We start from the raw sequence: 121,896 nt of genomic DNA, 5'->3' as shown, positions 1-121,896 counted from the left end.
TGTTCACGCTGGTGTCCATAAGCTCCAGGAACTAGCCTATGTTGTGTCAAAATTAGATTGCACGTATAGCATTTGTTTCCAAGCCATAAAAATACTCTCTGACAGTTGAATGGGACTCAACCCACCTGAGAACTTCACATCAGTTTCCAGCACCCTGACCCCCACTTTATCTCACTCGACCACCTGGTGGTTTTTGCCTTTAAAAAGACTGTGTAAGCCCTAATTAACAACTCCTCCTGGCCTCACTGCGATGGTTGCACGCGCGAACAAGTTCCCTGCCTGGCTTGTATTCCACAGTAAACCTTGCTGTTGCATTTTGGACACCTCGATCTCGGTGGTCTTCTTTGGGGACTCCTCCTCAGGGCACAACAATAATGTAACCCTTCTATTAATTACAATAAAAAGAACATATAATAAAAGAATATTATAATGTGATCAGATTTGATTGTAATTTTAAAATGTCACTGTGGCTTTGTGCATTTCTTTAGAGGGAATCTCATGAGGATGTGGATGGGAAAAAAAACACATGAGGTAATAAAAGGAAGGAGTCAGGGGCAGGAATTTGGCCTACTGGTAGAGTGCTTGCCTAGCATGCAAGAAGACCCAGGTTTGATTCCTCAGTACCACATACATAGAAAAAAGCCGGGAGGGACGCTGAGGCTCAAGTGGTAGAGCTCCAGCCTAGAGAAAGTCCAACGACAGTGCTCAGGGCCTGAGCTCAAGCCCAGGACAGGCAAAAAACAAAAGAACAACAACAAAAAAAGGAATGAGTCCCCACTGCGGGGTGTTTGGTGGTACCCAAGTGTATTTAGGGTTGTTTTTCTTTCTCATATTGGGGAAAGACTGAGAAGTAAAATAGGAATGAAGGACAGCCATGCCCACAGGAGTGGAGAGGGCAATATGGGTGAAGTGGTAGAGGGTGTTCACCAAACAGCTCAAAAATTTATTGGGAATGTTATTGGGACGCTGAATTACCCTCCCTCAATTTGTCATCGTTGGACATGCTTGTGAGCAGTCCAGTCAAGGATATGGAGGAGGTAGAGGATCATATCTCTCTAAGAGTCTAGTGAGGGTGATAAGGCTGGCAATTTCACCCTGGGTTCCAGTGAGATACAGCTTCCTGACCAACAGGTTTTTGTTTTGTTTTTTGGTTGGTTGTGGGACTTGAACTCTGGGCCTGGTCACTGTCCCTAAGCTCTTCAACTCAAGGCTATTGCTCTACCACTTGCGCCACAGTGCCACTTCCAATTTTCTGGTGGTTAACTAAAGATAAGAGTCTCAAGAACTTTTTAGTGACCGGGCTGGCTTTGAACTGTAATCCTCAGATCTCAGCCTCCTTAGTAGCTAGAATTTCAGTAGTGAGCCTCCAGCACTCAGCACCAACAGGGTTTTGATTAAGATATTTAACGCTCTGTTTGGAACAAGTCAGACATGAAGAAAGGAATGTGAACGCAATGGCTTTAGTGGCAGCCATCTCTTGAAGGGAAAAGAGGTGGGCAGGTGCCACAGCAGATGACTGATGAGCAGTGTAGGAAAGGTTATAAGGGAGAGGAAAAGATGGTGGCGAAGGGGCAGAGGGAGTAGAAGAAGGTGTGGATTGATAGGATGGTGGAGAGGGAGGAAGAAACTGAGATGGAGAGTTGAATGGGGAATGTGGAGGAAGAAGAGTGGTTAGCAGGGTAGAACAGCAAGTCTGCATCAATGAGAGGGGCAGAAAAAAAGCCTGAACACGAAGCCAGGAGTTTGGCCTAGTGGTAGAGTGCTTGTCTAGCATGCATGAAGACCTAGGTTTCATTCCTCAGTACTCCATACATGGAAAAAGCCAGAAGTGGTACTGTGGTTCAAGTAGTAGAGCCCTAGCCTTGAGGCAACCTAAGGAGAGTGCTCAGGCCCTGAGTTCAAGCCCAGGACTGGCCAGAAAAGAAAAAAAAAGCTCCGACCTTGCCACTTCAGTGACAGAAGTTATCCAGGTCTGTGAGGATATTAAAGGTGAAGATGCCATTCTCAGGTCATTGAGACCCACTGTCAAATTAGTATTGAGGTCATGTTAATTGAAAATGAGTCTTTTGGGTTTTAGGGAGATTAGCCAAGAAACAACTCATAGGGGCATTTTGAGGAAGTTTAGGTTGAAACTGCAGAGCGTGGCAGTTGAAATCAGTAGAGGAATTTTCTGTCACACTGGAAGTCCCTGGGAGCACAGAAGCATTCCTAGTAGAGCAGGACATTCCACAAGTTTTTGTCACCCCAAGAGACATGTCGATGGGAGCATTCCCCTGCCAGGCACCTGGTTTTTTTTGAAAATGAAATGAAAGTAGGTGGAGAGGCTCATAGAGACAAGGGGTCAGTGCTTGCAACTCCAATAGTGAGGCATGCACAAGTCTGAAATGGCTGGCAGAGGAGCTCAAAGGTGGCTGCCTCTGAAGAGGTTCAGGAGCCAATCAACCTCTCTAGGGAGACTGCCTAAACCCAAACTACCCCTCCTGGGTTTCACCACCAGGATGTAAGAAATGAGAAGCTAGCCAGGCTCATACCTGTAATCCTAGCTATTCAGGAGGCTGAGATCTGAGTATCGTGGTTCAAAGCCAGCCTGGGCACTAATGTCTGTGAGACTCTTATCTCCAATTGACCTCCAGAAAACTGGAAGTGGCACTGTGGCTCAAGGGGTAGGGCAGTAGCCTTGAGCTGAAGAGCTCAGGGATAGTGCCCAGGCCCAGAGTTCAAGTCACACAACCATGAAAAAGAAAAAAGAAAAACAAAAAAGAAATGAGAGGCAAGTGACCCATACAGGCTCAAGGCTTTATTGGGGAACAGACCTGCTGGGATGCTCCAAGCAAGAGTGGAGGCAGCAACAGTGGACAAGTGTGAGTGGAATGTAAACAAAATTTTAGGAGACAGTATATGTGGATGGATCATAAGAATTCAGGGGTGTTGGGGACCAACTCTGGGGTCAGTGACCTTGGACCCACACAATTGTGTACACAAGGAAGTAACTCTTATCATGATTTTGGGCTGTGTCAATCACTTCTCATTTAACCTGTTTGGGACTTGATAGCTTCTCATTTAACCTATTTGGGACTTGATACTGTTTGTACGAATGTAGCCCCTGGTAGTTCCCTAGTTTAAAGAAGTGTATTTCAGGTCAGAACTTGAAATAAACTGGGCTACAGTCTTGGGCTACAGTCTTCTTAAGCTGTGGCTGCTGATTTGGGCTGTAGCCCTCTGGAACCCCATCTGTTTGTCTCTCTTTTATTTTTTCCTAGTCCCTGCTCCCTATTTCAGGAATCCCAATTTGCTGCCGGCTGGCTCCAGCACAGGGGAGGAGGATAGAGTCAGTTCCAAGAAGAAGGTGTTATAAAGGTGTTACAAGGGCTACAGAAATTGAGAGGGTCACGTTCTGAGAAGGAATGTAACAAGACTATTGCAACTGGGGCAAGAATTTGTCTGTAACATCACGAAAACAATACAGCATTGAGAAACAGAAACAATAGGTTTTTATAAACAGGTAGGGATGCAGGGTGGGGACTTCATCTGCAAGCTGACTCTGAGACCTTAGCTTTAAGAGTCTTGGGGACTTAGCCAGGCTAGCACAGTGGCATGGGCTGGCACGGTCTCTATAATCCTCACTGCTCAGGAGGCTGAGATCTGAGGATCAAAGTTCAAAAACGGCCCAGGCACTGAAGTCCTTGAGACTCTTATCTCCAATTAGCCACTAGAAAACCAGAAGTGGGACTGTGGCTCAAGGAGTAGGGCAGTAGCCTTGAGCTGAAGAGCTCAGGGATAGTGTCCAGGACCAGAGTTCAAGCCCCATGACTGGGGGTTGGGGGGGAAAGAGTCTCAGGGATTTCCTGCTTGAGCTGGCTTTGAACCTTGCTTCTCAGATCCCAGCCTCTGAGTAACCAGCATACAGTTTTGAACCACTGGCACTCAGCTTCCCAATTCTTATCACAGGGTGGACTTGCAAAGCCTGTTTATTGAGGCACAGCAGCAAGGGGCAGCAACCTTGTGGGGGAATGAAGATTGTGCAGCAAGGTACAGTTTTATAGTTAGGCTTTTATGGGGTCTGAGCAAGGAGACATCAAAAAACTGTTAGGGTTCAGGGTAGTGGGATTTTCAGTTAGGCCTACTGTAGAAAGTTAACAGCAAGGTTTAGGTTGGATTATTCTGCCTGCGTCAAGCCAGTCCATGCATATCTGGTGTTTTGCTGGGGATAATAGGGTGGAAGTCAGCTCTTTAGTACATAAGTCAGATTCCCTACCTAAAAGGAAATGTTTATCTTTGCCTTCTATTCTAGACAGTAGAGGGCCCACATTGTGGTTAGCACAACAGATTTGGGGTAAGGAATATTTGTTGAGAATGTACTATTGTTATGCCTAAGTCTCAGGACGACCACCAAGAGACCACTGAGAGTCAGACATTCCGAAATGCAAAAGCAAGGCTTTATTCCGGCGGGCTAGCTCTGGGCCTCTGTCCTACACTCCCATACAGCCGGAGCCTAGGAGGAAGCCCTGAACAGCTTTTCCACAGGGCTTTTAAAGGCAAAGACTTACAGATTTACATTAACACAGCAATCAGCTATTGGCATGAGATAAGGTAGGGGTTAGGGACAGTTCAGGGCAGTGGGAGCTAAGGGGGATTCCCATGCCAGTAGAGTCCTAATTAGCTGTTTGAGGGTAGTTTTATGGCTTTAGAAAACAAATGCCATCCCTTGAATTTACAGGAGTTCTGCTTAATTTTAACACAGACAGGTCAGTTCCTGGGACTTAATGGCACCACAATTCTGTTTCTTTAATTTATGTGCACTTTCGGGTCACTCACAGTTTACATAAACAACAAGACGGTTGCTGATTCAGAATGGGGGCGCTTTTTTAGTTCTTCACTATTAAAGTATGCTGTGAGCTGGGCATTGATGACTGACACCTGTAATCCCAGCTACACAGGAGGCTGAGATTTGAGGATGGCAAATGGAAGCCAGCCTCAGAAGGAAAGTCCATGAGACCCATCCCAATCAACCCAGCCAGAAGTGGAGCTGCAGCTCAAGTGGTACAGAGCTAGCCTTGACAATAAAAGCCAAGGCTGTACCAGCACACGTCCTAAAAATTTAAGCCCTAGTGAGAGACAAAACAAACCCATCAACCTACCATTTGAGCCCAGCTCATGTCAGTATGTTGCCAAGGGAACGTCAGGCTGCTACGGAGCACGCGCGGCGGAAGCGCCTTTTGAAGGATCCCGGAAGTGACGTGTAGAATCCCGCGCCAGGTTCCGGGAGTTCTGACGTCGGCGAGGGGGGCCAGGCCGCTGTGGTCCGGCGCTATGAGCTGCACCATCGAGAAGATCCTGACGGACGCCAAGACGCTACTGGAGAGGCTGCGGGAGCATGACGCGGCTGCCGAGTCCCTGGTGGACCAGTCGGCGGCGCTGCACCGGCGAGTGGCCGCCATGCGGGAGGCGGGCTCCGCGCTTCCGGACCAGGTCAGGCAAAAGGCCTGTGTGTCGGTGTCCCGCTGGGAGGGGGGGAGGGAGAGGGGGGGCGCGCGGCGGGATCTGCTGTGACAGACTCTGGTCCCGAGCGCGCCTACGAGGGGAGGGCTGACCCCCAGTGCTTCCAATGCTGTTTACCATGCTCTTCTGTCTGCCCATCTGTCTGTTCAGTATCCAGAGGATACATCCGACGTGAAAGACATGACCAAATACAAACCTCATATTTTGCTGTCTCAGGAGAACACACAGATTAGAGACTTGCAGCAGGAAAACAGAGGTTGGTCAGACATTTAGTGTACTTGCTATATAGGGCTCTTTTTTTTCCTTCCACATCTGGCAGTACTTTGAAAGTTGTTAGAAAACTTCCTTAACAGTTCACAAAAATACACATTCTTTATCTGTGATCAGTGCTTTTGATTGTTGATTTCTCTAATAACAGCATGTCACATAACCCTTCTTAAGATTGAATGCTTTTGCATTCCCACACATAGCATATGGCTCAGTGTTTGTGTGTGATCACACGCGTGGGCTTGTATGTATGCCAGGCCTGGTGCTTGAACTCAGGGCCTGAATTCAAGTCCCTGAGCTTTTTCGCTCAAGGCTAGTGCTTTACCACTTTGAGCCTGGGTATGATGCACAAATTCATTGAAAAGTAAGTGTTAAAAGTAGGGTTTTGCTGACAAAATTACATGTATTTATTTCTGGTTTGATTGGAGTATAGATTGGTCCTAAAAATAATATTGTAGTAAGGGCATTTATTAGAATAATGTTTATATATTCTGCTATGAACGCCACAGCTCCAATTCCAATTTTTTTGTGGTTAATTGACAATAAAGGTCTCATGGTCTTTCCTGGTGTTATGATCCTCAGATCTTAGCCTCCTGAATAGCTATAATTACAAGTGTGAGGTACTGGCACTGACTTTTTTTTTTTAAAGGCCGAGGCTTGCATAACATGAGTTTTTATCCTCAAGGCACAAAATTAAATACTAGAATACAAATCGTAGTTAAGATTGAAGGTTTTGTGCAGTCTTTTGCAAGATGAAGAGCAGAGTTGTTTCCTCAGATATATATATATTTTAGGTATTATCAGCCCTAAAAAATATATATGTAGTTGTATATATATAATAGTTGTATATCAGCTTACAGCCTTCACATCTGTCATTCCACTAAGTTTCTGCTTAGGTTCTCATATCCTCAGTTCAAAGTAGACAAATCAAGTATTTACACAATGCAGGTGAGAAACAGGATTAGAGCTGGGATGCAGTTCAGTAGCAAAGCACTTGCTGAGCAAGCAATGAGGCCCTGATTTGATCCTCAACACTGAAAAAGATATTTTTAAAAAAGGATTGGAGAAAAGTTAAATGATCTGTTGCTTATGAGTGTTAACCACAGAATCCATGTATTCTAACTGTGCATCTTGTTATTTCTGTCAGATTAGGCTGCTTCTGCCTAGTAATTTTTCATATAGGCCTGTTTATTTTTGTGGATTTAAATGATGTGAGTTAAAAATGATTTATGGGATTTCATAAAATTGCCAACTGCTTAGTTTGGAGGTTGGGAGTGTTCTTCAAGTGACAGAAGGCTTCCTGAACATGCGTGGCTGTGAGCTCTCTCTTTCACAGACATCACTACCATTATGTTTCATTATTTTGTCAGAGCTGTGGATTTCCCTGGAGGAACACCAGGATGCTTTAGAACTTATCATGAGCAAGTACCGGAAGCAGATGCTACAGTTAATGGTTGCTAAGAAAGCAGTGGATACAGGACCAGTCCTCAAAGCTCACCAGTCTCACTCTGCAGTAAGAAACACTGATAATTCTAGAGCAGACTTCATATTGTAAGACTGTTTTATTTGTATACTTGGTTTTGCTTTGGTGAAAAAGGTATTTCTTTCATGTTTATCATATTGTTGTTGATTTTGCTGTGTCTTTCTGAAAACAGAAATAGGGAGAAAGGACTGAGGGGAAGTTGCTCTTCCACCCCCTATCAATATCTGTTTTCATCGTGATAGGGGTATTTGGGAGGAGACAGAGGTTCGTTGTGATGAACTTAAGGCCAGCCTGGGCTACAGAGCAAAATCAAATTCATCTGAAGTACCTTTTTTTAGGTACCAACGTACCTAATTTTGAAGAGGCATAGTAAATAGTTGGCTGGTGGTTATTTCTACATTTGACTAATCTAAGTTTCTTAATGGTAAGAAGCAAGAACTAAGTTTCTTCATTGTAAGAAGAATAGTTTCTGAAATATACAGACCAACAGTAAACCATTATTAAATTATGCTATTAGAGAAAAACACAGTTTGTATAAGGCATACTTTCCATACTTTGGTTGCTTATAATTTAATTGAAAGGCCAGGTCCAGTGGCTCATGCCTATAATCCTAGCTACTCAGGAGGCTAAGATCTGAGGATCAAGGTTCAAAGCCAGCCTGGGCACAAAAGAACCTGAGACTCTTTTTTTTTTCTTTTTTTTTTTTTGCTAGTCCTGGGCTTGAGCTCAGGGCCTGAGCACTGTCCTTGGACTTTCTCAAGGCTAGAGGTCTACCACTTGAGCCTCAGCACCACTTCCGGCTTTTTTCTATGTATGTGGTACTGAGGAATTGAACCCGGGTCTTCATACATGCTAGGCAAGCACTTTAACCACTAGGCCAAACTCCTGGCCAGAACCTGAGACTCTTATCTCCAGTTAACCTCTAGGAAATGGGAAGTGGGGCTTGGCTCATAGATGGCAGCCTCAGCCAGGTGCTGGTGGCTCATACCTACAGGCCTAGTTACTCGGGAGACTGAGATCTGAATATCATGGTTCAAAGTCGGTTCAGACAAATCTGTGAGACTCTTACCTCCAATTAACCAGCATAAAGCTGGAAGTGAAGGAGTGGCTTAAACGATGGAGCACCACCAATAAGTGAAAAAGCTAAGGGAGAGTGAGAGTCCCTGAGTTAAAGCCCCATTCCTGGCTCGTGCTCACCAAAACAGGTTGGAGCCTCACTATTTGCTACAGTGAAAGATAAGTTATATCTTAAATTCCATTGGATACATATTACTGACTTAAATGTTGTAGGGGAAAGGAATATTTCAAATATCTGAATGACTTTCAAAAAGTAAATAATTTCTGTGGTCCTGGGGATAAACCTTGGAAAGCAGAGCTTTGCTCATGCAGATATACCTTCTGAGAAATTTATCCAAAGATACAGGCACCTTGTAAGGTGCCAATAAACATATCCAAATTTAAGTTGAACAGCCAATTAGAGATATTAACATCTAATAACAATTAGACATCAATTTATTTGGAGGATCTTTTCTGAGTCAGGATCTTACTATGTAACCCAGGCTGATTTCAAACTGTTCTCCTGCCTCAGCTTCCTGAGTGCTAGGGTTACAAACATGTGCCACTACACCCAGCTAAAACTCCTATTTTGAAAATGTATGTGTGAATACCAGAAGCTTATTGTATATTATATACTATATTTTAGGGTAGCTTCTCTAGCACGGGTTCATTGAACTGTTCTCCCTATTAACGTGCTAATTTTTTTTCATGGTAGCATGTTTTTAATGAATTTTAAAATGCATGTGTTGTTATACTTTTCATATTTATACAAAAGATTTTTTCACTTAACCTTTTTCACAGGTAATTGAGAGTCAGATTGACAGAATCTGTGAAATGGGAGAAGTGATGAGGAAAGCAGTGCAGGTGGATGATGACCAGTTTTGTAAGGTGCAGGAAAAGCTAGCCCAACTAGAGGTAAGATGATTGCACAATTTTCTTTTTCTTTCTTTGGCAGTACTGAGATTGGACTTCCTCCAGGGCCTTGAGATTACTAGGCTGGCGCTCTACCTCAAAGCCATTCTTCAGCCTTGTTTTGGGGTTGTTTTTAGGTTAGGTTCTAGCTTCCCACTGGGTATGCACAAGATGAAATCTGCCTACTTGAAGCTTCTTGTAGCAGCTGGGATGCACACAACCCAGCCAAGTGCAGAGAAGCAAGCATGTGGCCTCTTCTGCCCCAGCCTCCCTTGAATCACAATATCCTAATCTGTCTCCCAGCCAGCTAGATCTATAGGTTGAGCTGTTTCACAATTTTTCAGAGCCTTTACACAAAATAGAGGGTAAATCCATTACTATCTTTCTCGTAAGACCCCCCCCACACACATAAGGATCTCACCAGACAAATGTAGAGCTATAGATTCTCTTGTCCCTGCCTCCCTATATTCACTGTACTGGTGTTTTCTGTGTGCTCATGAGTTAAAATTAAAGGAACTGGGAGTTTGGCCTAGTGGTAGAGTACTTGCTTAGCATGCATGAAAACTTGGGTTCAGTTCTTCAGTACCACATACATAGAAAAAGCCAGAAGTGGTGCTGTGGCTCAAGTGGTCAAGTGGTAGAGCTCTAGCCTTGAGAAAATCCAAGGATAGAGCTCAGGCCCTGAGTTCAGTCTCCAGAACTGGCAAAAAAAAAAAAAAAATTAAAATTCCTAGCCAGACACCCATGTCTCACACCTATAATCCTTGATACCCAGGAGACTGAGATCTGACAATCAAGGTTGAAAGCCAGGCCAGGCAAACAAATCTAACAGATTTTTTTTTTTTTTTGGAGGAGGAGGGGTGGAATCAGTCATGTGGCTTGAACTCTGGGCCTGGGTGCTGTCCCTGAGCTCTTCAGCTCAAGGCTACCACCTACCTCTTGAGCCATAGCACCACTTCTGGTTTTCTAGTGGTTAACTGGAGATAAGAGTCTCAAGACTTTAGCTGGGCTGGCTTTGAACCTTGATCCTCAGATCTCAGCCTCCTAAGTAGCTAGGATTACAGGCCTGAGCCACCATGCCCAGCTAAAAATGTGTGCTATATTTTCCCCTGTTGGTCATCGGGCTTTAATTCAGGGCCTGGGTGCTGTCCTTGAGCTATTGTGCTCAAAGCTAGTATTGTACCACTTTGAACCTCACCTTCACTTCCTCCCCCCGGACCCCAGTCCTAGGCCTTGAATTCAGGGCCTGAGTGCTGTCCTTGAGCTTTCTTAAGGCTAGAGCTCTGCCACTTGAGCCACAACACCATTTCCAGTTTTGTTTTGTTTTTTTTTTCTATGAATGTCATGCCGAGGAATCAAATCCTGGTCTTTGTGCATGCTAGGCAAGCACTCTATCACTGGCCAAACTTCCAGCCCAATCCAAGAGATTTTTATCTCTAATTAACCACCAAAAAGCTGGGAGTAGGAGCATGACTCAAGTGGTAAAATGCCAGCTAGACTGAAAAAGTCAATCGAGGTTCTGAATTAAAGCTCTGGTACTGAGAAGTGCTATAATCCTAGCTACATAGGAGGCTGAGATTTAAGGATTCTGGTTCAAAGATATCCAGGAAGGAAAGTCCATGAGACTCTTTTATCCCCAAGTAGCCACCAGAAAACCAGAAGTGGATATGTGGCTCAGGGTGGTAGAGCACTAGCCTTGTGCATAAGAGCTCAGGGACAGTGCCCAAGACCAGAGTTCAAGCCTCATGACTGATCAGAAAAATAATAAAATATGGGGCCAGGAGTTTTGCCTAGTGGTAAGAGTGCTTGCCTAGCATAAAGACCTGGATTCAATTCCTTGGTACCACATACATAGAAAAAGCTGAAAGTGGTGCTGTGGCTTAAGTGGTAGAGCACTAGCCCAGAGAAAGCCCAAGGAGAGTGCTCACACCCCGAGTTCAAGCCCCAGGACTGGCAAAAAAAATATATATAAATAAAGCTCTACAACCAACACACGTACACACACACAAAAATTCCTTCTTGATACCCTTTTCACAGAAAGAAATGCAGTAAAGTGTAACCAAAGAAAATGTCAACCATATATTGGCTAAAAATTGAGAGAGAATGGAAGGAACAAGTTATGAGTGCCAAAATCCCTCATCTACCAGAATAGGAAGTCAGATAATACATAAAATTGATGGTCAAGAAATAGCATTATTGACACATTGTTTAGAATTATGAAAGTAAATATCAAAAGCAAGTGTTAACCAGGCATGGTAGTACATACACTTATAATCCTAGCCTCCCAGGAGGCTGAAAAATCATGACTTTCAGGGCTGCATAATGAAATTGTTTTTTTAAAAAATCGGCTTTTTTTTTGCAGCCAGGCCACCTTCCTTTCTGCCATGGCATCAGCTTTGAGTGCCAAGGAAGTCACAGCTTCTGAAAGAACTATAGAAGTTGCTAGTCTTCATAAGAACCTAGTTAGTAATCAATTATTGGCCACATTTGTGAAACATCCTTCCAAGATATTAAGAATGAGCGTGGCAGTGTTGAAGTTGTAATCTGTCCAACAAGAATCAAAGGAGTTGCAAAGATAAATTGAAAGAAAAAAGTTAAAGAGAATGTTGTGAGAAAAAAGAAATGTCATTCTTTATCTCCCATTAATGATCAAAAAGCCAGAAGTAGAGCTGTGGATCAAGTGGCAAAGCACTAGCTTTGAGCTGAAAAAGCTCTGGGACAACACCTAGACACCAGCACATGTGTGTGCACACACACACGTTGAATGACAACTACTTTGTACAACTACTTAGAGATACTAAAGATATTTTATTTTTTCAATTTTTATTTTTTGCCAGTACTGGGGCTTGAACTCAGGGCCTGAGCACTGTCCTTGGACACTTTTGCTCAAGGCTACTGCTCTGCCACTTGAGCCATAGTGCCACTTCTGGCTTTTTCTGTGTATGTGGTACTGAGGAATGAAACCTAGGGCTTCATGCATGCTAGTCAAGCACTCTATCATTAAGCCACACTCCTGGCCCTCTTTTTTAAAAATTCTGAACAAAGAGGAAGTACAAAGCCAAAGAACTGTTAGATTTACATGGAGTTCTACTCCTTTTATAAGCTTGAGTGTTGATTTTGTGTGCTTGTGTGTGTATGTACATGTGTATACCAGTTCTGGGGCAAGTGCCCTCATGGCAAAATTGAGAAATCTATCTGAAAAAATAAACAAAAGCAAAAAAGGTATCTTATCTTAGTCTGTCATAAATAAATAAAAGCAAGACACAGGTGGCTCATGCCCATAATCCTAGCTACTCCAAAGACTAAGATTTGAATACTGTGGTTTAAAGTCAGCCTGGGCAAGAAAGTCCATGAGACATCTCCAATTAAACACCAAAACAACTGGAAGTGAAACTGTGTCAAGTGGTATAGCTAGCTTTGGGCAAAAAGCATGCAGGCTTTGAGTTTAAGGACTGGCCCCCAACATAAAGTTTTTGTCTTCCTGGTCCAAAACAATATGTTTCTTACAGGAATAAATGAATGTCTTTTTCATTTTCGTTTTTCCAGCTTGAAAATAAGGAACTTCGAGAATTACTGTCCATCAGCAGTGAGTCTCTTCCAGTCAAAGGGGAGAACTCAGTGGACCCTGCTTCCTAGCCCATCAAATAATGGCTGAAAGATGTCTGAAGATTGCCTATCAAGGAAGGGAGGGGAGGGATTGTCTTCCCAGTAGAATACTGTCTATATTCATTGTATTGCCCTACACTTGATTTCATTTTGCTTAAAAGTATCAGGTGGCAGTTTAGAGTTCTGAAGTCAATACTGTTTTGTCCACCAAGTTTTGAAGTGTGTTAGTGAGACTCTACAATGAGTCTTACCATTCTTTTGTCTAAGAAATAACTTAAATGTTTATTTCTAGGACCTCAATTTATATATTATCACTGAAACTTTGAACATTTTTAGTCACTTTATTTCATATAGGATTGTAAAATACACTTGCAGGAACTTTTAAGAGATTTACCTTTGTAAATCTATTTGGCATAAATCGGATTTTTTTGTTTCCTTGTCAAAGGTAATCTGTTTCCATAGAACTAGATTGGCAAATTCTTTAATTTGTGATGTCATTCACCTGTGAAACTTTGGCTCTCTCTGGTGCTAGGAGTTGGCCCCTTGTGGTCAGGTGTCTTTACTCTTATGTTGAAAGAAATTATGTCTGGTCCCCAGGAAACACATACAAATCAGGCAGCTGTTTGTGATAGTACAGACATCATATTACTCAGACTGCTAAGGAGCTTGTTTACATGTGTGCACACATGCACAGCCCACATGCCACAATTAGCTTTTTTTACATGATTGAATGTAATTACTGTTTAATCTTGACCTTAGTTTACCTGGTGAGCATATAATAGACATACCCGCTTCCTAGTTCTTCAGTACTTTATCCCACTATTTACGTTATATTTAACTGTGATCATTTAAAACTGCCACTAGTAAGGTATATTATTACTGGAGCTTGTTTTTAAGTCTTTTTTTTTTACATGAAAGTATTTTTCTTAACAAAGTTATTGCATTCACAGTGCTGTACAGACAATAAAACAGCATTGAGATTTAAACACTGGGTAGTAATTAGGCATGGTGGCTCACACCTAACATTTCAGCAGTTCAGAGCCAACCTGGACAGGAAAGTCAGTGAGAACCCTCAATTAACCAAAAAAAAGCCAGAAGTGGAGCTGTGGCTCAAGTGGTAGAGCACTGGCCTTGGGCACAAAAGCCAAGCAAGGGCTCAAACCTCATTATTGGTACAAGAAAAATGAATTAGGTAATTCTATAGGTAGGTAGATAAGTAGATTCACTCATTTGTTTTTATCCTATCTCAATTTATTTGCATTTCAAATTTACAGATTACATTCTATTATATATTTAAGCTTCCTCCCCAAATAGCTGAAATAGTGAATGCTAAATCTATCAATATTAATGTGGAACACCATACTGCATGTGAGAGAGAGAGAGAGAGAGAGAGAGAGAGAGAGAGAGAGAGAGACAGAGACACCTCTAGTATTTAAACGAGTTATTTGCAGATGGTAATAGCTCAGTGGTAAAGTGCTTATATAGCATACATGAAAGCCTCAGTTCAATTCCCAGCCACAGAAAGACTTAATCCCCAGTACTGCAAAAAATTTACTTGCTAGTGCTCTGAGTGATGGGAAATTTCTTTTGTACTACTCTGTAGCATCATAGAAGAGTAGCAAATTGATAATGTCTCCAGTTGTGCAATCAGTTGTGCAATGTCGACTGCCTGCCCAACAGTGGAGACTGAGTCTTTAAAGCAATCTTCAGATAGCTTTAGAGATTTTGCAACTTCTATCTGCTGGGTAGCCAAGACATCTTAAGAACAAAAAACTTGAAAATTACTTTTAGTGAAATCATTTGTGTGTGTGCCAGGTGTAGTGACACCTGCAATACTAGCAATTAGGAGGAAGAGATAAGAGAATCACAAATCAAGGGTAGCCTGGGCTTCATAAGTACCTTGTACAACTTAGCAAGACTCTGCCTCGTTTTTAAAATGGTCATTTAAAAAATTACTTCATTATTGTTTTAGAGGTGACATATAGCAGGGTTACCTTTACATACATCAGATAATAAGTACATTTTCTTTCAAATAGTGTTATTTGTTCCATTATTTTTTCCCATGCCCTCCCATCTCCACCCACAGGTTGCATAGTTCACTTTTATCAATGTCTAGTGCAGCCAGTTTGCACCACTGCTGCACTTTTTCATGTTTTCCTGTTTCTTTACCCTCCCTACACCCTCTCACAAATGTGCACATGAAAACAGTCTATACAAGGTAAATAATACAGAGTCATCCAGAAAAGACAAAAAAAAATAAATAAATAAAATGGTCATTTTGAGGCGGTTAAAATTAGCCTGGAATGCCTATAACTAAGATTGCTGATGAGCAGCCATACAAGCTTTGTTAAATTTTGACAGTAATTTACTTTTTTTCTGTTGTTGGTCATGGGGCTTGAACTCTGAGTCTGGGCATTGTCCCTGAGCTCTTCAGCTCAAAGCTAGTACTTGTGCTACCATTTGAGCCACACTGCCATTTCTGGTTTTATGGTGGTTTATTGGAGATAAGAGTCTCATGGACTTTTGTGCCCAGGCTGGCTTTGAACCGAGATCCTCAGATCTCAGCCTCCAGAGTAGCTGGGATTACAGGTGTGAGCCACCAGCCCTAGCTTACATTTTTTGGGGGAGGGGGACGGTCATGGGACAGCCTGGGCACTATCCTGAACTCTTTCAGCTCAGCTCAAGGCTACCCCCCTACCCTTGAGCCAATCCTCACTTCCCATTTTCTAGAGGTTAATTGGCAATAAAGAGTCTCAGGTGCTTTTGTGCCTGGGCTGGCTTTGAACCTTGATCCTCAGATCTCAGCCTCCTGAGTAGGATTACAGGCATGAGCCTGCATTTGGCTTGCATTTGTTTTTTATTTTTTAATGTACTATTTGTCAGAAAAGGATAAAGATGGCATTTAAATACATTATCAAACAAAATGATTCATTGCCTAACTTTAGAATTCAATGTTGCTAGGACTAGGGCTGATGGTAAGCTCAGTGGATCAGGATTAGCCAGCAGAAACCCTTGCTCAAGCTGTAGCACACAAAAGTGAAACAGAAAATACACTGCATCTTAACTTCCCCTCTTTTTAATAGGGCTTGTTTCTGGTTCTTCTTTGGGGCCAGTCCTATGGCTTGAACTCAGCCTGGGCAGTGTCCCGAGATTCTTTTTCTCAAGGGTAGCAATCTACCAAGGAAGCCACAGCCACTGTCACTTGTAGCTTTTTGTGAGTAGTTTATTGGAGATAAGAATCTCATGGATTTTCCTGCCTGGACTGACTTTGAATCTCAATCCTCAGATCTTAGCCTCTTGAGTAGCTTAAGATATGAGTGTGAGCCACCAGTGCCTGGCTCTTTGTAGTACTTTTAACCACACTGGTTCAAATAGAATATATGAATCTCTAAAATGACTTTAGTTTTGTTTCTGTATAAATTTATAGAAATAAGATACAATATATAGTCTAGGAACTCATGCTTTTTTGTATATAACTCATTTATGTTTGTTGATGTGTATTTCATTGTGTGTTTATTGGTACATTATGAAGAAGTACATACAATACAGGTTGGGATAGAGTTCATTGGTGGAGGCCTTCAGTTCAACCCAGGACACATAACACATATACATGTATTATAATGAAATATATGTATTTTTAAAAAAATCTGTTAATATCTGACTTTTTAATTCTCTAGACACCCCATTTGTGTTAACCATATTTCAAACAAGGCTGTTACACTTCCCATTTTTTGTAAATGTCACTGAGATGCCCCACAGCATCTTGCAGAGTGAACTAAGGAGTCTTACCCTGATATTGGGAACGTAGACCACGCTGCTGCTTTTTTAACTCTGCAGTGCTTAAGAGGCACCAGGTAGCCATCCCATCATGCAAGTTTCCCTGGCCTCCAAGAGCCATGTGTTGCATTAGTGGGTGGGTTTTTGTATACTAGTGATGCTGAGAATCACTTTTTCTCATCATCTTCAAAATAAAGATAAGTACCCCATAGGATCTGTGATGTTTATTACAAGTATTGCAAGGTTGGTGTGCATCCCTGGCGAATTACTGGAGAATGTCATCTCAGTATTTCAGTTAACAATGGGCCATTTGAGAAAAGATTAGCCATTCTGGCTATTTTCACTGAACTTTCATTGGCCAGCAGCCAAGTATAACCCTAGGTACTCAGGGGACTGAGATCTGAGGATCTCAGTTCTAATATTTCCAGATAAGGTTACATTCTAAGGTTCTGGGTAGACATAAATTTACAGGGGACACTATTCAACACTTTCAAAGTGTCTCCCCCAGTGAACAGCAGTATTTGGTTACAAAAGGGGACCTAGTTAGGGTTTTCTCACAAACTTTTCTGCCTAGGCATCCTCCTGAATAGCAAGGATTATGCACATGATCAAAATAATGGCTTGGGGCCGGGAGTTTGGCCTAGTGGTAAGAGTGATTGCCTAGCATGCATGAAGACCTAGGTTCAATTCCTCAGTACCACGTACATAGCAATAAGCTGAAAGTGGTACTGTGGCTCAAGAGGTAGAGTTCTAGTCTTGAGATAGCCCAAGGACAGTGCTCAGGCCCTGAGTTCCATCCCTACGACTGGCAAAAAGAAAAGAAAACCTCAAAGACAGAGTCCAGGCCCTGAGTTCAAGCCCCAGGACAGACACCACAAAAACAAAACAAAACAAAAAGCAAACAAAAAAAAAAATAATGGCTTTACTGTAAAGAATCCTGGAAGATACCAACAGAGTAATACATTTGAAGATCTCCCTTTCCCCTATTATGCAATGGTAAGGCCGATCCCTCTAGTAATCTTCCAAATGCAGGCATGCTTCATCTATCCATGGGAATATGTTCTGAGAAACATCCTACTGTGAACACCATAGTGTACTTACACAGACCTCCTGAGAGGTCAGTGGCTTGACATGGCTTTTGCTGTAAACAGAAGTCTGAGATCACAGCCAACTTAATGCAGCACACTGACATACAGTAATTTGTTTTATAATTGGGGGAGTACACTAAATGATTTTTAAAAAGGATAGTGAGGGGGGGTGAGGGTTTGGCGTAGTGGTAGAATGCTTTGAGAAAGCCAAGGGACAGTGCTCAGGCCCTGAGTTCAAGGGCCTGAGTTCTCGGGACTGGCAAAAAAAAAAAAAAAAAAAAAAAGATAGTGAATACATAAACCAGCAACATAGGTATATGTATGTTAGCATTTCAGTTATGCCCTATACATAATTGTATGTGCTAAGCTTTTATGGGACTGGCAGTGCAGGTTAATCAAATCAGCACCACTACAAAGATGGCTGTGGCTAGGACTAGGCATAAGATTTTTCCTGCTTTGTCATGGGGCCATCTTCCTATTTATGGCCAAACTTGACAGGAAAACTATAATGCAGCACATGGTTGCTATCTCATCAAAGAAAATGTCAACCAAAATTAATTTGAGGGATCTGCACACAGTGGCTCATTCCTATAATCCCAGCTACTTAGAAAGCTAAAATTAGGAGGATCTCAGTTGGAGGCCAAAAAGTTCCTAAGACTCCATTCCAACTAATTCAAAACAAAACCAAACCAACTGCGTATAGTGGTGTGCACGTGTTATTCCACTTACATGGGGACTATAAATAGGACAGAATTAAGGTTGGCCTGGCAAAAATTGAGATTCTGGTTCAAAAGCTAACAAAATCTGAACCAACTGGATATGTGTGGCTCAAATGGTAGAGTTCCAGCCCTGAGTGAAAAGCTAAATGAACAACAACAAAAAAAATGCTTTTAAGGAAAATCTGGTGGAGCCAAATTAATTTTGTAGTAAGTTTTATATCATTGTGTCAGAGTTAATTGCCTCATTTTGAAAAATGTTCTTTGGTAAGTACAATTAACAGGAAGTTGGTTGAAAGGTTAGTTGAGACCTTCCTGAATTACTCTTCTCTAAGTCTAAAATCTCAAAACAAATATGAATTTCCCTAATTACTGATAAGGCTGAATACAACTGCAAATTTTTATTTGCCTGTAAACAAATTCAAATACTTCCTCCATTTTCCTTTTCTTTGGTTTTTTTTCCTTATTAATATGCCCATATGGGGCTTGAACTCAGGACTTCAGGCCTCTCATTATCCCTTAGTTTTTTCACTCGATTGATACTCTACCACTTGATCCATATCCCTACTCCAGCTTTTTGCAAGTTAAGGGGATAAGAGTGTCACAGACTTTACTGATCTGGCTTCAAATGGAGATCCTGTGATCTCAGCCTTCTATATAGCTAAGATTATAGGCTTGAGCCACAGGCACCCAACTGATGAGTGGAACTTTTAAAATATTTAAGATGTACCACTAAAAGAGGTTCAGGAAAGTTAAACCTTGCTAAGAAGCAAGTTAAACCTTGGTAAGAAAGATAGGAATACTTTTACCAAGTTATTTTACAGATGTTTTGGTTTTATATATACATAAAATTGTCAGCCTATGCCTATATAGGGTGTGCTGGTACACATAATCCCAGCATCCAGGACTCAGTGCTGTTCATCTCCAGGGCCAGCCTGGAGTACGTAGTAAGATCCTACCTAAGAAAACAAAAAGAGCCAGGTGCTGGTGACTCATACCTGGGAATCCTAGCCACTCAAGAGGCTGAGATCTGAGGATCATGATTAGAACCAGCCCAGACGGGAATTCTTCAAAACTCATCTTCAAGTGGCACTGTGGCTCAAAGTGGTAGAGTGCTAGTCTTGAGCAAAAGAGCTTAGTTTAATCCCTCCCCCTGCCAAAAAAAACTCCACAATTCCAAATAATAAAAGTATTATGTCACAGTGAAAGTGACAGTGTAATTTTTATTGGTAAGCCATAAATAAAGATGTCATTGATACTGTCTTAGACTCAGTAAAACAAGTACAATCCATTCATTCTTCAATGAGCATTAAGTACTCACATATGTCCTAGGCAATGAAGCAAACAGAAAATTGAATCTTAATGCTATTTTTCAGGGAGATGAGCAATAATTGATTAACCAATGTGTTGATTTTGGATATTCAAGCATGAAATGGGACCAGAAACAGGCTTTTATTATGGAGAGTGATGGTGCTAGTAAGTACTTCCATTTTGGAAAGGTCTTTTGTTTATCTGTGACAGTGAGCCTGAACCCTGAATGGGGATGTTCCAGAAAGGCAGTAGTGGAAAAGCATGGCAGGTAGAGACAATAGCAAGTTCATAGGACTTTTTGTCTTTTTTCCATACTGGGGATTGAGCTCAGGACCTTACACTTGCAAGGCAGATACCCTACTTCTTATGCCACACCACCAGTTCTTTTATTGCCTTGTTTGTTTTTTTTTCCCCCAGGTAGATTCTTCATTCCTGGGCAGCATAAGCTATCATCCTTCTATTTGTGTGTTTTGTGTCTCTAGAGACAACAGGTGTATGCCACTCCACCTAGCCATGATGCTTCCTCCATTAGCTAAGATAACAGGTAAGTGCCAACACACTCAGCCAGGACATGAGTTAGAGTCTCACCAATTGTGTGTGTGTGTGTGTGTGTGTGTGTGTGTGCGCGTGTGCACATGCGTATACGCAACTGCAAGTATTGGAGCTTGAACTCAGGGCCTCAAGCTCTCAGTTAGCTTTTCCAGCTCAAGGTTGTAAGGTTGGCACTCTACCACTTGAGCCATATCCCTACTTCCAGCTTTCTGTGCTGATTAGGTGGAAATTAGTGTCTTGGCTTTATCTGCTCAATCTGCTTCTAACTATGATCCTCAGATCTCAGCCTACTGAGATGCTAGGATTATACTTGTCAACTCCAGACACCAGGTCAACAACTTTTTATGCTCAGGGTGGCCTCAGACTTTGACTCCTTAATCTCCACTTCACACATAGATAAGATTCCAGACTCAGGGATCTTGAAATAGGAACAAACTCTAAGGTGTTGGAAGAAACACTGGTGGCATATTTGAATTGCAAAGAAATCAGGATCTGGAGAACCAAATGGAATGTGGATGATTTAGGGTCTGATAGACATATAAGGAATCTGAACTGGATTCTTTTTTTTTTTGCCAGTCCTAAGACTTGCATTCAGGGCCTGAGCACTGTTCTTGGGCTTTCTCAAGGCTAGAGCTCTAACACTTAAAGCCACAGTACTACTTCCAGCTTTTCATTTTTTTTTTTCTTTTTTAATGTGGTACAGGTCTTCCTGCATGCTAGGCAAGCACTCTACCACTAGGCCCCTTCTGAATTGTACTTTCAATACAGTTCATTCCAATCAGGGTCTAATTTGAATTAAAAATATCCTTGGGGCCGAGGTGTGGGGGAGGGGTCACGCCTGTAATCCTAGCTACTTAGGAGGCTGAGATCTGAAGATCAAGGTTCACAGCCAGCTCAGGCATAAAAGGATCTGAGACTCTTATCTCCAATTAACGGCTACAAAATGGGAAGTGGGGCTTTGCTCAAGGGTAGAGCGGTAGCCTTGAGCTGAAGAGCCCAGGGACTGTGCCCAGGCCCAGAGTTCAACCCCCACGGAAAAAAAAAATATATATATATATATAAATATATATATATATATATATAAATAATCTCCTTGGCAAACATAGTGTCACATACCTTCTCAAAATTTCAGAGTTTAAAGCTAAAGCTCAGTGGCCGAGTCTGAAATCCTATCTACTTTGGAGACTGAGATCTGAAGATCAAGGATGGAGATCAGCCAGATCTATAAAATTCTTATTTCCAATTAACCAGCAAAAAAGCCAGACGTGAGTTAGCCAGCTGCGGGTTGCTCACACCTCTTAATCTTAGCTATTCAGGACGCTGAGATCTGAGGATTGTGGTTGGAAGCCTGCCTGAGCAGGAAAGTCTATAAGACTTTTATTTCCAATTAACCACTAGAAAACCTGAAATGGCACCAACCTTTTTTTTTTTTTTTTTACTTTTTCCGTTCTATGTGGTCAAACTGGAAATCCGCCTGCTCAGCCTCAAAAGTGCTGACTGCCGGTGGTCATATTCACATATGTATTCCCTAAGTGCAACGCTACTTTAAAGGGAAATGCGCTGGGTTAGTGCTAGTGGGGCACCCCGCCATCCCAGCTGCTCAAGAGGCTGAAATTGGGAGAGTTGCAGGTGTAGGGAAGCTGGGACCTAAACTCCCAGCTGCTCGGGAAGGTCACTGAAGAGCATTCATTCTGGCGGGGTGGGGCTGTTGGTTTAAGCAAACTCGCAGCCTCGCTCCTTCCAGTCTGTCTCCTGCAAACCATGTAGTTTCCAGAATACAAATCCGACTTCCAAACTGCTTCTCTACAAGTTCGACTCCAAACTAATGACATGCCATCCCAATGTAGAAGACAACAGAGCGCTTGCCTGGTGAGCAAGGAGAAACAGGCTTAAGGACTTCTGGATTATCGCTGGGAAAGAGAACTCCTCTTTATGACATTCTTGAATTTGCCCTCAGAATGGTCGCCCTCCAGGTTCAACCAAGCCTCGCTGCCTAGACCAAGCTTTAGGCTGGCGAAGATCAAAGCCGCCGGGGGCGGAAACTCCTGCCCCAGCGGGATCAATAAACGCTGAGGTTAGGGAGGCAGCGGAGAAGAGGCCGCCAACCTGGTAGATAAACCCTGAGCACTGGCCGGCGTCACTCGGCCCTTGTGCGCAAGCGCATCAAGAGCCCGTTTCTTCCCGCCCCCCCCCATCCCGTGCACGCGCTCGAAGACTGCAACTCTCGCGAGAGAAGCGAGATTTATTCCTACGTACCGGGCCGTGCTGCTTATGGCGGCGCTGGAGAGGGGGCGCTGAGCTGTTGGGGTGAGTACGACCTCGGGGCAGACCTAGGGATGTCGCGGAGCTTAGCTGAGGGCGGATGAGAAGATAAGGACTGACAAGAGAGACTTTGGAGCCCCAGTGGGAACTCCAGGAGCTCAGGGTGGGAGGACTTAACACCGAGTTCCTACCCGGCCTCTTCTTCTGTCCCCGTTCCCCGCTTGGGCCTCACGCCGGGTCGCGGAGCCACTGAAGGAGACGAGGCCGGGGTGGGGGTGGGGGGCGAGCGCGTGGCGGCGGTGGTAGTGGTAAAGTGGGGGGAGGGAGCGAAAATGGAGGCTCCGGCCGCAGCCAAGATGGAGGCCGCGGGTGAGGGCCGGGGCGCGGGGGCTGCTGGGAGCCGTAGTCCCGCCACTCCCCCTCTGCGGTGTGGCTGGGGCCGCGGGAACTACAAGTCCCGGCGGGCTCGGCGAGGGGGTGGTGGAGCGGCTCTTTGTGTGCGGCCGCAGAGGCCGAAGGCCGGGGCCTACTCCGTTCGTGTGTGTGTGTGTGTGTGCGTGCGTCCCCTGTCCTTTCCCGACGGTCACCCGCCGCAGCCTGGCCACGAGGCCCGGTGCAGTGCGGCAGCGGCGCCCTCTTTGTGTGCGGACCAGAAACCCGGCTCCACCTGGGGAAGGGCCCAGGGACACCGAGCCGCGGCTGGCTCTCTTCAGAGCGGCTGATGGACGGGTTCCTCCCCGTTGCTCCCAGCCGAGCCCCAGCCTGAGTCTCCCCTGCTGTCGCGCCGTGGAAAGGGGGCCGGCCTCGGTCTGCGGGCACGTGGCCCCGTTCCCCCTATCTTGGCCGAGCGGCACCTCCCTGCGTGGTGCAAGCGCCGGCCCACGTTGTGCAATGAAAGGCTGGGCTTCGTCCTTGTCGATAGATCGGCTTTAGAGCTCCCGTCCGCCTCTCGGGAGGACTTTACCTTGGTGGGTTTTTTTTTTATCAGTACGACTTCTTGGTCCTACGGTTCCTTTGCTTTAAGGGTTTCCCCTAGATGGCTGCTGTCAGGCTTGAATTACAAACGTGGGAGTGCAAGCTCCCTAACACAGGCTCCCCCTTAGTGGGCGGGTTAATTTCCTAGTTCCGTGTCTAAAATGAGTGTGTATAGTTAAAATAATTTGGAGACCGGGAGGAAAAATGCCCAAAGGCACTGTGGCATTGAAGTTTCTTAAGCTGGTATGAATTACAAATTCGTACCCAGAGCTACCAACCTACTTTTTAAAAATGTAGGTTCCAAGTTATTTCCCATGAACTAAGCTGCCAAACTGCTCGTTTTTATTTTGAGTTAGGAGACGGCAAGCACTGTCGGGACAGTGTCGAGGGATGGATGGTATAATACGTTGGTACAACTAAGTAAGGAGCTGTGTACTTGAATAAGCATATACCTGTGTCATAGAACTGAGCTAAACATTCACCCTGGTTTTTTAGTCCTGACGCTGAAATAAAAGAACCGGGAGTAGTTTGAGCACTTTTGCAGCTGCTCTGGATGTTTACGGTCAAGATGAGTATTTTTAGCAGCTGAGTTGAAATGTAAAGTATTTGAGGGATGGAAGATAGGTAGATAAGTTTTCTCTTGTAAATAAACTCTGACTTAACACGTGTGACCTTTGAGACGAGTGTGGTTGAAAAATCTGGGAAATGCCTAGCAAATGAAAATGGACAGTGTTAAAACTGCTGACGGGTTTTTCCTGTATTCTCCCACTCCAGTTCCTCTCCCCCATCTAAAAGTATTCCACCACAATGTTCCTTCTCCCCACCCCCGTTTTTTCTTTTAAATCTTTTTAAGTATACCATTTAGTAACATTAAGTATAGATTCACGTATCAAGGTAGGGGGAAAACGGAAATTCCTTTGGGTGAATTTTTTTAGTTGAAGTTTAGAACTGTACTGTAAAATGAAGTACAGATCTTGAGATTGTTGTTAAAGGCAGCAAAAACAAAGACTTGCTGTATCTTCTTGTCATTTCAAAACACAAAGAACTTTGGATATAGCTCAGTGGTAGGAGACTTGCCTGGTGAGTTTGATTCTGACATCGCAAAACAAAAAAGGCCAATAAAAACAACAAAACAAGGGCAGAATCATTTTGAGATTTTAATCTAATAGATCTTTGGAGAGCCATTAAAGATGGACATAGTGACAAAAGCCTGTAGCCTGGTATTCTCAGGGACTTGAGACAGAAAACCCTTGTCTGTGAGGCCAACCTGGATTACATAGTGAAAATCCTGTGTTGACTTCTCCCGCTAAATTAAAAGGATTTGGGGCTGGTTTATTTGGTAATAGTGGAGTTTGCACTCAGCCTCATATTTGTCAGCCAGTGGGCTACACCCCAAGTTTCTTTTTAAGTTTTTGTTTTGGTATTTTTAAAAAATTATACATATACGTGTATATATATTTTTATATACTTGTGTAGGCTTGAACTCAGGATCTGGGTGCTGTCCCTGAGCTTTTCTGTGCCCAAGGGAGGTGCCAACCACTTGAGCCACAGTGCCACTTCTGGCTTTTTTGGGAGACTTTCAGACTTTTATGTGCAGGGTGGCTTCGAACCCAGTCCTCAGGTCTTAGCCACCTGAGTAGCTAGGATTACAGACATGAGCCATGGGCACCCAGCTATATTTTTAATCTTTAAATAATTACTATTCAACAAATCAGTTTATAAGTATTTCACTCCTTTCCTCTTGACCAAAGGTTCTTTTATATTTGTTTGGTCTAACTTCCAGTCTTGGGCCCTCAGGAATTGGTGTGAGCCATCACTCCCAACTTGTTTTGTTGTGTTGGATAGTCTCACTAACTTTTAGTCTCCTGAGCTGTCCTTGAACCATGGTTCTCCTGTTGTCCCACTTTCCCCTTTTAAAATAGAGCCTCACTTGGAAGCCCAAGTTGGCCTGGAATTCCTTCTCTTTCTTCAGCTTCTCACTCCTTAGAGAAGAGGGCTTCTGTGCCCATTCCTGTTAGCATTTTTCATAATAGTTATACTGAAAATTCGTAATTGTGGCTTAAGTGGTGACTTATTAAGTGCCCATCTTAATGTGAGAGCCCTTTTCCCATCACCATTTGATAAGTGCTTAATTGATTGGAAAATTTTTTTTTTTTTTTTTTTTTTTGCCAGTCCTGGGCTTGAGTTCAGGGCCTGATCACTGTCCTTAGACTTTCTCAAGGCTAGAGCTCTTCCGCTTGAGCCTCAGCACCACTTCCGGCTTTTTTCTATGTATGTGGTACCAAGGAATCGAACCTGGGTCTTCATGCATGCTAGGCAAGCACTTTAACCACTAGGCCAAACTCCCAGCCCCTGATTGGAAATTTTTTACTTGTTTGTGTTAGTGGCCAGTTCAAAACAAGACCTTCAAAATCTGATGCTGGTGGTTCATGCATGTAACCCTAGCTACTAAGGAGGTTCATCATGATTCAAAGCCAGCCCCGGGCATGAAAGCCCAAGAGACTCTTAACTCCCAATTAACAACCAAAAAACTGGAATTGGTGCTGTGGCTCAAGTGGTAGAGTGCTAGCCTTGAGCTGAAGAGCTCAGGGACAGCATTCAGGCCCAGAGTTCAAGCCCCACAACTGACCAAAAAAAACCCCTAAAAAACAAAAAAACACTGACATTTTAGTTATTTGTTTATATTTGAACAGAGTCTTCTTGCTCTGTAGTCCAGACATAGAGCTCACTATGCAGCCCTAGGGCCCTTAAACTTGTGATCTTAGCGGTGCTAGTGCTGGTATTACAAATATGTGCTGCCATGCTTTTTATGTCCTTTTATTCTGAAGTGGAATTTTTTGTGAAAGTAAAATGATGGGCAGTTTTCTCACAGCGTACATTTATACTGCCCACTGGTGTAGGTTTTTTTTTGTTTTGTTTTTTGGTGGGTCATGGGACTTAAATTCTGGGCCTGGACACTGTCCCTGAGCTCTTCAGCTAGCTACCACCATACCCCTAGTGCCACAGTACCACTTCCAATTTTCTAGAGGTTAATTGGAGATAGAGTCTCACAGACTTTAGTGCCTGGCCTGGCTTTGAACTTGATCCTCAGATCTCAGCATCCTGAGTAGCTTGGATTGCAGGTGTGAGCCACCACACCCAGTTTTTTTTTTGTTTGTTTGGGTTTTTTTTGTTTTGTTTTTTGGTCAAGTCATGGGACTTGAACTGTGGGCTGGGCATTGTCCCTGAGCTCTTCAGCTTAAGGTACCTCCCTACCCCTTAGCCTGGGCATTGTCCCTGAGCCCATCGTCGGCTCAAGGCTACCGCCCTACCAGAGGAATCACCATACCACTTCTGGTTTTCTGGAGATTAATTGGAGGTAAGAGTTTCCGGGACTTCCAATTGTCCAGGCTGGCTGGCTTGATATCGATCCTCAGATCTCAGCCTCATGAGTACGATTATAGGCATGAGCCACCACAAACGGCTTGTCCTTGAGCTTTCTCAAGGCTAACACTACCACTTGAGTCACAGGACCACTTTCAGCTTTTCTGTGTATGTGGTACTGAGGAATCAAACCCATGGTAGGCAAGCACTCTACCACTAGGCCATCCATACTCCTGACCCTTCACATTGGTTTTGCAGCTACTAGTAGTGAATGGCCAGTTACTTCTACTTCTAAATAACTACAACTTCACAGATCAAATTTGCACCAGAATTATTTCCCATTATTAGTGGAAATCTACCTAAAAGCCTTATTTTCTGCATATCTAGGCATGCATTTCCCTTCCCTACTCAATCTGTCCTTGTTTATACTACCCCTGAAGTGTAGTAGCTACTAAACCACATGTAGCTCTTAGGCACGTAAAGTGTAGTTTCTCTTAATTTTACTGTTTTTGAGTTTAATTTGGCTACTAGAAAATTTTAAATTACAAATGTTCCATTTATTGTTCTTTTTCTTTTTTACCAGTCCTGGGGCTTGAACTCAGTGCCTGGGCCCTGTCCCTGAGCTTCTTTTGCTTAAGGCTAGCACTCTGCCACTTGAGCCACAGCATCACTTCTGACTTTTTCTGTTTATGTGGTATTTAGGAATTGAACCAAGGGTTTCATGCAGGCTAGGTAAGCACTACCACCAAGCCACATTTCCAGCCTCCCCCCGCCCCACATCTATATTCTTGTAACAACATATTGATTTTCTGATGTGTCTGAAGCACTTCTAAACCTTCTTCCCATAGTGCCACTTGCCCTACTTTGGACCATGTATGTGGCAGCAGTTTCATGATGGATACATAATTTATAATATGTTAGCTGTTTAAGTAACAGTGCAATCATTGTTTCTACTAAACACACAAAAAGTTGTTGAATCTGTTTAAACTTTTATTTCTACTTAATAGGTAATAGATTAAGTTATTTAAACATCTAGTCTTAGATTAAGTAGAAGTGAATTACCTCTTACGTATTTCAGTTACAGCAAATGTGTTTCATTTGTTCTTCAGACAAAGTATAATGCATCAAGAAATAGGAACTGTGCCGGGCATAGTGACTCACTCCTGTAATCTTAGCTACTCAGGAGCCTAAGATCTAAGGCTCACAATTTGGAGCAAGCCTGGACAGCAAAATCCATGAAACATCTCCAGTTAACTACCAAAAAGCTAGAAATGGACTGAACTCGGTGGCTCATGCCATAATCCTAGCTACTCAGGAGGCTGAGATATGAGGATCACAGTTCAAAGCCAGCCCAGGCACAAAAGGACCTGAGAATCTTATGTCCAGTTAACTTCTAGAAAACCGGAAGGGGTGCTGTGGCTCAGGGAATAGAGTGGTAGCCTTAAGCTGAAGAGCTCCAGGACAGTGCCCAGGCACAGAGTTAAGCCTCACAACCCACCCAAAAAAAAAAAAAAAGAAAGAAAGCTAGAAATGAAGTGGTATATCCCTAGCCTTCAGCAAAAGGCTCAGGGTCAGGTGCTTGGGCCCTGAATTCAATCCCCAGGACCAGACCGCAAAAGATTGCGCGTGCGTGGGTACGTGTGGTTAAGCCTGATTTTGTGAAGCATTTTAGTTGATTTGTTAACACAAAATGTTTCTGCCTATATTACTTCAGTGCTTGCTGGACCAAGTCTTGAGGAGAGCTACTGATAATTTTAGGGCAAATGCCATGGGAATGGCCATTGGGAGTTCAACTAGAAGCATTAGGTCAAGTCCTGAAACAGAGTGACATAATGGTCGATAACTAATGATACTGATTCCACATTGAGCAATGGAAAAGGAAACTGATGCCTAGTAACTAGGGAGACTTTAATTTGGTCTCTGTTCTTGTTCTTGTCTAGCTTTGGAGGGCACAAAAAGAAATACATGTTTGTTGAGAATGCTAAGGCAGAAAGAAATTGAATGTTAGTAATCTTGGCATGAGTTGACAGTCAGTTTTCTTCTAAATGCCTGACTAATGCCTTTAATTTCTGTCATTGTATTGAAAAACATTGAGTTAACTCTAGAAGTCTCAGAAAATATATATATATTTTTAAGTGGGTCATGGGCTTCAACCTGGCCTGGGCACTGTCCCTGAGCTCTTCAGCTCAAGGCTACCACCCTACCCTTGAGCCAAGTCCCACTTCCAGTTTTCTAGAGGTTAATTGGAAATAAGAGTCTCACGTTCTTTAGTGCCGAGGCTGGCTTTGAACTTTGATCCTCAAATCTCAGCCTCCTGAGTAGCTAGGATGACAGGTGTGAACCACCATTCCTGGCTCTGTTTTTTGTTTTTGCCAATCCTGGGGCTTGAACTCAGGGCCTGGGCATTGTCCTTGAGCTTTTTCAAGGCTAACTCTCTACCACTTGAACACACTTCTAGCCTTTTTTTTTTTCCTGTGTACATAGTACCCATGAATTGAACCTAGGGCTTTGTGCATGCTAGATGTGCACTCTACCACTAGGCCATGTTCCTGGCCTAGATAGGAAGATCTTAATTCAACAACTAAAGTAATCATAATTGTTTAAGTTTTTAGTTTTACAGATCCTCCTAAACCTTTTATTACCCAAGGCTGGGCCTGCAGCACTCCCATTGTGCTTGAGGAGTGTCTTTGTGAAGAAATAACATTGAAGTGCTTAATGTAAACTCTGGATTGAGTTAATCTCCACGTTTTTGTATTTGGGTTTTTGTTTACTTGCTTGCTTACTTGCTAGTCCTGGGGCTTGAACACTTTTGAATACTTTTTGCTCAAGGCTAGCTCTCTGCCACTTTCAGCTTTTCCTTTGTATGTGGTACTGAGGAATCAAACCCAGGGCTTCATACATGCTAGGCAAGCACTCTACCACTAGGTTATACTCTCAGCCCATGCATTTTAGTTTTAGTTCTGTTTTATTTGCCAATCCTGGGGTTGAGCTCAGGGCCTGAGCGCTGTCCTTGGGCTTTCTCAAGGCTAGAGCTCTACCACTTCAGTCACCGCAACATTTCTGGGCTTTTTCTATGAATATGGTACCAAGGAATTGAACCTGGGTATTCATGTATGCTAGATAAGCACTCTACCAACTCTGCCAAGCTCCTGACTCATTTGGGTTTTTTTTGTTTGTTTGTTTTTTGTTTTGTCTGTCCTGGGGCTAGAACTCTGGGCCCAAGGGCTGTCCTTGAAAACTTTCTGCTCAAGGTGCTCTACCACTTTGAGCCACAGCACCACATTCGCTTTCCTGGCAGTTAATTGGAGGGAAGAATCCTGCCTGGCTGGCTTCGAACCATGATCCTCAAATCTCAGCCTCCTGAGTAGGTAGGATTATAAGTGTAAGCCACTAGCACCTGGCTTCTCCACAATTTATAACAAATTTTCTTGACTTTTTTTCCCCATACAGTTCACAGATCTTGTTTATAACCTTGAATTTTTTGTGTCTATAAATAGACTTAAAGTATGGAGGTAAAACCATTAGACTAAATTTATATTTTTCAAAAATTATTATGGTGGAGGGGTTCTGTGCTAGGGTCTGAACTCAGCTTCACATCAGTGATGGTAGTCTACCACTTAAAGCCATGTCCCCAGCCCTTAAAGAAGTTTGTCTTGATTGGCTAAGACTTAGTACAGCTGTTAAAATTGTGACATCTTTTAGTGTGTTGTGCATTAACTACCCCTTTTACTATATTAGTTTATGCTGTGCTGCTGAGCAGCACTAGATCAGATGTTGTACAGGGTATAACTTAAGTTTGTATCTCAGAAATTTGAACTATAATTAGAACAGGTTAAATATGAAGTAAACAGTGCAGAAATGATTTGGTACTAGAAAAATTGGTATTGGCACTAGCCAGATACTGCTGGCTCACTCTGTGAAGATTAAAGTGATGATAGGGCTGGGGTGGAGTAGCTTGGTGGTAGAGGGGCTTGAACTACTTTGAGTGGTGTTTTTTTGGGGTTTTGAACTCCACCTGGGCATTGTCCCTGGAGCTCTTCAGCTCAAGGCTACCACCCTCCCTTGATCCAAGCCCTGCTTCCCCTTTTCTAGAGGTTAATTTGAGATAAGAGTCTCAGGTTCTTTTTTGTGCTTGAGCTGGCTTTGAACCTTGATCTTCAGATCTCAGCCTCCTAAATAGCTAGGATTATAGGTGTGAGCCATCATGCCCGGCTTGAGTGGTGGTTCTTAACCCAGGCTACGAGTGAGAAATGCCTAGGCCAGACTCCAGTGGCTCACTCTTACAATCCTATCTATTCAGGAGGCTGAGATCTTAAGATCCTGATTCAAAGCCAGCCTGGGTAGGAAAGTCCATGAGACTCTTACCTCTGATTAACCACCAGAAACCCAGAAGTGGTGCTGTGGCTCAAAGTGCTAGAACACTAGCCTTGAGCAAAAAAGCCCAGGGATAACGCCAAGGACCTGAGTTCAAGCCCCAGGACCAACCCATACACAAAAAGAAAAAAGCTGGAGATCTAACTTAATGGAATAAAATTAGAATCTCTCAGATTTCATGGATTTGTGTTTGATTAGTATTGGAAGTTGCATAGGTCCTGTCAGTAGCTGGGATTTAAGACCTCTTCCTATCTAGAGTGCTAAAAAAAAAATAACTGAAGGATTTTGTTTTGAATATAGAGCCTCAACTCTGTTGCTTAGGCTAGCTTTGAACTCTTGGGCTCAAGGATCCTACTTCACCTTGCTGGACTTAAAAAGTACTGATGAGAGTAGAGTTTTTGTAGAGGTCATTCTGGTGGTGTTATAGAACAGAATAGCCCGAGTGAACACTAGATATTGGCAGATACATTTATTGGCAAAAGATGAATGCAAAAGATAACTTGGGGGGGGGGGCGGGAGTTTGGCCTAGTGGTAGAGTGCTTGCCTAGCATGCATGAAGACCGGGGTTCGATTCCTTGGTACCACATACTTAGAAAAACCAGACATGGTACTGAGGCTCAAGTGGTAGAGTTCTAGCCTTGAGAAAAATGCAAGGACAGTCCTCAGGCCCTGAGCTTAAGCCCAGGACTGGCTAAAAAACAAACAAACAAAAAAACACAAACAAAAGATAACTTTGGGGGACATATTTGCCGGGCACTGGCACCTGACACCTGTAATCAAGCTACACAGGAAGATTGTTGGTTTGAGCAAAAAGTTCTAAAGACCTTTTCGTACCCAGGATCCTGATGCAAGGGTGGGCCAGTACCTTAGCTGTGGTAGGAAGTATAAATAGGATTCCCCCCTCAGGCTAGCCTGAGTGGGGGGGAAAAGGCAAGAGCCATTCTTCAAAAATAACCAGAGAAAATGGACTGGAAGCCTGGCTGAAGAAATTGAGCACAGTTGGGCACTGCTGGCTCACACCTGTAATTCTAGTTTAGCTACTGAGGAGGCTGAGAACTGAGTGAGGGTCCTGGTTCAAAGCCAACTCACAGAGTGGAAAATCTGTGAGACTCTTTACTTCCAAATATCCACTTGAAAACTAGAAGTGGCGCTGTGGCTCACAGTGGTAGGTAGATAGCCTTTAACGTAAAAGGCCAAGGGATAGCACCTGAGTTCAAACCCCAGTCAGTACTTAGGGAGGGAAGGTTAAAGCTTATGGTATGGAGCATGGAGATGGGAAAGAGATAAAGTAGCGGTAGCTTCATCTTAATCAAGTCAGCTGGGCATGGATGTTGTTTTTTTTTTTTTTTTTTTTGCCAGTCCTGTCTTGAACTCAGGGCCTGGGCACTGTCTTTGGGCTTTTTCAAAGCTAGAACTCTGCCACTTGAGCCACAACAACACTTCCAGCTTTTTCTATGTATGTGGTACCAAGGAATCGAACCCCAGTCTTTGTGCATGTTAGGCAAGCACTTTACCAGAAAGCCAAACTCCTGGCCCTAGGCATAAGATAGTTTTTAAGTTTTAAAGTTTTTCCCAAATGACTTAAATCATCGCGTTGCGACTTACCTACTTAAATGAAGTTGAAAGATCTGACGGTAACTTTTTTCTTATTAGGGCTTTATATTCAAAATAACATTAAGTTTGAAATGTTAGGAACAGAAAACGATTACAAATCATTTGTTAGTTACTGTGTTTGTGTCTGAGAAAACTTCAGTGTCTGAAGAAGTTCAGTAATTTCTGGGCTTTTACTAGTATCCATTACTGGACTTCTACTCCAAATTAAGCCATTAGCTCCAACTTCATACTTATTAGTTATTCTGATGTTTTTCAGAATTAACCTCTCACTCAGTCAACCTTTTTCTGCTTCCCAATTATTGTTGGTTTTGTTGTTCTGTTTGCTTGTTTTGATGCTGATCCTAGGGCTTAAACTTAGAGCAGGGCATGGTCCTGTCAAGGTTAGTGCTCTACCACCTGAGCAGCCATGTTTCACTTCTGGCTGTTATTAGTTGTTTATTGGAGATAAAAGTCTCACAGAGGGGCCAGGAGCCTGGCCTAGTGGTAGTGCTTGCCTAGCATGCATGAAGACCCTAGTTTGATTCCTCAGTACCACCTACATAGAAAAAAATAAAAAGCCATAAGTGGTGCTGTGGCTCAAGTGGTAGAGTGCTAGCCTTGAGAAGGCTCAAGGACAGTGTACAGGTCCAGGACTGGCAACAACAAAAAAAAACAACTCTCATAGACTTTCCTGTCCGGCCTTAGATCTCATCCTCCTGAGTAACTAGGCTTATAGGTATAAGCCACAAGTGAGAGGCCCCAAGTAAATCATTTTACTTGCTATATTTGACAGACTGAGCAGCAGAAGAATCCCTTGAAACTAGCCAAGACAACCAGGGAGACCCTATCTTAAAATCTTAACCTTAAATGACGTTGGAGTTGATACAAAGAAAAAATTATTTTATAAATAATGTAAAGCAGAATTCTGCAGTAGTTTCAAATTTCGTGTGGGTATTGTTTCCATCTATTTACCTGCAGTATTTCAAATGAAATTTGTTTCCTTCAAGTCTCCAAGAGGATTTCAATAACCACAGGGTGAACCTGTGGCTCACACATATAATCCTGGCTACTTGGGAGACTGAGATTTGAGGATTTCTGTTCAAAAGCAGACCTGTCTTCTCTTTCAAAGGTGAAGTCCATGAGACCCTTTATCTCCAATTAATCACTAAAAAGCCAAAAGTGGAGCTATGACTCAAGTGGTAGAGCACCAACCCAGAACAAAAAAAGCCCAAGTGAGAGAGCACAAGTCCTTGAGTTCCATCTTTAGTATGGGAATACATGCACCATGTGGCTTTAGTGCCTATAAGGTAGTAAATAATAAATACAGTTTCTAGTATAATATGTGAGGCTTGGATACCTAGACAAATTAATTTTGGGCATTTTGTACTATGAACCAATTTTCTTCCAGTTGTAATTCAGCATAATTGACACTTCATGTTTCTACAAAACACTTAAGCTAAATCTTATGGTGGTAACTTCATGATTGAGATGAGAAGTCAATAAGGACCAAGTTTGAGGGCTTGAGTATGTGACAGATACCAATAAAGCCAGGCACTGGTGGCTCACGCCTGTAATCCTAGCTACTCAGGAAGCTGAGACCTGAGGATAGGGTTCCATGCCAGCCTGGGCAGGAAAGTCCAATAAATGAGACTCTTATTTCCAATAAACTACTAAGAAAAACCTGAAATGGTATTGGGGCTAAAGTGGTAGAGCACTAATGTTGAGCACAAAGAGGATCAGGGACAGCACCCAGGCCCTGACTTCTAAGTTCCATGACTAGCAGGGACAAAAAGGTAGTTGTCTTAGTTGTCTTTACGTGAGCAGTTGCTTAGTGCTGTCACATGAGAGTGCTTCCACATTCTCTGTATCACTAACTATAAGTCATTCTTGATAATTAAATGAGTTTGTCCTGCTTCCCTATCTCTGTTCCCAATTCTATTGTATAAGCCATTCTTAATGTCCTTATTTTTTGTCTTTAGTATGAAGTGTAACAGAACAGACTTTACCACCTGAAACTGCTGCTTCAAGTTCAGATCAGGCAAGGAACAAACCTCGTAACCACCAACAAGACCAAAGAAGAAGAGTACACCTAAGTTGAAGACACAACACTTGATCTGAAACAAGAAGTTTGTGCCTACTCAACAGCTTTGAAAGAGCACTTCCCAACGCTGCTAGTAGTCTTTGTTTTCTTCAGTGCTGTGCTGTGAGATTGCCCGGTGCAGCAGCAGTTGTATTCGTTATTAGCTTGGTAGATCATTTTCTCTCGCTCTTTTTTAATACTAGCAACTTTCATCCTTTGAAACTTGTGCTGAAAAAGGAAGAATCAGCAGATACTGAAAGTGCAATATTTGATTATCACTGCGAGGTAGGCGTATAGTTTTTCTTTTGAGACATAACTCTGAATTTGGTCATAGTATAAGAATATAAATTTCTGTTCTAAAGCTACTTTGTCTTTTGGTAGACACAATATTTGTGACAAATGAGGATTTGTCATGAAATACTGGTTTGTGCTGATTGGTGTCTTGTGATTTTAAAAGATTCTAATAGTTATTGACCATTCTGGTCTTTCTACCTACATGATGTTTGATCCCAACAGTTCTCTTCATCCCTGCCCTGCCCATATATAAGTTTTCAGAAGAAGGAGCCATCCAGTACTTCTGTGTTGCAACTAGCTGGCATTCATTGCATATTTATGAATGAATGTTTGCATAGATTTCTAGCATTCCCAGCACTAAAATACAGGTATGAATAAGAATGGTGTTAACAGACTTGGGATTTAGAACAATTTGTTACAAAATAACACAGGTTAATATATGCTGAACAAAGAAGTACTCAAAATGTAAGAAGAAGAGCAGTTGCCTTGGAGAGAAACACATCTGGAGATGCATAGTGATTAATTAAGAGAGAATAGTCTGGTTATGAACAGTAGAGAGTACAACTTTGTGATATGGAGAGAGCGACTGGATAATGGACCTGCTGGTGCTAGTTTTTGAAGAGCCCAATATATTTGGCTAAATTCTGTCAGGCAGCCAGGTTGTTAATAAGGGCTAATGAATGTTTCTCAAAAATGAGGTCAGTTGGGCCCGGAGTTTGGCCTGGGGGCAGAGTGCTTGCCTAGCATGCACAAAGACCAGGGTTAGATTCCTCGGTACCACATACATAGAAAAAGAGCCAGAAGTGGTGCTGAGGCTCAAATGGTAGAGCACTAGTCTTGAGAAAGTCAAAGGACAGTGCTCAGATCCTGAGCACTAGGCCTAGGGCAGGGGGAAAAAATGAGGTCACTTTAATAATCATATTTGAAGGAATAGATTGCACATGGGTTAAAAGAAACAAATGAAAGCAACTGGGTGTGGTGGCTCCCGCCTGTAATCTTAGCTACTCAAGAGGTTGAGATCTGAGGATCACGGTTCAAAGCCAGTCTGGGTACAAAGTCTGTGAGACTTGTCTCCAGTTAACCACCAGAAAACCAGAAGTGGTGCTATGGCTTGAGTAAGGCAGTAGCCTTGAACTGAAGAGCTCAGGGATAATGGCCCAGACCCAGAGTTAAAGCCCCATAACCCCCCCCCCCCCCAAAAAAAAAGAAAGAAAATAATTGATAGTGTGTAGATGGAGAAGCAGGTATCTTGTTCTCATTCTTATAGTAAAAGAGGAGTCTTGGCGACCAATTGAATTTGGAGATAAAGCTGGAGAGAATGATTTGTTTATCCAAACTAGAACCATTTGCTCTTTATAGAAATAGCTTGAATAAGAAATGTGGACTAGAAACCTGTCATGAAACTTACATGAATTCATAAGAATTTGAGGTAGAATCTTTTTTTTTTTTTTGGCGGGGGGGGGAGTGGGGTGGGGTGGGGTGGGGGGTGGGGGGGAGGGTGTCAGTCTTGGGGCTGACTGAGGGTCTGGAAACTGTCCCCAAGCTTCTTTTTTGCTCAAGGCTAGCACTTTAACACTTGAGGATCCACAGCCTCACTTCTGGCTTCTTCTCCCTCAGCCCTCTGCTCCCCCCATCATTTATGTGGTACTGAGGAATTGAACCCAGGACTTCAAGCACGCTGGGCAGGCCACATTCTCAGCCAATCAAATTAGAGTCTTAAACACTGCATATTATGGGGCTAGGATTATATGAAACAATTGCTTTTAATCATTGGTTTATAGACTTTTGCATGGGGAAATGTGTCAGTCCTAGGGCTTGAACTTGGGTCCTGAGCACTTTTTCTATCAAGGCCACCACTGTACCACTTGACACAGCTCCAAAAAATAGATAAATAAAAATAAAAAATGTGTGGATATTTTTAGTTATATGATTACTGAAACTTTAGTCCACTCAATACTTGGAAGTTAGTATGAAAAATTACTGCATTCAGGAAGCTGAAAGGAACCTTAGAGGTTCAGGAAAGACAATGTTTGTGGAATACAGAGAGGTTTTCTAAAATGCTCTTTGCAACCTAATTTTTTTTTGTTTTTGTTTTTTTGCCAGTCCTGGGCTTGAGCTCAGGGCCTGAGCATTGTCCTTTGGACTTTCTCAAAGCTAGAGCTCTACCACTTGAGCCTCAGTACCACTTCTGGCTTTTTTCTATGTATGTGGTACCAAGGAATTGAACCCATGTCTTTGTGTGTGGTAGGCAAACATTCTACCACTAGGCCAAACTCCATCCCCTTTTTTGGGGGGGGGGGGTGGATCATAGGCCTTGAACTCCGCCTGGGTGCTGTCCCTGAGCTCTTCAGCTCAAGCTGCCACCCTACCCTTGAGCCAAGTCCTACTTCTCATTTTCTAGAGATTAATTGGAGACAAGAGTCTCAGGTCCTTTTGTGCCCCGGCTGGCTTTGAAGCTTGATTTAGATCTCAGCCTCCTGAGTAGCTAGAATGACAGGCATGGGCCACTGTGCCCTGCCCAGCTTGCAAGGTAATTTTTGTCAGTAGAAGAAAGTATAGTTTAGAATGCACTTTTCCTCAGATTTACAAGAAATCACAAAGTACACACTTCTGATCTTTTCAAGGGGAGGTAAGAGACTGCATAGGTACTGGCTTTTACATTTGAAGAATGTGAGTGAAGTTAAATGTAACTGTACTTGTGAACTGGGACTTAAAATCCAGGCTTTAAAGAATTTGAGCTGATTCCTTGAAAAGAAAGGGTCAAGTTAAAATTGATCTCACAGTTTTTCTGGTTCTACTTTTAATGACTTTTACTTTTAAAAGTTAATAGGTGTGTGGCCTAGTGGTAGAGTGCTTGCCTAATGCACGAAGACCAGGTTTGATTTCTTGGTACACAGAAACAGAAAAGGCCAGAAGTGGCTCTGTGGCTCAAGTGGTAGTGTTCTACCTTGAGAAAAGCCCAAGGATGGTGCTCAGGCCCTGATTTCAAGCCCCAGGACTGGCAAGAATAGTTAGAAAGGGGACTTGGTAGGTATGTTTCAAGATTTTGCCCTGTGTGAGTAGAAGCTTGAATAGATCTGATTGGTTCATTACTGGAGCCCTGGGGTTCTGGCTGAATGAATGTGCATCCATGATTCACATTCACAACAGGACTCTTTTCCATTGAGTTGAAATCATACACTGTGAATGGGTTTCATTCATGTTGCAAAAATATTTGCATGGTTTTTTTTTTTTTTTTTTTTTTTTTGGCCAATCAGCCTCCTTAGTAGCTAGATTTACAGGTGTGAGCCACCAGCACCGAGCTTGCACATGTACTTTCTAATGACTATTTGCCATTATACAATTTACCATTACTGGGTACCTCCAAGGTGCAGGTCTTGTGGATGCTAGGTGGAGTATAAGCATTGGGCAGCAGCCTCAGTCTCTCTGTCACATTCTGCATCTCAGAAAGGCCATGTCAACTTCCTACCATAAAAATACATGGTAGATGGTTCTTAATTATGATTTTGAGGTGCTAGTACTAAGTTTCTTTATCTTTACTAATTACCTTTATTTAAATGTTTTGGGGGTGGGTTGTCATGGGGCTTGAACTCAGCCTGGGCACTGTCCCTAAGTTTTTCAGCTCAAGGCTACTGCCCTACCCTTGAGCCAGGCCCCACTTCCCATTTTCTGGAGGTTAATTGGAGATAAGAGTCTCAGGATTATAGTTAGGATTACAGGCATGGGCCCAGCCTAAAATTTATTATTGCCAAAATTGGGATTTCTTTTCTTTTTCTTTTTTTTCCCAAGCCATGGGGCTTGAGCTCAGGGACTTGGGGGGCTTTCTCAAAGCTATCTTCTCTACCATGTGAGCCATGGCACCATTTCCAGCCTTTTCTATGTATGTGGTGCCAAGGAATTGAACCCTGGTCTTCATGCATGCTAGGCACTCTACTGCTAGGCCAAACTCCTGGCCCCTTGATTATTTTTCTTTTTCTTTTTTTTTTATTATTTGGTTGGTTGTGGGACTAGAGCTCTGGCTGGACACCTGGGCACGGTCCCTGAGCTCTTCAGGTGGAGGCTATCATCCTTCCCCTTGAGCCACAGCACTACTTCCCATTTTCTACTGGTTAATTGAAGGTAAGAGTCTCATGGACTTTAGTGCCTGGGCTGGCTTTGATCTCAGCCTCCTGAGTAGCTAGGATTACAGGCATGAGCAAACTACACCCAGCTTATTTTTCTTTTGGAAACATTTTAATGTTCAATGAAAGATCTTCAAACAAAATTCATTTATTTGTCCTTTGATAATTCAATGAATTATCAAAGCTAGGGACTAGCTTTGAGCAAAAAAAGAAAAGAAACTAGCCTATGTTTATATTCTGAGTAGTTTTCCATATTACTTAAGTTTTTTAATACACTGATAAGAGTCTGTGAGCTTCCATTAATGATTTCCTTCCTTTTCTGCCAACAGCATTTTTAAATTTTATTTATATTTTGTGCCAGAACTAGGGCATGAATTCAGGGTCTCAGGCTCTCATTAGTCCTTCTACTCTATAAGCCTTCCAACTTTTTTGCTGGTAAATTGGAGATAAAGAGTCTCAGATTTATCTGGCCCAGCTTTAGTCCTCAGATCTCCAATCTCCTGCTGAGGAGGTAGGAATATTGATGTGAGCCTCTGTTTCCTGGCAGATAATCTTTTTTTGTTGTTGATTATGGGGCTTGAACTCAGGGCCTGCATCACTGTCCCTGAGCTCTTCACCTCAAGACTACAGCTGCCCTCACTCTGGAACCACAGGGCCATTCTGGGTCTCTGGTGACTAATTAGAGATAAGTCTCATGGACTTTTTTAGTGCTGGGGCTAGCTTTGAACCGAGATCCTCAAATCTCAGCCTCCTCAGTATCAGGATTACAAGTGTGATACATTGCTTGCCCAGCTCATTTTTTTCTTAATGAGATTGAATGACTAACTAGTACTTTGTTCTTTTTGGTCATGGGGTTTGAACTCTGGGCCTGGGCACTGTCCCTGAGCTCTTGAACTCAAGGCCACTGGTCTACCACTTTAAGCCACAGTACCACTTCCAGTTTTCTGGTAGTTAATTGGAGATGAGTCTCATGTGCCTGGGATGGCTTTGAACCTCAATCCTCAGATCTCAGCCTCCTGGGTAGCTAGTATTAATAGGCACGTGCCACCAGCGCTGGGTGTGCTTAGTTATCAGTTTCTTTGTTTTGTCTGAGGAGAAAAGTTTAGCTAGATTCCTAATTTATATGACCACTTGATTGGGCATATTTGAATTATAATATCTTGAGAGCAAACATGAAAAGTCTATGCTGTCAGCCTATTATGGAGTCTACAGTTTCTTCAGAACACACCTGGATAGTAGAAGATGTGAGTATTTGAAGTGCCAATCCCAGGAGAGTGAGGCCACTGCTGCAAATCCATAGTAAATGTCAAGACTAATTTTATCTCCAGGAAACCATGTGGTTTTGTTACTTACTTCTCACATTCCTTTGGATTATCTTCTTGTACCTTATTTTATAGGGAGACCAGTAATGGAGAATTACATTTCTATATAAAGTTGTTGGGTTTCCCTCTACCAACTACCAAAGTCCTTGTGGCCTTTTAAAAATTGACCATATCATGGGTAGAAATTGACATATTTGAAAGTATCTTTCCATTTCACTTTTAGTGCTAATGCTTTGTATTTCTTACATAATATAAATCTGAAATATATTTTGTTAAACTGGCCTAATCTAAAAAGGTATAAAGATTGAATACCACATGTGTGTTAAATTGTTGTTTTAATAGTTATAAACCTTATACTATGTTACCACAGCTATTTGAGATGGCGAGCGTATTTACTATGTCACCAGCTTCCCAGCCCCCTTCTGCAGCCCCTCCTTCGCTTTCTTTACCTTTATCTTCATCTTCTACCTCATCCGGGACTAAAAAACAAAAGAAGACCCCCACGTATCAGAGATCTGTAAGTCAGGAAAGCAGTTGATCCCAGTGTGTCTTGCTTGTGTTGAGAGCATGACTTAAGGCCACTCAATCTGATCAAAATGTCCTTTAGAACTAACGTGTATGACTTCCCTGCGAATTTTATTTCACCTAGACTTTTTCTTGGAAGGGGATGATCCTGAGGCTTAAACTCAGGGCCTGGGCACTGTCCTTGGACCCTTTGGGGTGGGGGGGCTCAAGGCTAGCACTCTGCCACTTGAGCCACAGCACCACTTCTGGCTTTTTCTGTTTATGTGTTTCATAGGAATTGAACCCAGGGCTTTGTGCATGCTAGGTGAGCACTCTGCCACTCAGCTACCCTCCGGGCCCCTCACCTAGAACCGTTTAAGATCTTGCTGTTCCAAATATGCCCAAGAGAAGGATGCACTGATATCACCTTCACACTTACTAGATAGAAATCAAGGATCTCAAAGCCCTTCTTTCACTAAATTTGATTTTGTATTTTAGTCAGATTGCCATGTAAATAAGTTTGAGAAGCCCTGGGTTACAGCCCATGCTGTGGAGGTTAGATGTTCTTGGTTTGTATACCATTTGATTTTGGCAAGTTATTTAGCCTCTCTGTTGTTTCCTCATTAGTAAAATGGAGATGGTGTAAGATTACCTGGGCTTCTGTGACAAAGGAATTGTTCTGTGTCCAACAACAGTGGCTAACATGAAAGAATTAACCACTTAGCAATGCGATAGTTTAGATTTGTCAAATTGACTGTCCCATATCCCTTTAAAGTACTCATTATTTGGTTCATCTTTCTAAAGTTTGGCCATAGCTTTTTTTTCCTAGTGAAAAGTCATTTTATTGACAGCAATTGCCTAGTGTTTCGGTTAAATGAAACACTTAGAAATCAAACGGCAGTGCAAGGACCAGACCTAAAGGATTACAGAGACTTAGAGGTGCTAGTATTGTAGTAAATCATTCACCAAACCCTTGCTAAGGATTTTGTTCTATTGTATGTTTCATTTAAATTCAGAAAACGATTCTTTTAGTAGGTAAGGTGCAATATCCAAGATGATAGTATTGAACTTAAATTTAAATAGCTGTTTTTTCACTAAAGGTTGTTTTTTTCTGCTTTACCAGATCTTATAAAGTGATCATAGAAATAAATAACTTTAGAGATTTTCTCTGGAAATTTCTCTGGAAATTGAAAAGTTTCTAGTAGGCAAAAGGTCTTTAAATGTATTTGTGAAATGATTAAATGTGATTAGATGAGCTTTTGTTGTCTTGGAGGATTTTGTTTGCAAGTTTTCTAGCTCACCATTTCAGATTGTGTTCTTAGGGGCCTAAAAATTCATTACAATTTCCTAGCTTGAATTAAATATTGTGGAGAAGTTTGTTTTATTGTGTTACTCTCTACTAACCTCTTACCTTCAGGATGCACGACTTACCAATGATGTTAAGGTGTCTAAGTTTGACAATGTGTTAAGTGTGCTAAGGAAGAGTGTCGATTTTGGGGGACCATCTCTTGAATAACCTTTCTTCAGTGATTGCTGTTTTTATAACTTGTAATTAACATAAAGGCAGCTTTTACTAATACAATTGCTTTACCTTAACATACTCCAAAAATTCTATTTTGTCTGGTAAGTGAAAATTCTAACATAAATGAGGACAGTCTCTAAAATAGTTTGTTTCCTCTGAATCAGTATTCAGTTTTGTATTTTTCTTTTCTTTTTCTTTTTTTTCTTTTTTGCTTCTTTATAGTGAAGATTTAGTGATTTGTTAACCAGACTTAGTATTCTGTGGAGACATGGACAGATCTGTATATATAGATTGAGTTCTTTTTATTTTTAAAACAGATGAGCTTTGATCCAAACCTTCTCCACAACAATGGACACAATGGGTACCCCAATGGTACTTCAGCAGCACTGCGTGAAACTGGGGTTATTGAAAAACTGTTAACCTCTTATGGATTTATTCAGTGTTCAGAACGTCAAGCTAGACTTTTCTTCCACTGTTCACAATATAATGGCAACCTGCAGGACCTAAAAGTAGGAGGTAATCTGTCATTTTTCTCTAAAATTTGTCTTGTGTGTCATCTTGGTCATGCGAGTGCTGTCCTAAAGTGTTTTAAGAAATAATTTGGCCGTTTTAGTTGTACCAATTACTGACATATGTATGTATGGCAGAATTCTAATATCTATTATGATGGTGTCTTTTGAGTTGTGAAACACTAATTGACTAAAAGATAACTATTTTTACAGTAGAAGCTTAGAAATTTTAAAGGACTAGTTAATGGGGTGTCTATTTTTCAAAAACACCTTGGGGAGAGGAATTACAATAGTGACTGACATAGTATTTGGTGTAGTAAATGCTCTCGGCTCATTGACCTTTATTGTGGTTAAATCATCCTAGCAGTCCTGTTTGTTGAGACTTAATTCTCCTTTTACAGATAAGGAAACTGAAGTACAGAGAGGTTAAAAGAGAAACTTGCCAGGGTTAGGGGGTTTTGTTTGTTTTTGCCTCGTGTGTAGTATGTGTTAATTCCTTAAAACTAAGACTTAATTTGTGGCTCTCAGTGTGAAGCAGTGGTTCTGAAACATTCTGTAATTCTAAGGAAGTCTTCTTAGTTTCTGAACTTGATCCCTTGTGCTTGTCTTTGCATAGGTCTGGAGTTAGTTTGCATTTCTATAAACCCTAGGTAATGTCAGGGATCCACATTAAGAACCTCTGGTCTCAGGAGACTCAGTTGCCAGCTTAAATAGAGCTTGGAAGACACCCTTTTGCAAATACTAGTCCAACAATATAACGTGTTCTTTATTTTAGATGATGTTGAATTTGAAGTATCATCTGACCGGCGGACTGGAAAACCCATTGCTATTAAACTGGTGAAGATAAAACCAGAAAGCCACCCCGAAGAACGAATGAATGGACAAGTTAGTGTCTTTGATGCTTTGTGTGTTCCTAGGGCCCTGCATTTGCATCTTTCACATTAGCAAAGGAATATTCCCCCCTCCCCATCTCCTCAGTTTGCACGGAAGAACGCTATAGTGTGTATAAAGATTACTAGTTTAAAATTACATCAGAAGCACTGGCATTTCTTGACCTGAAGTAAAAATAGGGTCAAGACTCAATTCGGGTTTTTGCACAGAACCTTCCATCTGTGCTTACAGGCTATTTGTGTACTGTAGGTTTGGAACTTGGCAGCTTGGCATCCTCTCGTGGATCATGTTGAATGCATCCCTGTGTGTAGGATAGAGGATATTAAGTTCAGTTTATATTGCTCAGTGCTGCTCCTGAAATGATTAGCAATGGAAATTTTTTTTTTTTTGACTGGTAGGTTGTGTGCGCTGTTCCTCACAACTTAGAGAGTAAATCTCCAGCTGCCCCGGGTCAGAGTCCAACAGGGAGTGTATGCTACGAACGTAATGGGGTAAACTTGTGTATTTTTCTTAAACCTTTGCCTGATCCACCATGTGGTCTATAAGCGTACGTTAAATTCAAAGTAGAACACATAAGCAAGTTGCTAAAATCAATTTTAAATTTGGTTTCTAAGAGGCTTCAAGTGCAGCATATTTTTTTAAATTTTTGTTTTTTGTTTGTTTTTTAAAAGAAAAAACATCCATAGGACTTCCAAGTTTGCTAGCTTGCCCAAGTGTGACCTTAGTTAGACATTAAGGTAAAATGCTCCTTTAAATCACCTTTTTAGGGATATGGGAGAGAGTTATTTCTGGTTCCTTTTAAACACTAACTCCAGCCTTTTTGTTTGGAATGCCTTTATATAAAAATTGTCCTTTTAAAATGTAACTAACTGCAGTCTCTGGGCAAACGCTTTTTGAAGTTGGATTGCTGCTCAGCTGTGGACTCACAGAAGTCATCAGCACCATGGAGGGGAAGTGTGTTCATATGAATAAAACAACTTGTCATAAAACATAAAATTAAGAAGTTTGGCTTTACACTGCCAGTAGAAGTTGTTAAGTAAATCACAGTATACAGTGCAAGTACATCCTGCCAGGATAGTAATGGCCACCTGTTCCTTCACAGGAGGTGTTCTACCTGACCTACACCCCTGAAGATGTAGACGGGAATGTTCAGCTGGAGACAGGAGATAAAATAAACTTTGTAATTGATAACAATAAACAGTAAGTTCCTTTCAGATTCTTCCTACCTAAGCGATTTTTATGTTCTTACATTAAGGAATTTGAAGTGAGATTAGAACCTACCAAGCAGATTTGGATCGCTTCATGAGCTCTTATTCGTCACCTGAGGATTTGAGGGTCTGTAAACTACTCACAGCTGTTCAAGTGATCAGTGAAGATGTTAGAAAAGTAGCAGTGTTTTTTAAGTTTTAAAAGGATAATGAAACTTCACTAGGGGAAGCATTGTGGATGGAGTAAGTATTGTGGCATATTTAGGGAAATGGCTTAAACTTGGACTTGGTAGAGTTGATTGTCTTTGTAGGAACTATTCCATGCTCATAGCAGTCTGAACAACTAAGAACTAGATTGTATCAATATGTAGGCTTTGGGTAGTGGTGTAGAGTAGACTTCAGGAAAGTAGGATCTCTAGATCAGAGGTAATCTAGCAGTATAATTGAGGGTTTTGAAAGGTGAGGGCCTAATGCAGACTGGCCAAGGACAATGGTCTAGAGAGAACAATTACTGAGCTTACTATAGCCACTTAGGTGTTGTTGACATTAAGAATCCCCAAGGCTATTTTGTTTCTGTTATTGTTCTTTTTTGTTTTTGCCCACCCTAGTAGGGCAGGGGTATGGACAGGGAAGTTAGAGGAAGAAGTAGTTCATGTGGAAAAAGATGTCAGGATGGGAATGTCTATAGTGATGAGAGAAAGCAGTAAGACTCATAAACCACTGATCAGTGAGACAGACAGCTATAGATCATTAGCATAAACAAGCTAATTGGAGGGCCAGGAGTGTGGCCTAGTAGTAGAGAGCTTCTCTAGCATGCACAGAGCCCTGGTTCAATTCCTTGGTACTACATATGCAGAAAAGGCTGGAGGTGATGCTGTGGCTAAAGTAGTTAGAAAGCACTGAGAAAGCTCAAGGAGAGTGCTCAGATCCTGAGTTCAAGCCCCCAGATCTGGCACAAAATTAAAAGTTAATTGGAATGAAAATCCAGGGGTTTTTGAGAAACTAAAGAAGCGAGAGAGCTGGGAGTTTGGCCTAGTGGTAAAGTGCTTGCCTAGCATACTTGAAGACCCGGGTCAATTCCTTAGTACCACATGCATAGAAAAGCCAGAAATGGTGCTGTGGCTCAAATGCTCGAACACGAGCCAAAAGCTCAAGGACAGTGCTCAGGCCCTGAGTTCAGGCCCTAGAACTGGCCAAAAAAAAAGAAGAAGAAGAAACAGCAAGAAGAGAAGGAAGTAAAGTTAGGAAGATGGAGCTGGTCTTAGAAGGCCTGTAAGGCAGAAGTATTAATAATTTAAAGCCACACTGGGATACATAGTATAACTGTCTCAAAACAAAAACAGGAACTGCAGCTCTACTCACATAGGCCTGCCATATAAGATGCTGAGTGATACCATCATCCCAGGAAAACAGACAAGTTAGAAATTTCTAGGCATGCAATTTTCACCAGCATGTGGAAAGAAAAATCCAAGAATCTATACAGTATTATGTACCTTGAATCATACTTCTTAGACTGCTGAAAAAAAAGTGAGTTGTGGGTATTAGCTTCAGCCTGAAGGCCAAAACATATACTTTGAAATAGGAAACAAAGGGATAGAACGTGCAGTTGAGGAGGGAGCCACTTTAGGGACTTGACATATGTCAAGCATTTATGCTACTATAGACATTAGTCCATAATGTTCACAACAAGGGAATTATCTTAAGTTTTAGAAGTAGAGCTGTGGTTCAAGTATAGTGCCAACCTTGATTGAAAAATCCAAGTCCCAGTACCAGCATACACAAAAAATTACCTAAACTTACTCCTGTAGTATGAAGTGTAAATATTACAAATTTACTTACCTAATTCACACAGTATTTGAATAGCAAATATTTACATCATTGCAGTAAGTTACAAAGACCTATTAGGGTTTTTCTGGAGGGTTGTTAGTCTAAGTCCATTTGTCAGTGAAGATTTTAGAAAAATAAGTAGTCTATCACTTTTTAACAATACCAGGCCGGGCACAGTGGCTCATGCCTGTAATTCTAGCTACTCCAGATGCTGAGATCTGAGGATCACAGTTCAAAGCCAGCCCAGCCACTAAAGAACTATGAGACTCTTATCTCCAGTTAACCACTAGAAAATGGGAAGTGGGGCTGTCTGTTGGGGGGAGGGTGGTAGCCTTGAGCTGTGAAGAGCTGAGGGACAGTGCCCAGGCTCGTAGTTCAAGTCCCATGACCACAAAAAGAACAAAACAATACCAACAGCACTCTGTGTCTTTAACCAGTTGTGCTATCCGTAAAACAAAATTCATTTTATTTTGTGGTTGTCCAAAGAGTAGATGTATGACATGTTTCTTTACTAGGTTTCTGTTCTCTACCAGTTCTAGCTTTTTCTGTAGCATCACTTACCACTTCTAGCTTTTTCTGTGTATGTGGTACCAAGGAATCAAACCTAGGGCTTCATATATGCTAGGCAAGCACTCTACCACCAGGACACACTCCCAGCTCAGCTTTTTTTAAATGATGTTTAATCCAAAATAGTTACTGATGTAGATACTACGTTTAGCATTCATAGATAACAGATAGAGATCTTCTTTTATGTTCCTCTGTCACCAGAACCTTATTAGTTCACAGCATACACTATGCAAATGTGTGTTCACTTAATATTCTAAAGTTATTGTTTGTCATCTATGGTAGTATTTACGTATTTGTTTTGGTTCTTTTGTTTAAATATAAAAGTAGAGTTGAAGATCTTAGAATAGAGATAAAACAAGCAGGAAAATCTACCTGGATGTCTGTGGCTCATGCCCTCATGTTTGAGGCCCTTCCAGACAGAAAAGTAGTTAAGAATCTTTTGCAAACCATAACTGGGCACAGTGGCGACCTGTCATCTCATCCTATCTGGAAGGTTAAGACCAGGAGGATTGGAATTCTGGGCCAGCCTGGGAAGAAATGGAAACTTCACCTTCATGAAGAGAAAGGGAAGCTAGACTTGGTGTATACACCTGTGGTCCCAGCAAATCACAGTCTAGGCCTGAGCCCAGGCAAGTAGCAACAACTTGTCCCAAAATAACGAGTGAGGGCCTGGGAGTGTAGCCTAGTGGTAGAGTGCTCTTCTTAGCATGCACAAAGCCCTAGGTTCAATTCCTCAGTATAACATATATACAAAAGGCTAGAAATGGCACTGTGGATCAAGTGGCAGAGCACTATCCTTAAGCAAAAAGTTTCCAAGGACAGGGCCCAGGCCCTGAATTCAAGCCCCAAGATTGGCACAAAACCAACCAAACAAAAACCAGTGAAAATCAGGTGTTGGGGCGTGGCTCAACAGTAATGCATTTTCATACGTTCACAGCCCGAGTTCAAACAGTACTGCCAAGAAACAAAAAGTCAGATACCTGTGGCTCACCCCTGTAGCTACTCAGGAGGCTGAGGATCATATTTTGAAGCCAGCCTGAACAAAAAAGTTCCTTTGAGACTCTTACCTCCAAGTAGCCCCTCAAAAACCCAAATGGTGTTGTGGCTCAAGTGGTACAGTGCTAGCCTTGAGTACAGTAGGAACACACAGGGACAGCACCCAAGCCAAGCCTTTGAGTTCAAGCCCAACAATCTACATAAAAAGGAAAATACAAAAACTTACCAGTACAGGAATAAATTGATACAGTATGGAGGGCAAGTTTAAAAAGCTAAGGAAGTCCTTTGTTTATATGTCAAAAAAAATAATCTAGTTTTTACTATCCTCATCATTCATAACAGCCATAAATTGTTAACTTCTCTCTTTGGTGTTCTCCTGTTATTTGTTTATTTATTTATTTATTTATTTTTCTCTAGCACTGGTGCTGTAAGTGCTCGAAACATTATGCTGTTGAAAAAGAAACAAGCCCGCTGTCAGGGAGTAGTTTGTGCCATGAAGGTAAGTACCAACAAATTTGATTTTTTTTTGGCAGGGGGGGGAGGTTTTGTTGTTTTTACTCCTTTAGGCCTTATATTTCAAATCCAAATGTGTTGTTGTTCTTTTAATTTTTTTATTGTAATGTATTGAGGGGTTACAGTTACATTCACCAGATAGTAGGTGCGTTACTTCTTACACATTGATACCCCTTCTCATGTTTTTTTCCCCATTTCTCTCCCCCCTCCTCCTTAATGAATTTTATTTTATTTTTGCTAGTTCTGGGGCTTAAACTCATGGCCTGAGCACTGTCCTTGGACTTTCTCAAGGTTAGAGCTCTACCACTTGGGCCACTGCATCACTTTTCCCTTTTTTTTTTTTTTTCCTATGTATGTGGTACCAAGGAACTGAACCCTGGTCTTTGTGCATGCTCAGCAAGCACTCTACCAAAAGCCAAACTCTTGGCCCTTTCCTGTCTTCTATTTTGAAAACAAAATTTTAGTCTTAACCTCAAAACTAACCTCTTTAAAATTCCTTGATTGCATAGAACTCAGGGTCTGGGAACTGTCCATGAGCCTTTTTGCTTAAGGCTAGTACTTTGACACTTTGAGCTCTGCTTCTGGTTTTCTAGTGGTTAATTGGAGTCTCATACTTTCCTACCTAGGCTAGCATCTGTTCCCACCTAGGTAGGCTAGCTTCAAAACCATGATCTTCAGATCACAGCCTCCTGAGTAGCTAGGACTAAACGCTTAAGTCTCTAGCACCTAGTTCTCTGTTCTTTTAAATGAGTTTTTCATTAATCCTAATAGTTGACTATACCATCTTATAATTTCATAATAGTTGACTATACCATCTTATAATATAATTTCATGAAGTTTATTGATTTTTAACTTGTAATCATAAATGAATACATTGAATGCTAATACTGTTCTTGGGTTTATTCCACTGTAGGAGGCATTTGGCTTTATTGAAAGAGGTGATGTTGTAAAAGAGATATTCTTTCACTATAGTGAATTTAAAGGTGACCTAGAAACCTTACAGCCTGGAGATGATGTGGAATTCACAATCAAGGACAGAAATGTAAGATAGTTTACTAACAATATCTTTGGCTGTTTATTATTAGTTGCATTTTTAGGAAACACATAAAATAATGTGGTCCACCCCTTCTGGTTTAGGGTAAAGAAGTTGCTACAGATGTCAGACTATTGCCTCAAGGAACAGTCATTTTTGAAGACATCAGTATTGAACATTTTGAAGGAACTGTAACCAAAGTTATCCCAAAAGTACCCAGTAAAAACCAGGTAAGTTGTCATTCTGCATTATCTATCAGTATATCCTTCTGCATCATTAATATAATCAGACTAATGTAGGGTGATATATTGAAACTTTACTCCATTTGATTGATATAATTTTATAAGCATGTTGTTTTTAGTTTTTTTGTTTTTTACCCGTCCTGGGGCTTGAACTTGGGGGCCTGGACACTGTCCCTGAGCTCTTTGGCTCAAGGCTAGCACTCTCTTGAGCCACAGGGCCACTTTTCTGCTGGTTAATTGGAGAGAAGTCTCGGGGGCTTTAGTGCTTAGGCTTTGAACCACGATCCTCAGATATTGGCCTCTTGAGTAGCTAGGATTACAGGCATGAGCCACTGGTGCCCAGTGAGTTCCAGCTTTTCTGTGTATGTGGTTCTGAGAGCCACACTCCAGGCCCAATAAATGTCTTAATGTATCATTTTAGACTGAAACTAAGTGGTGACTATATTTGATTCTTAACTGCAAATGTAAGGCAAAAACAAGCCAGGTGTGGTGGCTCACACCTGTAATCCTAGCTACTCAGGAGGCTGAGAGCTGAGGATCAAGATTCAAAGCCAGCCCTGGGAACAAAAGGACCTCTAGAAAACTGGAAGTTGGGCTTGGCTCAAGTGTAGGGCAGTAGTCTTGAGCTGAAGAGCTCAGGGACAGTGCACTGTTGAGTTCAAGCCCCATGACCCACAAAAAATAAAGCAAGCAAGCAAGCAAGCAGAATCGGGCCGGGAGTTTGGCCTAGTGATATCGTGCTTGCCTAGCATGCACGAAGACCCAGGTTCAATTCCTTGGTACCACATACTTAGAAAAAGGCAGAAGTGGTGCTGAGGCTCAAGTGGTAGAGTTCTAGCCTTGAGAAAAATCCAAGGACAGTCCTCAGGCCCTGAGCGTAAGCCCAGGACTGGCCAAAAAAAAAGAGTAGCAATAAAGCAGTGTATGATAGATGAATGAAAATCTTAACTGAGTGATAGGAGGCCAGAGTAAGCCTTGGCTAAATAAATGACCTTACTAGAATAAACTGTGGTTTACAGATAAACATTTGTTTCTTTCTCCTTCTCTGAGGCCTTCCTTACCCTCATTCTTCCTTTTGTTGGAGATACAAGAAGTGCTTCTGCTTAGTGAAATCTCTTGCTTAGTGGTTATTTGGGATGCCTATCAAATTGGACTAGTGTTGTCGGTGCCTTTTCTTCCCTCGGAATTGAAGTAACTTCGGTTTGGTCTGTGTAGTTTGTTTTAAGAAGGATGAACAAGTCCAGTTAAAACTTTTTTTCTTTTCAGAATGACCCATTGCCAGGACGAATCAAAGTTGACTTTGTGATTCCTAAAGAACTTCCTTTTGGAGACAAAGATACAAAATCCAAGGTGACTCTGCTGGAAGGTGACCATGTCAGGTTTAATATTTCGACAGACCGACGTGACAAATTAGAACGAGCAACAAACATAGAAGTTCTTTCAAATACCTTTCAATTTACTAATGAAGCCAGAGAAATGGTAAGTATTATACTATTGAATTTGTATCTAACGTAGGGAGGGAATCAAGTTTTTAGGTTCAGATTTGTACTACTAAATTGAAAGCTTTTATAAACCAGTTGCCATCTTGAGGAGTTAGCTTGTTAAGTGCTAAGTGTCTGTCCCAGCCAGTTATCTTGGAAATAGATGTCAAAATGTTTCCAGAGGTAGCCAGGGTGTTGGTGGCTCATACCTGTAATTCTAGCTACTGAGGAGGTTGAAATCTGAGGATCATGGTTCAAAGCCAGCCTGGACACTAAAGAACATGAGATTCTTATCTATAATTCATTACTAGAAAAGAGGAAGTGGCCTTGAGGTGAAGAGCTCAGGGACAGAGCCCAGGCCCAAAGTTCAAGCCCCACAACTGACAAAAAAAAATTTTTTTTTTCAGAGGGGTGCTAGGAATGTGGCTTCGTGGCAGAATGCTTGCCTAGCATGCGTGAAGCCTTGGGTTTGATTTCTCAGTTCCACATACACAGAAAAAGATGGAAATGGCACTGTGGTATAATGCTAGCCTTGAGCAAAAGAAGCTCAGTGACAGTGCCTAGGCCAAATTCAAGCCCCATGACCCACAAAAAAAAAAAAAAGATTTGCATTCTGGTTGTTAAGGCCATCCTTATAAACAAGAAGGTCATTACAAATAAGAACTCAGATGTTGGTTTACTAAGTTTCACAGCTAGTGAGACTGTTCCTTTTTTTTCAGGGTGTGATTGCTGCCATGCGAGATGGTTTTGGCTTCATCAAGTGTGTGGACCGTGATGCTCGTATGTTCTTCCACTTCAGTGAAATTCTAGATGGAAACCAGCTCCATATTGCAGATGAAGTAGAGTTTACTGTGGTTCCTGTGAGTAGTGCTGGAGAGAAAGATCAGGGGGAGTTTATAATGTTTCCTTTGTCAGTTTAAAGTTAATTTTGTTTTCTCATTTGTAGGATATGCTCTCTGCCCAAAGAAATCATGCTGTTAGGATTAAAAAACTTCCCAAGGGCACGGTTTCATTTCATTCCCATTCAGATCATCGGTGTCTGGGCACTGTAGAAAAAGAAGCCACGTTTTCCAATCCAAAAACCACTAGTCCAAATAAGGGCAAAGAGAAGGTAAGTTGTACTTGTTGAGACTGCTTTTAGGATACTTTTGTTCTGCTGGTTACAGACACATTAAAATAGTATATTGTGTTGTTAAGAATTACCTGTAATGTTAAAATTGATCATTAATTAAATACTATCAGCATTAATCAGCACAAAGTTGCTTAGCTTTAGCAGCATTGATACTTCAGGTTTGTTAATTCTTTGCCATAGAAAATGGGGTCTTTAACAGTATTCCTGGTTTCTCCTTTGGCAACCTGTAATTTTTTCTGATGTTGCTAAATATCCTTTTGAGAGGTAAAAATCTACCCTGATTGGTACCCAAAGTATAGAGTACTTCTAAAAAGTAATCAAAACCCCCAATTGGGTGGATTGAGTGATCACATTTGAGCTCCACTATAGAAAAATCCACCGTATAGGAAGCAAAGATGTGTAAAATAGTTTCTACTCTCAAGGGTGAATTGAAAGCTTTATATGGAAATAAATAATTCATTTTTGGAGATACATTGTAAATGTATATGAGGACAGTGAAAAGCTGGGCACAGTGGCTCATCCTAACTACTCAGGAGGCTGAGATCTGATAACCATGGTTCAAAGTCAGCTTGGGCAAGAAAGGACCTGAGGCCCTTAATTTGCATTTAACCTGTAGAAAATGGGAAGTGAGGCTTGGCTCAAGGGTAGGGTGGTGGCCTTGAGCTGTAGAGCTCAGGGACAGGGCCCAAGCCTAGTTCGAGCCCCATGACCCGAGAGGGGGGGAGTGGAGAGGGAAGGAAGGAAGGAAAGAAAAGAGAAAGAAAAAAGAAAAGAAACGAAATTCAAAACTATTGACCCTAGGATATTGGGCAGGTGGGGTGGGGAGGAAAGGGGGGGCATGAGTGGGAGATCAGGATGGACTAAGAACACGTGACAATAGAGCAGTAAAGTTTTGCAAGCTGTTCTAGGGAGGGGGTAGGAGTAGGGAAGAAGATGGTTAGAATACATTGTAAACAGGGCATGAGAATGCTCAATGAAATACCACAACTAACACTTAAAAATTTGTGTGTGTGTGAGAGACCTAGTTGCTTAAACTAAGTAAGGGTTGGGTAAACTAATTTCACTCAAGGCTAGTATTCTGCCACTTGAGCCACAGCTTCACTTCTAGCTATTCTTTTGTATTTACTTGGAAACAACAGTCTCTCATGCCTTCCTGCCCCACTAGCTACAAACTATGATCCTCAGATCCTGGCCCTCCTGAGTAGCTAGGATTATAGGCAGGAGCCACCAGCACCCAGACTAAGTGAGGGAAAAGTAATTATATGAATGGTTCTGCCATAACCAATATGATGGTACAGAGTGCCTGATAAGTTGTATATGTTAATAAGTTCTTAAAGTTTACTGAAGGAGTATGAACTGTAGAAGAAAGTGAATTATCTCTGTATATGTAGGAGTTGAGAATGCCATCTGAAGCTTAGGAATGAAGTCAGATCAGTGTTGTGTGCATCACTCCATAGAAAAGTCACTGAACCCATAAAAATGTGACAATTTATGACAAGTTCTCATGGGTTGGGAAATTATTTGTTGACACTGCCAAACTCTGTATGTACAGTAGGTACTATCCCCTTTAATAATTTTCCCCCATCCCTTCCCTCAGTTTTCCTAGTTTTATAGACTATATGTTGATTTTTGTGGGTCATGGGGCTTGAACTTGACCTGGGCCCTGTCCCTGAGCTCTTCAGCTCAAGGCTTTGAGCCAAGCCCCACTTCCCATTTTCTAGAGGTTAATTGGAGATGAGTTAATTGGAGATCCTTTTGTGCCCAGGCTGGCTTTGAACCTAGATCCTTAGATCTCAGCCTCCTGATTAGGAAGGATTAGAGGCGTGAGCAACCCCGCCTGGCTATATGTTGAATCTTATTACTGCATTCTCTCCCATGGTTGCTTTGTTTGTCCTTGAATCTGTTTGTATTGTTTTCTCAGGAAGCTGAGGATGGCATCATTGCTTATGATGACTGTGGGGTGAGACTGACCATTGCTTTTCAAGCCAAGGATGTGGAAGGATCTACCTCTCCTCAAGTAGGAGATAAGGCAAGTTAATTTTGTTTCTTTTTAGTCATGAATAAATGATACTCCTGGACCTGCAGTTTGGCCTGGTGGTAGAGTGCTTGCCTAGTATGCACAAAGACCCGAGTTGGTACCACAAGGACCACTGCATAGAAAAAAGCCAGAAATGGTGCTGTGGCTCAAATGGTAGAGCTCCAGCCTTGAGAAAACGCAAGGATAGTGCGCAGGCCCTGAGCCCAGATCCAGGACTGTCAATAAATAAATAAATGATACTCAATTTTGATGAAGTTATTTTTGCACTTAAATCATTTTCCTTTTTAAAAGCAACTTACTCAGTTAAAACAATCTAGCAGCCAGGAGTTTAGCCTACTGGTAGAGTGCTTGCCTAGCATGCACAAAGATGGGGTTCGATTCCTCGGTACCACATACATAGAAAACAGCCAGAAGTGGTGTTTGCCAGTTCTGGGGCTTGAGCTCAGAGCCAAGGCCCTATGCTTGAATGTTCTCAAGGCTAGTATTCTAACATTTGAATCACCACTTTTGGCTTTTTCTTTGTATGTGTTAGCAAGGAATCAAACCCAGGGCTTCGTGCATGCTAGGTCAGCACTTTACCAGTGGACTTTCCCTAAAAGTTGTTTTCTGTTTTTTGTTTTAAGATTGTTTTTATTTAAGTCATTGTACAGAGAAGTTATCATTCAAATCTGTTTATGAGTACTATGCATCTTGATCGGTGTTACCCGTTTCATCATTGTCCCCAAAAATGTTTTTTTTTCTTTCTTTCTTTCTTTTTTTTTTTTCCCCTGTCCTGGGGCTTAAATTTAGGGCCTGAGCACTGTCCTGGGGCTTTTACCTCAAGGCTAGAGCTCTGCACCACTTCCAGTTTTTCTATATATGTGGTACTGCGGAATCCAGGGCTTCATGCATGCTAGGCAAGCATTCTACCCCTAGGCCGAACTCCTGGCCTTTTTTTTTTTTTTTAAAGAGATCTATTTAAGTATTGGATATGCCTAAATCCATTAGCTTAGATGAAATTAATATTGGTAAGGAAATTACTGAAATGTTACCAAAGCAAATCATACAAAAATGTTTACTGTTTATTTTTCTCATGCTGCATCTAATTTTCATGTAGCATTCCCTTGTGGAAATAAGACAATACCAAGAACACACTGGAGGGTAAAGCTTAGTCATTCATGAAATAGAAGTGTTAAGTCTATAATGAAAAGCTGTGATAAAACTCGTATATCAGAGTAATTAATTACTGGAGATCATGGAGTAAGAAGCATGGTCTGGAGTTTTCTTTACTCTCTTCAGTTAGGAAGCTTAGAGTGGCAGTGGTAATGATAATGTCATCTTTGTTTTTCTCACAGGTTGAATTTAGTATTAATGACAAACAGAGGCCTGGACAGCAGATTGCAACTTGTGTGCGACTTCTAGGTCGCAATTCTAACTCCAAAAGGCTCTTGGGTTATGTGGCAACTCTGAAAGATAATTTTGGATTCATTGAAACAGCCAATCATGATAAGGAGATCTTTTTCCATTACAGGTAAGGATCATCTTTTAGGTACTTGTCACTTACTATCCCTTCTTTATTCCATTTGAGTTTTTTTTTTTTTTTAATTAGTTTTTGTTTTGTTTCTGAGGGTTTTTTTTTTTAATTTGGTTGGTATAATGTTTGAAAGTCAGATTTCATATTGGTAAAATATGACACATATATGTACATGCGGACTGCCTCTCTTTAGAAAACATGTAGCCCAGTGGGGTACCAGTGGCTCACGCATGTAATCCTAGCTCCTCAGGAGGATGAGATCTAAGGATTGTGTTTCAAAGCCAGGCTGGGCATGAAAGTTCCTGAGACTCTTATCTCCAATTAATCACCAGTAAATGGGAAGTAGCACTGTGTTTCAAAGTGGCAGAGTGCTAGCCTTAAGCAAAAGAGCTCTGGGACAGCACCCAGTCTCTGAGTTCAAGCCCATGACCAACAAAAAAAAAGAAAAACTGTAGCCAGGAGATACAGAAAGGCCTGTGCCTTGAAGTATTGCTTCAATGAGAGAACTTCATTTTACTCTGAATGTTGCTGCCAGAGAGTTATATAGCATACATTTTATATACAGATGTACAGTATGGCATACTTATACATAGAGGTACAGTATAGCATACTGTTTGCAAGGGTGTCTTAGAACCACACAGTTCAGTTGTGAAACCAAGCCATGTTACTATGTATAATAAATTATATCAAGTGAGTTGACACTGTGGTGTCCTAGTTCATTATTTTGAATTTTGATTTGAGGTAAGTTGTACCTTTCCTTGTCACAGAATATTTTTAGGATATGGTGAATCAATATATATGAAATAATTCATGCCCAACCAGGGCATGAGTGTTATAACAAGAAATTAAAGAACTTTGTGTACCAGTAGTTGCTGGCTCATGCTTATAAAGTCCTATCTGCTCATGAGGGTGAGATGTGAGGATTGTGGTTCAAAGCCAGCCCAGGCAGGAAAGTCCAGGAGATTCTTATCTCCAGTTAATCACCAGAAAAACAAAAAAACAAAAAAACAAAAAACAGATGTAGTTCAAAGTAATAAAAGCACTAGCCTTGGGCAGAAGAGCTCAGGGAGAGTACCCAGGCTCCAAAAAAATAAGAATAAGCCAAACTATGTTTTACTGCTGATGTTCAGGCAAGGGCTTAAATGTCGTTTCCTTTTTCCTCAGTGAATTCTCTGGTGATGTCGATAGCCTGGAACTGGGGGACATGGTTGAATACAGCTTGTCCAAAGGCAAAGGCAGCAAAGTCAGTGCTGAGAAAGTAAACAAAACTCACTCAGGTAATGAATACTGTCTTCCTATTCAACCTGTGCTTTGAGTGGAAGATAAGGGTGGTGGATAAGAGGAAGATATAACCCAGTTCTGTGTTAGTCATTCTCAAATGTGAATCCCAGATATGTAGTGTAAGCTGTATACCCTACAACTACTGACATTGGAGGATCAGTGTTCTAAATATTTAGATTATTTGCATTAAATGTCTTTTTAAAAAATAACTCTGGCTAGGCCCAATGGCTCATGCCAGTAATCCTAGCTACTCAGGAGACTGAGATCTGAGGATCACGGTTCAAAGCCAGCCTGGGGAATGAAGACTGAGAGACTCTTATCTCCAACTAATCACTAGAAAACCAGAAGTGGTGCTGTGGCTCAAGGGGTAGGGTAGTAGCCTTGAGCTGAAGAGCTCAGGGGCAACACCCAGACCCACAGTTCAAGTCCCACAACCTACAAAAACAGATAAAATTAACTATGGGAGCTGGGAATTTGGCCTAGTTTTAGAGTGCTCACCTAGCATGCACGAAGACCCGAGTTCAATTCCTCGGTACCATATACATAGAAAAAGCCAAAAGTGGTGCTGTGGCTCAAGTAGTAGTATGAAGCCGGCTCAGGCCAAAAAGTCTGTGAAACTCTTAAGTTCAAATAATAAGTACTGGCTTAGTGTGAAAAGACTAGATAGTCCCCAGTCCCTGAGTTCAAAACCCCTAGACAGACACTAAAGTAAAATAAATATGCATACATACAATATGTAAGTGTTAAGGGGAGAAGCATTACCATAGTAAAGAACCTTAGAGAAATCTGCATCTAGTTGTGATGGCCTGGGGGCATAGCTCAGTCATAGTGCTTCCCTGAGGTTCTAATAGTGGCCTCCTCAAAGTAAATTCTCTACCGCTGAGCTCTGCTAGCCTAGCTCTAGGAAGTCTGTTTTTTGTTTATATTTATTTTCTTGTGCCAGAGGTGGAGCTGAGGACTTGGTGCTTGGACTTAGTGCTTGCCAAACAAGCACACTATTCCCCCAGCTACATCTTAATTTTTTAAAGACCTAAGTATTGACATTGATCTGTATTTCTCAAGACATAATCTTTGGGGGAGACTTGTTGAAATGATAGTTGAGATCGCTTTGATTCCACAGATGTATATGAGTTCTAGAGAGATGGAGTAGTGAGCAAGTCAAGACATTTTGCCTTCATTGAACAGTTTCTTTGGAAAGATAGTAATACAGGTTACAAATAAGTATTAAGATTGCTATATGTAAAACCAGAAAAGGGGGAGTAACAAGCCAAGTTTTATATTTGTATACCTGTTGGTTCCTCAACCAATCTGAGTTTGTGTAGTGACATCAAGCCAAGTTTATGTAGTAACATCAAGTATTTAAATGATAATGTAGAAATATTTAAGGTTAATGGGGTTTTGAGGGTGGATGCCCTATATATAAGAGGCAAAGACAGAAGTATCGTAAGTTCAAGGCTGGCCTGGGCTATTTAGTGAGTTCTTAAAAAATAAAAACCAGGCACCAGTGGCTCATGCCTGTAATCCTAGCTACTCAGAAGGCAAAGGGTTGAGGATCTCTGTCAAAGCCAACCTGGGCACAAAAGTCCTTGAGACTCATCTCCAATTAGCCAACAGAAAACTACAAGTGACGCTGTAGCTCAAAGTGGCAGAACACTACCCTTGAGCTGAAGAGCTCAGGGACAGTGCATAGGCCCAGAGTTCAAGCCCCATGACCAAATAAATAGCAGTATTTAAGTATTTTCTAATAATTACTCTAAAATAGTATATTACTCCTCCCATTTGAAGAATGGCAAATAGCTGGCCTGCGCCCTCTTTTTTCCCACTGTTGGAAAGGTTTGAAATAAAATTGTTGAGTAAAAGCTGTGTTTGCATTTGTTTTGCAGTAAATGGCATTACTGAGGAGGCCGACCCTACCATCTACTCTGGTAAAGTCATCCGCCCCCTGAGGGGTGTTGATCCAAGTCAGATTGAGTACCAAGGAATGATTGAGATTGTGGAGGAGGGTAAGACACAGCTGACTTCTACCTCTACTGATGAGCAGCCCGGGGTTTTATGGGATGGGGTTCATTGCAATTTAAGTTTCCTTAAAAACTGAATTAGGGGCAGGAAGTGTAGCCTAGTGGTAGAGTACTCGCCTAATATGCATGAAGCCCTGGGTTCGATTGCTCAGTACCACATACACAGCGGGAAGGAAATGGCTGAAAGTGAGGCAGTGGCTCATGAGGCAGAGGGCTACTAGCCTTGAGCAAAAAGTATGCAAGGACAGTGCCCAGGCCCTGAGTTTAAGCTCCAGTACTAACACAAAAAAACTTAGGAACAAATGACTATTTAGATGAGCATGTGATTGACATATGACCAACTAGGAGATAAGTACTCAACAAAATCTGCACTAGGGAGTCTAACTCCTATTTCCTTCATAGGGAACAGGAAGTATTAGTCCCTTCCTTATCTCTCCTACTTTAACATTATCTTTGAAAAATATTTAAATCCTTGTTTAAAAAATGTTTTTATATATACTCATTAAATACATATAATTTTGAATACTGATAATCAAACTTAAAAATCCTTCACTAATCTTTTATATTTATGATCATTCAATTATATAAGTACTTTTTAAGTGCTGTAAAATGTATGTGTCCTTTTATGGCTGTATGTCTGTGAAGATCCTTCTCAGTTCCAGGCCATGGCTCTCCTTTATCTACTTTCTGCTTTCCCTACCTTCAAGAATCCTCAGTTCTGGAGCCATCTCACTTACCACCCTTTGTGTGTATAACACAAGTCAATGCAGATAGAGCTAACACTGCATGGGTAAGGGAGCAGGATTACTCAGCGCTTGAGTAGATGAAAAGGTTTGACATTTGGGCCTGCAATTATGGCAAGTTAGACAAAAGCAAAAAGTAGAGTGGGACCTGTAATATGGAGGACAAAAATATCTTTGGTTCCTTCACCACATGAGGTTCTTAGGAATCTGTTCCTTCACAACCCCCTTCCTAAGTCTTTTTCATCCACACTCCACTCTACTTTTCAGCATTGGCTGAAGAGTATAGTCCAAAACAAGTATTTTGTGGGGAAAAAAAAAAGTTTAGGAGTGTACCTCAGTCATCAGTTTTCTGGGACCACTTATAGTTTCTTCACTTGATTATTTCCTTAGTGTATAACTTGAGACAAGCTCAGATCCTTCATCTTTAAAATAAGAATATTATTGTTAGCTTCAAAAAAATCATCAAAAATTCTGAGTCAGAGTCTTAGCTACTCAGGAGGCTGGGATCTGAGGATTGCCATTCAAATCCAGTCTTGTCAGGAAATTATTAGCCTTGGGCAAAAAAGCTAAGTGAGAGTATATGAGGACCTGAGTTTGAGCCCCAAGACCAGCACACACACAAATTCTGAGTCAATATGAATGTTCTTATTTTATTTTGTTTTATTTTTGCCAGTCCTGGTCTTGCTCTCAGGGCCTGAGCACTGTCCTTGGACTTTCTCAAGGTGAGAGCTCTACCACTTGAGCCTCAGCACCCTTTCCAGCTTTTTTCTATGTATGTGGTACCGAGGAATCGAACCCAGGTCTTTGTGTGTGCTAGGCAAGCACTCTACCACTAGGCCAAACTCCCAGCTGGAATGTTTTTATTTCTAACTGCTCTTCTGCATTACTTGGTTTGCTGGAATATCAAAGGGTTTTCTGGTATCTACATATTAAAAGAGAACTCATAACATAAATTGCCAAAATGGCTAAAAGTGGTTCCAGTTCTGATGCTTCCTTTTCTTGTTTTCTTAGTCAGTTGGGTTTCTCTAAATCTGAACTGATCAGTTGTAGCTCAAGTGGTAGAGCTCTAGTCTTGAGCATAGAGAGGCTCAGGGATAGAGCCCAGGCTCTAAGTTCAAGACCCAGGACTGGGGGGGGGGGGGGGGGGGAGATTGAGATTTGAGTCCAGTTGGGGAAAAGGCTAGCAAAACCCCATATCAACACATCACATAGATCCAACAATCTATTAGCCTACTATGTAAGAAGCATAGGTAGGAAGATCACAGTCCTGGTTAGCCCTAGGCAGAAATTTGAGACCCTGTGTGAGAAATGAAAGCAAAAGGAGCTGGAAGTGTGCCTCAAATGGTAAAGCACTTGCCTACCAAGTATGAAACCCAGAATTCAAACTCCTTCATACTTCCAAGTAGTAGAAAAGGCTATGAGCGAGTGCTGATGTGGAAGAAAGGATCCAGAGAATGAGGGATTTGGGATGACAAATGTTAAGAAGGTTAGATGTCAGATTTATTGGCATTGTTCTATCTGTGCCTGTCCAGTTCACCACAAAAATATTTTGCATTGGTTCTTCTTGGTAAATACTAGATGGTGGTGTGGATAAATGAACAAAGAAGGTACTAATGAGCTAACAAGTTATTTATTTCATGTCAGTATTATAAAGTACTAGCTTTCACCTTTTTGTCTTTCTCTTGCAGGGGATATGAAAGGTGAGGTCTATCCATTTGGCATAGTTGGGATGGCCAACAAAGGAGACTGCCTGCAGAAAGGGGAGAGTGTCAAATTCCAGTTGTGTGTTCTGGGTCAGAATGCACAGACTATGGCTTATAACATCACACCCTTGCGTAGGGCCACCGTGGAGTGTGTGAAAGATCAGGTGAGTATAGTGTTTGGATGGGTGGCATTCATTCCTTCTAGACTTAACGCTTCTCTGTGGATACCTAAAACCTTGAAATTTTATTCAGCCCGGTGGGAATCAACATTCACTGACTTTTTTCCCATTCAGACTTAATTCTTTTTGGGGTTTGTTTTTTGTTCATTTTGCCAGTCTCAGGGCTTGAACTCAGGGCTTAAGCACTGTCCTTGGGCTTTCTCAAGGCTAGAACTCTACCACGTGAGCTCCAGCACCACTTCCAGCTTTTTCTATGTATGTACTACCAAGGAATTGAACCCGAGTCTTGGTAGGTGCTAGGCAAACACTCTGCCACTAGGCTAAACTCCTGGCGCCTCCCCAAACGATTCTTATGTTTAATAGCTTCCTAGTGTTCTAGCTTAATTCATAATAACATGGGACAGGGCCACCTTCACTTGTCTCTGTCAAGCTTATGATATAACAAATGGCAAGAATTTCCAAAGTTTTTCTTTCCTGAAAAAATTTCCCATACAAACTAGAGCCACCAAAATTAGTATTGTGGTTTGAGTAGGGGTTGGGTAGGATTGTTTGCTTCTGGAGTTTGACTCAGGACATTGCATGCAGGTATAAGGCACCTTCTTTTTGCTTTAGTTATGATTAGCTAAGGTCTCCTGCTTTTTTTGCCATGGCCATCCTTGGATCAAATTTTTTTTTTTTTTTTTTTTTGCCAGTGCTGGCTGAACTCATGGCCTCAGCACTGTCCTTGGGCTTTCTCAAGGCTAGAGCTCTACCACTTGAGCCTCAGTACCACTTCCAGCTTTTTCCTATGTCTGTGGTACCGAGGAATCAAACCCTGGTCTTAGTGCATGCTAGGCAAGCACTTTAACCACTAGGCTAAACTCCCGCCCCAGACCAATATATTTCTACCTATGTTGCCCTAGTAGAGGCATGCACCATTACACATGACTTGTTGGAATATATTTTCACTAACTTTAACTTTTTGCTTAGACTGCTCTTGATCATCTTCCTCCCCATCTCTGCCTTCAAGTTGCTGGGTATAGGTGTGAGCCACTGAGCCCAACTGCTAATACTGTGATTTATAAATCTGGTTTGGACTAGGCATTGTGCTTTGTCTAATGTGAAGTGTTATTTTTTGTTTTGTCTGTGGTCTGTCCCTCCTTGTTACATGCTGTTTTGTTTTCCAGTTTGGCTTCATTAACTATGAAGTAGGAGATAGCAAGAAGCTCTTTTTCCATGTGAAAGAAGTTCAGGATGGCATTGAGCTACAGGCAGGAGACGAGGTGGAGTTCTCGGTGATTCTGAATCAGCGCACCGGCAAGTGCAGTGCCTGTAATGTCTGGAGAGTCTGGTGAGTTGCCTTTTATACTGTGATTGTATCGGTGGATTAGTATCCATCCTGGGCTATCTCTTAACTTCTCTAGTTTCTCTGTTGCCAGGTTAGTTTTTCTGAATGTAGTTCCTGTTCTTGTTTTTTTTTCTCTGCTCTTTACTAGATGATATTTAACTTTATGAAACCCATGATGCTAGTTCTATGTTTGCAAGATGTTAAATGTAAAAAAAAAATGCTGTTTATTAAAAATAATAACTATTAGCTCATTGAGTTCTTTACTTTTATCAAGCCGTTTATTTTCTAAGATACATGCTTCTTAAAACACCTTTATACTGTAGTTTTTTTTTTTTTTGCTTGGGGGGGAGGGAGGAGGCAGACCTGTGGTTTGAACTCAGGGCCTAGGCACTGTCCTTGGGCTTTCTCAAGGCTAAGTATCTACCACTTGAGTCACAGCCCTCATCCAACTTTTGCTGTGTGTGTGGTACTGAGGAATGGAATGAATCCGTGTCTTTGTGCATGCTAGACAAGCATTCTACCACTAGGCCAACTCCCGGCCCTGTTTCACTTTTCTAAGGTTTGCCACATCTATTACCATGTTTTATGTATCTGTGAAACTGGTCTTTCTGGTTGCAGACAATTTTAGGGTTGACCCTGGCAATAATGATTTTTGTTGCTCTTGCACAGTTAGAACTTTCTATTGGATAAGTATATATAACAAACTTGTCTAACTGGTCTTGCTAGCTGTCTAGATGAGACAAGAGTCATTAAAAGTGAGTCACAGAGGGCCAGGTGGTGCTGTGTCTCAGGTGTAGAGTGCTAGCCTTGAGAAAGCTCAAGACGGTGCCCAAGCCCTGACTTTAAGCTCCAGGACTGCCCCCCCCCCAAAAAAAAAAAAAGTGGCTCACGGGAGGAAACCCACTGCAAAGGTACCTGGCTTTCTTCCCTCGGTACTGATCTTCTCACTTCTTGGCTTGTTTACAGCGAGGGCCCCAAGGCAGTAGCAGCTCCTCGGCCTGATCGACTGGTCAATCGCTTGAAGAACATCACCCTGGATGATGCCAGTGCTCCTCGCCTAATGGTTCTTCGTCAGCCCAGGGGACCAGATAACTCAATGGTATGTCTCCATGCACACAAGATAGCAGGGAGTTAGACTCATAGACCATCGTGTTCCTCACAGTCTTATTCAGCATGGAGTAAAAAACTGACCTTCAGGGATGCTCATAACTGCCCTTTTTGCAGCCCTTAATGTAATGGTTACACTACACGCTTCCTGTTTTCCTTGATTCTGTTAGGAAGACTCCTGAGACTTCCTCCTGTAAGAAAAAAGTTGATAATAGATATGATGACTAAAAATAGTTTGTTTTGGGATCATGGATATATTGTGATTGTCATATACTCGGGTCATTAATTAATGTTATTTCTTCACAGGGATTTGGTGCAGAAAGAAAGATCCGTCAAGCTGGTGTCATTGACTAACCACATCCACAGAGCACATCATTAATCCACTATGATCAAGTTGGGGGGATTCTGGTGAAGGGTTCTGAATATCTCCCTCTTCATCCCTCCCAAAATCTGGAATACTTATTCTATTGAGCTATTACACCAGTTTTAACACCTTCCTCATGTTATGTTTAAAAAAATAAATAAATTTAAGAAACCATTTTAAAATTATGCACAGTTGCAGCCTGGAAAACTTAAGGTGGCGCCTTATAGTATCAATTTTAGGAGCTTTATTTGGTGCATTTAACGCAACTGGTAATTGCAAAATTCACTTGGCCTGAGTAAGGGAAAATAAGGCTGTCTTGTTGGCCCTATGAAATTCTGCACTTGTACTCTACTCTCATGACCTCTGGCACAGTGTTGGCCTTGGCACTCAGTTGCATTCTTTTCTTTCCTGTTCATTATGCTTTAACTCTGAGGACCCTAATGAGGGTAGAATATATTACCTTTTAAAATTGCAAAAAAAAAAATTTTCTATAGCAACCCATTTTCTTAAGTTGATGGCCAAAAGTTAAATTGTTATTTTTCATATCATTTATAATCTTGTCACAATCCATTTAGCAAAGTTTGATTAGATTTCAGTGAAAATTATCTTCCTCCCACCCCGAGATTGGGGTTAAATAACTTTACTACAATTAGTATATATGGTGCAGAATTTCATGCAAATAAAGTGTGCCAGCAGTGTGATAATATAAACATATATAAACAAAAAAAAAAGGACAAATGCACAAACTTGCTGCTGCTTAGATCACTGCAGCTTCTAGGGCCCAGTTTCTTTTACTGATTTAAAAACAAAACGGAAAAAAAAAATAAAAAAAAGTTGTGCCTGAAATGAATCCTGTTTTTTGTGTGTGTGTGTCTGCCGGGTTCCTGTGTCCTGGTGAATACACACCGCACCTGCTCCGGTGCGGCTTCTGCTCAGCCCGCCGGGCTGGGGCTAGCTAGTCCAGTGGGTCCGATTCTTGGTCCCTGCACGGACCGGCCCCGGACGGAGGCTTGGGGGGGATCGGCTCAGGAGACCGGGGGGTCGCTTTTGTCTTCACCCCTCGTCATTGGGGATTTTGTTCTGGGTAAAGAGGCCGTTTGTCTTTGTAAACACAAACATTTGCTTTCTCCAGTTTTCTGTTAATGGCGAAAGAATGAAAGCGAATAAAGTTTTACTGATTTTTGAGACTCGAGCACGCAGCGCTTCCATTATTGGGGCGGGACTGGGGAGGGCCACGTGACCCCGGGTGCCGCCCACGTGGTCGGGGCGGGGCCCGGGCGCCGGCTGATTACGTAGCGGGTGGGGCCGGAAGTGCCGCTCGGGTGGGGGCTGTTCATGGCGGTTCCGGGGTCTCCGTCTTTTTTCCCGGTTGAAGTCCCAGGACCGAGTGTAGCGGGAGCGGCGAGGCTGGCGGTAAGGTTCCTGCGTGTGGGGAGGAGGGCAGCCAGGGCGCGGCGTCTCCGGTGCTGGGCGCCGAGCGGAACCCGCCAGCTCCAGACAAAGGCCCTGGGCGGGGGTCTTTTTCCCTGGGACTCGATGGGGCGGCTTCCGATCCGCCAGAGGGTGGGGTGGGGAGCGGGCAGGGAGGGGCCGCCGGCCGCGGCGGCGTGGGGAGCCTCGGCTGGGAGGCAGGGAGGCGCCCCTCTGTGCGGGGCGAGGGTGGGGCCGGGCGCCCTGAGACAGTGACTTGAGTGAGGGTTTACCCCAGAAACTGGAGGCCCCACCTGCCCGCCAGGAGTTGTGCCTTCCCGAGTCACTTTGCAGGCCAGTTACGAAGTGGACAGCCCCGCGCGCTGGAGACTGCATTTCCTAGCTGTGCACTGCATCCCGCTGGCGGCTTCCCTCATTGCCCCTCGCCCTCAGGTTCTTGCTGGTGTGAAATGACCGAGTACAAACTGGTGGTGGTCGGAGCAGGTGGCGTCGGGAAGAGCGCGCTGACCATCCAGCTGATCCAGAACCACTTCGTGGATGAATATGACCCCACCATAGAGGTGAGCCCGCCCCAGGCCTCGCTTTCGGGGGTTCGCTTGCCAATCCTTTATCCATTCCTTAAAGACAGAGAAAAGGAGAGAAATCAAAAAGTTATTTATAGGACTGCATTCGATAATACCAGAGGATTTTCTTTAAAAACTTAGGGTTGTTTAAGTTTTGTAAAACTATTGTCGATTGAGTGTTGAATTGATTCCATTTCTTCACATATGGTATCTATTAAATCACAAGAGATCAGAAGAAAATAATAAGACACAGTGGAGTACAGATAGAATTTGTACTTCCTGAGGTTCTCCAATTTTTAAAGTCAAAGCCACTGAAGCTGGGTTGGAGTATAAACAACTTGAGATTTTTGTATCACTACCTTGTTCAGCCCTGTGCAGCTTATTTTTATGTGATATTGAGAAAAGTCACTTAAATCTCTTTGAGCTTCATTTTTTTCCATGTGATTAATTTTTATACACTTGCAGAACAAATGATAGCCCATGCCTCTAACTCCAGCTCCAACACTGGGGAGAAAAAGACAGGTTTTTTTTACATGAACTACACTATCTACTCCATAGGGCTGTGTAAAAAAATTGAACAAGCAGGGTATGGTGTGACAGAAACCAGTCCATCCTAGCCACTTAGGAGGTGGTGGGGGCGATGGCAAGAGGATCCAGAGTGTGAGGCTAGTCCAGATGAAGTAGTAGGAAGATCCTGTCCCAAACTTTCTAAAAGCAGGAGGGTGTCTCACATCTGTAATTCTAGCTACTCAGGAGGCTGAGATCTAAGGATCATGGTTAAACCCAACCCAGACAGGAAAATGTAACACACTTATCTCCAATTATCAGCAAGCCAGAATTGGGAGGTGTGGCTCAAGTGATAGAGTACCATCCTCGAACAAAATAGTTAAAGTAACAATAATGGAAAGCACTCAGACCCCTGAAATAGCACACACAGACACAACAAATAACCACACCTGGGAAGGTGGCCTGGGAGTATAGTTCAAGTAGTAGAATACTTCCCAAGCAGGGGTAAGGCCTCGATTCAGTCTCTACCACTGGAGAAAAAGAAAAATGCTATCAAGTTATTTGGGAGTTCATCTTACAGGTTATCTTCAGGAAGTAGTAGTATCTATGACTCTTTAAAGGGTTTATAATTTTGGCCAGTTTTTAACACTAACTCTGGTGATTATTCCTTCCCTGACTTCACTGCCACAAATCTGTATAATTAATGCGAACTCATTCAAATATAGATACTATTAAAAATTAGCTGCAGAGCCGGAAATTTGACCTAATGGTAGAGTGCTTGCCTAGCATGCATGAAGGCCCGGGTTCAATTCCTTGGTACCATATACATAGGGGAAAAATAAAAAGCTGGAAGTGGTGCTGTGGCTCAAGTGTTAGCACTCTAGCCTTGAGAAAGCCCAAGGGCAGTGCTCAGGCCCTGAGTTCAAGCCCCACACCTGGCCTAAATAAATAAAGGCTGCAAAGCCAGGTGCAGTGGCTCACACCTGTAATCCTAGCTACTCAGGAGGCTGAGATCTGAGAATCATGGTTCAAAGCCCATCCCTGGGCATGAAAGTCCATGAAACTCTTTATCTTCAATTAGCTGCTAGAAAACCAGAAGTGGCTCTATGGCTCAAGTAGTAGAGTGCTAGCTGAAGAGCTCAGAGACAGCACCCAAGCCTTAGAGATTAGGCCCTATGACTGACCAAAAAAAAAAAAAAAAAAATTGGCTACAAGGCTGGAAATGTGGCTTGGTAGTAGAATGTTTGCCTAGTGTACATAAAATCCTGGGTTCACAGGCCTGACATCAGTGACTTACACCTATAATCCTACCTACTCAGGAGGCTGAGATCTGAGGATGAAAGTTTAAAAGCCAGCTCAGGACAGAAAAGCCCATGAAACTTACCTCCAGTTAACTACAAAAAAAAAAAAAAAGCTGCAGGTGGAGCTGTGGCTCAGGTGGTAAAGCACTAGGATTGAACAAAAAAGCTCAAGGAGGGCCGGGAGTTTGGCCTAGTGGTAGAGTGCTTGCATGCATGCACGAAGACCCGGGTTTGATTCTTCAGTACCACATACATAGAAAAAAGCTGGAAATGGTGCTGAGGCTCAAGTGGTAGAGCGCTAGCCTTGAGAAAGTCCAAGGACAGTGCTCAGGCCCTGAGCTCAAGCCCAGGACTGGCAAAAAAAAAAGCTCAAGGAATAGCACCCAGGCCCAGAGTTGAAGTTTCAGTATTGCCTCCCCTCCAAAAAAAAAAAAAACATTGATTACAGTATTTATCTGCTTTATTTCTTAAGGACTGCTTTACAGGCTTGTTTTTGTTTTGTTTTGTTTGCCAGTCCTGGGGCTGGAACTCAGGGTCTGGGCACTGTCCTTGGACACTTTTTGCTCAAGGGTAGAGCTCTGCCACTTGAGCCACGGTGTCACTTCCAGTGCTATGTATGTAGTACTGAGGAATCAAACCCAGCGCTTCATGTGTGCCAGGCCAGCACTGTACCACTAGGCCATACTCCCGGCCGCTTTACAAATATTTTGTAAGTATTATGGAAGTATTTTACACATATGTTTTATGTCTACAAGTCAGGTTAAATTTGTATGGACTTAATTAACCACCCCTTAGAGAATAAAGAGCAAAAAAAATTAATGCCATAAGCAAAATTAGGAGTAATTTCATATGATTATTCTTGTTTTGAGAAACTAATTGTACTTTGTTTGGAGCTTGAGGAATTTGTCTCAGGATTCTTTTTTTTTTTTTTTTTTTTTTTTTTTTGCCAGTCTTGGGCTTGAGCTCAGGGCCTGAGCACTGTCCTTGGACTTTCTCAAGGCTAGAGCTCTACCACTTGAGCCTCAGCACCACTTCCGGCTTTTTTCTATGTATGTGGTACCGAGGAATCGAACCCGGGTCTTCATGCATGCTAGGCAAGCACTTTAACCACTAGGCCAAACTCCCAGCCCATGTCTCAGGATTCTTTTCCAAACCTATGATCTGCTGTGACGAGAAAAAACAGTGTAGGTGTTATAGGTTCCCCTATACTTATATTTAATTATAAGTACAAATGAGGCTACATTCGGGATTAGGTTCTAATTGGTGTGGATAGGTTTGGCGTTTTAAAGTCAAACTAAAACAGTCCAGTTCATGGGTTATTAAAAATATATTATTTGTTTGCCGTGTGTGTGTGTGTGTGTGTGTGTGTGTGTGTGTGTGTGTGTGTGTGTGTTGCTGAACTCAGGCTTGGAGCTCACTGGGATCGCTTAGACCACTTGAACCATGCCTTGAGTCTAGGTTTTTCCTGGGATTTTTTTGGAGTACAGCTCTTGCTTGAATTTGAGGGACAAATCAGCAATAGACTGGATAATTAACAGGTTCATTTATTCTTGATAATGGCACTTGATTCCCTCTGGTTTGTAATAAATGTCTGCTCTTGCTCTGCCTCCCCCACCAGGATTCTTACAGGAAGCAGGTAGTCATAGATGGAGAGACCTGTCTGCTGGACATTCTGGACACTGCTGGACAGGAGGAGTACAGCGCCATGAGGGACCAGTACATGAGGACCGGCGAGGGCTTCCTCTGCGTGTTCGCTATCAATAACAGCAAGTCCTTTGCAGACATCAACCTGTACAGGTGTGGAGCAGCCCCTCTAGAAGGGAGCTAGGGCTCGCCCTGCTCCAAGCTGGGTCGGAATAGACAGGGACCCAGCGCTTTCCTGCTTTAGATGTTCACAGAAAACACACTGGACTTTTTTAGTCTACAGAAAGGGAGTGTGTAACAAGGAATGTAAGGAAAAGACAGACTGGACATGGTGGCTCACACCTATAATCCTGGCTGCTCAGGAGGCTAAGATCTGAGGATTGCAGTTCATAGTCAGCCTGGGCACTAAAGTCAGTGAGACTCTTATCTCCAATTAACCACTAGAAACCCGGAAGTGGCACTGAGGCTCAAGGGGTAGCTAGGTAGCCTTGAGCTGAAGAACTCTGGGACAGAGCCCAGGCCCACAGAGTCCAAGTCCCACAGCCGACCAGAAGAAAAAAAAAATAGGTGGAAAGTGTGCCATAGAAAATCTAATGTATTACCTTTCTTTTCCTTATTTGTTTGGTTGGACATGAGGCTTGAACTCAGAGATTGGGTGCTGTCCCAGAGCTCTTCTGCACAAAGCTAGCACTCTGTCACTTTGAAACACAGTGCCACTTCTAATTTTCTGGGAGTTAATTGAAGATAAGAGCCTTGGGGACTTTCCTGCCCAGGCTGGCTTTGAACCACAGTCCTCAGATCTCAGCCTCCTAAGTAGTTAAAATTATAGGTATGAGCTATCAGTGTCATGTCATGTCTTTTCCTTCCTTTCTTTCAATAGCATCTGGCTGCATAGCCCAGCGTGGTCTTGAACTTGCAATTCTCTTACCTGTACTCCCTGAGAGCTAGTACTACACACATGTACCACCTTGCCCCACCAGCACTCCTGTTTTATAGAATCAGAACTAGGCTGCACAAGATAGCTTGTTGGAGCAGGATCATAACTAGTACTTGCCTAGTATGCACTAAGACCTGGTTCGATTCCTCCTGTACCACATACACAGATAAAGCTGGAAGTGGTGCTGTGGCTCAGGTGGTTGGTAGAGTGCTAACCTTGGGAAATGCCTAAGGATGATGCTCTGGCCCTGCATCCAAGTCCCAGGACTGGGCAAAAAAAATTAATTAAATAAATAAATATGAGATAGCTTGTTGGATATTTAGAATAATGGATTCTATTGGTAGCAAAGTCAGAACCCAAACCCCACACTTCTATATTGAATGATCAGCTCTATCTTTTATTAGGTTTGTGACTTTAGGCCCATCAGTGTGGGCTGCTCTCCAGAGATCATAGCATCTTCTTGCTAAGGTGCGATAGCACAGCACCCACTCAAAGCAAGCCCATGCCTATACTACCTACACACCACACTGCCCGGCCACACCGGACTGCAAATAATCTGCCTTGAGGCGTGGCTTAGGCACCATTAGTATGTAAATGTCTGCTTTCTGAAGTAAGTGGGTGTAAATCTGAGTTCATGGGGCTTTTTGGATGTCAGTCATGGGCTTGAGCTCAGAGCCTGGGCAATGTCCTCGAGTTTTTCTGCTCAAGGCTAGCACTTTACCACTTTGAACTACAGCTCCACTTCTGGTTTTCTGTTAGTTAATGGGAGATGAGAGTCTCAGAAACTTTCCCACATAGGCTGGCTTTAAACCCTGATCCTCAGATTTCAGCCTCCTGAGTAACTAGGATGACAGGCGTGACCACCAGCTCCTGACATCAGTTCCTGATTATTCCTCAGCCTTTACTTCCCATTCTCTGCCTCTGGAAATGCTTTCAGCACTTAACTCCTCACATTGGAAGGATCTGCACCCCATCCCAGACCCAACCAATCTTGGGGGGAAAATAATTGGATTCTGTACTGGTTATGTGTGGACTTTGCTTGTTATAATCACCTAATACATATATGTGTGTGTGTATATATATATCCATATCTATCTATAGATATCTATAGATACTCGGATACACACACACACACACACACACACATATATCCAGAGAGAAAGAGAGTGACAGAGAGAGATCCCAGTCCGAAAAGTATTTAAAGCATCTGATTTTTTTTTTAAATGTAGTAGATGATTGGATCGAGAAGATGTGATACTTATACATAATGGAATTCTATGCTGCCATCAGAAAGAATGACATCGCCCCATTTGTAAGGAAATGGAAAGACTTGGAAAAAAAATATTAAGCCAGACCCAAAGAAACATAGGTTCAGTGGTTTCCCTCATTTCTATTAGTACACATTTAGGACTCTTCCAGCAGAGGAAAACCTAGGTCATAAGGTCATATAGGATGAGACTAAATGAAAGGATCTCTAGAATATGGAAACAAGAGCTTTATCTTGTGTGATTGTTGTTCTTAATGTACTGTTATTTCTCTTCTCTTTTTTACCCTTTGTTACCTGGTATATTGTATATATGTTCATTTGTTTATTTGAAATAGGAAAGGGAGGGAGGGAAACAAGATGATTGGGGGGGTGGGAAATGGGGATAATGCATCTAAGCTGGGCGCGGTGGCTCACACCTGTAATCCTAGCTACTCAGGAGGCTGAGATCTGAGAATCAAGGTTCAAAGCCAGCCCAGGCACAAAAGGACCTGAAACTCTTATATCCAGTTAACCTCTAGAAAACAGAAAAGTGGGGCTTGGCTCAAGGGTAGGGTGGTAGCCTTAAGCTAAAGAGTTCAGGGACAGTGCCCAGGCCAAGTTCAAGCCCCATAACCCACCAAAAAATAAGTAAATAAAATAAATAATAATGATGATAGTAACAATGCACCTGGCAACTATCTGGCAAATGTAACAGTAATCCCTCTATACATTACCCCGACAAAGAAAAAAAAATGTGACTAGTATAGCAAAATTAATGGAAAGTAGGCTTGGCCTGTTCCCCTGGGTGTGAGCTGGTGCCCACAGTTTCCGAGGCAGCTGCATGAAGGGAGCCCTGGTCTGTGTATGAGGCCCCAGGGGGAGGTGGAGCTGCCTGGAAGGTTCGGCTCCCCCTCTCCCTTACTCTACCGTGTGAGTACCTTTTCCAACAGTTTGCTTTCTTGGGTTCTGTTTCAGGGAGCAGATTAAGCGAGTGAAGGACTCCGAGGATGTGCCCATGGTGCTGGTGGGGAACAAATGTGACTTGCCCACGAGGACAGTTGACACAAAACAAGCCCACGAACTGGCCAAGAGCTACGGGATCCCGTTCATTGAAACCTCAGCCAAGACTAGACAGGTGGGAGTCAAGTTTGGAGCACAGGTGTAATGTTCTCTGGAGGCAGAGGAATCTCAGCTTCCATGTAGCTAGGATTACAGGTGTGAACCCTCGGCACCCAGCCCTGGTTCTGTTCCTTGTGTCCCACACTGCTCTTCATATGTCAGTCAGTGAGTATGATGCGCAAGGAATGTCAGGCCTCCTGCCCTCATCCTAGTAGCAATTAGCTTATTATTTGGAATCCAAATGAAGAAGTGTAAGTGGGAGAGTGCTTACTCCTTGGATATGTGCTGCTTTCTTTCATTTTTCTCTTTTGTCACAGGGTGTTGAAGATGCCTTTTACACCCTGGTGAGGGAGATCCGCCAGTACCGAATGAAAAAGCTCAACAGCAGTGACGATGGGACTCAGGGCTGCATGGGCTTGCCTTGTGTGGTGATGTAACAAGTGAGCACGGGGTCTTCTCCAGAATTGTGTGGGGGTAGAAGATTCTGGGCAATGCACTCGGGGCCTGGGAGCTGTCCCTTAGCTTTTTTTTTTTTTAACCACTTGAGCCGCCAGCTCCACTTGTAGCTTTTTAGCTAGTTAAGTGGACATGAGTCTCAGATTTGTCTGCCCTAGCTGGCTTCACCCCCTTGACACTCAGATCTCAACCTCTTGAGCAGCTAAGATTATAGGCATGAACCATGCATGGGCCTCCAGTCTTGTAATGTAATTATGTCATTATGTAGTATCAGTTAATTTGGATAACTATTCCTGTGTCTGTTGCTATTTAAATTACAAATTCTGTGCTTTGGGTTTTTGTTTTTTGTTGTTTTGTTTTGCTCAAGGCTACCACTTTGAGCCACAGTGTCACTTCTGGTTTTCTGACCATTAATTGGAGCTAAGAGTCTCACGGACTTTTTGTGCCTGGGCTGGCTTTGAACCACGATCCTCAGATCTCAGCCTCCTGAGTAGCTAGGATTACAGGCGTGAGCCACCACATCCATCTTAATTTCTGTGTATTTTAATCTAGTAAATATTTCCTTTATGGTGCCATTTCTGCAATTGGTACAGTCTTACTTGTAATTGAAAACAATTCTAATATTATCAGGAATAATTTTGTTATTTCTACAGAGTTCTGTTTTTTGTCTCTCTGCCCCCTGCCCCCCCCAATTGGTCATGGGGCTTGGACTCTGGGCCTGGGCCCTGTCCCTGAGTTCTTTAACTCAAGGCTACTTACTACCCTACCCCTTAAGCTAAGAGTCTCTGGGACTTTTTAGTGCCCAGGCTGGTTTTGAACCTTGATTCTCAGATCTCAGTCTCCTGAGTAACTAGGATTACACGCGTGAGCCACTGAGCCTGGCTGAGCTCTGTTTTTTTGTTTTTTTTGTTTTTTGTTTTTTTTTTTCCCTTTTGCCAGTCCTGGGGCTTGAACGCAGGGCCTGAGCACTGTCCTTGGGCTTTTTTCCTCAAGGCTAGTACTCTGCCACTTGAGCCACAGCACCATTTCTAGCTTTTTCTTTTTTTTTTTGCCAGTCCTGGGCTTGAGCTCAGGGCCTGAGTACTGTCCTTGGGTTTTCTCAAGGCTAGAACTCTACCAGTTGAGCCTCAGCACCACTTCTGGCTTTTTTGTATGTATGTGGTACCGAGGAATCGAACCCAGGTCTTCATGCATGCATGCAAGCACTTTAACCACTAGGCCAAACTCCCGGCCCCATTTCTAGCTTTTTCTATGTATGTGATACTGAGGAATCAAACCTGAGTCTTTGTGCACGCTAGGCAAGCACTCTACCACTAGGCCAAACTCCTGGCCAGAGTTCTGCTTTTGATAATGTTAGAAAGTAGGATATACTATTTATAAAATGTAGATGTGCCACATTTTGACACAGAACTGGAGTTTAAAGGATCACTTTGAAACTAAGTAACAAGGTGTGTGATCTTTTCTTTCAGATTCTCATGTCTGTTGTCCACAAAGAGCCACTTTCAAGGTGAGACTCATCTAGAAACACATTGCCATTCACAGTGTGTGCCCCATGTATCCTGCCCTGTTTCAGCCGCTGACACCATTCCTGACCCTGTGTCCTGTCCTGTGTTTCAGCCGCTGACCCCGGTCTTGACTCCGGAGGAGAAGAACCCAGTAGCTCTCTTCATCTCAGAGACACTCCTGCTACCCTAACTACACAGGGTCTCGCGAGAACCTCTCAGAACAACTACCTCTTTGTTTCGTCATCTGACCAGAGAAGCACACCTCCTCTGCTCCGTGGTAGTGTTCTGCCCTGGGTGTTCCCCGAGAGAAAACAAACCAACCTGAGCTAGGCAGGATTCCTCTTGAGAAAAGCGGTTCATGCTCTGAAACAAGCTGGCAGCTGCTTCTTGAGCTCTAGGGGAGTAACTGCTGGGGATTCCTCCCCACTCTGCCCCTCTTTTTTACTGTTGAACCTCTGTTAGTTTTTGGAGAAATGTCATAAATGTCTTGCCAGGAGTCTAATCAATGTTGCTGATTGATTTGATTGTCATGTGATCGGCTATATTCCATAAATTGACATAAATCTGCTCTGCTTTCACAAATACAAGAGTGAACGCTCTGACCCTGGAGTCCATTCTAAGTCTTCTTAATTTCCATGAAACTAAATCCAGCTTTCCCAGTAAAGTGCCTTTTTCCTAGAAGTGGTTTGTAGACTTATCCCCAGAACTTCCATGGAGGTGGCAGTGAACCTCTAACTACCCAGCGGGAGGAAAGGTCCCTTGGCAATCACTCATGGTGAGATGCTTTCCCCACAGGCCTATGTGGGCCTCTCCCAGAAGGGAAAAAACTGGAAACAATTACGAGTGATTTCACTTAATGTTTAACCTCATTACTCTTTGGTTGCTTAATACTTACAAAGTTTGTAGAGTTGTTTTTGTTTTTGCTTTTCCTCTTTTAGCTTACTGATAATCTAATACTTAATAACTTCCATTTATAATGAAATTTGGGTCATAGAAAGTTCAATTACACTTACTCAAACATTATGAAAGTTTGGTGTATTACTTCATAAGGTGAACTCAATGTCTTGTAAACCTCAAATACAGTTATATCTCTACTGTCACAGCCAACCACCCCCTGTGGCCCCATCCTTCTGGCCCTCAGTAGGAGGGGCTAGGTTAACTGTTTTGGTGCTAATGGACCAGGGATGTCACCATTCCAAAACGTGAGCAAGCCATTTCTCACGGGAGAATACCCCTTTCCCGCAGCCAGTCAGCGGGTTGTAACTTGCTAGTAGTTTCACCAAGGCCTGCTGTTCCCTATGAGCGAAGAGGTTAGAGGTTAATAGCACGAGGCCTTTGCTGGCACTGAAAAGGTCTAGGATCCTAGGTGGACAGTAGAAATATTCAGAAATGCATCATTTCTTTTTGAACCCAACTAGAATAAAGTCGTGATCTTTTTTTTTCTTGTTTTCACTGGAATGAGGATGCATCAGAAATGTGCAGGTTGTGGCTTACAATGTTTTTTGGAGGGTTATTAAAACCAGATTTTGATAAGTTGTAGGAATACCTTGTAATGAAAGGGGATGAATTCATTCAGAACACAAAGGAGACTTGGAATTGCTATTTTGGAAGTGAATGGGAAGTGAAACTGTTGTTGGCACTGGTTGGGGCTTGCAGGTGACATCCTGACAGGACCCAACACCCACATGAGCTATGTTTGCACTCTGTGCTCAGCTCCAGCCCTAATAATGCTAATGAAAACAGATTTGGATGCCATTGAATAACAGACTGGTTCCCAGTGACCCCTTTCTCCTATGGTCTTCTCATGGCTACATCCTTTTTGCTTGATTTTCAAACGTGAATTTTCACTTATGAAACAAATTCCCCATTACCTTGAGATGAAGAAGTACAGATTGCCTAGAGCGGGGTGGGCTCAGAGCAGTGCTCTGCTGGCAGGTGCTTCACAAAAGCTTGGTGACTGTAAAACTTGGGGGCTTTGTCCTGTGCCTTTTGGCCCATTCATCTCTCTTTCTGTGACGCTTATCACTTTGCCCTAATCTTTTTTTTCATCGAGTCTGTGGCATGTAGTGTATTCACTAGTCTAAAGTGATGCTTCAATTTAATGTCACATTAGGAGGAAGCTTGATTACTCCCATAGGCTCATAGGACCCATGCCTTATGTGGAACACATCTATAGTGTTTTCATCTATGTTCCAAGCACAGAAGTAGCCAGCTAGGGCCAAAATTCCTACTTGAAAATGCTCTCCTAATAGCTTCTTAAGAAATGACCCAGGTTATGAATTTTGCCATGACAAAGAGATAGCGTTTAAGAGCTAGATACGTTCTGTTAGTGTGGTTCAAACTGGAGTTGTTGGAATGTGTTTATGATTAACTGAAAGTAAATCTACCTTACCTCAAAATCACTTTCCCTGGTTTAAGTGCCTGGCCAACTGTTCTGATTTCCATAATCCTTTCTGGTAGTTTTTTGTTTTGTTTTGTTTTTTTAAGGTGCATTGGTGAGTGTAAACATTCTGCCCAAAAGCTACCATGCCTTTTCTGCAAGTGAATTTAAACACTGTATGTACTCCAGACTCGGTGTGCGATGTAATACCCTATTTAACCAAGTTTTTCTTGTGTGGAGTGTAAATTGTAAAATTAATTTTGATTTTTGTCTGAGTGAGCCCCCAGTTAAATCTTTCAACATCTATTAAACTGCTGTGAATTTTCTTTTATCATGACTTGAAAGCAAAATAGACAAAAACTTTAAAGAGATCGTGTTTGTTTTGTTAGTCTGCCCATCCCAGAATTTAGGAGCATACGCGTTGTTTTGCTTTGTATTCAGTCATGAATTCTTGACTCTGGCAGCTACAACCAAGAACCAAAAAATAAATGATGTGTTCTGTTTCTTCTTATTCATTTCTGCTCATATAAGAAGCATAGTTAATTAGGGAAGAAATATGGATGGCTTGTATAGCCAAGGAACTAATTCTTGTACATTATTTCTCATCTCTGCTGTTTTAACATCTAATGTGCCACCAAGTTATCTTAAAGTATTCGTTTTCTATAAGAATTGCTTTAGCCACACAGGTCTCTGTTGGCTCAAATCTACAATCCTAGATACTCAGAAGACTGAGACCTGAGGATCGAAGTTCAAAGCCAGCCGAGGCATAAAAGTCCATGACACTTGATTTATCTCCAATCAAACCTCCAGAGAACCAGCAATGGCCCCTGTGGCTCAAGTGGTAGAACATTATCCTTGAGCTGAAGAGCTCTGGGACAGCACCCAGACCCAGAGTTCAAGTCCCATGACTAACAAAAAAAAAAAAAAAAGATTGTTTTAGTGACTCACACTTAACATCCTTGCTATTCAGGAGGCTGAGATCTGAAGATAACAGTTTAAAGCCGGCCAGGGCAGAAAAACACCCAGTCAAAAAATGAAAAGTAACATTGTGCCTCTAGAGCACTGGCCTTGAGTGAAAAAGGTTCAGGGACAGCACTGGAGCCCCAAGTTCAAGTCCTACCAACAAAAAAGAGAAATTATTTTAAATGTGTTCTCATCAGTTTGGCTATAGATAGATTTTGAAATGTAACTTGATTCCTAAGAAGCAAGTATTTGAAAGTCTGGAGGGAAAAGCATGCCAAAGGAGATTGTATGACTTCTGTGTATCTGTACCATTGGGCAAAGGTGGAAATACCAACAGTATCAACTGTGTAGTTCTGCTGTGTAAACGGGGTCTATCAGGCTCCTTGGCCCTGACTTGAAAGGGCTTACATTTTAAGGCAATTATTGTAACCCATCATTTTTTAATTTGGTTTAATAATGTTTTAAAAATAAAAACTGGACATTGTTTGCTTGGTCATATTTTTTCTTCCCTACTGAAGTCCTTCTATAGACAGTTAATAAGAATTTCAGACGACATTGGAAGTCCAAGTTCTTTGTTTGGCTTCAGTATAATAACCCTAATCCAAAGTTTAGCTTTCTGTGGTGGTTGTTGCCCTGGGCCTGAAAATGGGAAATCCTGGAGACAGTTTCATAAGGATTGTGTGTGTGTGTGTGGTCCCAGGATGTGAACGCTGAGCTTGGGAACTTTCTAAGATTTTTTGCTCAAAGCTAGTATTCTACCACTGGAACCACAGATAAAAGTCTCACAGATTTTCCTGCCCAAGCTGGCTTTGAACCAGGATCCTCAGATTCTCAGCCTCCTTTATTGCTAGGATTATAGGCATCAGCCATTGGTGCCTGGTTCAATTTCATAAGTTTTAAAGTCCCCTGTCTTCTAAGTAGCCTGGTGAAATCTCATGCTATACTGATTCAACCATGGCTTCACAGCACGAGCCACAAGCACCCAGACAAAAAAGGAATGTTGTTTTAAAGATTTAGCCAGGGGCTGGGAGCACGACCTAGTCTTAAGAGTGCTTGACTAGCATGCATGAAGCCCGGGGTTCTATTCCTTGGTACCACATACATAGAAAAGGCTGGAAGGGGTACTGCACCACAAGTGTAGAGCACTAGTCTTGAGAAAACTCAACGACAGTGCTCAGGCCCTGAGTTCAAGCCCAGGACTGGGGGGGAAAAAAAAAAGATTTAGGCAGGCTCACACCTGCAATCCTAGCTTTTCAGGAGGTTGAGATCTTAGAACTCAGTTCGAAGCCAGCCCAAGCAGGTAAAGTCTATGAGCATCTTCATCTCCAATTAACTACTAAAAGAGCTAGAAGTAAAGCTGTGGTTCAAGTGGTAGAACATAAGCCTTGAGCAAAAAGGCTAAACAAAAGTACAAGGAACTAAGTCCCGTCCCTGGTACTGGCAGTGTGTGCACACACAGAAAATATATCGATTTACTAATCCTGTCTATTTAGGTCATTGCACATGCCCAGACAGCCCTGGGCTTGACCTTAAGAAGTAAGGAAAACATACTGTACCAGTGTAAAGAAGATAGTTTGTTAGGGCTATGGCTGTGTACACAAGGTTCCACATACAATTCTCAGAGAGGAAGGTCTTGATTTCAGTTCATAGGCTAGAGTTTCCTTTTGGACTTATTTTTTTTTTTGGGGGGGGGGGTGGGTCATGGGGCTTGAGCTCTGGGCCTGGGTGCTGTCCCTGAACTCTTCATCTCAAGGCTACTACCCTACCCTTAGGCCTGGACGCTGTCCCTGAGCTCTTCAGATCAAGGCTACCACTCTACCCACTGAGTCACAGCCCCACTCCCCATTTTCTAGTGATTAATTGGAGATAAGAGTCTCATGGTATTTTGTGCCTGGGCTGGCTTTGAACCTCAATCTTCAGATCTCAGCCTCCTGAGTAGCTAGGATTACAGGCATGAGCCACCAGGTTCGGCTGATTTTGGACTTTCAATATTAAATGACAACCTCAAATTTTTATGGGTAAAACAGACAAGTCTCAGTCTTACTTCTTTTGATATCTAAATACTGTTAATTTATAAAACATTTCTGTTGGTTGTGGGGCTTGAACTCAGTTGCTTGGGGGCTGTCCTTGAGCTTTTTTTAATTTTCAAGCTAGTACTCTACCACTTTGTGCCACAACTCTACTTCAGATTTTCTAGTAGTTAATTGGAGATAAGAGTCTCATAGATGTTCCTACCTAGGATGGCTTTGAACTGTGATCCTCAGATCTCAGCCTCCTGAGTAGCTAGGATTCTAGGCGTGATTATACCAGCACCCAACTACAAAAAGTTCTTGCCATGCATGTTTAGTTGGGGTTCTAAATGTGGAAGATGAAATACTGTCCAAGTTTTCCTTTCAGGCTCAAATTTCCTCATCATACAGTTATCTCAAGCTCCTATCCCAAAAGGCAGTCATACCAATTTTCCCAAATCCACAGCAGCCATTCTACACGGCTGCCTCTTCTTCATTGGGGAGTATTTCAGGCACCTGCCTTCAGAGGCTCTGAGAGGCATCTGCTCTGTTCCAGTAGCTGTCGCTATCTTTAGAAACATGTTTAGTACCACATTAAGTATCCACAGAGCAGGTGCTAACTCAGTTTTCACTTTGATTCCAAAATGGGATGGCAGTCAGAAAGGATGCTCATTAAGTTCAGTCTTCTAGGCTGTCAAGTCCCACCCTGTCTGCAGCTGATAAACTCTGGGCTAGTGGACATAGGTGAGGCTACACCCAAAGTTTCCACGTTTGATTGGTTCACCAAGCTGGCTCCCACTTTGGGAGTTTGACCTAATTCAGCTACCTCTGGTTCTAGAGAGAATCTTTGCTGGGTTTTTTGTTGGTTGGTTTGTTTTGTGTTGGTCATGGAGCTTGAACTCTGGGCCTGGGTGCTATCCCTGAGCAATTCAGCTCAAGGCTACCCCTTGAGCCACAGGTCCACTTCCGATTTTCTGGCAGTTAATTGATAAGAGTCTCACAGGCTTTAGTGCCCCGGCTAGCTTTGAACATTTGTGTTTAGCAAAATAAAACAAATTTCACTGTGGAATAATTGCAAGGTGATTACTTACTTTGGTCCCTCCCCCCTTCATGTATTTATGAAGTATCAAGTAACCGCACTAATATCCTGTAACAACCTTGAGTATTGATCGTTAGGACTAATGAAACCTAAATCAGATAGAGGTACATAGGTCTCTCTCATAGATCAGGTAAATGAGCTTTGTTAGATCATTTTCTATTGCCAATCAAAACTATGTATACTCATTAGAAGTTCTATTTAGATGAAGATGCTTTGTTAACTAAACGTGGTTTTCTCACACTTAATTCAGCCAAGTATTTATGAACCTTCTTCATATCTTTTTTATTTCAATACTGGGGGCTTGAGCTTAGGGCTTCTTGCTCTCATTTAACTTTATTCATTCAAGGCTGGTGCTCTACCACCTGAGCCACGCTTTCACTTTCTGCTTTTTTTATTGGTTAATTGGAGATTAGAGTCTCCTGTTTTTGTCTACCTAGGCCAACAGCTTCTAATCTCCATCCTGTACAAGCATGAACCATTTGATGCCTGGCTGTTTTCTGAGAACACACTAGATGACTCAGTAAAGCTCAGCAAATACTGTCTATTGGCTTATTACCATTTTTTAAATCAAGGATTATAGGAATAGACACTAGTGTGTGTGTGTGTATGTATGTATGTATGTATGTATGTATGTATGTATGTATGTATGTATATAGTTACAAAATCTCACAGTGGTATTATACATTGGCCACTGCAGGCTCCACAGGAGCTGTGAAATGAGAATGGTGAAATCTGAAACTCCTAAGCAACAAGAATTTGAACCCAGATTTCCAGTATCTAAAATCTGCTACTTTTGTTCAGTAGGAATTTTCAAATATGCAGTTCAAAGGCTTCGGAGATATGTGTGCGAATGCACAGGGCGTGTGTGTGTGTGTGTGTGTGTGTGTGTGTGTGTGTGTCTTCCTGTAGTACTAGAGATTGAACTCAAAGCCTGGGTTCTATCCCTGAGCCTTTTTTCTCAAGGCCCATGCTCTACCACGTGAGCCACAGCTTTTTGGTGGTTAATTACAGTCTCAGACTGCCCCTCCATGTTCCCTCACTTCTTGAAGAGCGTAATTCAGTCAGCTTTCATCTGTCTTTTTTATCTTAGGCTTTTATTCCAATTAAATTGAAAGATAATTTCATAAGTTTGAAAAAAAAAACAAAACATAAAACACTTCAAGCCAGGCATGGTGGCTCACACCTGTAATCCTAGCTACTCAGGAGGCTGTGATCTGAGGATCATGGATCAAAGCCAACCCAGGCACTAAAGAGTATCTCCAGTTAATCACCAGGAAGTGGGAAGTGGTGCTGTGGCTCAAGGGGTAGAGCGGTAGCCTTGAGGTGAAGAGCTAGGGACAGCGCCCAGGCCGAGTTCAAGCCCTGTAACCCACCAAAAACAAAAAAATATCACTTCATAGCTGAGTACTGGTGTCTCATGGCTGCGATTGTACTCAGGAGGCTGAGATCCCAGAATCATGGTTTATAGCTACTCTGGACAAGCAAATCTGAGACTCTTATCTCCAATTAACCCACAAACAGGAGAAAGTAGAGCTGTGGCTCAAGTAGTAAACACCAGCATCTAGTGAAAAACAGTACTGGTACAAAGAACACAACAACAGAAAGCCAGTGGCTGAGTTTCAGTTGTATTCAAGAGATGGGAAATAGTCGTTTTGTCTTATAAGTTAGATTTTTTTTTCTTTCAGATATGTATAGAAAATAATTACTGATAGGAAAATGAGACTGAGGAAAATACCATAAAAATAAAATTCCTCACTAATCCACAGATTGGGTCGTACTTCAAATCAAAACACATTCCCGAGGTGTGCGCTCTGTGCTCACTGTAGTGTGACAAAGTTCACAATGGCAACAGCCAAGGAAAGGCTTATAAAATGGAGCATTCCCACAGAGTGGGGACGCAGTGGCTTACACTGGGCCTTCAAACCACCAGAGACTAGGGCCAGGAGTGCGGCCTAGTGGTTATTGGGGTCCTTCGTCCCTGGTCCCTCTCGATTAGTAGGAGGGGTGGGGAAAAACACACCCCGACCAGGTTGTGCCGCGAGAGGAGAGGCCCACTGTCCTCCCACCCTCAGCCTTCTTCCCCAGAGCACGAACAGAGACGCCACGCAGCTTCATCAAGGCAGGAAAATCTCTCTCTCCAATAAACCCCCTCCTGAGGAAGTCCCTCCAGCTAATAGACCCTCACTCTAGGTCCCAGCAGAGAGTGATAAACAGTAACACATTTGTAACCAATGGTAATCAAGTCTTGCGCCCTGCCGCTTGCGCCTTGCCTTGTCTCAGCAGAAAGTTATTAGACATGGTGTTACTCGGCCCCCAACAGTGGTAGAGTGCCTGCCTAGCATGCGTGAAACCCTGGTTCAATTCCTTGGTACCATAAACATAGGAAAAGCTGGAAAAAGTGGTGCTGTGGCTCAAGTCATAAAGCTCCAGCCTTGAGAAAGCCTGAGGACAATGCTCAGGCCCTAAGTTCAAACCCTAGAACTAGCAAAAAAAAAAAAAAAAAAAACCAGAGGAGAGAACAGTGGCAGGGAGGTCACACCTGTAATCCTAGCTACTCAGGAAGCTGAGATCTGAGGATCAAGGTTCAAAGCCAGCCCGGGCACAAAAGGACCTGAGACTCTTATCTTCAATTAACCACCAGAAAACCGTCAGTGGCGTTGTGGCTCAAGGGGTAGGGCTCAGGGACAGCACCCAGCACCCAGGCCCAGAGTTCAAGCCCCAGAACCAAAAAAATAACATAAAAACAAACAAAAAAAGGGCTGGGAGTTTAGCCTAGTGGTAGAGGGCTTGCCTAGCATGCACAAAGGTCCAGGTTCAATTCCTCGGTACCACATACATAGAAAAAAACCTGGAAGTGGTGTTGTGGCTCAAGTGGTAGAGCTCTAGCCTTGAGAAAAGTCCAAGAACAGTGCTCAGACCCTGAATTCAAGCCCCATGACTGGCAAAAATACATACATACATACATACATACATACATACATACATACATACATACAAACAGCTGTACTACTAAAAGCAATCTCAGCTTCAACACAATCCCTATCAAAACTCTAATGTCAAACTCTTATCTCCATTTAACCATCAGAAAACCAGAAGTGGCACTGTGGCTCAAGTGGTAGAACAGTAGCCTTGAGCAAAACAGAGAGTCTGTGACAGAGCCCAGGCCCTGAGTTCAAGCCTGTCCCAGGACCAGCAAAAATAATACTGAAGCCAGGTGCTGGTGGCGCAGGCCTGTATTCCTACTTACTCAGGCAGCTGAGAGCTGAGGATCACGGTTTAAAACCAGCTCAGGAGAGGAAGTCTGTGAGACTCTTATCTCCAATTACTCACCCAGAGCACAGGTGCAACTGTGGCTCAAAGTAGTAGAGTGCTAGCCTTGAACAAAAGAGCTCAGGGACAACACTCAGGTCCTGAATTCAAGCCCCATGACAGACAAAAAGAAAAGTAATCGACTTAGAAAGGACGGTTGTAATTGCACTAATTTGAATCTCAGAATTGTCTTACTAGAAGAATATGTTGGGAACAATGTTAAATTGACAGCTGAGCTCAACCAATGTACTATTTCCTGGAGCAGAAATACTGGTCACCAGCTGTGTGTGTGTGTGTGTGTGTGTGTGTGTGTGTGTGTTGTTGTTGTTTTTAATATATTTTTATTGTAATTAATAGAAGGGTTACATGATATTTGCCAGATAAATGGTGCCTTAATTCCCACACACTGATACCCTTTCACATGTTGTGTGTTTTTTGTTTTTTTGTTTTAAAATATGAATCTCCTGTACTTTCCTGTTCAGGCTGGCTTCAAACCATAATCCTCAGTTCCTGAGCAGCCAGGATTACAGATGTGAGCTACTAGTGCCATCAGAATGTCAGGCTCTTAGCTCCAATTAGCTAAGGGGGAAAAAAATTAGCTGGTAGTGGAAGTGTGGCTCAACTGGTAGAGCTCTAGCTTTGAGTAGAAAAGTGAGAGCCTGAGTCCCTGAATTTAAGACACAAGTTCCTGAATTCAGAGCCCATTACACGCATTCATGTACACACATGTACATGTACACACATAGCACTTGATGAGATCCAGAGACACAGAGGGAGTGGAAATGCAGTCCCATTTACACAATGCTGTTTCTGAAATCCCAGAATAAAGACAGTACACTTCACCTGTTTTCATCTGTCAGTTGCCTAAAGTTATAAATAGAGCTCAGGCTCATCCCTCTTCTTTTAGCAGAGAAGGGTCAAATTACTGGGGGCAAAGCAAAATGATAAAATGAGTGTCAGGATTTTTCAGCGTCAGCCATCCCCACTGTTTCTTTCTCTATCTCTCTGTGTGTGTCGTGCTCTCCTAGAACCAAGGAGCCTTAGCAACAATGCCTCTGTTCAAACTGCCAGGTAGGTGTGCAGAAATGCTTGGAGAGCTCCAGTTCTTAACTAGCATCTCAGCTTTGGGAATTCTTTATTTAGGGTCCATAAGAACTTGAATAACACAGTTCAGAAAGAGGCAAGATAGCTTGAGTCTTTGATTGTTTGCTTTCAGCTTGGGGGAGGAGAGTCATTTCCCTTAGGATGCTATGAGTTGGTTAAGGTCTGTTCTGCTAGGTTAAGCAAAATCTGGGCTGTATATGGCTGAGAAAAGCCATATGCAATGTTTCTAGCTGAACAGTCCATGAACATAGGTTCTGTGCATTCTGGTGGATTTATAATCCTGGGTTGGTTACACAGTAATTAAAAGATAACAGTGAGTCAGAAGTCACTATAAAAAGCAATGCATGTATGTTTCATGTAAAATAAAAGAAAAATAACACTGAAAATCAAAGTAATAAATTCCTTTAGAAAAATTGGAAAATGGAATTGGGGCCATGACTCAAGTAGTAGAGCAAGCCTGAGCTTTGGAGTTCATAGCCTCACAACACAATCAAGATACCAAAACATCCAGGTGCTGGTGGCTCACAACGATAGTCCTAGCTACTCCGGAGGCTGAGATCTGAAGATCATGGTTCAAAGCCAGCCAGGACAAGAAAAGTCCATGAGACTCTTATCTCCAATTAATCACAGAAAAGCTGGCAAAGGCATTGTGTGGCTCAAGTGATAGAGCACTAACCTTGAGCAAAAAGGGGCTCAGGTACAATGCCCATGCACAGAGTTCAAGCCCCAGGACCAGTAAAAAAGAAAAAAAAAACCCACAAAAACAGAAACAGGAACAAAACAGAATAGAAGCTGAGTTTGGATGGCTGGCCCCTGTAATCCTAGCCAATCAAGAGATCAAGATCTGAAGACTGGGGTTTGAAGCCAACCTGGACAAAAAAGTCTGTGAAACTCTTATCTCAATTAACCACCAAAAAGCTGGTGGCTTAAGTGGTAGAATGCTAGCCTTGACTGAAAAACTAAGTGGGACCTCAAGGCCCTGAGTTCAAGCCTCAGTGCTAGCAACAATAAGTTAGATAGATTACAGATACATTACTAGGTGTTAGGTAGATAGACATAGATGTATTCCAGTGTGTTCTGACAGCAGCAAACTGTAAAGTTACTGTTCTGTAACTATGTCCTCTTTCTTGTGTGTAGTCTATATGTTTTTATTCCAAAGCTCTGGCAAAAAGCCATTATGACTTCTGACAACTGTTCATATATTGTACCTTGTTTTATTTTACTTCATACAGCGGAAGGAAAACGTGAGTATCTTAGACTGTTTTTTTTTCCTGTCATTTGCCAGAATATCAATGAAAGAAGTGATACTCTATCTTAATTCAGAAGCATGGTTATTTCTCATAAGTGTTTATTAAATTACACCATTCAAACAATACAGATTAAGCCTGCTACCTATGACACAGGTTTGTAATCCCAGATACTCTGGAGGCTGAAATCTGAGGCTTACCCTTGGAACCTAGCTTGAGCAAACAAATCTAAGACACTTATCTCCAATTAATCTTGTCAAATTGTTGAGTTCCAGCCTGGAGCTAAAAAAGCCAAGCCAAAAGCATGAGGCACTGAGTTCCTACCCCAATATTGACTTACCAAAAAAAAAAAAAGTTGGCCAGGTGCAGTGGTTCATGTGATCTGAGGATCACAGTTCAAAGCTAGCCTGGGCACTAAAGTTGATGAGACTCTTATCTCCAATTAACCACTAGAAAACTGGAAGTAGCGCTGTGGCTTAAGGGGTAGGGTGGTAGCCTTGAGCTGAAGAGCTCAAGGACAGTGCCTAGGCCCAGAGTTCAAGCCCCACAACCGACACACACAAAAGAGTCAATGAAAGTTAATAAGAACTATAAAAAAAAATTCACAGTTTTCCTGGATTGGAAAATCCACAAAAATTAAAACAATACAAAATACCCACTATGTTTTGAAGAGTTCTCATAGGACACTTATAAGACACTTTGAAAATAAACACTACTGATTTGCTAAGCGGAGTTTATTGAATGTAGTCTTAAATAATCCACAAGTCTATTAGGAAAAAAATTATTCTGTTGTCAATTGTTGTGAGCAGTTACAATCAAAACTTGTTTTAAGCCAGCACAGTGGCTCACGCCTGTAATCCTAACTACCCATCTGGCTGAGATCTGAGGATCAAGGTTCAAAGTCAGCCCCGGCACAAAAGGACCTGAGACTCCAATTAACCTCTAGAAAATGGGAAGTGGGGCTTGGCTCAAGGGTAGGGTGGTAGCCTTGAGATGAAGAGCTCAGGGACAGTGCCCAGGCCCAGTTCAAGCCCTGTGACCCCCCCCCCCAAAAAAAAACCTAGCTTTCGATTTTGCTCTCACTTCATTGTCTGCTCCCATGGCGGTGGGTCTGCACCCGTTTACTCTGAGATAAGCCATGTCTAGAACTCCGAGGAGGTCTTGTCTGTGCACACGTACACACTGTGAGAAATACACATGCTTTTCTGGAGGGGGTGGTTGGAGGAGGTCATGACCACTCTCTTGAGGGCCTTCGAATTCCACTTCCTGGTAATCACCCCCAGTTTCTGAGTGGTAATATACAGCTTTTTCAAGTCTGTCCTGTGGAATCTTCTTAACAGCTTCCCAGCTTTGGCCTAACACTCCCCACAATGGCGGCGCCCGGGTGCCCTGTGGTTGAGACAGTCTTGTCACAGACATCTTCTCCCATCTCCAATCCAGAGTACTGCTTCCTCATCCCTCTCCTTCCCGTCCAGTCTTTATCCAAATACAGATATTTAGCCTCAAAATTTTGCTACACAAACATCCCATTATCTTAAAAATAAATAAATAAATGGCCAGGCATGGTGGCTCCCTCCTGTAATCTTATCTACTCTGGAGGCTGAGATCTGAGAATCAAGATTCAAAGACAGACTGGACACAAAAGGACCTGAGATGCTTATCTCCAATTAAACTCTAGAAAATGGGAAATGGAGCCTGGCTCAAGGGTAGGATGGTAGCCTAGAGCTGAAGAGCTCAGGGACAACGCCTAGGCTGAGTTCAAGCCCCATGACACCTGCCCCTCAAAAAAAAAGAGTGTGAACCTATGGGACAGCCTGAACTCAGGCTGTGACTTAACTGTATCGACTCATCCTTTAAAACATTAGCCTCGGGCTGGGAGTTTGGCCTAGTGGTACAGTGCTTGCCTAGCATGCATGAAGACCCGGGTTCGATTCCTTGGTACCACATACATAGAAAAAAGCCGGAAGTGGTGCTGAGGCTCAAGTGGTAGAGCTGTAGCCTTGAGAAAGTCCAAGGACAGTGCTCAGGCCCTGAGCTCAAGCCCAGGACTGGCAAAAAAAAAAAAAAAATTAGCCTCATTGGCCCTCCATAACTATCACTGTTCCCAGAAGTATTTTTGAAAGGCTGAGCTCTTGAATGAGGGGTTTGGTTTCAGATGTGGTTGCATGAGGTCAAAATAACTGCTTGATTCACTGGAAAGAATTATCAACCATATAATTTTTCCTGAACCAACTACTGAGAACACAATGTCTACTTTTCAGCTGCTTAGAGTAGTTTCAAGACAAGATCTTCCTGTAAAACAACAATGCTGTATGCCAATAGGAAACAAATAGACATACGTGCTCTAGAACATGCAAGCTGATAGGGGTTGTTTCAGGACCTGGTTTGCTGCAGCATTCAGGTCCAGATGAAGATTCTTTTTTTTTTTTTTTGCCAGTCAGGGCCTGAGTACTGACCTCGGGCTTTTTCAAGGTTAGCACTCTACCACTTGAGCCACAGCATCACTTCCAGCTTTTTCTGTGTGTGTGGTACTGAGGAATTGAACCCAGGTCTGTGTGCATGCTAGGCAAGCATTCTACCACTAGGCCAAATTCCCCATCCCACCTCCAGATGAAGATTCTGAGCCATCGTTAGCCTCATTCGCATCATCGTGACCAGCTGGCCTCTTTCCGTGTGCTCTCCTCTGTGTACAAAGCCTTTGCTAACAGCATGCCACATACCCTCAATGAGCAAGTTTGGATGCTTAGGAGGAAGACACTATTTCGGGGAGGGGTTGGCAGAGAGGAGAGACCTTTTTGACCATCAGCTGTCTGTTTCTTCATGGACCCTGCTGCTTGCTAATGAGTTACTGACTACATCCTAAGACACCTCCCAGTTTCAGGAAGTGTTTGCACAGAATGTGGTGAGCATGCACGGTGAGTCCCAGGTGGCTCTCTGCACTCAGCTGGCCTAGGCAGGACGTTAAAGCCATCTCACCTGCTGGCCAGGGTGGATAACACTCCCAGTTAGCCTGTGGTTAATCAGAATTGGTCACTAATGTACTTTTTCCCATGCTAAGTCACATCAGCTATCCCTTTCTTAATGGCTCAAAACTAACCCCAAATTCCACTGCTACCAATAGTATCTGTCAATGTAACCTGGCGTTTCCTTTGCCTCAAAGCCTTTCTACATATATCCATTATTACCCTTCGTGTCCTGACAGCAAGTGTGAGTGCTTTACAGGTGAGATCAGAACTTCTGGGCACTGGTGGACCCCGCCTGGCATTCTAGTTACCCAGGAGGCCAGCCTGGGCAGAAAAGTGGGAGACTTAGAGGTGGGGCTCAAGTAGTAGAGCACCAGCCTTGAGGTGAAAAAGCCAAACCCCTGAGTTCAGTCCCAGCACCTGAGTCCAGTCCCAGCACAAAACGGTGGCACGAACACCACTGTGTGACCACCTCTTGCAGAAATCGACGAAGCCATGCGCAGCTTTGCTGAGAAGGTCTTCGCCTCGGAGGTGAAGGATGAGGGAGACCGGCACGAGCTCTCCCCCTTCGATGTGGACGAGATCTGTCCGATCTCTCTCCGGGAGATGCAAGAACACATGTTCCACATGGAGATGCTGTCGGTCTCCATGGAGGGCAAGAGGTGGGTGAGGGAGGGAGGGTGGAGAGTGGGTGGGGAAGGGAGGGAGGGCTGGAGGGAGGTGGTTAGGGCCCCAGGCAGGAAAGCGTCGGGCAGGTAGGACTCGGCCTCCCTCCGTGGGCATCACACCTGGACACAGTGGATACAGAAGAGCAGTGGGACCCTTGGGGCTTCACCTCCTGACCCACTGGAGGCTCCAGCTACCAAGTGGACTGCTGCTGCTAGACCCACACTTGCTGTACTCGTGATAGCCCTGGGAACAGGAGCCTGAGAGCCTAGCCTCGATGGACTGTTAGGTCCATGGAAGGTGATGGAGGCCTGGGGGCGGGAGCGTGGCATCCCAGCCTTAGGGGTGCAGGCTGTCCTGGCTGGCTCTCCCACCTCCCGCCTCCCCCATTTATCCCTCCTGATGAAGACAGCAAAGCTGAGTCGGGTTCTTCCCCCCCCCCTTCTTTTCAATTTCCAATTCAGAAAAAAACGTTTCCAAGGGAAGAAGACAGTGAGCCTGTCGATTCCACACAGTGAAACATCTTCCACCAAGCTGGCCCACATCGAGGACTTCCTTTCCTCCTCTCCCACTTACCAGGATGTACCGGACTTCCAGAGGGTGCAGATCACGGGGGACTACGCCTCGGGGGTGAGCCTCTGACCAGACACAGCAGGACTGCACAATCCCATTCCCACATAGCTTCCCACCTCCTCCCTTCCAATAGTGGCCTGGAATGGCATGCATTCCTGCATTGCTGGTGCCCAGGCCTGGGCCAGTCTTGCTGATCTAAGACTGAGAGGCCCAAGGTTTCTCAGCAAAGGTGACTCCAATGGAAGCCGAGAGGAGGAAGAAAAGGCTTCAGGGAACCTACTTCAATTAAAAGAGAAGCAGAAACAGAGGAGAGCTAAAAGGAAGCCAGATACTGACAGCTCATACCTGTAATCCTAGCTACTCAGGAGATCTGAGGGTTGAAGTTCAAAGCCAGTCCTGGCAGACAAATCTAAGAGATCTATATCTCTAGTTAACCAGCAAAAAGCAAGAAGTGGAGCTGTGGCTTAAAGGGTAGAATGCCATAGCCTTCGGGGGAAAGCCATGCAGGAAGGAGTAGATAGAGGAAGAGGAAGAAAAAGAAGATGAGAGGCTATTAACAGAGGCTTTTTGTTTTGTTTTTGCCCAAATGAATGCTAGGATTTCACAGCAGGCCAGGTACTCATGCAGTAAATGATTGCTTGGAGCAGGCGCCATTGGAGCTGGACCCACTCACACACTTCCAAACAGATGGCCAATAAATAAATCTCTGCCCTGCAGACTTGCAACATCAGCACTGCCTTGGTGAAACTGCCGTTTAGCCACCAGTCCCTGCTCCGAATATAGCTCTCATGACCAGCTCTGAGCCCCCTTCTCATGTAACTGACCATTCAAGCTAAGTCCTAACAGACTTCAAAGTATCAGAGCAGCTCTTGTTTCACTTTATGGGAACACGGGTGGTCTGCAAATGACAGGGTTTTAAATATTCCACAACTAGAATAAAAATAGGAAACCATAATAAGTCTGTGGGACTTTGGAGAAGTCAAGAGTTCACTGTTGCCTCATCTGGAATCCTAGATGCTTGATCAGAGGCTGAGATCGAGGATCTCAATCTAAAGCCAGCCCAGTCCAATCAGCAAAAAAGCTGAATACCCACTGAGCAAGAAAGCAAGAAAGCAATCCAAGTGAGAAAAAGACCCTGAGATCAAACCCCAGCAGTGGCAAAAAGAAAAAGCATGTGCCTTCTCACCAGGGGCTGCTGTGACCCTATGGTGTCTCCTTGGCAGGTCACGGTGGAAGATTTTGAGGTGGTGTGTCAGGGTTTGTATCGAGCGTTGTGTATCCGGGAGAAATACATGCGCAAGTCGTCACAGAGGTTTCCGAAGACCCCATCTAAGTACTTGCGGAACATTGACAGCGAGGACTGGGTGGCCCTCGAGAGCTTCTACCCAGGTAACCTGCTCTCTGGACTTACCTGGGCTAAGTGCCTAGGACTGAATTTTAAATAAGTTACCCAAGCCTGGCCATGGAAACTCATTTGTATTATCTTAGCTGCTCAGGAGGCTGAGATCTTAGGGTCAAAGCCAGCCCAGGTAGCAAAGTCCATTGGACCAGAAGTATGGCTAGTGGTAGAGGGCTTGCCTAGCATGCACGAAGCCTTGGGTTCAATTCCTCAGTACCACATACACAAAAAAGGCCAGAATTGGTGCTGTGGCTCAAGTGTCAGATTGTTAGCCTTGTACAAAAAGTATCTAAGGACACTGCCCAGGCTGTGAGTTCAAGCCCTGTGGACTGGGGAGGGAAGAAGGGAGGGAGGGAGAGAGAGAGAGTGACACAGAGAGGGTGTGAGGGAGGGAGGGAGGGAGAGAGAGAGAATTCATCTTCTATCAAGCACCATAAAGCTGAAATAGAGCTGTGGCTTATGTGTTAGAACACCAATCTTGAGTGAAAAAGCCAAGGGACAGAGCCTAGACCCCTCTTTCAAGCCCTAGTACCAACCCAACCCACATTAAATAAATCAAATAGGCTTCTAGAACCATGCATTAAGGTCTTCGTCAGTTTTGTTCTTGTTGTTGATTCACTGGTGCTAAGAGTCCCATCAATTTGTTTTCCTCAACTGGCTTTGAAATGAGACCCTCAGATCTCAGCCCCAGTTAGTTACAGGCATGAGCCTGGGCCCTTCCCTGGCGAGGTGACTTTCTGATGTTTTCCTTGGGACCGGGAGAAAGCGGTGTGAGCGAGCATATCTGCTGACAGTAAAAGGCTGACACTGCAGAATGTGTTTCTGGCCTTCAAAGCTGAAGCTGTCAACAGGGGAAGGAAGCAAACACTAACACACTTAATCCTTTTGAAAATCCTTAGGTAGAAATTACATACCTGGCAAACATCCTCAAAGTAAGAATTAACCCCTGTAAAGAGGGTATACTTTGTATTTCCATTGATAGGCCAACCGCTCTGTGTGGAGTACAGAGTGCTCAGAGGGGAATGGAGTTGCTTTGTGTCTACAAGAAGGTAGACACAGTTCATGGAGAAGGGTTTTACAGATAGGTGCCTGTAGCTCACACCTGTTATCCCAGCTACTTAGGAGGATTGGAGGATCTCAGCTCAAAGCCAGTCTGGGCAGACAAATCCAAGAGACTCTTATCCCCAATTAACTATCAAAAAGGTGGAAGTAGAGGCATTGCTCAAGTGGTAGAGCAGCAGTCTCAATGAAAAAGACAAGTCATGGGGGCCTGGAGTGTGACCTAGTGGTAGAATGCTTTGCCTAGCATGCATAAAGCTGGGTTTGATGCCTTGGTACCACATGCACAGGAAAAAAATAAAAATAAAAAAAACTACAAGTGGTGCTGTGGCTCAAGTGGTAGAGTGCTGGCCTTGAGAAAGCTCAAGGACAATGACCAGGCCCTGAGTTCAAGCCCCAGGACTGGCAAAGAAAAAAAAAGAATAAAAGACAAGTCAGAGCATGAGGCTTTGAGTTTAATCCTTAATACTGACACATACAAACACATAAAATGTCTATTTAGGGCTGGGAGTTCGGCCTAGCGGTAGAGTGCTTGCCTATCATGCATGAAGACCCAGGTTCAATTCCTCAGTACCACATACATAGAAAAAAGCTGGAAATGGTGCTGTGGTTCAAGTGGTAGAGCTCTAACCTTGAGTAAAGTCCAAGGACAGTGCTCAGGCTCTGAGTTCAAGTCCCAGGACCGGCAAAAAAAAAAGTCTATCCAAATAAACTACTAAAATATCTTGGTTTAAAGCCAGATGCAGTAGCCCATGCCTGTAATGCTAGCTTCTCAGGAGACTAAAATCTGAGGATTGGGGTTCAAAGCCAGCCTGGCACAAAGAAGCGTTAGATTCTTATCTCAAATTAACCACTAGAAAACCATAAGTGACGCTGTGGCTCAAGGGGTAGGGGGTAGCCATGAACTGAAGAGCTCAGGGACAGTGTCCAGGCCCAGAGTCCAAGCCCCATGACCGACCAAAAAACACAACAAAAACAAAAAATATCTTGGTTTAAGGAGACATCTAACACGTGTGTGTGTGTGTGTGTATGTGCCCACACCAATCAGGGGACTTGAGCTCAGGACCTGGTGCTGTCCCTTAGCTTTCTCTGCTCAAGGCTGGTGGAAAAATTAATGTGAAAGCCCACTAAATTAAGTAGGATAATTACCATGTATAGAGTCTAGGGTGGTGAATTAGGGTGTCGGCCAGCAGTTCATGTTTTGTGGTTTCTCTGTGAGCATTACTCCACACGGCTGACTTATGATTGTGTTTTAGTCTTCACCCCTCCCCCAAAGAAAGGGGAAGACCCTTTTCGTACGGATGACCTTCCGGCCAACCTGGGCAGTCATCTTCAAATGAAGGACGGGGTAGTGTACATCTATCCCAACGAAGAAGCAGCCAGCAAGGACCAGCCTATGCCACACCCGTACCCCAACCTGGATGAATTCTTGGATGATATGAACTTCCTGCTTGCCTTAATTGCCCAAGGACCAGTGTAAGTACTGGTGAGCCTTATGCTGGAGGAATAAATACAAATTCAGTGCTCACCTTGTCCAAACCCTTCCAATAGACTATTTCTCCTCACCATGGCTCTATGAGGGATTTTTAAGATTGCAATATTCATGGGCCGGGAGTTCGGCCTAGTGGTAGAGAGCCTGCCGAGTATGCATGAAGACTCGGGTTTGATTCCTCAGTAACACATATCTGGCAAACGTCCTCAAAATAAAAATTAACCCCTGTAAGGAGAGTATACTTTGTATTTCCATTGATAGGCCAACCGCTCTGTGTGGAGTACAGAGTGCTCAGAGGGGAAGGGAGTTGCTTTGTGCGATACAAGAAGGTGGACATAGGTCATGTGGAAGGGTTGTACAGATAGGTGCTTGTACTGTAAGTCACACCTGACACAGCTGGCTGAACCAGGATCTGAGTTCCAGTCTGCTATCAAGCCAGACCTGTTAATACACAATGTTCACTGAATTTTAGAATGTCTGAGTGCTGGGCTCTGGTGCTCACGCCTGTAATCATAGCTACTCAGGAGGCTGAAATCTGAGGATCTTGCTTGAAAGTCAGCCAGGGTAGAAAAGTCTGTGAGACTCTTATCTCCAATAAACTGCCATAAGAATAGAGTGGAGTAGAGTACAGCTGGTAGAGCTGTACCCTTGAGTGAAAAAGCCAAGTAAGAGCATGAGTCCCTGAGTTCAAGTCCCAGTACAGGCCCCCAAATAAAATGCCTCCAAAATCCTCCCTCAAATTCCATCCAGCTTTATAATAATCATAATGATAATAATAGTAAAGCTCAGTAGCCAGCTTGTTAAGGAACTTGACGATCTGACCTTGTAACTGCTTCTTGTGGGTGATCTGAGCCCTGATGACTTTGAGGCTGAGACTGTTTTCTGCATTTTTTTGTTGTTGTCTTTTGGTTATTATGTAATTTTATTTTATAGTAAGACCTACACCCACCGGCGCCTGAAGTTCCTCTCGTCCAAGTTCCAGGTTCATGAGATGCTTAACGAGATGGATGAGCTGAAGGAGCTAAAGAACAATCCCCACCGCGACTTCTACAACTGCAGGAAGGTAACTGGGCCCCTCAGAGCCGGGAGGCCTTATGAAGAACAGCACCATGGCTCTCTCGTTGATCTAAAACTCCTCCAGGTGTTGAAAGCAGATGGATGATGTCTAAAAGATTAAAAAAAATAAATTTGTAAGGCACCCACACCTGTGATCCTAGTTACTCAGGAGGCTGAGATCTGAGGATCGTGGTTCCAAGCTAGCCAAAGCAAAAAGTCCAGAGGCTCTTACCGCCCAGGAATCACCAAAAAGCTAGAAAGGTGGGTGTGGCTCAAGTGATAGCCAAAAAAGCTTAAGGAAAACTTGTGGCCCTAGTATGGACACAAAAAGAAAAAGAAGTTATCTAGCTGGGCACGGTGGCTCACATGTATAATCCTAGCTACTCAGGAGGTTGCGATCTGAGGATCAAGGTTCAAAGCCAGCCAGGGCACTAAAGAACATGAGACTCTTATCTCCAATTAATCACTAGAAAACAGGAAGTGGGGCTTGGCTCAAGGGGTAGGGAAAAGCAAGCAGTATCACATGTAATCAAGGCGGCAGCATCTTCTTCTTCCTCTCCTTTCCATCCTCCTTCCCCTCCTTCCCCACCTCCTCTTCCTCCTCCTCCTTCTTCTGGCTGGTCCTGGGGCTTGAACTCAGGGACTTAGCTTTTTCACTCAAGACTAATGCTCTACCATTGAGCCATAGCTTCACTTCCGGTTAACTGAAGGTGAGTCTCATGGACTTTTCTGCTCAGGCTGGCTTCAGGCCATGATCCTCAGAGTTCAGCCTGCTAAGTAGCCAGGATTACAGGCGTGAGCCACCTGCCCTGATTCCCCACCCTTGTGACTTACTCCCTTCTCCTGCCTAAGTGGCCCTGCAAGTGTCAGAGCTCACTGCTGGTTTTTCTCTGGGCCCACAGGTAGACACGCACATCCACGCCGCAGCCTGCATGAACCAAAAACATCTCCTGCGCTTTATTAAGAAATCTTACCAGGTTGATGCGGACAGAGTGGTCTACAGCACCAAAGAGAAGAAGCTGACCTTAAAAGAGCTTTTTGCTAAATTAAATATGCACCCATATGACCTGACTGTTGATTCTCTGGATGTTCATGCTGTAGGTTGAAAAGATGTTCATTCAGCTCTCCCATACAGAACCCTACAGCTTCCCTTACCATCGCCCTGCTTTATCCATGTTGGCTGGCTGAAAGCCCCTCAGCTGACTCTGAGGTTCACACCCTACTGATAGTGCCCAGTCGACTGCACAGTCCAGTCTCTTCCCTGTGCCCAGTACCCTGTTCCACTTAGCCACTCCAATCCCTGCCCTGGCTCTGCCACTAACCCAGCGCCTGCTGCTGTTTCTTGACGCAGGGACGCCAGACATTCCAGCGTTTCGACAAGTTCAATGACAAGTACAACCCCGTGGGTGCCAGCGAGCTGCGGGACCTCTACTTAAAGACGGATAACTACATCAATGGGGAATACTTTGCCACTATCATCAAGGTGGGAACCTGGCAGGGTTCTAGAGGAGGCAGGGAGGCAGTGGCTTTAATCTCTAATCCTTAACCTTCCATGCTTTTCCATCCCCTCTTCCACATTTGCTGTGTTGATATCCTATCTGCTCTGTCTAGGCCCCACAGGCCTGCCCGCCAGAGGAACTGGCAGGAATTCCCAGCTTTGTACCTCTCCTTCCTTCCCCTCTCCCCTCCCCTTGTTTCAGGAAGTTGGCACAGACCTGGTGGAGGCCAAATACCAGCATGCAGAGCCTCGCCTGTCCATCTATGGCCGCAGTCCTGACGAGTGGCACAAACTCGCCTCCTGGTTTGTCTGCAACCGCATCCACTGCCCCAACATGACGTGGATGATCCAGGTCCCCAGGATCTAGTACGTGCCTGCCCTCCCCTCACACCAAAAGCAAGTGTGCAGCCAGTGACTCATGCCTGGAATCCCTGCTACTCAGAGGGCTGAGATCTGAGCATCATGGTTTGAAAGCCAGCCCAGCGACGAAAACTAGGAACCAGCAAAATGCTGAAATCGGGGTGTGGCTCAAGTGGTAGAGCCAACCTTAAATGGAAAAAACAAACAAACAAAGGGAGAATAGAAGGCTCTGAGTTCGGGGGCCGGGAGTTTGGCCTAGTGGTTTAAAGTGCTTGCCTAGCATGCACGAAGACTCGGGTTCGATTCCTCGGTACTCCACACACATAGCAAAAAGCTGGAAGTGGTGCGGAGGCTCAAGTGGTAGAGCTCTGGCCTTGAGAAAGTCCAAGGACAGTGCTCAGGCCCTGAGCTCAAGCCCAGGACTGGCAAACAAAAAAAAAAAAAAAAGAAGGCTCTGAGTTCAAGTCCCAATATTGGCATGTGTGCCTACATGCACACACACACACACACACACACACACACACACACACAAGCACACTGCGCATTCCACTGGGACAGAAATCAGTAGTAGGTCCAGGGTGCTTGGATTTGCTCGGCAAGGTACAGTGCTCTCTGCAAGGCAGGGGAAAGATGATCTCAATTCCTTTTTCCGGCCAGAATCTAAATAACAACTACGTACATTTTAGCACACATATCTTGGTCTTTTGCAAGATTCATTCTTTCCCAGGTTCATTTGTGCTGACATAGGATGGATCTCTCCTCTGTCTGGCTGTTGAGACGGGGTCTAGAACTTGTGGTCCCATTCAAGTCCCAAGTGCCAGGTTTACAGGTATGCACTGCCATCCCCAGCTTTCTCTTCTCAGAACCATCCCCACAGGCTGCTGGCTGTCTTACTCAATGAAATGAGTCATTTAACAACCCTACCCTCTTCTATACCTGTGTCATCACTTACTGACACAGGGTGGCATCCTGGATCTTTTATCTAACATTTTTTGTCGGTCCTGGGGCTTGAACTCAGCTTGGGCTTGAGCTCTTCAGCTCAAGGCTAGCGCTCTACCACATTGAAACACAGTACCACTTCCTGGTTTCTGATGTTTTATTGGAGATAAGAGTCTCATGGACTTTTGTGCCTGGGCTGGATTTGATCCTCAGATCTCAGCCTCTTGAGTAGCTAGGATTAAAGGTATGAGCCACCATGTGTGTACATTATTTGGCAACCTACCAGGTGTGCATGGCAAGCTCTATGGTGATGTAAGATTTTTATTGTACTCTTAGGCTCCAAAGCAATTTTTGGCTGAGGTATACTTCCTGTGGAAGGAACAGGTGGTAAGTGGCTGCCATACCTAGGAACTCAGACTGTGGGCCATATGGGCTGGGCATCAGTCCTGGCCCTGTCATATCCTAGCTGTGCAGCTTGTGACTTCCCCATGACTTGGTTTCATCAATTCTCAAAAAAGGTGCGAAAAAAAAAGAAAAAGAAAAAGGCTGAGAGTTTGGCCTAGTGGTAGAGTGCTTGCCTAGCATGCACAAAGACCTGGGTTCCATTCCTCAGTACTATATACATAGAAAAAGCCAGAAGTGGTGCTGTGGCTCAAGTGGTAGAGTGCCAGCCTCAAGGAAAACCTAAGGACAGTGCTCAGGCCCTGAGTTCAAGCCCCAGGACTGGCAAAAGGAGAAAAAAAGGGTAAAAAACAGTGCCTAAGTCACAACACAATTACTAAGAGGGTGTGTGTGTGTGTGTGTGTGTGTGTGGTGATTGTATTTTTTTTTTTTTGCCAGTACTGAGGCCCTCTTGGTCTTACTTGGCTTTTTCACTCAAGGCCAGCACTCTACCACTTGAGTCAAGCTTCCACTTTGGCTTCTTGCTAATTGGAGAAAACAGTGTCAGTTTTCTGCCCTAGACTGGCTTTGAACTGTGATCCTCAAATCTCAGCCCCCTGAGCCACTAGCACCTGACTGGTTAATGCTTTGGATAACTTAGAAAGGTGAAGCTGGGCGGTGGCTCATACCTGTAAGTCTAGCTACTCAGGAGGCTGAGATCTGAGGATCAAGGTTCAAAGCCAGCCCGGTCACAAACGGACCTGAGACTCTTATCTCCAATAAACCTCTAGAAAATGGGAAGTGGGGCTTGGCTCAAGGGTAGGGTGGCAGCCTTGAGCTGAAGAGCTCAGGGACAATGCCCAGACCCAAAATTCAAATCCCACAACCAATAACAAAAAAGTGACTTTGCTATTCAAAGGGCTGGAGCTCATTATGACAACAGATGAGGGAGGCCTCAATAACCACCTCTGCCCTCCACCTTTCCACCATACCCCCCTGTACCTCCCAGCATGCACCTGCCATGCTTCTCATTCTGTCTGGACTTGACAGTGAGGTTCAGGTGCTATAGAGGGCTTGTAGACTGATGGGAGCACCTGGTCTGGTCCCCCTGATCAACCTAAACTTGAAGTGGATTCTGTCCAACTTCAGGGATGCTGCCTCCAGACAGACCTTCCAAAGCAAAGAATTAGATAACCACAGCCTTCTTGATGGGCATTTGGGAAGAACAGAGGGCAGATGTAGTCAAGTCATTGTGTGTGCGTGTGTGTGTGTGCGTGTCCTTGGATTTGAACTCGAGGCCTTATACTCTTACTTGGCATATAAGTGCTCAAGGCTGGCACTCTACCACTTGAATCACAGCTCTACTTCTGGCTTTTTGCTGGTTCACTGGAGATAAGGATTTTTTCTGCTAGGCTGGGCTTCAAATTGTGATCTTCAGATCTCAGTCTCTTGAGTAGCTAGGATTTCAGACATGAGCCACCAATTCCTAGCTCTAAATCACTTTCCTGTACATAACAATTTGGTCCTCTAATTCTCTCATCCTGGAGCCATCAACTCTAAAAGGTTCCCTTTATTTTTAAATTCTTCTTCTTGCCTTCAGTGATGTATTCCGATCGAAGAATTTCCTGCCACACTTTGGAAAGATGTTGGAGAATATTTTCATGCCGGTGTTCGAAGCTACCATCAACCCTCAGGCCCACCCAGAGCTCAGCATCTTCCTCAAGCATGTAAGCCTGACCCCTGCACAAGAGGCCTGCAGGGTGCTGTTAACTTTATATCTCTTCCTTACCTTGAGCTGAAAGTTTTTTCTTCTATCGTTGTGTGTGTGTGTGCACGCACACACACACACACATCAATACTGGAGCTTGAACTCAGGGCCTCACATTCTGGGTGACTTTTTCATACAAGGCTGGCACTCTACCACATGAGCCACAGCTCTGCTTTGGCTTTTTGCAGCTCAATCAGAGATTAAAGTCTCCTGGGCTTTCCTGCCCAGGCTGGCTTTGAACCTGTCAGATATCTTCCTCCTGGATAGCTAGAATTAAGAGGTGTGAGCTACTGATACCTGGCTTGAAAGTCTGTGTCTTGACAGATTACTGGCTTTGACAGCGTGGATGATGAATCCAAACACAGTGGTCACATGTTTTCCTCCAAGAGTCCCAAGCCCCAGGAGTGGACAATGGAAAAGAATCCGTCCTACACTTACTATGCCTACTACATGTATGCGAACCTCACAATACTCAACAGCCTGAGAAAGTAAGTACTGGCCAGCGGCCTTGGTTGGAGAGGCTGACGTGAGGCTCTCTCCTCCTGCTCTGTCACTTTTCCTCAAGGCTAGACCTTTACCACTAGAGCCACAGAACCACTTCTGGCTTTTTCTATGTATGTGGTACCGAGGAATTGAACCCGGATCTTCGTGCATGTTAAACTCTACCACTAGGCCAAATTCCCGGCCTCTGTTATAAAACGTTTTATGTTTTACTTTTCTACATATCTCTGGGTAAGGAATAGATGATATTCTAATGGTTATAATGCCCCAGTAGACAAATCTGATACACTCATCTCCATTTAATTTAAAGCCAGAAGTAGAGATGTGGCTCAAGTGAGAAAGAGCCAACTGAGAGCAAGAAGGCAAAGCATAGCTGGGCACTGGTGACTCACACCTATAACCCTAGCTACTCAGGAGGCTGAGATCTGGGGATTATGGTTCAAAGCCAGCCTTGGCACTAAAAGTCCATGAGACACTCATCTCCAATTAATCACCAGAAACCAGAGTGGCACTGTGGCTCAAGTGGTAGAGTGATACCTTGAGCCCAGAGTTCAAATCTCATGACAGACAAAAAAAAAAAAAAAAGCAAGCATAGAGTCTGAGGCTCTGAATTCAAGCCCTAGTACTGATACATACAGAAAGGTTTCTATTCAGAGTTATGACAATGATTTCAAATTGTGTGTCCCCAAGTCCTTGCAGTATAGCTGCTTCCTTCCTGTTGATTTTCCTAGTACCTGTAATTCCTACAGTGGGTTCATTTCCGCAGGGAACGTGGCATGAATACCTTCTTGTTTCGGCCTCACTGTGGAGAGGCTGGCGCTCTTACCCACCTCATGACAGCTTTCATGATAGCAGATAATATCTCTCACGGCCTCAACTTAAAAAAGGTGAGTTGGAGGCTCTTCTTTTGTTGTTGGTTGTGGGGCTTGAACTCAGGGCCTGGGTGCCGTCTCTGAGTGCTTTTGCTCAAAGCTAGCACTCTGATATTGAGTCACAGCACTATTTCTGGCTTTTTCTGTGTATATGGTACCAAGAAATCGAACTCAGGGCTTCGTGCTTGCTAGGTGAGCACTCTACCACTAGGCTACGCTCGCAGCCTTGGCCAGATTTCTTGTCAGAGCATGTTTTCAAATGTCTCTTGTAAGAGGGAGAACTTTGTGTGTGTGTGTGTGTGTGGGGGGGGTTATGGGGCTTTGAACTCGGCCTGGCCATTCTCCCTGAGCTCTTCAGCTCAAGGCTACTGCCCTACCTACCCTTGAGTCAAGCCCCACTTCCCTTTTTCTAGAGGTTCATTGGAGATAAGAGTGTCAGGTCCTTTTGTGCCCGGGCTGTCTTTGAACCTTGATCCTCAGATCTCAGCTTCCTGAGTAGCTAGGATGACAGGCATGAGCCACCAGTGTCTGGAACTTCTTTTTTTTTATAAGCAACTTTTTTTCTGTCTTTTCAGAGTGCTGTGTTGCAGTACTTGTTTTTCTTAGCCCAGATCCCCATTGCCATGTCGCCATTAAGTAACAACAGCCTTTTCCTGGAATATGCCAAAAATCCCTTTCTAGATTTCCTTCAGAAAGGGCTAATGATCTCCCTGTCTACAGATGACCCCATGCAATTCCACTTCACCAAGGTATGTGCGCTTGTCTATCTAGGGCTGGTACAGGACTTAAACAGGAGCACAAACTCCTGCTTAGCTTTCTGTGCTCAACGCTGGCACTCTTCCATACGAGCCACAGCTTCATTTCTGGCTTTTTGGTGGTTAATTGGAAACAAGAGTCTCTTGGACTTTTCCTGCCCGGGCTGTCTCTGAACTCACAGCCTCAGATCTCAGCCTCCTGAGTAGCTGCGATTACAGGTGTGAGCCACTGTGCCAGGCTTACAGGTGAGATCTTGAGCAATGCAAGTATTTATTTTCCACCTGAAAAGTGAAAGCCAGATGAAGATACTTCATTCTTCTCATATCATTTCCTTCACTAATCGTTCTCCACCTCATCCCCCGTCACTGCAGGAGCCCCTGATGGAAGAATACGCCATTGCTGCCCAGGTCTTCAAGCTAAGCACCTGTGATATGTGTGAAGTAGCAAGAAACAGTGTTCTGCAGTGTGGGATTTCTCACCAGGTACATCTGTCTTTAACTAGTTCCTCCTCTGAACACAGGGTCTGGTGACTTGAATACTGAAAAAAATCAGTTGGGGAAAGACATAGAAAAGCTGGGGCCAGGGGTTTGGCCTAGTGGTAGAGTGCTTGCCTAGCATGTACGAAGACCTGGGTTCAATTCTTCAGTGCCACATACACAGAAAAAGCTGGAAGTGGTGCTGTGGCTCAGGTGGTAGATCTCTAGCCTTGAGAAAGCCCAAGAAGAATGCTCAGGCCCTGAGTTCAAGCCCCAGGACTGGCAAAAAAAGAAAGGAGGAAAGCAAGCAAGCAAGCAAGCAAGCAAAGCTGTCCTATTGGCTAGGCACAGTGGTCACACCTGAGGTCCCTGGTACTTGCGAGGCTCAATCTAACATTTTTGTTCGTTAACTGGAGGTAGAGTCTTTTAGACTTTTCTGTCTGGGCTGGCTTCAAGTGGCAATCCTTAGATCTCAGTGTCCTGAGTAACTAGCACTACAGGAGTAAGATGTAGACACAGCCTGGGACCTGCAATTATTGCCTGCATCAAGCTTACCAGTGACATCCATCGCTCTGTTTCCTTTTGTCTCACAGGAGAAAGCCAAGTTTCTAGGTGACAACTACCTCGAGGAAGGCCCACTTGGCAACGACATCCGGAGAACAAATGTGGCCCAAATCCGCATGGCCTATCGCTACGAAACCTGGTGTTATGAACTCAATTTGATTGCAGAGGGTCTTAAGTCAGCAGAATAAAGTAAATAAATTATATACTAGGCGTAACATTTCTGTTGTTGCAGTTTCAATAATAATGGCACTGGTTATTGAGTCCCTATTATAAGCCAGGGATTAAATAAGATCTCCACAGATAACTATTTCATCTAATCTTTTCCACAACTTTACAAAGCAGATAGTGTGAGAAGGGCGAATACAGTTAGTGAGGCTAACCATGCAAACCAGAAAACACAAATTGACAACTAGGTTTGTCTCATTCCGGAAGTTCCATGACTTTCAGACAAAACAGTTGTCAAAGCCAGATAAAGCTGGATGTCATGGCTCATGCTGGTAATCTTAGCAACTCAGGAAGCTGGGAGCTGAGGATCTGGTTGGAAGCCAGCCTGGGCCGAAAAAGTCCATGTGACTTCATCTCCAATTAACCATCAAAAAAGCAGAAACTGGGCTGGGAGCATGACCTAGTGTACTGGTAGAGTACTTGCCTAGCACGCACGCACGAAGCCCTGGGTTCAATTACTTGGTACCACATACACAGAAAAAGTTGGAAGTAGTGCTGTGGCTCAATGGTAGAACAGTAGCCTTGAGAAAGCCCAAGGACAGTGCTCAGGCCCTGTCCTGAAGTGGAAGCTGAGCTGTGGCTTATGGAGTGAAAAAGCCAAATGAGAGAGAGCAGGTCTTGAGTTCAAGCCCAACTACTAGAACAACAACAAAAAAAAGCCAACTAAAAATACACGCAAAGGTCTTGATACTGACAAGATACCAGCTTTTAGTTACTAGATCTTGTTACAGGTCTCAGCATCATTTTAAAGCTTCATATCTTTTTTTTTCCTTTTTTTTTTTTGCCAGTCCTGGGGCTTGAATTTGGGGCCTGGGCATTGTCCTTGGATACTTTTTGCTCAAGGCTTGAACTCTGCCACTTGAACCACAGCACCACTTCCAGCTTTTTCTGTGCATGTGGTTTCAGGAAATCAAACCCAGGGCTTTGTGCATGCTAGGCAAGCACGCTACCACTAGGCCCCGCTCCTGGTCCAAAAACTCTTTGATGAAAGAGAAGTAAACAATGTCAAATAGACAAAGAGAGAAAGTGTAGTTGCAGGTATAGAAAATCAGCATTTATGATATGAATTTATCATAGAAGGGATTCTCTGTCAAAGTAAGTTATACATATAACTTTTTTTTTTCCAGTCCTGGTGCTTGAACTCAAGGCTTGGGCACTGTCCTTGAACACTTTGCTCAAGGCTAGCACTCCGCCACTTGAGTCACAGTGTCACTTCCAGCTTTTTCTGTGAATGTGGTTCAGAGGAATCCCACCCAGAGCTTCTTGTGTTCTAGGCAAGCACTCTACCACTAGGCTACACTCCCAGCCCAGTTATACGTATAGCTTGTTAGCAATATATCTGTTACTCAGGAGACACTCCAGGTATCCAGTTTTTTTTTTTTTCTTTTCTTTTTTTTGCCATCTTGGGCTTGAGCTCAGGGCCTAAGCAGCACTGTCCTTGGACTTTCTCAAGGCTAGAGCTCTACCACTTGAGCCTCAGCACCACTTCTGGCTTTCTTCCATGTATATGGTACCAAGGAATTGAACCCTGTGCTAGGCAAGCATTCTACCACTAGGCCAAACTTCCAGCCTCCAGGTATCCATTTTCTATTTGCACACATATAACTATGTTGCCATCTAGTGGCTGGGCTGATATTTCAATTTATTTAATAAGCAATGATTGATCCAAGTGTGAAGTCTCAGTTTCTAGACATTGAAGATACAGAGAACAAGCTTTCATTTATCCCTTCAAGATATTCATGGCGTGAAGTTGGTTACAGAATGTGACTACAAAGAGTTCAAGCCCCAGTACTAGCACACGTGTACGCAACACACACACATACACAATCAATGTCTAAAATTCATCACAAATAACAGTTACATTCATTTCCTCTTTGAAATATGACTTTTTTTGTCAGTTATGAGACTTGAACTCTGGGCCTGGGCACTGACCCTGAGCTCTTTAGCTCAAGGCTACTCCCCTACCCCATGAGCCACAGCACCACTTCCAATTTTCTGGTGGTTAACTGAAGATAAGAGTCTCACAGACTTTAGTGCCCAGGCTGGCTTTCAACCTCAATTCTCAGATTTTAGCCTCCTGAGTAGCTAGGATTACAGACTTGAGCACAGCTTGGAATATGATTTTTTTTTTAAGTCTTAACATTATTTCCTCCTCATCAAGGAAAGGAGTTCCATTTTGTGGAACATGTCAGAAGCAAGCACTCGCTTAGCAAGCACAAAGCCCTGGGTTCGATTCTTGGTACCCCATACACAGAAAAAGCTGGAAGTGGTACTGTAGCTCAAGCAGTAGAGCTTTTCCCTTGAGAAAAGCCCAAGGATAGTGCTCAGGTCCTGAGTTCAAGCCCCATGACTGGCAAAACAAAACAAAAACCCTACATGTTCCCACATTCTATACAGGTAACCTTGTAAGCTTCTACATTCTTTACAGGTGGCTCTACAGCATAGATGTGTTAGTTGTAGTTGTGAGATTGGACTCCTCTGCCTGGTTTCTGAAGTTGGAGCTCTGACTGCTGAATAGTTTAAGTCCCTTACAAATTTTATTATGGCCTCCTATCCATTAAAATAACACAGATGCTAAGCTTTTTCTTTTGTGCCAGTACTGGAGCTTATCACTTAAACTCTTGCTCAATCACTTGAGCCACAGTTTCAATTCCGGCTTTTTTGCTGGTTAATTGGAGATAAAAGTGTCTTAGAAATGGGTGTGGTAGCTCACACCTCTAATCCTAGCTACTCAAGAGGCTGAGATCTGAGGGTCACAGTTCAAAGCCAGCCTGGGCACTGAAGACCGTGGGACTCTTATCTCCAATTAACCACTACAAAATTGGAAGTGAGCTGTGGATGAAGGGGTAGGGTGGGAGCCTTGAGCTGAAGAGTTCAGGGACAGTGCCCAGGCCCAGAGTTCAAGCCCCATGACCAGAAAACAGCCTCAGATAACAGCCTCCTGAACAGCTGGGATTACAGGTGTGAGCCACTGGCACCCAGTTCAAATTGGGCCTGGGCACTGTCCCTGAGCTCTTCAACTCAAGGCTAGTGTTCTACCACTTGAGCCACAGCACCACTTCTAGTTTTCTGGTGGTTAACTGGAGATAAGAGTCTCACACACTTTTGTGCCTGGGCTGGCTTTGAACCTGGATCCTCAGATTTCAGCCTCCTGAGTAGCTAACAGGTGTGAGCCACCAGTATCTGGCAAACATTAACTACTTTTATGTATATGTCCACTTTATCCAAGAGATGGCAGTAGAATACATAAATATGAATTAATTTATTACATTTATAGAACTCATATTTGTATCAGTATTTGGTACCTGGCCTAACTTGCTAACTAATTTTCCTGAATTCAAAGCTCAAAAGAAGGAAAAAAAGCAATGTCACACTATTTTATTTTATTCACTTATTTTTGCCAGTCCTGGAGCTTGAACTCCCAGCTTGGGCATTCATTGCCCTTGAGCTTTCTCAAAACTATTGCTCTACCACTCGAACCACAGCCAGGTCAAAACTTTAAAAAAAAAAAATCATCCAAAGAAGAAACAGACTATTGTTTCTGATAAATTTTACACAGTGATTGTGTGTGTGTGTGCTGGTAGTGGGGTTTGGATTCTTACTCTTGCCACTTTTTAACTCAAGGCTTATGCTCTACCACTTGAGCCAGGCCTCCCCACGTCCAGCTTATTGCTGGTTAACTGGAGATAAGAATCTGAGGATTTGTTTGTCCCTGCTGGCTTTAAACAGGGATCCTCCGATCTCAGCCTCCTGAGTAGGTAGGATTATAGGGCCATGAGCCACCAGTGCCCAGAACACTTCATGCTCCTTTGCTTCATGTACTTAGAAAGCTTCCCATACAGTTGTCCAGGGTGAAATTTCATTCTAAAATAGTGTTGGCTGGGAGCATGGCCTAGTTGTAGAGTGCCTGCCTCACATGCATGAAGCCCTGGGTTCAATTCCTCAGTACCACACGGCAATCGTTGGCAGTGGCACGGTGGCTCTTGTGGTGGAGGGCTAGCCTTGAGTGCGGAGAGGCTGAGGGTTCCCAGGCACTGCGAGCTCAAAGCCAGGACAGGAAAAAAAAAAAAAAAAAGTGTCGTTATCATTTTCTCCGCACAGCTCGCCGTTCACAGAGGCCTGGAATTACGCATCCTTTATGGTTTGGGTCTGGCCCGTCCCCGGGAGGGTAACCGAGCTCCCGCCGGCCGTCTTCTGCTTTGGTATGTGCTGAGAACCAGCGTGGGAAGCCTGTTGGATGGGCGGGGTGGGGCGGGGTGACTGTCCGTGCCGGGGGAACAGGCTCGGCTCCCGGGTCTCCCACCCAAGTGAAACCGGCCGCGGTGGCCGGCGCGGGCGGAGCGCAGAGTCATACCTGAGCGGTGCGCGCGGGCGGGCGCGGGCGGCGGGCGGGGCGGATCGCGGGCGGGGCGGGGCGGATCGCGGGCGGGGCGGGGCCGGGCCGGGCCGGGCCTGGCGGGGAGGCCCCCCCCCCCCCGCACGCTCAGGCTACCTGCAGCTCCTTACCTGGCTCCGGGTCTCCGCAGCGCAGCCGCCTGACCCAAGTTTGCTGCTCACAGGTGAGCCGGTGAGCGAGCGGCTCGCGCCGCGCTGGCCGCCCCCGAGGAGGCCGCGGTCCTGCCCGCGGTTCGAGGCCAGCCCGGGCGGCCGAGGCTGCGTGGTCTCCGAATATCCGCCCCCCTCCCCGAATACTACAAGCCCTGCTGAAGTCGAGGCGGGGGCCGCGGCCGCAGCTGCCGTGAGGGAAGTGCCGTCGGGTCCCCGACGCTGCCGGACGTGGGGCGCGGGGGCCGGGCGGACGGGAAGGGAGGAGCTCGGGCCCTGGGGTGGCGGGGGTGGTCGGGCGGGGGGACCCTCGGGAGGCGCCGGGCGCGGGTCCCGGCCGAGGGCCGCTCCGCACGCCGTCCGGGGCGCCGTGGGCGGGCCCAGCGCGAGGGGGCGGACCGGGAGCCAATGGGAGTCCGTCGGGCGGGGCGGGGCGGGGCGGACGGACGGCGGCGGGGCGCGGGCGGCGGGGCGCGGGCCGCGGCGCCGGTGTGGCTGAGGGACCCTCGCCGGCGGACGGCGGCGGGGCGCGGGCAGGTAGGCACGGAGCGTTCCCAGCTGGGGCCCGGGGGCTCGGGGTGACGCCGCCTGCGGGGTCCGCCGGGCTGGCGGTGTGGTCGGCCCGCCGACGCCGGGTTGCGGGGTCCCCGCCGGCCGCGGCGGCGGGGTTGGTGGGTCCCCGCCGCGCGCCCCAGGCCCTGGCCTGGCAGTGCGGGGCGGGGGGCGCCCCACGAGCGAGCGAGCGAGCTCGGACGTGCGGGACCCGGAGCCTCGGGAGGTTGGACGCCGGTCCCCTTCCTGTGGGTGAGCGTGAGCGCCCGCGCGGGCCGGTGCACGCGCCCTGGACTGGCAGCCGGGGAAGAGCGGGGCGGTGAAACTGTCGTCTCCAAACCCGATGCTGAGCCGAAGGAAGCCGCTGGAGAGAAGACTCCGGGGTGCCGCACCCCAGGGCGCTGGGCCACAGGTGGTAAACTATGAGCCCACGCACCGGGTGCAGTGCCTCCGACAAGTCCACCTGGCTGAGCCTCAGTTTCCACGTCTGTAAAGCCGGGAAGCTTCCACTGAGAGGCGGGAACGCATCCCGCGCATGGCAGGCAACTTTATGTGGGTACCGGGACCTGGCATGTTGTGTAAAACACCTGCTAAGTGCCTGGCACACAGTAGGCCGGCCGTAAACCTAAACTGTAACCTGTAAAGCCAGTGATTCACTAGTGCTTTAGACTATGTTAAATTTCTGTGTAAAGAAGTTATTCAAGGGCTGAGATGTAGCAAAGTGGCAAAGTGCTTGCCTAGCAAGCAAATGCAGGGTCCTCCTGGCCTGGTTAGAGTCCCCTTCCCCCGCCCCCCACCCCAAATTGTTCAGTTCCCACGAAATCACCATCCTTTGAAGTGTGATCTGTTTTATCTGATGATGATGGAAATTTCTAGAATAGCACGTATTATCTACACACTTGTTGAATCATTTTCCATGAAGTTTGGTACAAAAACTAAACAAACTCAAGCCAAGCACACTGGTGGCTCATGCATGTAATCCTAGCTACTCAGGAGGCTGAGATACATGGATCTGAGTTCAAAGCCAATCCAGACAGGAAAATCCTTTAGACTCTTAACCTTCAGTTAACCGACGAAAAGCCCAAAGTAGTTGTGGCCCTAAGTGGTAGAGCGAAAAAAGAGCTCAGGGACAGTGCCCGGCCCTAAGTTTAGGCCTTACAACCAACAACAAGAAAAATCCCCCAAACACTTACTTTGCCTGAGGTTGATAGTTAAGATAGGTAAGATACTTGGCATAGTAAATTGAGATTTCTTCAGATTAAGACTTTCATTTGTTTTTGTAAATTAAGGGGCAGTCCTCCAAAACAAAGTTAATCTATGACTGTGGGTTTTTTCTGCCACAGACACTTGCATTCTTCACAGTGACTACTATACAGATCCGGAGTTTTAGAAAGGAGTTGGGAAATAAACAGCGATTTGTAACTAGCAGTTTTCTATGGGGATATACTTTCAACTGTATTCCAGAATAATTTCTTAGGTAGAAACCAGGAAATGTAGTAATTGTGTCTCTTAGACACAATTGTATCTCTTAGTAGTTGGGAGTAGGGATTGCAATTGATTTCTGTAAAGGAAAATATTAATGTTTCAGATTGATAATAGGCAGTTTTCTCTTTTCTTCTGTCAATAGTGGGGCTTGAACTCAGGGTCTGGACACTTCCCTGAGTTTTTAGCTCAAAGCATTGAGCCATAGCACCACTTCTAGTTTTTTGGTGGTTAATTGAGGATAAAAGTCTCACAGTCTTTTCTTCCCCAGCTTGCTTCAAACCATGATCCTTAGAGCTCAGCTTCCTGAGTAGCTAGAATATTTGATGTGAACCACCAGTGCCAGACTGACAGTTTTCTATAACTGGCCACTGCATTGATTTAAAATGATCTATAGTCAATCTTATAGGGAAGAATTTTAGACCACTATATCAAATTAAATGCACGTCAAGAGGGCATTACTAATATCTGCTTTAAAATTTACTTGAGGAAGTAGAGGTATGTCTCTAGTAGTAGAGCACCAGCCTTGATCAGAACAGCAAAGCAAGAGGAGCCCCGAGTTCACGTCACAAAATAATAACTTCTTAAATAAAACTTTTCTTTTTTGGTGGGTCTTGAACTTGGGGCCTGGACACTGTCCCTAATCTCTTTTGCTCTAGGCTAGTGCTTAGCTACTTGAGCTACAGTACCACTTCTGGTTTTCTGGTGGTTAAATGGAGATAAGAGTCTTGGCCAGTTGCCATGGCTCATACCTGTAATCCTTGCTACTCGGAAAGCTAAGAAGATCTAAGGATGAAGGTTTGAAGCCAACCCCAGCAAGAAAGACCGTGAGACACCTATCTCCAATTAACCACTTAAAAACCTGAAGTCATGCTGTTGCTTAAAATGGTACAGCACTATCCTTGAAGGAAAAGCTCAGGGACAGCGCCCAGGCCCTAAGTTCAAGCCTCATGGCCCACAAAAAAAATTAATAAATAAAAAGTTAAAAAAATGTTTTTTTTGATTGGTCATGGGGCTTGAACTCTGGGCCCAGGCATTGTCCTTGAGCTCTTCAGCTCAGGCTGGCACTCTACCACTTTGAGCCACAGTGACACTTCCAGTTTTCTGTTAGTTAATTGGAGATAAGAATCTCAAGGACTTTCTTGCCTGGGCTGGCTTTGAACTGTGATCCTCAGTTTTCAGCCTCCTGAGTAGCTAGGAATACAGGCACGAGCCATTAGCCCTCAGCTAAAATGAATTTTTTAAGTGATTTTAAGCCCACATAATCAATCTACTTTATAACTTATTGGTCTTACAGGCCTAGGGCCTCATAGTCACGTTAGTTTTTGAATGTTTGTTGGGTCCCCTAGAATTGTTTTAGCATTCACTTGGTGTTCACATATAACACATGTGTAATTCTTTCCATCTAGGGGATTATACTAAGTAAATAATTGCTAGAAAATCTGTTTAGAAAGCTGATTATAACAGCAGGGTCATCAGCTAGCATGAAGTAGGACCTATTCTATATCAGACAGTAATCTGAATTTGTTAGATTATATTAGTTTATTTAATCCTCAGAACAGTACCATGATGGATGCTTATTGAGAGACAGAGAGAAGTTGAGTAACTTGTGGATGACCGACAGCCTAAATAACAGCGTGGGAACTCAGATGAGGTAGTCAACCAGCCCCCAGAGACCCTCACTTTAACCTCAGCACTGCTGAGCTTCATTGTCTGTGAGAGAGAGAATAGTGAAACCCCACTGGTATCTGAAAGAATTCTACAGGGCACTTCTTTTAAAAGGGGGTTTCTGGAACAGAGAAAGGTAGAAGAGAGAGAGAGGAAAGAGAAAAACTGGTATTGCAAGATATAGATGAAGGCATGTACAAGGTAGTATTTAATTATACTCTGTATGTAATTTTTTTTGCTGGTGAATGACATGGGATTCTTCTTGTTTCTAAACTCCCAGTTACTCAGCTTCTCCAGTCATACTATTGTCTTAACAATATAAGAGGTGTTTATTTTTCAATACAGAGATTTTAGTATCTATAATCAAACCATAAGTTAAATGTTAGATTCAAGAAAAGCAAATGTAGCAGGCATGATGACCCATGCCTGTAATTCCAGTACTTAGAAGCTTAGCGAGAGTTTCAGTTTCAGTGTAATGGCAAAAATACAGAATTTAATGGGGGAATGCTGGTAGAGGAGGATTATATAAATGATACCATATTTGCCAGGCACTGTTTCCTCCTGCCTGTAATCCTAGCTACTCAGAAGGCTGAGATCTAAGGATAGAGGTTCAAAGCCAGCCTGGGCACACAAATCCGTTAGACTCTTTGCTCCAATTGACCACTAAAAAGATCGAAGTAGAGCTGTGGCTCAAGTGGTAGAGCATTTGCCCTGAGGTCAAGCCCTAGGACTGGCACACTGACACAAAAAGAAGATGCTAGGGGCTGGCCTAGTGGTAGAGTGCTTGCCTAGTATGCGCAAAGACCTTGGTTTGATTCCTCTGTACCACTTACATAGAAAAAGCCAGAAGTGGTGCTGTGGCTCAAGTGGTAGAGCTCTAGCCTTGAGAAAGCCCAAGGGCAGTGCTTAGGCCCTGAGTTCAAGCCCCAGGACTGGCAAAAAAAAAAAAAAAGATGCTATATTTGCCTTTTGAATTGTAGATTGATGAGCTGGGCAAGTTGTGAAGGAAGACCAGGGAATTATATGAAGTGTTGAGGACTGTATTGTAATCACTGAAGGGCAGAAGTATAGATGGGCAATGCTAAGGACAGTGTGGAAAAGGGAACTGGAGAGCATAACTTTCTCTCACTGCAAGGCATGGTGTTAAGGGTGCTTTTGAAGCACTTTAAAGTACTAGGTATTTTTATAAACCATGTTAGATTTAGGCAGTTAAGAACATATAATTCAGAGAAGGAACACCAATAGTGTGCTGATACCTGGTCTGTGAGAGTCCTGTGTCATCCTAAGGACTTTGGACTTGATCCTGAAGACAGTGGAGAGTCTGGAGAGGATGAGGGAAGATGCAGGCCTAAGGTAGGAAGAAAAATCCAGAGGTTTACAGTTGAGCAATCTAGATGAAAACTTGTAAGGGCTGAAGAATAGTTTATACTTCACAGGAGTGGAGAAGAGAGGGTAGATAAGAATGAAGATTGGAATTTCTAGAGCTCCAAAATCAGCTACATCTATGTCTATAACCCTTGCTACTCAGAAGGCTGTGATCTGAGGATCACAGTTCAAAGTCAACAGAGGCAGGAAAGATCAGCAGACTCTTACCTCCAATTAACCATCAACAGGCCAGAAGTAGAGCTGAGAGTCAAGTGGTAGAGAGCCAGCTTTGAGTGAAAAAGGTAAGGGACAGAGCACAGCCCTGACTGAGCGCCACCCCTGAGAGCAGCACCAAAAGAAAACAAAACAAAACAGCCATCTCTAAAGCTATACAAAATGCAGTGACTTTGTTTCTCATCTTGGAAAACTGTATAGATAAAATATCTTTTGCTTGTTTTTAAATTTTAGTAAGGATTTATTTTATTATAAAAAAGTTAAAGTAGGGGAAAATAGAAAGGAGAGAGAGAAACTTCCTATTCTTTGTGCAGGAAATGAGAGTTAGGGACTCTCCATGTTTTATTTTTTAATGTGGAAGGAACTTGAATTTGAAGTTTCCATAGAATGTTGAAGCAAAGACACCAAGATAGGACCCATGGTAGCTACAGGTAGCCCAAATTTAAGTCTGTTTGTTGAGACACTAGAGTTAATTAGAAACTCAGAACTGTGGTTTTATACCTGTAATGTAATCCTAGATATTCCGGAGGCTAAAATCTGAGAATAAAGGAAGATTTGAAGCTGGTGGAAGTGGTGGAGTGCCAGCTGTGAATCTAAAGAATAAGTGGGCCTGAGTTCAAGCACTAGTGCTAACACACATGTGCATGCGCACACACATACACACAAATTATAGAAATCATTCACTTATTACAGTATTATCCAGTGTTATTAGAACTCTCTTTGTAAAAATAAAAATATCTTGGGGCCGGGAGTTTGGCCTAGTGGTAGAGTGCTTGCTTAGCATGCACGAAGACCCGGGTTCGATTCCTCGGTACCACGTACGTAGCAAAAAGCCAGAAGTGGTGCTGTGGCTCAAGTGGTAGAGCTCTAGCCTTGAGAAAATCCAGGGACAGTGCTCAAGCCCTGAGCCCAAGCCCAGGACTGGCAAAAAATAAAAATAAAAATAAAAAAATAAAAACATCTTGGCAGCAAATCCACAGCCACCCTGGAAAATAGATCTAGTTGTCAAATTATTTTTGCTTGCCTGTGTTTTTTTTATTCTCTAATTGTGTACATGCCTCGAGGCAAACATGTGAATGCCTGACTATCCTGTCACTGATTGTCGGCTCTCTTTGGGAAGTCAGAGATAGAGCTTGAAGGCCCAAACAACCCTGACTTCTCAGACTTTTTCCAATTTAGGTGTATTAATAAAGTAAGCTGGTTCTCCCATCCCAGTAACCAACCTAATTCAGTTTTGACACCAAACCTTTTAGCCATTTTGGGGAAAAAAAATCACATGATCAAAAGGGCATATCACACAGCTTTGAAGCAGTTTTCAAAATAGTGTTTCTAATATAGTTTCTTCATTTGTAGCATTATTAGAATAAGTGCATGCTTTCCTGAGGTGTAGAGGTGCTAACTTCTTTTCTGTAGAGGTTTAGATAGTAAATACTTTAGACTTTGTAAGCCAATCTGTTAAAAATACAAGAAAACATGAAACTATGTAAATGGATATGCTTGAGCAGTGTTCTAGTAAAACTTTATTTATAGACACTAAAACACAGTTAAAGTATCTGATGTGTAATGTATTACTAACTTTCTTTTCTTTTCTTTTCTTTTGCCAGTCCTGGGCTTGAGCTCAGGGCCTGAGCATTGTCCTTGGACTTTCTCAAGAATAGAGCTCTACAACTCGAGCCACAGCACCACTTCAGACTTTTTTCTATGTATGTGGTACCGAGGAATTGAACCTGGGTCTTCGTGCATGTTAGGCAAGCACTCTACCACTAGGCCAAACTCCCGGCCCGAATCTCTTTAACTTTCAAAGCACAAAATATTATCATTCTTTTACTTCCCACCCCCAATGTGTGCGTGTGTGTGTGTGTGTGTGTGTGTGTGTGTTGGAACTTGAACTCAGGGCCTTGCTCTCTCCCTTAGCTTCTGCCTTTCCCCACCAAAACCAGAACGCTGCCACTTAAGCCCCTTTTCCACTTCTGGCTTTTTGCAGGTTAACTGGAGATCAGACTTTTCTGCCCAGACTGTCTGTATTCAAACCTCCATCCTTACATCTTAGCCTTCTGAGTAGCTAAGATTAATGAATGTACTTCCCACCATTTCAAAATGTAAAAACTACTTTTACCTCCAGGCCTTACAAAAATAGGCAGTTTTCCAAGGGTAGCTCACAGGCAGCCAGGCCATCTTCTGCCAGCCATGTCCTAATGAATGTTCTTTGAAACAGTTATATTTGTGCATGGTTCCAAGACAAATCATGGTTCTTGAAAGTTACACTTTTTGTTTCAAAATCTTAGTACATGTCCTAAAGCTTCTGAGAAATTTTAATTTATCCTTGTTCTCATAAGATAAGTGGAACATATTTCCTTTGCTGGTTTTGAACCTGATATATGGAGAACTAGATTAACTTACCAAAAGTCAATATAAAAACCTGAGTTCTTTTTTGTTTGTCTTCTGTGATAGGGTCTCCCACTTGTGAGATGAGTGATCTTGCTACTTGAGCCACGTGCCCAGCTACATTTTTTGTTATTTTGTGATTTTTTTTTGCCTGTCCTGCAGCTTGAACTCAGGACCTGAGCACTGTCCTTGGGGCTTTCTCAAGGCTAGAGCTCTACCACTTGAGCCACAGCATCAATTCTGGCTTTTTTATTATTGTAATTAATAAAAGGGTTACATGATAGTTGCCAGATAGAAGGTGCATTAATTTACATACATTGATACCCTTTCACATGTCTTGGTACCCATTACCTGCCCCCCCCTTACCCCCCCACCCTCCCCCTCCGTCTTGGTTTTCCCCCCTTCCCTATCAAATTTCAAGTAACCAAATACAAATAAATCCAATAGATCAGATAACAAAGTGAGATACTGTAACAATATGAGCTACCCAAGGGACAGCAAAGGAGATGAGAGATAACATAGTACATTAAGGACAACAATCATTTGTTATATGGCTTTTGTTTCAATATCCTGGAGGTCCTTTCAATTAGCTTCATACTATATGGCCTTATGTATCAAGATTTTGCTCTATTGCAGATCTCTGCTAGTAGAGCCCAAGGTTTCTACTGATTATGACAAATGAGGGAAACCATTGAGCCTAAGTTCCTTTGAGTCTGGCTTACTTCACTTAATATGATTTTTTCTAAGTCTTTCTATTTCCTAACAAATGGGGCGATGTCATTCTTTCTGACAGCAGCATAGAATTCCATTGTGTACAAATACCACAACTTGTTGATCCACTCATCAACTGAGGAACATCTAGGTTGGTTCCATATCTTTGCTATGGTGAATAATGCTGCAATGAACATTGTTGTGCTAGTGGATTTAGTATGCCCTTGTTTCTGGATGGTTGGGTAAATGCCAAGAAGTGGAATTGCTGGGTCATAGGGGAGTTCTATGTTTAGCCTTTTGAGGCACTGAATTCTGGCCTTTTCTATGTATGTGGTACCGAGGAATCAAACCAGGTCTTTGTACATGCTAGGCAAGCACTCTAGCGCTAGGACAAACTTCCAGCTTCATGCGTTTTTGTATTTTGCTTTTGCGACAGCTTTTACCAGGACTGCCCTTGAAATCTCCCATCTTGCTTCTACTACCTACTCAGCTGCTTCATTGGCTGGCATTACAGGTGTATGCCACTAGTGCTGTGTTAAATTTCAAAACAGTTTGTGAATTCTTTTTGCTACAATTTAAGGAGATTTGCTTTTTATCCTCTTTGTTCTCATGGGCATAAAAGAAAAGTCTCAAGCTGTGTGGGATATGTTTGAATTGGTTACTTAGCAATCTGCAGCATGATTTTGTAGTTAAATATTAATTGTTACTTCTTGATACTCTGATATTGAATTAGAGTCCATGAAGGCAGTAATGGCGGGGCATCCTGGAGGATGGCAGAGCCTGTCTACACAATATTTATGAAAATCTCCTTGTTCTTGGCTCCTGCTTAAACTAAGAGTTAGCAGTGCAAAAGGGGAATGTGAGGAGGCAAGTGTTGAGTAATTTGATCATAATCATAATTCAGTGGTTGTCATTTCATAGCTTATTTACATGAACATAATTCAAGGTCAGGCACAGTGGGGGAGGTCTTTACTGTTGCTAAAAGGAGTTTTATTTTGGAATTTTAAGTACATTCTGCAAGGGTGAAAATTTAAGCAGTGGGTCATTATATTTTAAAAACCAAACTAGGTCAGTTGCCTTTAAATTTATTATTTTATTATAAGGAAAAAAACATGAAGTAAAAATTACAGAGCCAACCAAGACATGTGAAAGGGTATCAATGTATATCAATTTATGTGAATTAATGCACCTTCTATCTGGCAAATATCATGTAACCCTTTTACTAATTACAATTTAAAAAAATTACAGAGCCATGCAGAGTCCTGAACTAGTGCCTGTGCCCTAGACCTGTATTACTGCCTAATCCAAAGGGTGAGATTTGAAGATCATGTTTTAAAGCTAGCCCCAAAAGGAAAGTTATTGAGACTAAAGGGATAGAGCCTCAACCTGGAGGGGAAAAACTCAGGAATAGTGCCCAATTCCCAGTGCAGCACAGAGATACAAAAGACTGGAGAAGCTGGATTGCAGGGTTGAATATAGAGCTATGTTTACTTACAACAACTTAATGTTTCGGCTAGAATTTTCATTCCTGACACAATTAAAGGAAAATGATAAAATGGACACTAAAGTGAACCTGATGTGTGTGTAGTTTTGTTCTAGTGTTTTCCAGACTGAGTTAATTTATGAGCAGGAAATGCTAACTTTCATTAAATGAAGTTTTTTCCCAATTTAAATTTTTATTTGTTGGGCTGGAAGCACAGCCTAATGGTAGAGTGCTCACCTAACATGTACAAAGAAAGCCCTGGGTTCTATTCCCCAGTACCAAATACACAGAAAAAGCTGGAAGTGGTGTTTATGACTCAAGTCACAGAGTGCTAGCCTTGAACAAAGTGTTCAAGGATGGTGCCCAGGCCCTGAGTTCAAGCCCCAGGACTGGCAAAACAAAAAAATTTTTTTTATTTGTCTTAGAATGTATTCAAATAAGATAAAGCATATTTGATCTTAATTTTTGTGGGTTTTTTTTTTTTTTGCCAGTCCTGTGGCTTGAGCTCAGGGCCTGAGCATTGTCCTTGGGCTTTCTCAAGGCTAGCAGTCTACCACTTGAGCCACAGCACCACTTCTGGCATTTTCTATGCATGTGGGGTGCTGAGGAATCGAACCTGGGTCTTCGTGCATGCTAGGCAAGCACTCTTACCACTAGGCCAAACTCCCAGCCCCCGATCTTAATTTTGTATCATGCTTATCATATAAGGGAGATAGTTCTTTTATAAAATGAGTGTATGTGTGCCTTTTGTGATGCCAAGTATATTTTTTGTGTGTCAGCCTAGGAACTTGAACTTGGTTCTTGGGCGCTGTTCCTGAGCTCTTTTGCTCATGGCTAGGGCATTACCATTGAGCTACAGTACCACTTCTAGTTTTCTGGTGGTTAGTTGAAGATCAGTCTCATGGACTTTTCCTGCCTGAACTGGCTTTGAACCTGGATTCTTTTATCTCAGCCTGCTGAGTAGCTAGGATTTCAGGTGTGAGCCACCTGTGCCTGGCTTATTATTATTATTATTATTAGTAGTAGTAGTAGTAGTAGTAGTAGTAGCATGAGTTTTCTCTGAAAGTTTCCTGAAACACTAGTCTGCTATGACAAACAAAGTAGATATGATTCATTAGGTAATCTGAACTCTTATGAATTTTATTTATTTTTTGTGCCAGGGCTGGGGCTTGAATTCAAAGCCTGGGTGCTATTCTGCTCAAGGCTGGTCCTGTACCACTTGAAGAACAATTCTACTTTTGGTTTTGGGGTGGTTTATTGGAGATAAGTCACATGGACTTTTCTGATCTTTTCTGATCTGTTAGTTTTGAACTGCGATCCTCAGGATCTCAGCCTCCTGAGTAGCTTCCCTTAGAAAGTGAAAGAGTGTGTGTGTGTGTGTGTGTGTGTGTGTGTGTGTGTGTGTGTGTGTGTGTGTGTGTGTCATGGGACTTGAACTCTGGGCCTGGGCGCTGGGCACATGTATGTTTGTATGTGCATGTGCATATTCTGTAAAGCCATACCAACATTCTCTTTAATGTTTTTATCCTGAGATAGAGGCAGGAGGATCCTGAGTTGAGATTAGCCTGAGACCCTGTTTCAAAACAAAGCAACAAACAAGTGAGTAGCCTGCCCTTTATTCTAACTCTTGTCATGGTGGTTTTGGTTTTTAGATTTGTGAGATGAATCTGGCTGACCTTGAACTCCGGATCCTCCTGCCAACCCCTTCATTTCTGAGGTACAGGCAAGTGGCACCACACCTTGCTTTATCACAA

General features: G+C 43.4%; 5 protein-coding genes across 8 annotated transcripts in view; all 5 read left to right on the top strand.

The window, feature by feature from the left end:
- The first annotated feature begins 5,267 nt into the window (after window positions 1-5,267).
- On the top strand, window positions 5,268-16,802 carry Sike1 (suppressor of IKBKE 1). The gene is made up of 5 exons (XM_090334082.1): window positions 5,268-5,469; window positions 5,650-5,755; window positions 7,137-7,279; window positions 9,107-9,220; window positions 12,764-16,802. Exons 1-5 carry the CDS (start codon window positions 5,311-5,313, stop codon window positions 12,851-12,853), a joined length of 612 nt encoding a protein of 203 aa, XP_090190208.1. The 5' UTR covers window positions 5,268-5,310; the 3' UTR covers window positions 12,854-16,802.
- Window positions 16,803-22,468: 5,666 nt separating this feature from the next.
- Window positions 22,469-66,541, top strand: Csde1 (cold shock domain containing E1). Of its 3 annotated transcripts, XM_090334079.1 has the most exons (20): window positions 22,469-22,574; window positions 34,814-35,199; window positions 42,995-43,193; window positions 43,962-44,071; window positions 44,476-44,568; window positions 45,180-45,277; window positions 49,093-49,174; window positions 50,102-50,230; window positions 50,326-50,451; window positions 51,730-51,942; window positions 52,664-52,804; window positions 52,891-53,055; window positions 54,998-55,105; window positions 56,449-56,624; window positions 57,792-57,904; window positions 59,792-59,911; window positions 62,358-62,536; window positions 63,718-63,881; window positions 64,845-64,977; window positions 65,292-66,541. In XM_090334079.1, the coding sequence occupies exons 3-20, from the start codon at window positions 42,995-42,997 to the stop codon at window positions 65,337-65,339; spliced, it is 2,397 nt and encodes a 798-aa protein (XP_090190205.1). In that variant the 5' UTR covers window positions 22,469-22,574; window positions 34,814-35,199; the 3' UTR covers window positions 65,340-66,541. The 3 variants fall into 3 exon arrangements, with proteins under 3 accessions (XP_090190205.1, XP_090190207.1, XP_090190206.1); XM_090334081.1 differs by lacking the exon at window positions 42,995-43,193; XM_090334080.1 differs by lacking the exon at window positions 44,476-44,568.
- A 118-nt stretch (window positions 66,542-66,659) lies between these two features.
- On the top strand, window positions 66,660-79,887 carry Nras (NRAS proto-oncogene, GTPase). Its single transcript, XM_090334078.1, has 7 exons — window positions 66,660-66,762; window positions 67,213-67,340; window positions 70,770-70,948; window positions 73,954-74,113; window positions 74,415-74,537; window positions 76,023-76,060; window positions 76,171-79,887. The coding sequence occupies exons 2-5, from the start codon at window positions 67,230-67,232 to the stop codon at window positions 74,532-74,534; spliced, it is 570 nt and encodes a 189-aa protein (XP_090190204.1). The 5' UTR covers window positions 66,660-66,762; window positions 67,213-67,229; the 3' UTR covers window positions 74,535-74,537; window positions 76,023-76,060; window positions 76,171-79,887.
- A 6,965-nt stretch (window positions 79,888-86,852) lies between these two features.
- On the top strand, window positions 86,853-105,680 carry Ampd1 (adenosine monophosphate deaminase 1). Of its 2 annotated transcripts, XM_090333651.1 has the most exons (16): window positions 86,853-86,889; window positions 88,155-88,166; window positions 91,614-91,794; window positions 92,263-92,428; window positions 93,595-93,760; window positions 96,086-96,305; window positions 97,255-97,384; window positions 98,280-98,474; window positions 98,729-98,860; window positions 99,078-99,241; window positions 102,156-102,282; window positions 102,648-102,811; window positions 103,591-103,711; window positions 104,272-104,445; window positions 104,824-104,934; window positions 105,522-105,680. In XM_090333651.1, exons 1-16 carry the CDS (start codon window positions 86,868-86,870, stop codon window positions 105,678-105,680), a joined length of 2,244 nt encoding a protein of 747 aa, XP_090189777.1. In that variant the 5' UTR covers window positions 86,853-86,867. The 2 variants fall into 2 exon arrangements, with proteins under 2 accessions (XP_090189777.1, XP_090189778.1); XM_090333652.1 differs by lacking the exon at window positions 88,155-88,166 and having other exon boundaries at window positions 86,868-86,889.
- Window positions 105,681-111,120: 5,440 nt separating this feature from the next.
- Window positions 111,121-121,896, top strand: part of Dennd2c (DENN domain containing 2C) — a 63,406-nt gene continuing 52,630 nt past the window's right edge. Inside the window, exons 1-2 of the mRNA XM_090334077.1 lie at window positions 111,121-111,226; window positions 121,795-121,859. The gene's annotated coding sequence lies outside the window, so the exon portion shown is untranslated. The remainder of the gene's footprint in view (window positions 111,227-121,794; window positions 121,860-121,896) is intronic.

Source organism: Megascapheus bottae, chromosome 6 (assembly GCF_031878675.1).
Source record: "Megascapheus bottae isolate mThoBot1 chromosome 6, mThoBot2.hap1, whole genome shotgun sequence".
Taxonomy (NCBI): domain Eukaryota; kingdom Metazoa; phylum Chordata; class Mammalia; order Rodentia; family Geomyidae; genus Megascapheus; species Megascapheus bottae.
This window is presented reverse-complemented; position numbering and strand designations above follow the sequence as displayed.

What these genes read in the sequence shown, in the direction of transcription:
- Ampd1 (XM_090333651.1), top strand. Translation starts at nt 86,868, where the DNA reads ATGCCTCTGTTCAAACTGCCAG. An exon ending in GTCTCCATGGAGGGCAAGAG is followed by an intron (nt 91,795 to 92,262) that starts GTGGGTGAGGGA and finishes TTTCCAATTCAG; the next exon opens with AAAAAAACGTTTCCAAGGGA. An exon ending in ACTTTGCCACTATCATCAAG is followed by an intron (nt 98,861 to 99,077) that starts GTGGGAACCTGG and finishes CCCTTGTTTCAG; the next exon opens with GAAGTTGGCACAGACCTGGT.
- Sike1 (XM_090334082.1), top strand. Translation starts at nt 5,311, where the DNA reads ATGAGCTGCACCATCGAGAAGATCCTGACGGACGCCAAGACGCTACTG. An exon ending in CTTGCAGCAGGAAAACAGAG is followed by an intron (nt 5,756 to 7,136) that starts GTTGGTCAGACA and finishes TTATTTTGTCAG; the next exon opens with AGCTGTGGATTTCCCTGGAG. An exon ending in CTCACCAGTCTCACTCTGCA is followed by an intron (nt 7,280 to 9,106) that starts GTAAGAAACACT and finishes CCTTTTTCACAG; the next exon opens with GTAATTGAGAGTCAGATTGA.
- Csde1 (XM_090334079.1), top strand. Translation starts at nt 42,995, where the DNA reads ATGAGCTTTGATCCAAACCTTCTCCACAACAATGGACACAATGGGTAC. An exon ending in TATGCTACGAACGTAATGGG is followed by an intron (nt 44,569 to 45,179) that starts GTAAACTTGTGT and finishes GTTCCTTCACAG; the next exon opens with GAGGTGTTCTACCTGACCTA. An exon ending in CTCCTCAAGTAGGAGATAAG is followed by an intron (nt 55,106 to 56,448) that starts GCAAGTTAATTT and finishes TTTTTCTCACAG; the next exon opens with GTTGAATTTAGTATTAATGA.
- Nras (XM_090334078.1), top strand. Translation starts at nt 67,230, where the DNA reads ATGACCGAGTACAAACTGGTGGTGGTCGGAGCAGGTGGCGTCGGGAAG. An exon ending in AATATGACCCCACCATAGAG is followed by an intron (nt 67,341 to 70,769) that starts GTGAGCCCGCCC and finishes CTCCCCCACCAG; the next exon opens with GATTCTTACAGGAAGCAGGT. An exon ending in GCAGACATCAACCTGTACAG is followed by an intron (nt 70,949 to 73,953) that starts GTGTGGAGCAGC and finishes GTTCTGTTTCAG; the next exon opens with GGAGCAGATTAAGCGAGTGA.